This window comes from Adiantum capillus-veneris, chromosome 20 (assembly GCF_014529385.1).
Source record: "Adiantum capillus-veneris isolate H3 chromosome 20, ASM1452938v2, whole genome shotgun sequence".
Lineage (NCBI taxonomy): Eukaryota > Viridiplantae > Streptophyta > Polypodiopsida > Polypodiales > Pteridaceae > Adiantum > Adiantum capillus-veneris.
The window spans coordinates 98,621,379-98,765,557 of NC_140950.1; the positions used below are offsets into that span (position 1 = coordinate 98,621,379).

Below are 144,179 nucleotides of genomic sequence, written 5' to 3' on the forward strand. Positions count from 1 at the left end.
ATGATGTTTATGGATAGTGTCTTGAAACCATATCTGGGAAAAGTTTATCATTTTTCTTAATGACATTCTAGTGTATAGTTCCTCTAAGGAAGAGCATGTACAACATATAAAGCAGGTGTTTGAGTTGCTACGCCAAAACAAGTTATATGCCAAGGATTCCAAGTGTAATTTTCTCAAGGAGGAAATTCACTATTTGGGGCATTTTCAGTTGTCAAACTCCATATGGATCAATCCAAAGCGAATGCTATTCAAAGATGGCCTTCTCCCAAAAATCTGGAAGAACTTTAGACTTTCTTGGAATTTGCAGGTTTTTATCCACGATTCTTTGAAAACTGTGATCATATTGTTGTTCAATGACACACCAACTAAAAGCCAAGGGGAAAACCTTTTAGTGGGAAGAAGCTCAACATGAAACTTTCAACGCTCTCAAAGTCACAATAGCTACAACTCAACGATTGTGGACTTTATAAAACCGTTTGTGTTAGAAACGGATGCGAGTAATTGTGCTATTGGAGCGGTCCTTCTGTAGGAGGGAATTCCAATTGCATTTGAAAGTAAGAAACTTGATTTTGTACAATAGAATTATTTTGCTTACGAAAGATAACTCTATGCAATAGTGTTTGCTTTGAAAACGTGGTGACATTATATGTATGGGGCTCAATTTGAGATTGTGTTTGACCATGAAAGTACAAAATGGTTTATACAACAAATTGACCCGAAGGGTTGAAAGGCCAGGTTTCCTAAGACTCTTTAGGAGGATGACACAAAGCTACATTATCAAAAGGACCATACAATGTGGTAGCTGATGCTCTTAGCCGTATGCCAGAGATCACCTCTCTTCTTTTAACAGATTTTTGAAGTGAGTTTTTGGAATTTTCAAAGGGCAAATATGAGCATGATAAAACATACTCCAAAGTGTGGAGCCATGTGCAAATGTGGGATCTTCTCACTCCAATGTTGCTATGTTTCTTTTTCCTCCACACCCAGTTCTCCTCTTTAAAGGGCAAATATGAGCATGATAACATACTCCAAAGTGTGGAGCCATGTGCAAATGTGGCATCCTTTCTCACATTAATGTTGGCAGTGTGTCTTTTTTCTCCACACCCAGTTCTCCTCTTTCTAGTTATGAGCTTCAGAGACAGATTTTTTTCCATAGATGATGGGTACCTACTTCACAAGGGAAGAGTTTGTGTACCGATGGACACAAACATTTGGTGGCAAATTCTTTATGAGTGTCATAACAGTCCTAGCGTAGGGCACCTAGGCATAAATAAAACTTATATACTCGTATAATGAAAATTTTATTGGCCATGTTTATATATGTATATTTAAGACTGTCTTGCATTGCCAAAAGTGTCAAGTTAATAAAGCAGAGCGCTTGAAAGCAAGAGGTCTCTTGCATTCTTTGGAGATTCTTAATGGTAAATGGGAAATTATCTCTATGGATTTCATTGTGGGTTTACCAGCCATTGTAGGAGGTCATGACTCGATATGGGTGATAGATTGGTTGACTAACTTTTGCAAATTTATTCCAACAAAATCCAACAATTAAAACTCCAAAGTTAGCTAAGTTATTTGTTGACAATCTGTATAGGCGATGCAGGTTGCCCAAAAATATTGTGAGTGATCGTGATCCCAAGTTTAACAGTCATTTTTGGAGGGCTATGTTTAAATGATTGGATACACAACTCAACATCAATACTGTAGATCATCCAAAAATGGATGGTTAGATTGAACATGTTAATCAGGTGCTAGAGGATATGCTACGAGCATACGTAGCAAAAAGCAATCAGATTGGGAGGATTATCTTCCTATTCTTGAGTTTTCTTACAATAGTGCCAAGCATGTGATAACTGGTTTTAGTCCTTTCATGCTTATGTATGGTTTTCAATCTAAATTACCAATTACAGTGGGGTTGGCAACTGAGAAACTTCAACAAGTCAAGGGTTTTCTCCAAGATCACATGGATATGTTGAAACTGGCTCTCGTCAAAATGTCCAACAAGCACAAGATAGATACAAAAAACTATAATGATGAGAAACGTCAACAAGTAACCCCGAAATATGTATTTTTATGTGCACCAGAACATTTAGAAAGTTTGAAAAATGGGTCAACACCTAAATTATCACTGAGATATTTGGGCCTTTTAAAGCACTCAAGCAACCTGGAGATATGGTTTACAAACTCTTGTTACCTATGCACTATCATATTCATCCGATTTTTCATGTAAGTTGTTTATGTAAATGCTTGCATAGGGACGCCAATGTCATTGAACACACCATCTATGAGTCATGGCCTCATTTGGGTCTTTCTCACAACATCTTTTCTCTAAAATACCCACATTGCCTTAGTGGTTATGTCAACATCCACTCTCTAGTATAGCCAATGTTTTGACATTTGCATAGCTCAACCTAGAATGGTGGTATCACCATCTTTGACTTACTAGTATTTTACCCACCTTGATTGATTGGTACAAGATGGACTATGCTAGCTAGCCTTTGAGCTTCTTTGAGCTTAGCACTTTGTTCTATAGGAAACCCAATTGTTTCCATTTTCTAGTGTTGATGCTGGTATTTTACCCACCTTACTTGATTGGTACAAGATGGACTATGTTAGCAGTCCTTGATCTTCTTAGAGCTTAGAAATTTTTTATAAAGAAAACTCAATTGATTCCATTTTCTTCAAGCTAGTGTTGAGGCTGGCCCAAAAATATATTTTCAACTTGATCTATTCACTAAAAAATTATTGTAAGATGAGTAAGTGTAGGTAAAGTTGCATGTTAGTTCGTTGTTTCACATGTGTCCTTTTGAGGATTTATTTTGCTATGTAAGTGTAGGTAAAGTAGCATGTAAGTTCTTTGTATCACATGTGTCCTTTTGAGGATTTATCTTACTATCAACATACAAAGGTCAAATGTAGCTCCATAATTCCGAGAACACATGGTGGAGTTTTCATGGCCTCGACCTTGGAAATTTTTGCCTTTGTTGACACTATATTACCCCATAGGGTTGAGATTGTAGTTCAAGATCCATAGGTACACCATCCAAAATTAACTCCTCTATTTGAGCAAACTCAAAAATGTTATTTCCAGTTTCCCACTTCTTAACACTCCCCAAACTTGGTCAGGTCAATGTGAGACCAAAGAGTATGAGGAAGAAGCTCCAATAGATATAGGCTTGAACACCTTTTATGATCTTGGTGATATATTTGAGGAGATGCAACTCACCACAAGTGAATTTTACTCAAAGAAAGTGCACAATAAAGCCAAGTTGTTAAGGTGAGATGGGGACAAAAGATTCTCTCACTTTATGAACCCAAAACATTGATGTCAAAGGTTTTGTAGGCAAACAAGAGGGAAAATGATTATGAAACAGACTATACCAAAATCAATGGAAAAGCTTAGTTTTAAATGTTGATCAAAACTCAAGACTGTTTCAAGGAAAAACTCATGGGTTGTTCCTTTTGCTCAATATAAGAAATCAAATTTAGTAAAAAAGAAGAAGAAAAAACACAAAATGAGACTAAAATGACTAAGAGAAAAAGGAAAAATATAGAGATATCAAAAAGAGGTTAATGAACTTTGGACCATTAAATCAAACAGCAAGAGCAAAGACAACAAGGATAGGAGTGGTGTACCTTCTTACCATAGAAAGTGGACTATTTAAGACAAAAGGATAGTGATTCAACGACTTATAAGCAAAAAAGTTGAGCCTTAAAAAAAAAATGATGGAGTTGAGGATGCCAAGGAGTTTGACACAGAAAATCCACGAAGGAGCCTAAGCTTGCAACTATGTTCATTGATATCTCTGTTGAAAAAGGGGACTTTTTATTAAGGCTAGGAAAGAGTATATGGATGTATTTGCTTGGTCATATAAAGATCTAAAGGAGTTGATCCAAAAATTATTAGCACACTATTCTCATGAATTTAGACACTAAACCAAATTCTTAAAGGTCTTACACCTATGACAAGACCTTTGCAAAGAAAATTAAGGAGGAGAGAGATAAGCTCAATGAATATGGGTTTTTCTATGTTGAACATTCCAAATGGGTATCATCTAGTGTGATAGTGCAAAAGAAGAATGGTAAAATGGAAGTATGTAGCATTTTGAAAAGGTAAATGCACCTACCATTAGAGAAAACTATTTTCTCCAAATTGTTGAGCACATCTTAGGGAGAGTTGCAAATGAACTTATCTTGTAGCTTGTTTGATGGATTCTTAGGCTGTAATCAATTTAGCCATTGATCCTAAGGATCAACCCATAACAAAACTTGCTTCAAAATGGGGTATATATGCCTATTGGATTATGCCATTTGGGTTGACCAATACCTTGTACCTTTTAGCGCTAAGAGTTCATGCTTTTGGTGGGTATGTTTGCCTATAGGATAATTGCATTTGGGTTGACAAATACCTTCTACCTTTTAGTTGCCAAGAGTTCATGCTTTTGATGAGTACCTATAGATGCAGGGGTGTACACATGGACATGCACTAAAGAATTAATTCGGGACAATGCGGGCTAGCACTCTAGTTTAAATGAATATAAGTGTAGGACATTTTGGATTTAAATCTCAAATTTGTCTCAAACTCTAGGAAGAATGGACGCAGTAAAATGACTTTTTTTCATTTCCTCTCCCAAATTTCAAATATGCACACCACACAGAAATAGAGCTACTTTTATCTACACCCATAGTTGGAGCTCATGGATAGAAGGGTCATGGATGACAAATGGTATGACTTATCTGTGTGTGTAGCTGTTTAAATCTTACTTAATAAGACATAATTGAACTTTTACATTCAAAAGACAACTCGCCAAGGAACAATGCACTGATTTGTACAAAAATAACTCAGTATCAGAATTATCTAAGTACAATGATTGTAAGAAAGAGGTCCTCTTTCAGTGGGGTTGGTAGTAAAAAAACTTCCCCGTTCTTCAGTGGATATTTCATAACAGTAATGTTGCTTGCCAAAGAAAAGAAACCCTCCAAGATAAGATAGAGTCCTTACATGCATCCATCCAACCAAGACAACAATTCAGTTAGCCTTGGATGTGTTTTACAGGTATTAATGGACCATATCAGTTGTTATCCATGTCCATCTTATCGGTTTTAGTTACTTTAGACAATCCAGGTTATTTAGAACTAGTATTTTTAGCAATCTTTTCTTATTCTTTCACAAAATGAGTGTCTATAATGTACTTTCTTACATGGTGAAGTCCGTTAAGAGTCAAAAACTATTTCGAGATCCATAGCTCAGTAACCATATACTTACCTTCATAATTAAAACAAATGGTATCAAAGGTACTCCTTTAGCTAAGGAGATGTGAAATCCGACTTACTTTTTGTCTACCAATGGTACCAAATGAGGGTGATACCTACCTCACTTTTTTTATAAAAAAACCACCAATAAGATGCTAGCATAACCGGTTAGCAAGACTGCTAGGTATACTCTTTTTCGAGCTTCTGTTGAAGCCAAAAACTGCCATATACTTACCTTCACCAACAGTTTGAACAGAGAACCATTTCATAAACCATAAGCAAACCCAAAACGTTGGGTTATATCCAACTTTACTTTCAAATATAGATGATGATCCTTTCCTCAGAATGTGAGCAAGCACCGTGATAAAGAGTACTTAGTGCCTCAGTTTTGCTATAAAATCTAGGAGTCACCTCATTTTTTAAAAAAAACCAGTTGTGCCGATACTAGGGAATGTGAGAACCCACAGTAAAGCAAATTTAAACAGCGCCTTAGTTATTAGAACCCCATTTTTCTGAGAAAAAAACCCGTCATGCCGAAATTAGGTACAACATGCAGATGGTGATGCCCTGCAGTGGTTTAAAAGGAAACCCATCTACAATATCATATCGCAACTTTTTAGCCCTGCTGCACATAGTGCCTTTCCAAAAGAATAGTAGAAAAAGCCTATCTACCAATGTATGCCAAATCATTCCAGCCAATTCCTTTTTTACTGGCCTAAGAGGTGCCAACTATACATAGTATGAAGAGCCGATAGGCCCTGACAATTTACCAAATTAATCAGCATCGTTGTTTTACCAAAAAAAATACATAGTAGAGAGATGTATGTGTTGCATGCAGTCTCTTTCCAGAAAACCAATAGGCAGAAACCCCTTGACTGTAATCCAACAGTGGATATCAACTACTTTTAGCAACCAACTCCTATGCAAATATCTTGATGTAGCTGATGTTTAAGAACAGTCAATAAGCCAAACCACCCATCATGCTACCATCCACATACCCCTACATCCTGCCTCATATAAACACCTATTCATTTAAGCATAGGTGAAGTACTTCGGCTGCTTTTTATAGAGCCATTTTCAAAAAATCATGTGGCACGACCCGGCTATTATGCAGAAAAAAACAGTGCGGAAAAAACCTGTATATGGTATTCTCCTGCACATGGATTAACAAAACATCCTTTCCTATGATCATATGCAGTTAATGAGTTCGACAGTTCCTAGTTACTTTCCACACAAAGCATCAGAACAACCATCAATCACCAATATATGCCATGGTATTACCTCTATTCGTTTTCATTCCCCGGCTCAAGAGGAGCCAGTCAATCCCAATATGTATTTAGACAGTCGGTCTCTAACAGTAAATCATAGAGGAAGCAAACGAGAGTTCAGGTAGACCACAGTACCTGAGGAGTTTGAGCTGCAAGCTCCATAGCTTTAGGAAGTTCAAGTAGTAACGACACAGAGGGGGATAATCACAACCAGAAACTAAATCTCAAGCTAAGTGAGGGCTAAGAAGTGCCCTCACCTTAGTATTTATAGGTTGGTTTGCACGCCTCCTGAGCGCCTGAAGTGAAAGAGCAGAGCCGCCCCTTGCTGTGAGAGCCCCTCAGGCGTCAGAAGATATTATTGCCTGGGGAGAGAGCGCCAGTGCATGGTCCGAGGGTGGAAGGAGCCGCCTTCCCTTTGTGATGATAGCTGAGGATTTCCTCTTGCTCTTTTACAAAAGAGTCCTTATATATTTTGTCCCATATAAAAAAAGAGTCAGTGGCACAGTGAAATAATGAGGGCCCTATTTTGCCAATGGGGGGGGGGGGGGGGGGGGGGGGGGGGGAAGGGGGGTTTTTTATGGAAAAAACCCTATAGGAGGAGGACAAAATTAACTCCATAGTATTACCACAGTGTGTGTGTGTGTATGTGTGTGTGTGTGTGCGTGCACATTATGCTCACTACAAGTTCAACAGTCTAAATACCACACACCACTAGAGTGCTCATCTTTTGCTCACATCTGAACTTGCTTCCCTAACATTTTTAGCCATGACTTAGACCTACACACTTTCCTCTCCCAGCCATGGTGTGGGCCCTCATTATGACTCTCATCACAATTTTGGAGCATCGATCACTTATCAGCCCCACATATACTACATCACATGTATCTTTGGTCTCGTAGGTCATATTTGACCTCTAAGGATGATAATAAAATCTCTCTCTCTCTCTCTCTCTCTCTCTCTCTCTCTCTCTCTCACACACACACACACACACACACACACACACACACACACACACACATAGCACACATGCATACATTTTTTCATAGATAAATAATGAGATTTTAATGTGATGGAGCACACTTGTTGGGACAATACATTTGTCGATCCAAATTAATTGGAAATCAATAGGAAATCTTGAATGTCATTTGGAGGGCCTTCTAAGATTTTTAAATGTATTTTTTGGCATTCTCTCTTTAGAAAATAGGTAGGGTAAAAGAAAAGGGCTCTTGAGTATAAACATTCGACTAGAGTACTTACAAGTAGATTCTTTTCACAATACCACAACAACCATGATGATTGAAGAATGTCTCTTTTAAGTTACGTTGAATGCCCTTGTCGTCTTGGAGGGAGGTTCAAGGACTCCATAGCTTTCTTCACTTTGCAACGCCTCCACAACATTGTTCTCCTATTTTTCTTGCATTGAGAAATAAAGGCTTTCTTGTCCACACCCATAGACCTCCTCACAAAACTTCCTAACTATAATCTTTCATATGGTTCGCTCTATCCTTTGAATTCTATGATTAATGCCTCTCTTGCATTTGCAAATCCTATTTGTTTATTGACCTTTGTTAGTGTTGGAGAAATGGTTTGCTTGGATATTGCAAAGCTTTAACTAGCTAAGCTAAATTTTACAAAAAAAACCATATTGCAACACACATATGAATTATAGGTCCTTCCAAATAAGGTACGGACCTTACAAAAGAAAGATAGGAGCTTAAGTGCTGGTGTGTGAAAAAAGAAACTACAAAATCTTGAAACCTTGAAGGTTGGCTCTGGTGATCTTAAGAAAAGAATCCAAGCATTGAGGTGAGGATTCTAAAAATTCTAAACAATTGGACTAAACTAATAAGTTTCTTATGTCTGTATTGCTTCCTTTTTAGACATGCTATCTATCCAAACAAAGAAGACATTGATCGCAAAGCCAATGTAGGAAAGAAATTGAAGATCTTGATAAGTAGTTGTCTTGCAAAGGATATAATTCACAACAAAAAGGTTAAAGCTTTGTAGCAAGATGTGATAGACTGGTTTATTTAAAAGAATCCAGTGTCTACTAATGAAATACAGAGCACACTTGACTCCCTTGCCATGAGCAAGAGAGGGTATTCAACTATTCAATTGTCTATCTCCTCCATATTTGTGATTGTAGAAAAGTATAAAGTCTAAGCTACTACCAATAGTAGTAAAAGAGTGACTTTCGATCAACCATGCACAGACTGAATTCCTTGGATGTTCCTTTCATATTCAAGGTATTTACAGAGCCCAAGGAACAATTGTAACTTATGATGAGAAAAACAATATCTTCATGGACCTTGCTATGTTGCGAGCTCAAATGGTCGAGTTCTACAATGTCACCTTTGAAGAGGTTGGAAGGGTGCTACATTTTGTTTTGAAGCTAGATGAGTGTGAGATTCTTAAAGAGAAAAAGCTAGAGCAAGTCACAATTGCACTAATGAATATAGCACTTTCGAAATGTCCCACTGATGTACTTCAATAAAAAACAAACATATGGTGGGTTGGTGCTTTTGGAGCGAGTTACAATCACATTAATGAATAGAGCACTTTCAAAATGTCCCACCAATGATCCGCTTACATGATGTTGAGGAGCCTCTGTCTTTTGATGAAGCACAGAATTCAAAAAATTGGATGACGGCCATGCAATGAGAATATGATGCACTTATAGAAAATGACACGTGGACTTTATGTGATTTGCCTCCTGGCAAAAAGGCCATTGGTATGAAGTGGGTTTACAAATTGAAACACAAGCCGAATGGTGAGATCGATCGCCATAAGGCTCGACTTGTTGCAAGGGTTATACACAGCAAAAAGGCATAGATTATGAAGAGACTTTTGCTCCCACTTGTCGTATGACTACTGTGCGTTTTCTATGTGCATTGGCAACTCATTTTGGTTGGGATGTACATCAATCAGACATTGTTACTGCTTTCTTGAATGGTGACATATTTGAGGAAGTTTATGTAACGCAGCCTCACGGTTTTGTCATAAAAGGACAAGAGGACAAAGCGTGCAGATGTAAGAAGGATTTGTATGGGTTGAAGCAATCTCCTCGTACTTGGTATGAGAAAGCTGACACTCATTTGGTTAAATGAGGCTTTCGTAACAGTCCAACAGAAAGCACATTGTATGTAAAGCGTGAGGGTGATGTACTTCTCATTGTGGTTCTTTATGTTGATGATTTGCTGATCACTGAACCAAATAAGAGACATATTGCTTAATTTAAGGCTGATTTGAATGCCACTTTCAAGATGAAAGATTTGGGGCTGTTGCATCATTACTTGGGTATACAGTTAAGCAGTGTGATGGTGGTATTGCCTTGTGTTAGAAAAGTTACATAGAGACATTGTTATGTAAGTTATGGACTTGAGGATTGCAAACCTATTGCCACTCCCATGGAAACAGGTTTGAAGTTGAGTCTACATGATGCTGGCGATCCTGCTGATGTCACTCTTTACCAAACTGCTGTTGGCTGCCTCATTTATGTATGCAACACGAGGCCGGATAATCAGTTTGCAGTCTCATAGGTCAGCAGATTTATGCGTAGCCCAGGGTCTAAGCATTGGCAGGCTGTCAAGAGGATTTTCCGCTACCTTAGTTGCACTTTACATCTTGGCTTGTTTTATCCAAAGGGGGGATCATTGCGGCCAGACTTACATGATTTTTTGGACTCATATTGGGCTGGTTGTTTTGATATGCGAGTGTCCACAAGTGGTTTTTGTTTCATGCTTGACAGTTCATGTATATCATGGTTGAGCAAGAAGCAACCTACTGTGTCCACTTCGAGTTGTGAGGCTGAGTACAGGGAAGTCTTCACACCTACGATTGAGTGTGTATGGCTCAGACGCCTTATGGCTGATTTGGGTGTTGGACAGGACACTGCCAACACCATCTACACTGACAGTCAGAGCGCATTGGCAGTTGTGAGGAACCCAGTTTTTCATGCTCGCACAAAGCACATTGAGGTGCATTACCACTATGTCAGGGAGAGGCTCTAAGCAGGAGAGATCAGCTTGGCTTATGTGCCAACACAGGACAACCTTGCAGATCTTTTCACAAAGGCATTGTCTCATGAGAAGCTTGAAGCTTTCCACAAAGCTTTGGGCTTACTCCCCTTTGTGGACTGATCATGTCCTCAGCGCATGGCACTTCCCTTTACTCATGTGCAAGCTCTCGTTCACCGCATCACTCCAGGGGGGATTTGTTACCATATACATGTGGTAGGGATGTGTGTGAATACACTAGGATCACCGGGGCATTTTTTCCCTCTTTAGGAGGTTTTTTCCCCTGAGCATTAGATATACGCCCATCACTCTAGAGCTATCTATCTTTCCATTGCACACTAAGTAACACACTCTCTATTGTGTGCCTTGAGCTTCCTTCGTCTTCTCCAAGTTGTGTATGTCTCTCTGCAGCCCTAATTCCAACATCGATGGGGTCAAGGCATGTGGGTTTTATCCAAACCACTAGGCATGAAGATGTGAAGCTAACAAAGCGTGGGAGGATATATCACTTCACCTATGTTAACATAGTTGAGTATCTACAATGGAAAAAACTACATATAACAAGGAAGGACCAGGAGCCAGGTTCTTACAATGCCAAGGGTAATATGTGGCATTCCATAGATGAGCCCTTTCTGATGCGTGACAAAGATGATTGGTCACAAAACAATGTCAGCAAGTTAAGAACCTTCAACAACTAAAAAAATCATTCAAGACATCATGGACTAACAAAGATTATTGGTCAAAAAACAATCTCAACAAGTTTAAGAAGAACCTTCAGCTACTAGAAAAATCATTCAAGACATCATGGACTGACATAGATCACTCATTGCATGATATTCTTCAAGCACTCTTGTAATTAGGAAGAACTACATGAGTGTTTACTTTGCTTAACAATTTACTCAATTTGCAATACATCATTTCCAACCATTTACCATACTTTATTCAAAAGTATGAAAATCCAGGCATATGAGATACCCAAGGGTTGGAAAAGTATTATTATATTATGCGGTATTGTTGAGATTTTTTGAGTTTTCACTCAGTTCTCAAAGAAAACTCTGTCGGATTTTTCCCAAATTCTTGCCATTTTTGCACGTATTCACAGTTATACTCTCTGATGGTTTAGTGGTCGAGTTTGACTCCCACTTTGACAGTGACGAGTGTTCACTCTCACTTTGACAGGTTTTATCAGCTTGGACATTGTTTAGTGTTCTTGTACCCAACATATGCATTGTTGGCATTGTGGTCACATAGTGCACACTAGACGCTGTTGTTTCAGACATATGAAGCAGTAACGTAGATTTATGTGTGATATACATGAGGTTTTCACACATGCTAGAGCAGTGGTTTCATATGCCAGTGACGGTGATGTCACATTTGCCTTTAGCATTCCTTCTGATTACATGTCTTTGAGAGGTGACACTTCTCCGTGTTGGTTACTGGATGAGGATGCAATTTTCAACGTCACACTGCATTGTGAGTGGTTTAGCACCTTCTCTAGTGGGAGATTTGGTTGTCTACACTTGGTCGATGGTTCGACGTTTAACATTGCTAGTGCAGGAAATGTTTCCTTGTCATTGCCTAGTGGTGCATCATATACGCTACGACATGTGCGCTATGTTCCTCAGCTAAGACAAAAGCTTGATCTCAGTGAGACGGTTAACAGATTATGGATGTCACATAATGATTATAGAGTAGTCTTTCCAGATGCACTGCAGTACATTAGTGATTTCCAGAGGAGCCCACAGTGGCTTGATATATCCTATGCATGTATCTGAGGTTCGAGACGGCATAATCTTGACTTCTTGCTGACATGCTTTGAGCAAGAGATGTGGCGTGTCTCCTTCGCGAGTGAGCTCCACCATGCTCACGAGACAAATAATTTAGTTGTGCAGGACGTGCCACTAGACTCTATAAAGATAGAGGTAGAGCGCCAGTGCTCTAGTGAGACACCACACGTATTGTCGGAGTCTATGCAGGTAGAGGTAGAGCGGGTATGCTCCCTAGAGACATAGGAAGAGATGACATATATGGAGTTCTTTGATATGCCAGGATGCACAATTATGCCTATGGGTGAGAGGGGCGTAGCCATCCCAGTGTCGGCGTTGACACATCCATACGTGATGGGTAGTCGCGATGATGCAATGATTGCAGATAGCGTAGGGGAGGCGAGTACAACTAGGTTTGCACAGATCTTGTCAGCGCTCGAGTGTCTCATGTACGACCTACTAGTGTCAAGGCCTGACCTTGCAGCCACAGTGGGAGCATTTGCAATAGGGATTGTAAGTCATACGGTGACTAACACTAGCATGATGCATAGTAGAGTTTTGTAGACCATACAAAGTAGTCTGCAAGATTTACTTGCAGGATCTAGCGTGGGTACGCACGCTCGCCTACCACCAGAGCCAATACGGTTGCATATACATCGAGTGAGCGAACTAATGGACATAGGTTGAGAGAGTCTCTCACATTTTCTTGTACATACTAGTAGTTTTGTTAGTAGGACCCACTTATCAACACATTCATCTTTAAGTGGGATATTGTTAGGGTAAAGACGTCTGTGCCTTGCTCGACCGTCGAGGCGATGGGTGCCCGCCCACCACGAACACCACCTTATTCTTGTACATATACCAAGAATAAGGAGCTCCTCACTTAGAGGTTGACTCCACCCACACATGGTCTGCTCTCTCCCTCTCCCCTTCTCGCACACACACACACACTGCACCGCATCCGCATCCGCACTGCGCATGTACGCATCTGCACACACACACTCTTCACTTAGGCTTCTTTCACAAGATTACTAAATAGGAAATTGAGGTATATATGAAAGCCTAAGGACTCTTGGACTTCTTGCAGTCTCTTTCATGCATGGGCCACCAAAAGTGTCTATAGGAAAGTGGTAACTGATGTAGTTCTTGTATGACCGCCATTTACCATCAAAATCTTTTAAATAGACCACAACCATGTCATCAATGATGACCCGCCTCTTTTGAACCTCCACCTCAAACCTCTCTCTTTTTGGCTTCATGAAATCGTTATGTTGAGCTAGACGATCATTAAGACTGAAGGGCGTATTAAAGATGTACATGATACCTTTTGAAATTTATCGACAGCTCTTGACGATACATCAAATTCAAATTGTCTTTCAAAGATGATTGCATTCTCTTCTACGATACTCTCTTTTCTTCCTGCTCTTTTACCATACTTTTGGCCGTTGGATCGTTGGCAATAGTAGACGAATCCACGTCCCTCTTTTTTGAGGTCAGCAAATGGACCTTAGAGGGTACAAGGTCCTCCTCAATTGCACAAGGTTTTGAGTGTGCCTATGAAGCATCCATAGATGAGCTCTTGGCAAGGTCCTCTAGCCCCATAGTATCCATATTAACCTTAGACTCACACTCAAGGTCCTCTCCATCAAGGATATCCATAGGTTGGGTGAAATCAACATTTCTCTTTATGGAACCATATAGCAATTGAAGAGGATCCTCTTCTGCATGCTGTACCCAAACACACACTCGAGATCTATTTTTTGCCTCTTCCTTATGTTTGCTCTTAATCCTACCAACCATATGATAAACGCATATCAACAATCTTGGCTATAATAAAAAAACCATGTTTTCTTGCTAAATAAATAAAAATAGTTACCAATTTAGCTATCTATCAACACATACAACCGACAACATTTAAAAAAATTTGCACACATATACTTATATGTTTACATTTAACATATATGTAAATAAAAACAATAAATAATATACCTCTCTATAGTATATATATATGTGTGTGTGTGTGTGTGTTTCTTTCTTCCTACAGAGCGCACATAGGATTCCTTTACACATTAATTCATCCATGCATGTTGTAGGAGGAAAGTGTATTGCTACTTTCTTTCCTCCTATGATATACGTAGATGTATCCACTAAACACTGACTCATTTATGTGTACCATTGAAAAAACGCTATCTACACATTTTATAAAAGAAGAAAAAACAAAATACATTTTCTTGAGCAAAGCATGACTTTCTAACCCCTTTTCCTTGGTCTTCCTCTATGAGAGATCTGTGATAGTTGCTCTAATGAGAGAAGAGAGGGTTCTCTCCCTCTCTCTCTAGAGTGGAAACCTTGAGTTTTTTCTTCCCTAAGAGCCCTCTCCTCTCTCTCTCTCTCTCTCTCTCTCTCTCTCTCTCTCTCCCTCTCTCTCTCTCTCTCTCATATATATATATATATATATATATATATATATAGAGAGAGAGAGAGAGAGAGAGAGAGAGAGAGGGAGAGGAGAGAGGAAACCTTGAGGTTTTCCCTCCCTCTCTTTCTAAGCCCTCTCCTCTCTCTCTCTCTCTCTTTTTCTCTCTCTCTCTCTCTCTCTCTCTCTTTCTTTCACACACACACGCACACACACACACACACACATAAATATGCGCACAATCTCTCGCACTCTCTGATTGTCTCTATCTTTAGAGAATAAATTGGCCCTAGTAATTTACGCAGTTTCATTCTTCGTAATAGGGCTCACATTCATCCACATACATTTTCGCACAATTGTGCAGGTTAGCCATGCTTCAACCTGTGATCGTATCTTGTGAACACTCTTTCTCGAAACGCTCCTTACTTGCCACAAGGTTTGTTCCGTGCTCGCAAAACCCTAGAAACCATAAAGAGAATACACTTTGAAGTTAAAATCGTTTTTGGCTTAACTGGATTCATGTGATAAACCAGCTGTAGCAAAGCTTTTTCTCTTCCAAGTATGTTATCATGCCCACTATGAGAATCTCCAACAATTATCGGCAACTCTAATTGTAGCTCGAAACCCCTCTGGCATTACTGTGTTTGCCCACCTAATAGAACTTAATCTTTGGAATGGTGGACGAAGGCTTCATTAAACCCATGTGAAGGGACTTTTTTTGGATAGTTTCTTATCTGTAAATATTGATGATGGCTCGCATGGCGCAAGCATTTGGTTAATTCTTCACACCACGTGGTTTTTTAAAACATTGGTTTGCACATAAGAGCTCACGCAGGGCGTCTCTCCGCGGATCACCTGCACAGCGAGCATTCTTTGCGCTCAGTACAACTGCCCTCATGCCATGCTAAGTAAGATGACACACACACACACACACACACACACACACAAGCAATGGCGGAAATGTTGTTGTGGACATGCCGACTTTCTAGCTCTTTGGATCGATTTGATCTGGCAGATTTTCCACTTTATCAACCCTTCCAGGTAAGCATGATTTCTTTTCCAAACCCTTACACATACACACACACAACCAAGAGGAAGGTATCGGATGCTCGGCTATTGCTTAGCTTCTGTGTGTTGCATGGCCATGATGACCATCTTGTATATACATACAGTCTCCATTCGCTATTCTGGAATACAACATGAGATTGCAACCAATGGTCATGTTGCGACCGCATGTCTAGTAGGGAAATGGTTTTTGGAAATGATTGTCATTACCTGGGTTGCCTACAACCTGAGAGTCTCAATGGGATGTCATTGACGGTTTGTAAACATAATGAGCAGTTACTATAAATGAATGACTTGTATTTTGGGAAGAAGTGCCCATCTTGGTTTACTTAAGGATAATGTAACTACCATACCCAACCTTATTAGTTGGGCACTACTTTAACTAGTGTTCATGGCCACCAGGACTGTATGCATAGCAGTAACATAGTAGATAAATGCTGGAACAAAGTACCATAACTTTATATGAACTTGGTCCTAGAAACAAAGTTCTTATATTTCTATCGTTTTATATAGGAACTCAAAATTTGATGAAGGTAAGTATATAATGCATGGTGAATTCACAATTGTAAAGTGCTTATTGATGCTATAATGTACTTTGAAAATTGTCCAAAGATTGTTAAATGAGCCTTAATCCTCAAGTAGGGGTCTCGGAGGAGATGGCATTAGACTCGACTTTTGAAAATTGATCCAATTTACAAAGGAGACGCTGTCCGATTTTTTCTGGAAATAACTGATGAAAACATTATCGAAAATAAATGGCTCATTCTTTAAACTTATATTTGATCTAGGTTATGTTGTTAGTTTTTGCTGTAATTTTTGACGCCAATAACAAGGGGAGGGAGTCGTCGACACTTGTCTTCCCAAGTAATGCCAGTTCTGACGAGCTTGTCTTTCTTGGATGGTGACAGGTAAGAGATTCTTTCCTTGGGATTACAACGAAAAGTACAGCAGTAAACAGAAGATCATCCAATGTACCAGTTGGATCCTTCTCCATGTAGATGTAGTGGAAGCTCATCCCAAAGGGTGGGCACATAGAGACACAACACTAAGATATTATGTTGTAGTGATCAAAGATCAAAATTTTGATCTTTATCACTACAATAAAATGATAATTTTATTGTAGTGATCAAAGATGTAGTGGAAGCTCATCCCAAAGGGTGGGCACATAGAGATACAACACTAAGATATTACATTGTAGTGATCAAAGATCAAAATTTTGATCTAAATGACTGTACTATCCATTAGCTACAGAATGTTGTATTGGTGTATATGAAATGATAATTGAGGTTTATGACATCTTGTTTTAAAATATTATTTAATATATTATTCAATACAATTGTCTAAGTATGGTTCAATTATGAGGGGATTTTCATACTTAAACACACACACACACACACACACACCCACACATACACACACAACCACAACTACAATAAATTATTTGGCCATTTGAGTCCTATTGGCACACGGGCAACATTCCATTCATTTAAAAAGCTCTCATGCATGCCATAATACCACTCTATGTAGAGAGAGAGAGAGAGAGAGAGAGAGAGAGAGAGAGAGAGAGAGAGAGAGAGAGAGAGAGAGAGGACTTGGTTCGAAATGGTAAAGTATTTAACCCCCTTGTGTACCTCTGAACCTATACTTGCAAATACAGTTTGTTATGCTAACTCTATACATTGAAATGATTCTTTGTACCTATCCACCTCTTTTGCAGTCTTCTTACCAACTTCCACTTTAAGATCTAGCACTCTTGCTTTTCATGCAGAATGAAAAAGATTTGTTGCACGAGACCTTTCTTCTCATAATAGGCTAAACGAAACAAGTACTAGATAGCATTGCTAGAACATTTAAACCATAATAAAATGTGATCATAAACCACGTTTAGGTATAAATAATAAAACATTTTCATTGACATGACATAGTCTTGCTATGGACATAATAGGTATGCAAAATTTCAGCCTAAAAAGGCAAATCCGTTAATGTTATTTATTAGTACTTATTACAATAATAAGTCTCACTAGGTATCCGACAATTTCTGGCCACCGAAATTATTCCCAAGATGGCATGCTTGAAGTGGTCTATTAAACGGATTTGACCAACACATAGGGAGCCTATCATGACACATACCTAAGAAAAAGGCACCAATGTCAATCTTAAAGACTCATATTCTCCACATGTGGACTATGTCTTAGATAATGATGTCAGGAAATATAACATTAGCTAAGTACAAGAAGCACTTGTGTGTGGAGATAATTGAAAACACTCAACAATAGAAGTGAGATGGATCCTCATAAATCTTGCTCCACACTAGCTAAAGTGAGCTTCATGAGCTCCTAGACCTGCTTTATACCTTGTGAATGACAACACGTACCAAACTGATCCCTACTTTGGGGACCGATGACGATCTTAAGAGAGGTAACCATGAAAAGATCTAGAGTGGATCCTCAATTCCATCTCAAGAAAAGTTAACAGGGATAATGAAAATTTGTCAAAGGAGGTACTCGATACACAAACCTCTTCTTCTCCTTGTAACTGCTACCTTGTAGCATGCACTACTATGGTGCTTGCATCAAAAAAAGGTTTGCACCACCATTGCAAAACCTAAAAGGAACCTTTGGTTTAATCTTGTCTAAGAACCCTTAGTCTTAGCTTGGAAACCCAAAAACCTTGGTCAGATAAATGATATTGCTACAATTACTAGGTAGTTGGGTACCATCATAGGTTACAGGACACTACTTAATCCAGTGATCATAAGCCTTGCAATAATGGCAATGCATCTTCTTTTTGCCCTTTTCACTAGAATTTCCAAACGAAGTGTTGCCAATAGAAGCATTAGGAACATGTGATTTGCCACTCACTGAAGAACCATGAGAAGAGGCTACATTGTTGTTACCACCTTTTCTTTGAGCAACAATAAAAGCCTGTTCAACTGCATGTTGTTTAGCCCTGTTTTTTCTTGAAAGTGACTCCTGCAACAACAATGTGCATAATGCATCAAACTTGACAACCTCAGGATTTCCTTGGGTCATAAGTCTCTAAGTACTAGCAAAAGTCTGAAAGGAATCTGGCAATGCATCAAGAACAGTTTGCAAAAGGAAACCATTTGAAACGACTTCACCTTCAAAAATGAGTTGCTCATTAATATCCTCGATACCAGCAAGGAAAATATCCATGTCATCTTCCTCATGCATAATCTTCGATTCCAGCTCTTTACGCAATAATGCAATTTTAGCTTCATTGCGACGTGCATAAAGACCAGCCAGAATATCCCAAGCCTATTTTGCAGATTTAGATGAACAAATGTGAGGAGCAATAGTGAGCTTCAGAGATAACACAATCAATCCATGAGCCTGTGAATCTCTAACATCCCAACGTGCCTGCTCAGCTGTAGGCAAAACAACTATGGTAGCAGCAACCATGCCACCAAAACCTGTAACATCCTCAACATCACCTGTATCCACAGAACCATGATGTACATCAATGCCCTGCACAACATTCCAAACGCCTTTGACACAAGAACATGTTGCATCATGTAAGCCCACATTGGGTAATTGTCCCCGTCCAATTTATCCTCAGTCGCAAACATCTTGAACACATCTGTGTTGTAACAGCCAGGGCGAGTGCCTGATGCGGAATTTGACCGAAAAGAGGAGAAATGAAGCGGGACCAACACATGCTATATAGCAACAACCCTAAGAAGACTGTAAGGGATCTGTTATACTAAAAATAACAATGACAAAAATTCTGCACAAAAGGACAAAAATGCTTGTGCATTACTATATGTAGTGGAAACGGAGACCGAAATGAGCTCGACTGGAAATTCTGAGCAGACAAAGCTCTAAGAGCTTGTCCAAAGTACCTGCTGACGCTCACCAAAGCTCACCGAAATTTGAGAAAGTGAGCAGACGATGCTAGCGACTAAGCTCGAGAGGATGCAGCCTGCTCTGATACCCATTGTTGGAAATAGGGTTGCAGGGAAACGCACATATCTTAGAGAAGCTGAAGAAGCTCAAGGCACACAACAGAGAGTAGTATTACTTAGTGTGCAATAAGATAAGTTAGCCCTAGAGTGATGGGCGTATATACAATGCACGGGGGGTGAAAACCTCCTAGCGAGGGAAAAAATGCCCCAACGGTGCCAAGTGTGTTCATACACATCACTACCACATGTATATGGTAATAGTCTCCACCTACGTTGCCCCTATTCTTTCCACCTATGGTCCTCGTGCTCCTTCCACCTGCCCTTGCCCACGCCACTTCTTTCCCCACCTCGCACGACTCTAGCCTTTACTTTTCCTTCGATCTCCCTTCCCAAGAGGTGACATCTCTGGAGATACTCCCTAGTAAACATCAATTCGAGTATCATACACCCCATTCTGAGCCGAGCTTGGAATGCATACTTTAAAAGGATCTCTGGTCACTTGGCAAAGTAGAGAATAAGGTGAAAGTTCACAATGGCATTGTAAAAGAATAAAATGAAAGGAGAGCCCAATAATCTAAAGCTAAGCTTTGATACGAAAAGACTTATCAATTGACAAACTAAACAAAAGAAGATAACAACTATTTACATAAAAAGGTCGGTCCAATCAGTAACGAAAATAATAGAATCTCAATTGTTTCACCTAACTCTCTTCTCTTCTAAGGCTTCTTTATTCCAGACAGCCAAACAAGAGAAAGAAATAGGGCATTTACATGGTACACAAGATTTTACAAGGACATATAATTGAGCTTTAAACAAAATTGCAACGCTTACGGTGGCAGTACTATGGCACAACTTATAATGGCAATGGCATATAATGGTGCCACATTTAGTAGTGGTGGATCTTGACTAGACTTCAAGTTTGCACGCTAGGGTGTGGGTGGCTAGGGTGTAGGGGTAAGGGCACACAAGGGACCAGGGTCATAGTCTTGGTGGGCGGTTTAGGCTTGTGTAGACATATAGGCCACCACTATATAACAAGGCCTTGATGTGTGATCCACAAATAATGCACAAATAATGCATTGTGTATTGTGTACTCTCTATCTATAGCCCTCTATGGTAGGGTGCTCACTATGAGCTCCCTATCTCCTCGTGGTCATAATAAAGATCGTGAAGATGTAATAGTAGTATAATACTTTACATAGTTTGTAAACTCTTTTTCTTTTGAAGTGTTGACAAGTCAGCTTTTTTATTCCACCAACAACGTGCAGCCGATACTCGGGACCATCTTTTGCCTTGAGATATCGCCAAGGGTGCTTAGTGGTGATGAAAGTCCAACCCTTTTCCAACTAAGATAGCCCCCTTGGGTAATAGTTTGTGAACTCTTGTCTACCATAAACCAGATGCTTGAGCACATATTACCTAAGGATATGTTCATATGGCTAATCTTGCCTAAATATGTGTGCCTATTTCACCTCTATAGCTATTGTGCAAAATTGGTATTTATCACATGTGGGTTTGGATGACATATGTTGAGGTTTAGGTTTGCTTACGTTACTTGTGGCATATGTCGATATTTATCATCACATGTGGGTTTGGATGGCATATGTTGAGGTTTAGGTTTGCTTAGGTTACTTTCTCTAAAACGGCCTTTACCATACTTCACAAGATTTTCTCATAATAGAGACAACATGTATCAAAAAAAGATTGAGATCTCCCTCCCCCCCTCCCCTGCGCCCCCGCGCACTCTTCTCTAGTTGCCGTGAGCTTATAACCCTCCCAAGGCATTCTAGTTCCTTCCTTAAGTAGATACAACTTACAAGTGCCAGTGACATACATTTGAAGCTTGCAACGCTCATGTTATGGATGCAAGGATCAATGCTCCCATATTTCGGTTTGTAATGTAAATTTCCATGTCAAAATGAAAAAACCTGGTCGTAAGGTACCCCCCTCACCAAGGGGGGTAATCATAGCTTTTCTCAAGGAGTAGATTGTTGTGATATATGCCTTACACTCTCATTAGCTCGGGAGGGGGGTAGCCTTTTTGATTTGCAACTGCACCTCAAAGAGCTAAAGTTATTTGAGGTGAGAGGGGGTAACTCAAAAGAGTTACCACCCCATTAGTGTGAGCGCCTCCTAATTCTTTTGGACCTTGATTTTCAAGGTAAAAAAGATTGTGCATTTTAGTTGTAATTCCCAGAGAGTACCCTAGATTTTGGCATAAATGCGGATTTTCTAGCTTGTTTGTCCTCAAGAGAATGGTTTTTTTTTTTCAAGCACCGACGTGCAGATCAATGTTCGAGAAACATTTGCTTTAGCTTAAACTATAGCCGGTTCAAAATCTAGAATAGCTGGTTTGGAACTAGGGAAAATGGAAGAGAAACCGGTAAAAAATACAAGGAAATAGTTCAAAAAATTCTGCAATTTTATTAGAACTCCCATTTTAGATCCTGAGGAGGAGGAGGAAACATGACTTTCCCGAACACTGGTGTGGAGGGGCCCTAATTTATGTACAATTATGTAGTGCTTTGAAAATAGATGTATAAAACAACATGTACGCCATAACGTATGATTGAGTGATTGACTCTTCAACAAAGAAATGCATATATGATTCAATCTTGATTGGCCTTGCAATACCTATGTGTAAAGTATATACTTGTGGAAGCTACATTTCACCTCATGGGGAAATTGCGTGCCTAGATTCTAGTGAGCGTTCTCGATATTCATTGAACATTCCTTTTATGAGTGTGAATCTTTTGAATGCAACATGCACCAAAGGTCCAAAGCTTGAAAAGGTATTTGCTAGCACTACAACGAAAAGAAGCCTAGTTAAATAAGATGTTATTATTTTGCATGCTCATGGTGGATTGAAAGACAGATTCTCTTAGTATCTGCATGTTCATGGTGGATTGAAAGATAGTGTATAGAATGACATTTCGTTGATTAGAAAAGACAAGAGTTGAGCGAGAAAAAAGGTGAGATAGTGGAGTGCACACGGAAGAATCAAGGGGTTTAGAGGGCTAAACTACTACAGTGATTAGAATCCCTATGTTGACAGTTCAAGCTTGTCAAAACGATGAATCATTAACAAGAACTCATCTAGTATTTACCATTTACGCATGACTTAATTACAATTGTGGCATTCCTCATGTTGTATGTTTACGGAAGTCACCATAGCAAGCAGGCAAAACAAGTTTTAACTATACGTCACAATGGCCTACATAAGATGATTCCTAGTTAATGCCCCTCTTGTAAGAAGAAGAAAGATGGCCATCACTAAGTTTGCCAAGTGGCACCAATGAACAAGCTTTATCCAACGGTCCACAACTCTCCCAACAGTGGCTTTACCAAGGCCATTTGTAGGCCAAAAGGATGAGTTGCCACAACTTTGTTGAGGCCTATTGCCAAATAATTTGGGTGGGTGCTTGTAGACACTAGCTCCATTTTCAACAATGTGGACATTGTTTTTCACACAGAAATAGATTGTAATCAATCTAAGGTGAGCGTTGTGGCGTGTATAGACCGAGTCCTATTCAATTAGTGTCCCAAATACAGTGACAAATTATGATGGCCTCTTAAAAGTGATTGAATCTAGAAAGGTACATAACTTTTCACCGAAATGGGTTATATGAGCTCGAATTCGAATCTCATCAAAGAAAAGAGGATTGAATAGGGGCAAAAAAGCAAGGGGACTCCAAAGTGCCATTAGGTTGCAACTGTTTGTAAGAGGGGCATGCAGATGCAACTGCTCTAATTGAACGATCGATGACGCGATTTGGAACTAAGGCCCCTGTCACACAGGGGCGCCCGCCCCGTTCACTTTTGCAAGTGGCCGCCACCATTTTGTGTCACACAAAAGACTTAAACAAAAGCATGCATGTCAGATGCAGCGAACAGTGCGTAGCCAAGTGGATGCGCATCCGCAATGCGGGCTGATCGCGTGAGGTCAAATCCTATCAGGCATCTTCGCGCGCTCACTTTTGAAGCTTGGCCGCTGTTATCAAAAGTTGGTCGAACAAGCTAGCCCGCCCCTCTGACAAGCTCACGAAACCAACTTTCACTTTTCCCTCGCCAAATCCCAGCACGCCATCTCAGCATGACCGCAAATTGCCTGTCCCAGTGTGAGGGGCCCAATAGTAACTAGCTTGCTTGCCAAATGAAAATTAAATTAAGGCCAGAACTATTATTAAAGTAACACCTCTGGGAGAACAATATTAGGGCCTTAATTAGTCAAGCCTTGATAATTTGTGGACTTTCGGAGTTTCGGTCCCCTACTCTCCACGTTTTGGCCCAGTAGTGCCCGACACACACCAGTTTTCTGGTGGCTGCGAGTCTGCGACCACGGACCTCGTCTCCTCTCTTCTGAGCTCTCTCTCTCTCTCTCTCACACACACACACACACACACACACACACACACGCGAAATGTGAGCGTGTACTAGCCTACTAGGCCTACTTGTCCCGAGTCCCGGCTCCCTACTCTGTGAGTGTGCACGTATAATCGTACACTCCTACTGCGCACAACACATAACGTACGCATTTCTCCCCCCCCCCCCCCCCTTCTCCAAAGTGCGCAGAAACAACACACACACAAATTACCAAGTCCAATTGCGCTTGCAATCGAACTCTCGCTCTTCCCCTCTCTCTGCGCATTTTCTCCTTGAAGTTTGAAGTTTTTCCGCACTCTCTCTCTCTCTCACTCTCTCTCTCAGCGCATAACTCTCTTCAAAGTTTTTCGCCCACCAGTTTTCCCTCTCTCTCTCTCTCTCTCTCTCACTCATACACACACACACACACACACACACACACACATCTACTAACTAGTTTTCTCTCTTCTGCTCATTTGCGCGAATTTTTTTTGGCGGAGTTTGCGATGGTGTCTGCAACTCCCGAAGCTGTCAGGGAGCTCACTCTCTCGTTACGACAAGGTCTGTTTCTCTTCTCTCGTCCTCCATCTACGCACATACTGAACTTTAGAGCAAGGTCTTCTCTGCTCTTTCGGCCTCTCTCTGCAATCACACTTGTGCTCTCTCACTGTCTCTACCAATCCATCTATATGCATGCACATAGGTGCTCTAGCGAACGCACACGCACGCACACACTCAATGCATTGTCATTTCACTCATTGGGTTTGCCAAGTGCCGGTGTTGCAACAGGCTAAAGCGCTGTGTTGCGTATACCCATAGCCAATTACATCGAACTTACATGCAAAATAATCAAGCACATGAGTTACACATTCTTACCCATGAACGATGTTTATAGACATGTCCAATGAAAGTGGCTCATGAATGCCATAAAACACATGGCAATGCATAATCATGTCAGGGTTGTAAGTACTCCTGGTTTTGATAATGTCTCTTTGAAGACATGAGCTCCTCTGTGCTTATTAATTTGTTTAGTGTACTGTTCTTGTGAATGTTTTTTTGTAGAGTGAGAAAAGTGTTGTTTTGCTAAACCTTTCTGTTTATATGCTACACAATACAGCGACTGCAGGAGATGCACAACTTGCATTAGCTTGGAAGGTGATGTCCTTGGTGTTGTCTCTCGTATTCTTCCCTGCTATATGCAGCTGTTATGTAGGGATTGCAATAATGCCGCTTTCTCTTGTTGAACTGAAGTCCCATGTCTTTCTTTCTTGTAACAGAATCTGCATAAGGGATATCCAGAAGTTGTTGCAGAACGGTTTCTGAAAGCCCGGGAAAATAATGTCTCAAAGGCTCTCAAAATGGTATTGCAAATGCAATCCATGATTGCTTTGTTGCAAATTTTTTATTTCAATTTCAATTTTGGGGTTTTTCAAGTTAATGACATGAGCTGGGACAAGACTCAATAGAATTTGATGATTGGTCATTTTTGTCAGATTCTGGACAGCCTGCATTGGAGAATAAATAATGATGTTGACAACATTCTTTCAGTAAGTAATGACATCCATATTTGAACTACCAACGACAAGAAAGTCACAACATTTGAGAAAAAAAGACAGTTTTTTTTTGAACCATGCATGCACTGAATACATTTTCTTATTAGCGTTACCACGATTAAACCAAATTATTTTTTCTGCCAAAGCTTATAGTGCAGTTGATAGGTCTACAACTTTTAGTGGAATATGTGTGGCTTAGAAGAATTTTAAGCAAAGGGCAATGGAAGCTCAATGGAGAAATGTGCTCATGAATGTTGAGGATGCTTTTATACACTCTTCTCTAGCTAAAGAAACAAATTGTTTTAATTGTAGCAATTGTACCATCTCATTTGCAGACTCTTCTTGTATCCACTACAACTTAATGATGAGTATGCGATCCTTTATGGAGCTCATGATGGCATGGCGTTCAAGACTATTAGGTTAGCAGGTTTTGAGTACCCATAGGCCTATAGTTTGTTGGCTTTTGAGAGCTTGGGACAACCTTTCAAGTTCCGAGTGCGTAAATGAATACCACCCCTTGCTATACTCACACCTTTGCCACTTCACGTGGCAAGGGATACCGATCTTGAGTCGTGCATCAGTAATGAGTAGTGTGGGCTCTACCAAAATCATTGGGCTTGATTAGTGGAATGTGACATTACTTGGAAGTAAGCTTACACACTTCTTGAGAACAATGGCTATTGCTTTTAAAGACCAGAAACTCATCAAAGAAGACACTTGGGATTATGATGCCGGATGGAGAGGAGGCTCTAGCTTAATTTGTCTCGCATTAGTAGATGGAATTGAAGAACTTATTGTAAAAGAGTATGGAATAATTGCTGCCCTAGACACAGCAAGAGAATGTGAGTGGATAGCGTGACCTACATGTGGATAGTAAGAATCTCCATGGAGTTGTATGCATCTATATTTGGAAATTGATTATGATTTCATCTAGGTATATTTATTAGCTGTATAGCAAATATGTAGACTTCACATTGTGACGTTAATCCGAGCTACAATCAGTTGAGATGTGGTGTGTATGCCACTATCAGCTAACCTTATTTTTGTGCTAATTTTTCATACTTTTCAGTGGTAGGCTTCATCATGGCTGAGTCTGCGCTGCATCTCTAGAGTTATGATCGAAACTTGGCACGCAGTTGTGGATGGTTTGTGTACTTCTGATGTTGAATGCTTTTGATGCTTGTGGGTGCATAAACCAATGAAAACTCCTCCAATCTTGTGGGTATTGCAGATGTAGGTATTGCTCCGATGTAAACACCGAGCATACGAGTTACTAGGCAACCTTATTAGTGTCGCAGAATATCAGCCTTGATGTTGGCTTTACCTTGTGAGTAAATACTACCACCCAAATAGTCCTGTTGTGAAAACATTGCCGATGAAGATGAAAGGTAAGGGTGCTCAGAGGTATTTCCAATGGTTCCATGTCGACGGAAGTGGATGCATGCTACATGCGAATGCGAATGCAAAACAGGGTTAGGGATCTTGTCTCCAACTCCTTCGAATTCGCATGCAAGGCAAGCAGATCTTGGTACTCAAGATTTGGATCTTCGTGTATCCGATGCTGATGTCGTTCAAAGACATAGTGATGAAGATGGGAGCGTGCCTGATGCGGGATGGACTAAGGGTGGGAGTTGCTAATAAGTCGAGAGCAAGGACACACGAAAAGAAATTTGAGACATGCTAAAAGAAACCTGAGCTGGATAAATTCACATTATAGGCAACTTCAAGGCACGTTGAGAGAGAGAGAGAGAGAGAGAGAGAGAGAGAGAGAGAGAGAGAGAGAGAGAGAGAGAGAAATGAAATGTTATATTAACGTCTTCAGAAGGCCAGAATGACCTATGAGACCAGAAAGTTACAATGTGGTGGATCTGATACAAAGTCAGTAACAAAAATGACAAAATAAATGATAGAATAAAACGCTATGGAATCTGAAACAGCTAGGTGTGATCTAAGCAGATAGATGGGATAGCTAAATTACAGATCACAAAAGATCCAACTAGGTGGGATAGCTAAATCACAGATCACAAAAGATCCAGCATCGGTCGTTGGCGGATCTCATCAATCTCCGTCATGGTCAATAGCCTGACCGGGCGTCGTGCATGTTGGGCCAAAGTGATCTGAATCTTCTGATGCAACCTCCGTCGATGCTGTATAGTCCTCCGCAGTTGTGGGCGTCTGGATCTCCCTAGCTCGGTCGCTCGGTCAATCAGTGTGCCTCCGGTGTGAGGCGGCGAGCTCTCCTGTGGTAGTAGCTCCTCCGGGTGTCCAGTGTCTGCTCTAAAGAAGTTTGTGATCTGTCTCTGAGATTGGCTGGCCTCTCCTCTCATTAGGCTCTCTCTGTGTCTGTGCAGCTCGAGTAAAAACAGCCCAAGCATCTCTGATCCTCGTACCGCATGACTGTGGAGAGTGGCTGGCCTCTCCTCTCATTAGGCTCTCTCTGTGTCTGTGCAGCTCGAGCAAAAACAGCCCAAGCATCTCTGATCCTCGTACCGCATGACTGTGGAGAGTGGTCCGAAGCCCTCTCTGAACAAGTAGTGGAAGTGGCCGTGTATCTCGTAGTAGACGGGGCAGTGGCATGTGTAGTGCAACTCTGTCTCAGGCTCCAGGTCACATAGGAGGCATGTCCTGGCCTCTATCGGTACTCTGTTGTATCTCCCAGTCTCGATCCGCAACTGGTGTGAAGATGTGCGTAGCTGGCCAATAGCACACCGTATCCCATGAGACAAGTGGGTGTCCATGTATCTAGGTCTCGTGACAAAACCGTCCTCCATAAGCTGGAGAAGATGCTCTCTGTAGAAAGCCATCTTCGTGCCCAGCTCCTGTGCTGGCTGAATCCATGTCCTCCTGATGTCTAGCTGAGTCAGGTCTTAGCAGATGAGCCTGGTGATCTCGGATTGTGTGAGAGTCAGAGAGGGTGCACCCAGTGAGTACTGGAAGGGGGGCAGTGTGTCTATGCTGAACCCATGCGCCTGAAACCATGATGTCATCTCCCCATACTAGCATGCTGTATCTCCCTGCATGGCTAACTGTCGAGAGGACTCAAGTGCAAGGCGGGCATATCTGTTTCAGGGAAGTTCCCAAATGTGGTGCATGAAGGAGACAGATTTGGTGAGCGCCTCAACCACTAGCGGGGGGGCAGCTAGCTCTGCTCGTATAATGGCACGTGGTATTGAAGCCTTGGCTCTAATGAGACGTGAGATCATAGAGACTAGTGGCTTCTCCATGTCCCCCCATCCATCAATGTGACTTGTCCTCCCATGATGGTCCAATGAAGGTCCCCAAATCTCAGCTCCATAGAGCAATGCAGAAGCCACCAGGGTGTCAAAGAGCCAGAGCTTCGTCCGAGGCTCCTGAAACTGAACATGTGAACACATCCTCTCCAATCTACCCAATGCTGCGTGGACTCTGGTCAATCTAGTCTCTGCTGCTCTTCTCAATGAAAATGCTGGTCCACTAAAAACCACTCCAAGGTAGGTGTAAGCATCTGTATACTCCACTGTCTCCGGCCGTATGTGAATGCGGGCGCTGACCTCCTGATCTAGTGTGGGGTCGTATTAAATACCATGACCTTGGTTTTACCAAGGTTGACAGACAAGCCACTTTCATGGGCAAAGCTATGCAAAGCATCCAAGTGACGTTGCATCCCCTCTGGAGAGTCGGAAATCAACACAATATCATCAACATATAACAATAGTGGGATCCATGTTCCTGCCAGTTGTGCACCTCTATCACCATCTCTCTCAATGTAGTCAGAAACCTCATCCATATACATACCAAACAGAGTAGGAGAGAGCGGGCAACCCTGCTTCACCCCAATAGTGGAATGAACCACTGTAGATAGGCCCTCTGAGGTGCGTACATGCCCCACTACTGATCTGTACAGTGCCATCTCTCTTAATGTAGTCAGAAACCTCATCTACATATATACCAAATAAAGTAGGAGAGAGCGGGCAGCCCTGCTTCACCCCAATAGTGGAGTAAACCGGTGTGGATAGACCCTCTGGGGTGCGTACATGCCCCACTACTGACCTGTATAATGCCATGACCCCCCAAATGAGCTCGGTGGGTACTCCCATCTCCTGTAATCTGTGCATCAATCTAGCTCTGGGTACGGTGTCAAATGCTTTGCGGAAGTCCACAAAGCTGCAATAGATCCGTTTCCCATGTAATCTGCCCTCCTCAATGATAGCTCGGAGTGTCAAGATATGGTCAAGAGTAGAAAAACCTCTCCTGAATCTTGCCTGCCCGGCTGGGCGTATCCCTTCCTTCTCTGCCCATCTACTCAGCTGCTGCTCAAGAATGGATGCATACAACCGTGCCAATGTGTGTCCGATCATGATAGTGCGATAATTCCCAGGCTCCATAGGGTCTCCTGACTTGAAGATAGGTACAATAGTAGATAGGCTCCACGTATCAGGCAAGCCCTCACACATGGCACGGTTAAACATAACTGCTAGGAGCTCTGCTAGTAGATCTCTGGCATGCATGAAGTGCTTAGCCACTAAGCCATCATGATCATATGCTCTCCCAATCCTCATCCTGTCAATGGCCTTCCTCATCATCTCAGCGGCGATGAAAAAAGCACATGTATGGGGGCATGGATCGGGGGGGTCGGGAAGGGGCGGCTGTCCAGGAATTGTGTACAGAGATGACGCGTATTGGCCCCAAGCCTCTGTGGAGGTAATGGCAGGGGGAGGGGAGTGTTCATGAAAGAGCCGCCATGCCTCACGTGAGTCTTGACTCAAGAATAGCTGGTATAGATCCTGCTCTAGGCGAGCCAAAAATTATGCCCTCTTCTTCCGCCGCACTAGGCGTCGGAAGTCAATCTGTGACTGTCTGTGAGTGATGTCCCCCAAAAGCACCTCTCTCTGAAGTCTAGCTCTGGTCTCTCAGCATTCCTTGTCATACCAGCTGTTCTGGGGCATACTCCCAGAACGACGTCTCTGCTCAGGCTGTGTGTATGGGTATGCCTCTGCTGCTGCATCATGTAACGTCTGTGTCAGTATAGTTGTAAGCTCCTCCATAGGTCGCCCTGGCTCTTCTGTACACAAACGTCTATAGATCCCATCTATGTATACAGAGTCCGCCTCCCGCGTGAAGGTGTAGCGAGTAGGAGCTGCTGCTTGTGGCCTGTGTGCTACACTAAACTTGAAAGAGATGGTCAACGACACAAAAGCATGGTCCACTGCCACACCAATAGGTCTGGGTCCAACTGTGAGGTCCCGGATACTCGAGATGAGACTCGGCTGTGCCATGACATAATCCATTGTGCTAGCTCCATGTCTGTGTGGAAAGCATGTAAAACCTCCCGCAGCGGGAAATCTGTGTAGGCCATTCAAGATGACCAATCAATGTGCAGTCCCCATGTCTATCAAGTGTCGTCCATACTCAGTATGCTCCCCATCTTGTGCTAGTTTGGATAGGCATGTCTCTGGAACATCCAGCTCTCTCAGCATCTCTTCTGAAGTATCATAAAAAATTGTCTGATAATGAGCAGTCCTAGCATTGAAATCCCCTAGAATGAGGATGTCACCATCTCTAGAGAACTCCGAGATGTCATCATCCGAAATAGAAAAGGGGGACTGTCCTCTGGGTGGTGCATACACTGACGTACTCGGGGGAAAGTAGCAAATAGCAATGTAAAAATATCTGCCTGTTTCTACTCTTAATCTCACCCACATGTACCTAGCTTGCTCATCTCTGCGAGTTATGTGTATCAATGGTTGCAACTCCTCCTTGAATAACATTGCCACTCCACCTGAGCCCCGCCCTCTATGCTCTGATCGTGTCTCCTGTCTACATGCAGTCTCCCATCTGTATCCACTAATGTGAGGCATAGACTGCCCAGGGGCTTGATGTGTCTCAGAGTAGAGGATGATATCTCTCCTACTAAAACTTTCTTCAAAAGCACCCACATCTAGACGCATAGAGAGAGAGAGAAGCGAGGGAGAGAGGTGGACGACATGGACCGTGGTGCTTGCACGGAGACGACCCTGGCAAGGTTGTTGCCATTGTGCGGAAGGATTTAAGGATTTTAACTCGGATCTAGTACTTTGGACAAACATAAGGTTACTTTATTTCACTTGAGAGAGAAACTAAACTAAACACAATGAGAGAGAGGACATCGCATGTAGGTCCCAACTACCCCCAAGGCCCCCCTTGCTTTGTTGCCAGAGCAAGTACTTGCTTTATATAACTTGCACAAATGATGATACAATGACTAAACGTTGAATACCGAAATACTTTGTGCTGATGTTGATCTGACGCAAAATGCTAAGGCTAATTTGGTTCAAAAACGTTGGGCTGATCTGGTGCAAAATCGTTGGGCTGATGCAAAAACGCTAGGCTGAATTGATGCAAAAACGTTGATGATGCTGGTGATGGAAACGCTAGGTGTTGAGGTGTTGTGGGCGTTGGATGCCCATGTGATTAGTATGTTTTGATGTCCTAAAAATTGAAGGCCAAGTGCTCTTTTATAGGTTTTTTTTGCCATTTTCCCTGCCTACTTTTTATAAATGTCATATCAAAGTCACTTATTAATAAATCACTTAAGTGATTGTATTGTGCAAGTGAGGGTATGCAACTATGACTTGCCTGATCAACGTTCTTCTAGAGGCTCACAAAGTGCTTGGCTAGATCCTAAGCTAATTAAGATTAACTCTGATTAAGACTGCCGTTGACTTGTAGCAGTAGCTTGTCCACATGGCTGAAGTGCAACGCGCACGTGACCATAGCAGTTAAAAAAAACGTGTTTTTAAAATAGAGTACAGAATGGGACGTTTTAAAACGTTCAGTACGTTGCTTTGTTAAAAAACTTGGGCATTTATGTACACTTAAAGAATGGAAATGATCATTGACTGAGCAATGAGCTTAGGGTCTACAGATGTCAACTTTCCATTTAATTATGTGCAACATTTGACTTCAATAAATTATATACCTTTGTGTGGACCCATATAATATAATACTTGTAAAAAAAAAAAATTTGAAATCGATGTATTTTATTTTGATCCTCAAAAAATATGTCTAGTATGCGTATTAAACGCCCTGTATAAAACGTCCCGTCCCGTACCTTAGCTGCTATGCACATGACATAGACTCACCTCCTAGCCATAGAGCCATTGGGGGCTCACCCTCTAGCTTGGGAGCTTGCAGCTAACGCACTATTCTCTACCGCAAGGGTTGGTGTCCCACACAACAAGCCCACACTAAGCAATGTGTGGGTAGAGTTGCCAAGGGCCTGGAGTACAAGTGTGGCGATCTCAGTCCTATTTATAAGACTTATTAATCGTCCTTCTTAACCTTCCTTCAATTAAGGGCGCGTTCATACATAGGGTCAGTTCACACTGGTTGTACATAGCTCAGATGCCCATCCCGATGTCTGGGACATAACACTTAGTATGTACATCTATGTATTGATGTATGCTCGTGTGTGTGTGTGTGTGTGTGTGGTGTGGGTGTGGGAACATATATTGAAACCTACTTCTATGCCCACTATTGGGCAGATGTTAGTAGGGAGTCATAGTTCTTAGTCAATACTATGCATGATAGAGCTGATGGTTATATTCTCTTGTGGATGCCTATCATGAGTCTATACCTTGCACTTTCTTTTAAGAGTGAATCCAAGCTTACTTGATTCATTTGGTTATATATTCGTTGTAATTTTCTATACGGCCACTATACTCATCTTTAGCAACATCATCCTTAGGTAATAGCATTATGCTCATATTTGTGCAGTTTTTTCTTGTCCAATACTATGCATGCATGTCTATTTAGTTGGTTTTATTCTTCAACTCCAGTGGGCTTATCAAGTGCTAGCATCTCCATAGTTCATAGTCAATAGGGATTGGTGTAAGCTTTGAAAACAGATAGCATTCAATTGTTTAGGCTGATGTGTTTCCCTCCACTTGACCTTAATCGAGATATTGTTTGCAAATTGTCTCCAAGAACACTGTTCGATGAAGAAAATTGCAAAGTTTAAGTTCAGTAGAAGTCAATGGCTAGTAGTGACACTCTTAAGTGGTTGGGAGGTGGTAATGGTTCCACATGGAAGCTTCTACCCAATCCTAAGCTTCCTAACATTCAAGATGCCATCTTAGAAGAGGAGTTGCATAAAGTTGGATCTTTTTTCTTTTGGTTTGTTTTTTGAGAGGTTACAGAGGTCAACCAAGAGGAAACTGGGAGAGTTTCATGTTCTGTTTAGTGGTGGCTCCAGCATCTCCCATGAGCAAATCAGGGAGGGAGGGAGGGCTGTTATGTGGTTATGCCCGCCGTATTTGAGGTAGATGTACCTTTTCCAACGGTACAACCCGGTAGGTTGGCATGAGGCGGGAGTCGGGACCCTTATTCCTAGGTTTTCCCGTGGTCAAAGTCTTTGTTTTTTGCATCTTCCCCCTAGCTCATCTGGAGGTGGTCTAATTGTGCCAACTAGCATAGGTATGCCAGTTAGTCCTTTTTGGATGGTGTGGCATTTGATTAGGGTGCTCCCATAATTATGGATCGTCGGGCATGTGGGAGTGAGTTGGGCAAGTGGAGGGTGTCCCTATGTAGGGACCCATCGCCCGCCCCCCCCCCCCCCTTTTCATTTTATCAGTTGTAGGGTTTGTAGAGTGTCAGCATTTTGGGTGCACACTCTCTCCTCTAATGTTTTATCTCACCCCTCTCTAGTGTTTCCAAAAATGCACCCTTTCTCGCTAGCGTTTTCATTTTCAGCTCCCTCTCTCTCTCTCTCTCTCTCTCTCTCTCTCTCTCTCTCTCTGTGTGTCTAGCATATCCTTTGTATTGTTTCTTGTAGGTTTAGCGGACCTCTGGCTGTCCTAGGTCAATGCGGTGGGCTGCCCTTGATCGGAGGCTGATTCAGTGGCGTTTCATCGCGATAAATCGGAATTCCAGTGGCTGCCCATGTTTGAGGAAGTTTGCTTGTAGTTGCAGATTTGATCATCATCCGAATCACCTTTTTCGTTGCACCTTTGATATGGTATTAGAGCATTGTCGACGGCTTGGAGATAAGATCCAGATGGTCCAACAACAATAGGTGGATTCGACTTCAAAATGACAAGTTTCTTCAATCATGCGTTGATTGGAATGAGAGTAATGCGGAGGCCATGTCTACCTTTGTTTTGGCACCCATTAAGAAAACCTTTCTTGAGGTATAGGCTTTGAAAATTGCTAGTGAGATGTGGTCAAAGCTCGGAGATACGTTTGATCGAGACTCTACAATGCGAGCGCTCATGCTTCTAGGATAGCTATTTTCCATCAAGTTCAAAGCTTAGGCTTTCATACAATCATTTTTTATGATCATCCATGATCAACTCTCGGCTATGGAAAGTTCATTGATTAGTACTCAATTAGCTGCCTTGTACTTACGAAGGCAAAGGCATTACGCTTGCAAATCACGAAGGAAAAGATGGATTTTGATGATCTCAATTCTCGTCTCGTGGAGGAGGAAGCCGGCTTACTCTCCCAAGGCAAGTTTTGAGGTTCGAAAAATTACAAATCAGCACATGTTACATCATAAACTATTAAGAAGTCATAGATCCGTTGTTACCATTGTGGAAAGCATGGTCATTTGTCTCAGGATTGTAAACCTAAAGGCAAAGACAAGCTTGATGAGGAGAGTAGTGACAATGATTCAAAAATTACAAATCAACACACGTTACATCATAAACTATTAAGAAGTCTTGGATCCATTGTTACCATTGTGGAAAGTATGGTCATTTGTCTCAGGATTGTAAACCTAAAGGCAAAGACAAGCTTGATGAGGAGAGTAGTGACAATGATTCAACCCAAGATTCATTCCAGCTTGCTTGTGTAGCGCAGACCACACTAGCAAAAATTCCAACCTTCTAGTTCAGTGGCGGGTGTCGCAACATGCTTAAACCATAGAGATGCATGTGACTAGTAGAGAGAGGCAAGTGGTGCTCCTATGACTTGATTTGGACTCGTGTGTCGGAGTTCAAAGTATATTCATCTAACGAGGAACCAACATGACATATACAAAACTCTATGGATGTGCTGCAGACAATTCATTGTTGTAGGTGGGATAATGGAAAGGGTGTGCTCCAAAGTTCCTTGTCTTGAAGAACCTTAGATGTGATGTGCTCACAATTCTCGAATGGGGATTCTTGGATGTTGTGTGGTCTACAATTCAAATTTCTATGAGGTCACTGGTGCTTAAGATTGCACTTCATTATGGTGACACGTTGACGGTTGCAAATTCGAGGTATATCTGGTAGTAGATGTACTACTAGTGTGTCCATGGTAGCTTCTTATTCGATTTGTTCTTCCTACATATATCCACTATGAGCTGCATACTGGGTGTTAAAATTATGCATCTCAAGTGGATGCCTAGTGTGACCCTATTTATTTATTTCGTCTTTTTAGGTTTTTCTAATCGACATGAGAATTGGGTCGGGCAATTCAATTGAGGGTATATAAGGATCCACATCCCCCATTGTCACAATCATTTAATTCATTGCTTAGTGTGCTGGTTCAGTTAGTCTCTCTCGCTTTCTCATGCATTCTCTCTATATCTCTAGCTTTTGCATTGTCTACTTTGATAGGAGCTTGATCAGGAGAGTGAATATGGGCAAGAGGATTTGTTCGGAGGACATGATCATTCAACTTTTGGCCTAGTTGCCTCCTTGTTACACCATTTTCTATTGTTCTCTTATTACGAGTGGTCGATTGAATACTATCACTTGGGAGTAGGTAGTCCCAATGGTATTGGACCAACAGGAGCAATCCAATGTGAGGAAGAAGCTAGGCTCCAAAGCCTTTCTTTCCAACAATTACAAGAAGCAGAAGGGTAAGAAGAAAAGCAGCAGCAGCACAAGAAGAAGACAATTATTGAGAAGGAAGCTTTGACAGTTGAGCGGCATCACAACAATTGTGGAGTGTGTCCCTTGATTTTGTATTTTTGTGAGTGTTTTGTCCTCTCTTATAATTCGTACTTTCAGACTATTCTGACCTTATGAAGGTATATATATGAAGGGAAACTCTTCTTTTGGTGATCTTCTCAATGAGGAGATAGTTGATTAGAGTTCAAGAGCAACTTCCCAGCATTGCCAAAGCAGCATGAAAACATAATTGGCCTGATCTAATGGAACTTCAATGTACTGACAACTAGTATGGCCTGCAGACCTTACAATCAAAGTACTTATTGGAGTGACAGCATCCCAGATTCCCAAGTTATCTCATAAATTGGATTCATCATGATGCATCATCAAGGAGGGCTCATTGGCACAGTCTGAAAGAGATGTAGTTGGGTAGCAAATTACATTATTTAAAGCTCATATGTCTAGTTGCAGTTCCAGAGTTTAATTGAAAATTATAAAATAACAGGTGATTTGTTTGTTTGATGCCAAACTGCTGTCATATCATGACATCTCGCACACACATTTATTGTGAATGTTCTTATTTCATGATGCAGAAGCCTACAGGACCAAGAGAAACATATGACGCAATACGAGAATCACAACCCATAGGAATGACTGGATTCTGCAAGAAGGTTGATTCAATTTCAATCTGGTTTTGAATGCATGACATTCCAATAAAGTTTGGGGAAAGTTTGCATGTATTATGTTTGTTGGATCTTGCATGAAGATACACGAGGTATTTGTCATTCTTTAAGATTTCTATTAGCTTACTATTGGAGGAAAGCTATTCCTTTCTTCTGGTTTTGTTACCAAACTGTTCATAATTAATGCTTGTCATTCTTCTGCATTAGCTTTACTTATATTTACACGTCGGTTGTGTGTTGTTGCTGATGTCTACCAAAACAAAATTTTGTGAGAGGAAAACATCGTGCTCTGTCACAAATGTATTGACATGCCATAGCATACGATCAACGAGGAATGTTAACTGGGAGCCACCATGCATGTGGTTATACTAGTCTGCTTTGGCAAACAAGTTAGGCCCATTGTACAACGCAGGTAGACGAACACCTCTCTTAATCTAGTCCCTGGCCTTGAAAGAGGTGGCCTTGGTAATAGGAGGAGAGAGAATGTCAGATCGGGTTTGGAGCTGCAACTCCCACAACACGAAGAAAATTTATGTGGGGAGCTCCCAGTCTATGACGGCCAACTTTGCAGCAACATGAAACCACTGCAAAGGAGGTCGCCTAGGGACTACGGGAGGAGGAGTGGAACCATGGGAGGTGGGTTGTTGTACCAAAAATCAGGAAAGAGAGATTCAATGATGGCCTGCAAAAACACAAGACAACAATAAAGAAAGAAAGCCCTCTGAGAGATTGATAGTGTGGAGTCAAAACTCTCGCAAAAGTGATATGCCCAAATGATTCAACAATGTTCAAATGGATGCTTTTGCAAACTAGAACAAAGTTGGTCCCTGATCGAAGACAAATTGGGAAAGAACGCACTTTGCCATCAATACAAGCTGGACTACATGACACACATGACCCAGTGCGAGAGAAACTAGCTCTATTCATAGTGGTAATAAACTCTAAGGTCCCCTCTCAACTCTTCGATGGAATCCTCAATTGTGTACCTGTTAGGTTACGGCTGAAGAAGAAGCTCGTCTATCTTGAGTCTCAAAAGACAACAAGGTATATTCGGTCTCAAAATGCTCTTCATCAGGTGTAATAGTCTAGAAGTGGCGTTTGCGATTATTGACCAAATTCTCATTTATAAAAAATCAATCCCAAAAATGGCTATAGATTGGAGAATACTTGATGATCACTTGGGTATCTTCACCTTCTGTGCCAAAGCAACCTAAGTTGTCTAGTTCTCTTTGCGAATGGAATCACCATCATGGGTCTTTGCATAATAATAGCATTTGTTGGTAGTGAGTCATATTTTGAAGAAAGAGATAAAAGTCGATATGTGTCCCTTTTGACTTTCTTCTCAAGACATCGTCTCGAAGCGATGTTAGGTGCAATGGTGACAAGATCTAGACTTTACACTTCCACATATCTTTACTTCTTTCCTTGCTTGAAGGTGTGTTACTTAGCTCGAATAATGGCTCCTTTATTTTCCTTGGAGAGAGAGAGAGAGAGAGAGAGAGAGAGAGAGAGAGAGAGAGAGAGAGAGAGAGAGAGGAAGAAGAAGAGAGTTTTAACGTCGTAGGAAACTATCCCAAGAGACCTTAAAGATCTAGCCGACGAGGAGGGTTGAACTCAAGACCTGTTATGAGAGAGAGAGAGAGAGAGAGAGAGAGAGAGAGAGAGAGAGAGAGAGAGAGAGAGAGAGAGAGAGAGAGAGAGAGAGAGAGAGAGAGAGAGAGAAAGAAAGAAAGAAAGAAAGAAAGAAAGATTTTTAACGTCTATGTCAGGCCGAAATCGGCCTATGAGACAAATCAAATGTACATGGCGTGTATGTCATCCGTCTATCGGAAAGACAAATGAAACAAAACTGATACAAAACTGAACTGAATGTAGGTAATGGAGTATCTGAGGAGGGATGGGGCTCTATCTCTAGGGGTATATGCATGTCTATATGCTCAAGGTAGTACAATCATGAGAATGCATCAAGCTCTCTAGCTCCATCCTGTACAAATGGGGGGATGTAAGATGTGGTACATGGGCGGGGCTGGTGCCAAGGCTACCCGGATGAAAGCTGTCGGGTCGGCCCTCATCTGAGCTACTCGCTCCTCAGTGGCACGGCGCTCCCGGGCTCGGATCTCCTCGATCTGTCGGTGGTGGGAGCTCATGCCCCTGTAGCCTGGGACTCGTGGTCGTCGTCTAGCTCGGTTCACCTCCGCCTGTGGGAGTGTCACTCCTCTCTGAGTATCTGATGAGGTAGGGGTGGCAATCTTCTGAAAGAAGTCTGTGAGCTGCGACTGTCTCCCCTCTGTCTGTGTAGCTGTGCGTGGCTGTAGTAGTGTGTCCCGATGGCTTTGTATCTCTAGTAAGAAACGTCCGAGCTGTCTCTGATCTCGAGAGTCCATGATCTCTCGGAGAGTGGGCTGTCCTCTGAATAAGGCCTCATACCTGCCTCTGATCTCAGTGTATGCTCTGCATCTACATACAAAGTGCTCCTCACTCTCCACCTCCTCTGTGCAGGCTCTGCAGACTCGCTCCTCCCTGGGAACACCAGTGTGTCTCCCGATCTCAATCTCTAACCTGTGTGAAGCCACTCTCAGCTGACCAATCGCCACCCGTGAGCTATGTGGCATATATGTGTCCATATAGCGTGGTCTCTGTATGAACCCCCCAGACAATATGGTGAGAAACTGGTCTCTGTAATCTGACATCCTCGTCCCCAAGCCAGGTGACTCCCAGACTCTCCTAGTGTATAGCTGCCACAGATCCTGTCTCAATACCAAGTTTCTCTCACTGCGAGAGAGGTGAACAGATGGTGAGTGGGGGTCGTACTGGAATGGTGGTAGGCTCTCCATGTCAAGACCGTGTCCCTCAAACCATGCTCTGACCTGTGAGTACCAAGCTCTCGCATGCCCACTCTCTGATAGCTGTATAGCTGCCTCGAATGCTCTACGAGTAAGTCTGTCAGGAGGTAGCTCTCTCATCCTCTGGATGAAGCAGACTGTCTGGAATAATGCCTCTACAACCATAGGTGGTGTGGCGAGCTCGGCTCTAATAATGTCATGTGGCACTGTCTTCTTGCTGCGGAGCAAGCGTGAGATCATACATACCTGTGGCCTCTCAAGCTGTGTCCACTGGTCATCTGTCAATCCTGGTGCCCATACTGCCGCCGAGTACATCAGGGCCGGGGTGACTAAGGTGTCAAAAAGCCAGCCCTTCGTGCGGGGCTCCTGAAAGTGTGCCTGGTGGCATCTCCGCTCTAGCATGGTCAGAGCTGCATATCCTCGGGAGAGAGAGAGAGAGAGAGAGAGAGAGAGATGAAATGAAATGAAATGTTTTATTAAACGTCTTCAATAGGCCAAAATGACATGAGACCAAACTGATACAATCCTTGTGGATCTAATCCAATGTCTGGGTACAAAAATAAAATAAAGTGAAGTGAAAGACTAAAAGATTAAAATCGTCAGACTGAAAATCATCATCATCATCATCCATGCCCAAGGACATTCGGCATTGGGCATTGTCGAAGAAAGTATTGCATCAATCGTTGAAGAGCGTCGTCAATGTCCGCCTGTGTAAATAGTCGTATTGAGCGTCTCCCATGTTGTGCTAGAATAGTCCCGATTTTTTGGTGGAGCCTCCGTCGATTTCGTGGTCGCCCCCGTAGACATGGACGTCTAGCTCTCCTGAGCTCAGTGGCTCTATCCACTAAAATACTTCTGGTAGAAGTGGGCTCTGAAGTCTGCTGAGAGACCGAGAGAGAGAAGAAGAAGAGAGTTTTAACGCCGTAGGAAACTATCCCAAGAGACCTTAAAGATCTAGCCGACGAGGAGAGTTGAACTCAAGACCTGTTATTCAAAGGGAAATGGCATAACCAATCTACCACACTTGTATGATAAAAAGGTTATACCATTTTCCTCTTTTTATTAGAGAGAGAGAGAGAGAGAGAGAGAGAGAGAGAGAGAGAGAGAGAGAGAGAGAGAGAGAGAGAGAGAGAGAGAGAGAGAGTCCCAACCAACACTCTCAAGGCCGGCCACACCGTTGCCGATGTGGTATTTGCTTTTGATTGTGTCAATGGAATGTGCACACATGCAATACCTCAATGCAGACTTTACTGACTCGATGGGAGATGTCGCGCGGTAACTTTGCAAGATGAAGCACCTCTGGAGCTGATTTGATGCACCTTTGGATCTGTCTCGATGAGGGATTGTTGATGGCCACGAAGAGGTAGATTTGAGGCTGGTTTGCGCTCCCGATGTGAGAGGAATGAAGGGCTGAAAGCTGGTTGCAAAACCGCAGCCGATCCTTCGCGCAAAGCAGAGCTGAAAACGTAGGTGATGATGGGAGCACCCGATGCGGCGAGGGAATGGCCGAGAAGAGGCTCAATGATGGGAGCACCCGATGCGGCGAGGGAATGACCGAGAAGAGGCTCAATGGGTTGCTGGCTGCAATGAAGAGGCTAGCATTAGCAGATCCACCGGGCCATATCCGGCGATCTGAAGGGCTGAAAACTGAAAATGCTGGGTGGATCTGCATGGTTGGATGCAAAAACGCGAGTGTTTGCTGTTGCAAAACGTTGGGCTGAATTCTGGCGCTCCCAAATCTTATGAGAAAACGCTAGGTGTACTGCTCCTTTTATAGGACCTTTTGAGGTACCAGGTCAGGAAATTTGTGCAAGTTGGGAAAATGTGCAAATGTGTGCGCATGTGAGTTTCTAAAGATAACTCACTACTCTGTGACCCATTTGACGAATAGACTGGCCCGACACGTTCCTCCGACCTAGATCTACATGCTCATCATGTCAGATGCCCACCGAAGTGTAATAACATCTGTCAAAACGCTTGTACAATCCATTTATGCAAGAGGATTCCTAAACTGGAAAACCTAAGCAAAGGGACTCGTCTGGACATGCAGGTCTTGTGAGCAGGCTCACAAAATTGCCAATACTAATCCTCCTAGGATTTTAGACACTCTCATCTAGAAATAGGTGCAAAATTGGCTCTAAAAATCGATGAAGCATGTCCACGTGGCACATAGAGCCATGTGCATGTGACATCCCCTCCAGCTTAAGGTGACGTACTGTTACTGAACTCCATGCATGCCATAAGATGATCTCGAATGAATGGCCTTCTAGATGGTGTCCTCCACGGCTACTTTTGAGAGAGGCTCCCTCGGTGATGTGGAAATGCCCTAAAGATAGGGATGGTGATGATACATCTCCTCGTAACCAATGGACTGCCTCCTAGATCAACTATTCTCTTGTTAGTTACTGGCTAGCCTTTGCTACCCCAACTCAGATGGTGTGAACCAAGCTGCAAACTGGATGGATGCGTGTAGAGCGAATGGCTGGATATGCAAACGCTAATGCATATGAAGGTTACTGGCCAGCCTATGCTGCACCTACGCGGGAAGATTGGCGAGAGGAACGCAGAGTGGGAGATGAAGATGGATATGTCGTTTGAAATGCCCACAAAACATGGCAAGCCCTCTGTATGATGTCTCATGAAACCGCCCAATAACTCCTCAAAGATAGAGGCTCTTCTTGGGGCTTCGAACAGATTGCCATGTGATGGAAGCTCTAGATGAATCCTCTTCTCTGCAATGGATGTGGCTGCGTATGTAGGCTCATGATGCCTGTGAACTCCCACTGTGGCTGCCTCAAATTGGAACCCTTTGGCTTCGGATTGATAGCCATTGATTGCTAAGAAGATGTAGATGATGTGGACCCGATGTGCTACTAGAGATGTGTACCGATCAATGATGTTGCAATGCCTCCTATGGAATGGAATTCTCCAAGCAGATGGAAGAGATGGTTGTGCAAACAATGCCAAGACTCCAAAGCTATTAGGCTGACTGGATGTGTAATGTGCAGCGAAAGTGAATGATGGTGTAAGCTCAAGATGGGTGATCAGTGAGTGCTCAACGTTCCTTTTACTTAGCGGAAGGGAGAGCCTTCCTTCCTTAGAATGTGCAATGACCAAAACAAAGAGAGTGGAAAAGTGAGTGCAAAGTGCATGAGAGAGAGAGAGAGAGAGAGAGAGAGAGAGAGAGAGAAGAGACGACACCAGATGGAGTCCCAAACCCCCCTCCAAGGGCCCCCCTCTTATTGCTAGAGAGGTATTTGCTTTAGATTGCACAAGGTTTGGTACAATGCTTCTAGATGCTGTGGTACTTGAGGACGACAACGACGATGTCGACAACGAAGGCTGAGGGCTGAGAATGAAAAACGCTAGGGCTGAAGCTTGGCTGAAAACTGATCGCTGGTCTAGGGCTGAATCTGCAACTGTGCAGGCGACGACGACGACGACGGTGACGACGGCGACAACAACGAGGTTATGCAAAAACGCTGGTGGCTGAAATCTGAAAATGCTGGTTGAATCTGAAAACGTTGGCTGAATCTGATGGGGATGGCTGATTTTCGGCGAGGATCTGATGCGGGAAGGGCACTGTGCCGCGAGGCTAAGGGCTGATTTGCTGATGCAAAAACGCCAAGGAGCTGATGCTGAAAACGCTGACTCTCTGCTAGCAAAACACTAGATCTGTTGAGAAAACGCCAAGGGTGTTGTGTCCTGCGGTGCACTGTTTGTCTGTGCTCCTTTGGTCCTCTTACCCTGGGTCTTCTGCTTTTTCATGGTGCCCAATGGGTCACAGATAGAGCAGCATCAGTCTGGGTCGAGCAACATCAGTCTAGATCCACGATTTATTAAAGCCAAAAGTCGCTAATTTTTATAAGGGCAAGAGATGGTTCATATGCACTTTGTTCATGCGGTGGAAATTGATCATGGGTTGTGCAATCGGAGGGTATGCAGCTACTCCAAGTGCCTAGACGTGCAGGGCAGGCGTACAGGCTCACAAGGATGCGAGAACACTTTCTAGGCTACCTAAACCCTAGAAGTAGGTATAGCTTGTCCACATGCACATAGGGTTAGATGTGCACGTGACATCCCCCCTTTTCAAGGTGAGGTACTGGTATCGAGCTACATGGCTTCTTTGTAGTCTGCCAACAACTCAGTGTAATCTGTAAAAAGTGCTTCGTCAAATCACACTGCCTCGCGGTTTTCTCGATCTTTGAACTTCAAAAGGTATTGTTGTGCTTGTTTCTTTGAACCATGGCGAAACCGATAAAAAAAATTTACTCCGATTCTATGACCTCTGCTTCATCAATGTTCTAGGGTTCTTCTTCTTTAGAAATGTCCTTGGGTGGATCTCCCTGAAACAACTTCAATCAAGAAACATGGAAGACGTTGTGCATTGACCATGAGTTAGGCAACTGCAATTTCATAGAAACCTCATTTACCTTTTTAATGACTGGAAATGAATCATACATGCGAAAAGACAACTTTGGACACTTCTTTCCTACTTGCTTAAGATGTTGCTTCATGATCCTAAGATAGACTTAATCCCCTTCCTTGATAGTAACATCTGATGATGCTTATTAGCCTGACGAGAATAGGACTCCCGAGCCTTGCTTAGCCGAAGCTTCACACTTTTAGTAATTTTAGGCAACTGACTGACCGATCGAGTCAACAAAGACTGAAACGGACGGCCAAATGCTCCCTCATACCGAGTTCTACCGATGACAGTTGAATATGAGTCATTCAAAATTGCTTGAACTAACGGGAGATATTGCTCCCAATGAGATTGTTGATCATGCATATAAGACTTCAAAACATCAAAAGCGAACTGAATGTAGATCTCAGTTTGATCATCGGACTGTGAGGGAAATATAGATGAGAAATTCAACTTGGTGCCAAAATTCTCAAAAGTGCTTTCCAAAAATGTGACTTGAATTTGACATCCCTATCTGACACAATCAACTTTGGCAAACCACAAAGGGGATACCAATGCTTAATGAACAGACGTGCTACATCTTGTGCTATTACTGTGGCCTTACGAGGAATCAACATGCAAAACTCGCTGAAATGATCAACATGGTTAGACATTGAGTATTCCTTGAATGCAAACTAGGTGGAAGATTAGTCACAAAATCCATGGAAATGTCATGAAATGGGCCTTTGAGAATAGGCAATGGTAGCAAGAGGCCTTGTTGCTTACTCCTAGGGGCTTTTACTTTTTGACAAATGGAAACACTGTGTGACATAGTTAAACTTATCTTTTCACATTTTAGGCCAAAAAAAGAATCTTTCTACCTTTCTAAAGTGGTATTCGTGCAATATGGATTGCCTAAGAGGAGGCAACACACAAAGACGGTGACAAAAATACAAAAGACCCTCTCGAATGAGATAGTTGCTAGGTCCTTGGGAAGCAAGAGCCTGCAACCATTGCTTACCAACTCAAAATCTGCATACTTGTTTTCATGCTGTCAAAAGAGACTCCTTGAATGGAGATTGTTGAACTTGTCTCTAGAGCCAAAATCTGTCCTTTGCGACTAAAGGCATCTGCAACAAGGTTAGCTTTACCTGGAACGAACATAATCAAACCTCCAAATTGTTCAAAAAACTGAGACCACTGTGCTTGGCGGTCACTCCAATGTGCACTAGGCATAGACTTGAGCCATTTGAGGACTTGATGGTCAGTACAAACAGTCAACTCTCTACCATACAAAAAATGCTTCTAATGCTTGAGAGAATGAATGACAGAGAGAAGTTTCTTATCATACACAGAATTATTCTTTTCAGCACTGTTTAACTTTCTATTGAGAAATTCAATTGGACGGCCATTGTGTCGAAGGCTTTGCGGAAATCCACAAAGTAGCAATGTATATGTCTCTTCCGCACCTTTGCCTGATCAATGAGACAACACAGAGTGAGAATATGGTCTATGGTAGAGAAGGCCCATTTGAAGCTTGCCTGTTTTGGTGCTCGTATGTCCGGTGCAGTGGAATTGAAATGGTGAAGATCTAGGTTTGACAATTCCACAAATCTTTACTTCTTTCCTTGCGTTAATGGCTGCAACTTAGCACGAGTGATGGTTCCTTTTCCATGATTGTGGTGGGCACTGGCTAATTGGAGTGGTAGTGGATAATGCTATCGTGCATCTCCGCTTAGTTTCTCTTACAGTATAGCTGCACCGTCGTAGGCACCCGGGCCAATTGCTATACATTTACGAGGGAGACAGAGTCTGTCTATATCAATGAGATATACATGCACCTCTACGTGTAGGATCCAAGGCGCCCTCTTCGTGAGCTCACGCAAGTTCTGACAGACGCACTACATGATGCAGCAACACAGGTCTTCCCACATAGCCACCCTCAAAGAGGGAAGATGTCCCATAACAGTTGGTATGATGAAGTGTAGAGAGATGAGAGTTAGTTACACTACAGAGGGAGGTGCTCATGGCCATCATCACTCACAGACATTCACAGGTTACCTTCCGGTGCCTTGTGTGACGAAAGAAGAGAGCTTATCTAACTGAACTAGAGAGGGATTTATATCAACTATTCTTGAACCAGGACTCGAGTGAGTCTTGGAAATTGTTTTGTGAGCATTCCCTAGCACCAGCTATTACATCTATAGACATATGGGGTGAATATGCTACTTCTCTCTACATGGCTTCTGACCAGCAATTATTGCCACATCCACCAGAAGCATGCCCACTCACCAGCGCTTTCTTTACTGCAAAGATGGTAAAGAAGGCTATTGATAGGATGAAGATTGGGAGATCATATGACCATGATGGCTCTTACGAGATCAATGGCATTCATACAAAGCTTATGGGAGCTCCCACGAGATCGTTATGCTCGGTTGGCCTTGGAGTCTTCCCGACACTTGACAACACAAGGAGATACATCATGTTGGTATGCACAGATGGCAGCATGGTTTGAGCTAGACGGTTTCTCCATGGACGGGCTCCCCCCCTTTCAGCATTCTCTAGATACACCCCCTCTCTCTCTCTCTCTCTCTCTCTCTCTCTCTCACACACACACACACACACACACACACACACACACACACGGAGAGAGGTCACTAGACTTACATGACAGGATCTGTTTCAGTTGGATACGTAGAGGAAATGGACACAACCTATATTGGAGCTGGGCACAAAGATGGCTACATATAGAGATCATTTTCTCTAGCTCACAGAGGGTGGGTTCTTATCTAGGCCTGCCTACATGGTGTCATGGACACTCGTTCCACAGATTATGATGTGCTCTTGGAGAGATTTGGACATCATCACATCACATCACATCAGTTGGAGATTGAGATTGGCCAATATTGAGGCATTTCAGCTGAGGCCAGGTTGTGCCAGGTGTGTTCGAGAGAGCCAGAGACAGAGCTTCACTATAAAAGTGACAATGTGAAGTGTCCTTTCCCATGTTGCACCGCGCCCGATTGGACTTTAAAGTGCATTCTAAGAATTGAGAGGCACAAGTTTCAGGTGCTGTACCAAGTCTTGGAGGGCAAGGCACCTAATGGTCATAGGCAGTGGGACAAATAGTTGTGACCAGCTGTCAACACCTTAATGGAGATCGTTTGGCCGTCCTCCAGCTAGCTCATTTCGTCAGTGGGTGTTGGCTCTGAAGCCCACACTTGGAGAGACGAATGGCTCCCATGACTTGCCGATTGTAGTGCACAGCTACAAAATCATTCAAAAATTTCTCTATTCTAGGTAGGAATTTGGTTAGAAGTATGCTCTATTTTAATTCTTTTTTGGTGACACTTTATGATGAGAGATATCATTATCAGTAGTACCTTATTCTGGTCTATGTGCCATTTTGGCCTTTAATATGCAAATTCAATTATTTGTTTCATTCATTCGTTCTTTCTGGTGACAACATGAATGGAATATGCAGGGACGACCTGTGTTTTCTGTAGGAGTAGGACTCAGTGGCTTTGACAAAGCTCCTGTAAGTCATTCAGAGCTTTCTTTTTCACTTCTTGGCCCCTCTTTAATCTTGCAAGGAGCTCATCTCAAAAATATCTTTGGTACCTATTTGAATTCCAGGTAGATAAATATATCCAGTCACACATCCAACTTAATGAGTACCGGGACCAAGTGCTGCTTGTAAGTGACTCCTTATTTCTTTAATCAAGACTAGAGAAACCTTCATGGAGGGTTGAAATATCAAAACATCTCAAGTTTAGGCTTAATTGAGTGTTTTACCACAGTCAACTTGAACAGATCCATTATGCATCTGCCATATTAAGCTACTACCTCTAATTTCATCAGTTTAACCCTCACAGCTTATTAGGATGTAACACTTTATACGTAGGTATAAATATTATTGCACCTCAGTTTCTCTCAACAAGAAGCAAAACGAATGTGCATAATTATGAATCTAGATGTACAATTAGGCAGTTTTCTTGACTAAATGTCTTCAACTAAATCTAAAACCATTTTGTTTCAAGTATGAGAGAATGCATGTGCAAGTGCTGTATAACTATATACACATATTTGGTTTATAGATATGCTGTATTACTATATACACACAGTTGGATTTGGTGTATAGATATGCCATAGGTAATTTCGCATGGATTACTAGCATTTATACAGCAGATTTGAGAGCACATTTTAGTGTACCTATACTGTAATAATGGCTGACATTGACAAAACTCTCTTGGTTTTGTTTGTCAGCCAAACTCAAGCAAGCGGATGGGCCACTTTGTTGGAACTTGCCTAAAGATACTCGATATGACTAACTTGAAGCTTTCTACTCTCAGTAGGATAAAGGTATTGTTGTTGTATCCTAACTCATGTGCATGTTTGTATGCTGTAGTACTCTACCACCTGTTTATATGCTCTGTTAAACTGCCCCCTCCCTCCCTAATCCCCCCTGCCTCACAGAGAATGCTCTTGAATTTTTGTCCTTTTTATAAACAGGATAATACCTAGAGAAAAGTATGGTAGACTTTTGTGCATGCAGGTACTGTCTCAGCTGGAGGGGCCCTCCAACCTTTAGAGGCATGTTGCATCGAGCCCTGAAATGAAGTAGGCAGAAAGCTGCTGATGGGCTCCCAACAAGTGCAGCTCTTGCCCATCAAGCGATGGGTTTGTGACTCCCCAGCTTTGGTAATCTTCCTATAATGTCTGTAGCATTCTTGATGTCCTGCTTGTCGGATGAGGTGCACCATGACAGTCCACACGTTAAAGTCCTCAGTGGACATCATTGAACAAGCACGTAGAGGCAAATCTCCTGTGCCGCAAACTATTCTAGATTTAGCGCGGAGTGTGTATGTCCCCCATAGTAACTCCCCAGTGTGCAAGCAGCCAAAGGAGTGTAGTCACAACCTGGTCCAATTATTCTGGGCGGAACTCATGTGAGAGGCCCAGAAGATGCAGGTTCTCTGCTTGCTCATGTGAGAGTGACCGTACTCTGTCCATGCTGAATCCTCTCACTCACCTGCATTTTGTACACAGAAGATTTTGATGATGGCTTCTGTAAGTTTACTCTCCTTCATGGTGTTGTCTTAAGCCAAATTGCATGGCATTTACAAGAGCAGAACCCAGCATGACGTTGATTTTTGAAGCTTACAATAACTCTGTTAGCTTCTGGTCATTCTCTCCCAGTTTTTCTTTTCTACTCAGTGTGGCACACACCTGGTATTAAACATTGGTCGCTCAACATCTTCGGAGCCATGACACAAACTGAGTATACAAACTTAATGTATGCTCATGTGTGTGGGGGGGAACTTAAATCAATATCTGGGTTATACACCCACTATTGGCCACTGAAGATGTTCATGGGGATGTCATATGATCTAGTCAATGATATTGTCTTGTAAATGACAACCTTGAGCCTCCTTTTGCAATCTGCTGTTTACTTCCTTCACTAGACAATAAGTGAGTGCGCCAGATTGTGGTGCCAATTTGTGCAATCAGGAAAAAATTGTATACTTCCTGCATGTTTCGTAAAATCATTTGTGGGTATTAACTCTTTTGCTTTCACCTTTGTTTCCAAAAGAGAGAGACCTCATGTTCGGAAAATTGTATCACTCGAGAGACATCGATGCAAGAAAGTAAGGGTGCTTATGTAAGGTGTGAGCTTTGTACTAGAGTACTAGAGTATGAGTCAAGGAGGGAAAAGGTGGATTTATCCCACATGCAGTGGGTGCAAGGCTGTAGAGCTACTTAAAGCTCATTTCAGGAATGAATAAACACAAGTCTATTTTGCATTACATCTCCCTTGCTTATGGTGAGCTTGTGATGGCTTAGCAAATACTCAAGATCGTGTTTATGAGTCCAATTTAACTAATCTTGGAACCTAATTCGCTTGAGTGATAACCTAGCCAACACACACTCACTTGTGTGCACGATGTTTCTCTTTCATCCACCCTAGCTAGCACGATTTCGTTCCTTTCAAGTGGTATCAGAGCTACATGGTTTGCTAGCTAGGATTGCTATTATGCATTTGCATTCAATAGTTGCTCCTCATTTTAGCAAAATTGGCATTTGGATTTAGTGTGTGCGCCTAGCCCGTCTCAAGAGCTTTCAATCAAGCCCATCCACACCAGTTTTGAGCTAGACTTCGTCAATTAACGCTTTGAAGAAACTCAAAACTTGCAAAACTCCAGTCTCTGGTTTTTCCTGCAGATCCACGGCTCAAAAGTGTGTGTATGTGTGCCTAAAGGAGCATTCGATGCTCACCATCCCCCTGTGGAAAAGAAGTCTTCAAAAGGTTCAATTAACCCCAAAGATGGCCCTATCCGTGGTGTGAACACCCTGTTCTTAGGGTCTTTGACCACTCAAAGGCAGCCAAAAAGGGGTGCTCACACAAAGCCTGCGTGCTGCCTGGAAAGCTGCCCGTTCTGACCCGGCCCTCCCACAAACACACACACACACGCTGACTGTTGGCGTGACCGACCCCCGAAAAATGCGCTGACAGACTGACGTGGCACTATACGGATGGTCGTTGTAAGGTGCAGCGGAATGAATGTCGAACTTTGCTCAAGATGGGTGCTCCGAACTGTGCTCAAGGTTCCTTTTACTTACGGAAGTGAGAGCCTTCCGTTCCCTTAGTGAGATAGTGCAATGGACACTGTGCGTGAAGATGCATGAGACTAAGAGATAGAGAAGAGAATACGACACCAGAGACGTAAAACCCTCCTCCAAGGGCCCCACTCTTGATGGCGAAAGTGGTCTACTATTGATTGCACAAATCTCTACAATGCTTGGACTTGCCGACGATGTTGACGACGATGAGAACGACGACGAGGACGAGCTGAAATCTGAAAATGCTAAGGGCTGAAATCTGCAAATCCTTATCTGCTGGATTCTGACTCTATGTCGGTGACGATGTCGCCGACGACGCGCTGAAAACGCAGATGCTGAAATCTGCGTTTTCTGGGCTGAATCTGCAAACTTCGCAGGACCTGACCGTGCGGCGAGGATCTGCTACGGGAAGGTGAGATCTGCGAGGTTCGGGGGTTCTATTGCGGGTAGTGACTGCTGAAAACTGAAAACGCTGATGCTTAATGAGGTTCCGTCGCGAAGATCTGCAAAAATGCCGAGTTGTCTTGCAGATGCAAAAACACTAGGGCTGAAAATTGTCCTATTGCTGCCGGTTGTCTTGCAAATGCAAAACGCTAGGCTTCTTGATTTGACTTGCTGGTGTTGGGGCTGATCTGCTGTGCACAAAATGCCAGGCTGCCTGTGGATGGAAACGCTAGGTCCTTGCAGATGCAAAATGCTAGCTGCTGATGTGGGGGGTCTTGCGGAGAAGTTGCTTGTGGAGCAAGGTGCTCCTGTTGCCTCTTCTGCCAGAAAGTGCTAGCGCTAGGTTTGCTTATATACAAACTTAGCAAAATTGCCCTACCTACTTTCCAACAAAAGTCACTTAAAAATAATAAGTGAAAAATGTCAAAAATAGGGAAAATAGGTCTATGCACTGTAAAAAAGCTATTGATAGGTTTTGATTGGAATCTGATGGTCATGCTGTGTGCAATCGGAGGATATGCATCTACTCTAAGTGTCTGGACATGCACGGTCTGCGAACAGACTTACAAAGGTACCAGATCACTTCCTATTCTAGACTGACTTGATTGAACTGAACCCTGGTCATGTTGTAGCTTGTCCATGGACACATAGGGTTGGATGTGTCATGTGACAGTCGTAGAACGCGTTGCCATGCTGATGTGGCTCGTATGGAATTCTGTGATTTTTGCTGACAATACGGATTTTCGCCAATCGCGCTACTAGCTTTTGGAGATTAATGCTTTTGAGTTTGAGAAGCTTTTGGAGATCAATTGCTTTTGATTTTGAGTTAAAAACTTTTGGGGGCTCTGCTTTTGGGCATCCCTTATAAGAATAAATAAGCCTTAGGGGCTCACTTCTCTGGGCATTTGGACGCAGAGACTGAGAGTGAGCACCCATGGGCTCTTGTACTTTGCACACAGATTAATATAAATTGAAATACCGAAAGGGGCGCCAGTACGGAACTACACCGGGCCGTGTCATCTTTTGTGAACTGTCTTAAAGTGAATCTCTGTTGAGTCGCGGTAGAATCTTGACTTGGGGTGTCCAAGTTTGTTATAGTGGTATCAGAGCACGGCCAATTTCTCTTCTACTGGGAAATCCGATCCTTTATTTCGCGACAGTTATGGATTTCAAAAAGAATCAGTCAACTTCTTCTGCATTTGCTGATGCGGGAGGAGATCACGAAGAAGATTCAACCGAATTAACAGAGGAAGAGTGCGGGCCATCTTGGCCTACTCAATACGAACTTCAAGAGATGGAACGTTGACAAGTGGACGAGTGCACAAAGCAAATGATTAAATTTGCCAAAGATCCTCAATTTGCAAAATTTTTGTCTCAGTTATCTATCGTTGAAGTGCACACTCAGTGGCAGAAAGCCACCGAACCACCCATCAAACCGGCAATCAAGAAACCTCCTTCTCCGAGGATGTTTACAGAACAAGAACTTCAAGAGGTGGTTCAGACTCAGATCGGTCCACTTTTGGACACGGAACAATCAATCCCAAAAGCAAGTGAAAAAGCGCAAGAAGGGGACTGACTATCCTGGATATTTGGGCCGTCAATCTTCTTTTGCATCTGCAAGAAAGCAGAAGAAGCATGTACGCTTTGAAGGACTACCCAGTTCTTCTTCTTCCTCTTCTTGTGATAGTTCTTCTAGCTCTTCTGATTCGAGCGAGGAGGACAGAGAAGGCAAAAAGCGAAGCAAAAAGCAAAGCTTTGGAAAGGGCAATAAAAAGACAAAGAACCCCAAATTCCGCCCAATTCTTGACAGCTCTACAAAGGAGTCATCCTTTGACAGTTCGGACTTAGATGACCATATCTTTTATGCAAAGAAGAAGCACTTCTACAGAGCCAACCAATATGACTTCCTCGAAGATAAAAGCAAAAAAGCAAAAGAATTTTAAGGTGGACAATCGATAAAATTTGAATTCTTTTTAGGATTCCGAGATGCTCCGAGGGCTTTGGCCTTCATCCAGCAGTTTGACATAGCCTTCTCTAGGGGGCATTACTCAAAGCACTCCAAGATTAGGAGGGCTGCATCTTTTCTAAAAGGCAATGCTTGAACATGGTGGTCCATGTAGCAGGCTACAGTGTCACTTTCACAGGACACACAGTTAGTACAGTTCGTCTGGTCTGGTCTGGTTTGGTCTAGTTCACGTTGGACGAACTCTCTGGGCTGGGCAGCGACACGTGGCAGGGATACGACGGTGGTTCTAGTGGACATCGTGGCCAGGTCACCACCACCATTCAGTCTGGAGATAGACTTAGATGGTTGACATTTATGAGCCGTTGGTGGTTCTTTATTGTGGGATATGAGTAGTAGTTGTTGGGTCATAGAGAGGATCTTCTAGATATAGGGTCCAGCGTCGTTGTTTAGAGGAGCGAGTCTATACACACAGCATGTCTTCACCATCCCTGCACATCTGAGCCTCGACACCCCCATTGTACCTGTGAGTCCTGGGCTAGAGCTGAGTGTGCTACCACGCCAGAGTCTGTATCGGTTCTTTGAGATAGTCGAGTCATATGTTTTGGTCTGCTGCTATTGTGTCTCCGTGAGCTCAGTCGTTATCTATTGTTCCTTCGTTTTCAATCTGTTTTGAGTGAGATTGTCACGCACATTGCACTGAGGAGCACCCACTGTAGAGAGCACGACACACTATCTGCGCTACAGTCCACTCTTCTTCTGAGGAAAGAAGCTCCAATCAAGTGGTTGAAATTCAAAAGGCTCTTTATTTCTTCTTGGCTAACTCGGGAGTACGAACAGGATATACGAACCGCTTGGAACCATCTTCGGTTGACCAAGGGAGATTCTTTGGATGCTTATTGCAAGAGGTTTTGGGACTCTTTTCTACCAACCTCTTCATTTAAGGTGGTCTTTTTTAAGGAACAGATTGAGCAGTTTTGCTGCGGACTCCCGATAGAGATCCGAGACTACTTGTCACGTGCATATCTAACCCTAAGTGTACGTGAACAAGTTACTTCATGGGAAGGGTTCAGTTCAGTTAGCATAGCTTAGAAAGTGTACTGGCACTTTTGTGAGTCTGTTCGCAGACCGTGCATGCCCAGACACTTAGATTAGATGCATATCCTCTGGTTGCACACAGCATGATCCTCAGATTTTAGTCAGGACCCATCAGGAGCATTTTTACAGTGCATAGACCTATTTTCCCTATTTTTGACATTTTTCACTTATTATTTTTAAGTGACTTTTGTTGGAAACTGGGTAGGGCAAATTGACTAAGCATGTATATAAGAAAACCTAGCGCTAGCACTTTTGGGCGGAAGAGGCAACAGAAACCAAGGGTTTAGCAGGCACCTTCTCAGCAAGACTCCCCACCTTCAGGATCAATGTTTTTCAGCCATCAACAAGATCAGATAGCGTTTTTGCACTTGTAGATTCCTAGCGATAGTAGAACAAAACATCAGCCTAGCATTTTGCTTTTGCAGGACAAACGACGACAGCAAGACAGTAGACCCACTAGCATTTTTGCAATAGACCCCAAATCAGCCCTAGCGTTTTTGCATCAGCATAACACCTCAGCGTTTTTGCAGATTTCAGCCATTAGCGTTTTCAGATTTCAGCCCGTCTCGTCGTCATCTTCATCGTCATTGACATCGTCGCCAAGTCCAAGCATTGTAGAGATTTGTGCAATCAATAGTAGACCGCTCTCGCCATAGAGAGTGGGGCCTTCGGAGGAGGGTTTGACAACATTTTGGTGTCGTATTCTTCTCTCCCTATCTCTCAGTCTTAGCACCTTCATTGACAGTGTTATCCACTTTGTTTGTGATCACTTGCACTATCTCATTAAAGAACGGAAGGCTCTCCCTTCCCTAAGTAAAAGGAACCTTGAGCACAGTAGCAAAGTTCAACATTCACTTCTGTTGCACCTTACACTACTGCCTGGAACAAAAGTCAAATTCTATCCAAGAATTAATGGGTCATGCAAAACGGGATTTCTCAACACATTCGGGAAATTTGACTTATCCCACTGATGAGATCTTGACTCAGAGAACCAAACAAACCTCTAACAATGAAAGTAGAAAGAGAAAGAGTTTCCAAGAAAAGAAGGATAAGGATGCACGAGCTCGACTGACTCTTCGAGAAAGATCTAACTATATCAAAGAGGGAAAGTGTTTTGGTTGCGGGGAATATGGCCACATCTTCTCAAAGTGCCCAAAAAAGGCACAAGCAAGAACAAACTGAAGACAGGCCAAAGAGTTCGAGAGCAGCAGAGGAACGTGGTAGAAAAGGCAAGATGAAAGCAAGATTGGTACCAGATTGCATGGGTACTGACCCAAGCGTGATTGAGCTTGGGGCAAAGTGAAAGATCAAGAAGCCCTGACTTTCTTCGATGGAGGAGCCAAGGCCAACTTCATTTCACCTGAATTGGCGACGCGGCTCGAGATTACACCCGACAAGATGGGACCACCAATAGAGGAAGTTCTAGCGGCACCTGGACGGGACATAGCCATTACACCAATCATTGGCAAACTTCGGTTGCATTGCCAGGGGTATTTAGGGCATGAGGACTTCTATATCATGCCTTTGGAAGATTGGGACGTTCTCCTAGGAGTCCCTTGGTACCATAAGAACAATGCCGTGGTCGATTATTGGGCAAAGAAAGCAACCTTGAAGAATGAAAAGGGCCGAAAAATTGTACTTGATGTAAAACTGAAGGGCAAGTCCGTCCCTATTGTATCGGCTTTGGCCATTTCCAAATTAATGAAATCCAGTCTCTTTGTTTACTCGATATACTTGAAAGAGTTAAATGATGAACACAAAACGAACATGTTTGAACTTGATAAAGAACGCCAAGATTTTCTTCACACATGTTGATTGTTTCTTTGAGGGCGTGCCAGGCGAGTTGCCCCCATGTCGTCTCGAGGATTATATCATTGATCTGATTCCTTGAAGCACACCACCGACCGGCCACCTTACTGTGTTAGCCGATCCCAGAATGCAGAGATCATGAACCAAGTGAAAGACCTTCTGTAAAAGGGTCTTATCTAGTTGAGTACTTCACCTCTGATGTTGTTGGTATTAAAGAAAGACGGATCTTGGAGAATGTGCATTGATTACAGAGCTCTCAATAAAATTATTATCTAAAACGGATTTCCAATTCCAAGGATCGACGATATTTTTGACGGACTTCAGGGATCCTCTTGTTTCACCGGAATTGATTTGAAAAGCGGAATCATCAGATCCGAATCGCTCCGAGAGATGTCTACAAGACACCCTTTTGGACAAGCTTCGGTTTATATGAATTTTTGGTGATGCCTTTTGGCCTTAACCAATGCTTCAGTGACTTTCAACCGAATGATGGATAGGATTTTCCAAGGGTATATTTTTTTGATGACATTATAGTCTTCTCCAAGGATGAAGTAGAACATCGTAACCATCTGCTACAGGTCTTTCAAGCATTGTGTGATCACAAGTTAGTTATCAATGCCAAAAAGAGTGAATTTTTCTTGCTGGAGATACCATTCATGATTGGCCAGATTTGAATAATGTTCATGAAGTTAGAAGCTTCTTGGGCTTGTGTTCTTACTATCGGCGGTACATTCAAAAGTTTGCAGAGGTAGCTTTCCCTTTGCACATTCTGACACAGAAAGGAGTCCCTTTCTCGTGGGGACCGACAAAGGTGACTGTCTTTCAGACATTGAAAGAGAAATTGATTACTAGATCAGTGTTGACTTTGCCGAACTTGCAAAAGTCATTTGAAGTATATTGTGATGCTTGTGGTCGTAGTTTGGGAGCGGTCTTAATGCAAGAAGGCCATGTCATTGCCTATGAAAGCCGATTGTTTTCAATACCAGAATTGATAGCACAGATTTATGAGAAAGAGCTTTTGGCAGTGGCCCATGCTCTTACCCAGTGGCGACATTATCTACTTGGAGCCGACTTCACGGTCTTCACTGATCATCAGAGTTTACGCTACTACTTGTCATAGAAGCAGCTTTCGAAAATGCAGATGCGGTGGGCTAACATCTTGTCACAGTTTCATATTCAGATTGTCGATGTTCAGGGACAAAAAAACTTGGTGGCAGATGCTTTGTCTTCGAAGCCGTTAGTCTTGGCTATTTCTGCGATTCATCATAGAAGCTTCGAGAACATGGTTGATCAGTACGCCACAGATCCGGATTTTTTCTATGTATTCACTCGAATACAGAATGGGGAGGTAGTAGCGGGATATTCCCTTGGGGATGGCTACTTGATGAAGAAAACGATGTGCGTCACACAGCCCGTTGAGAGAAACGGTTTTGACTAAGTGCCATTGTCCACCTTTTACGGGTCATTGCGGCATCAACACCCCCTTGAAAGGTGTGGAGCGTTACTTCTTTTGGCCGAGACTCAAGAAAGATGTGGACGACTTTGTACGTAGTTGTTTAGTATGCTAGAAAGTCAAGTTTGACATGCATAAGGGACATGGATTGTTACAGACTTTACCCATTCCCACCCGTCCCTGGGAAAGTATTGCAATGGATTTCATTTTTTATCTCCCGAAGACACATAGTGGGCATGATGGCATTTGGATTGTCATCGACAAATTTAGCAAGCAAGCTCACTTCATTCCAGTGAAGAAAACAATCAAACCGGATCATTTAGTGAGTTTGTTCGTTGCACAGATTTTCAGACTACATGGCATGCCTGATAAGTCTTCGACTGAGATCCCCGATTCATGAGTTTGTTTTGGAGGGCTATTTGGGAGAACATTGGCACACGGTTGCACTTCTCATCATTCCACCTGCAGACAGATGGGCAATCTAAGATTGCAGATTCAGTCGTTCTGGATTTATTGAAGTCTTATATTTCTGATCAGAAGACTCAATGGGAATTTTTTTGCCCTCGATGGAATTTGCCTACAATAGCACGATCCATTCTTCAATGGGGAAGGCGCCATTTGAGATCATTGAAGGTGCTCCGAAAGTTCCACCCTTCCTTAGCACTAAAGATAAGATTTTTGAAGCCGACCAGTACACGAGGGACTTGGACACTGCTTTTGCCAAGGTCCGGGAGGCTTTACAGAAATCTCAAGAACGACGTAAAGAGGAAGCAGATCGACATCGACGAGATTTGAAATTAAAGGAAGACGATTGGGTGCTCTTACGTTTTGAGAAGGCACGCCTAAGAACGAAAAAGGGAAAGGAGCGGCTTTTTCCAAAGCTTAGCATGAGGTATTATGGCCCTTTCCACATAAAAGAAAAGATAAATGATGTCTCCTTTAGACTCAAGCTGCCCGATACTTGGAAGATTCACAATGCATTTCATGTGAGTCTATTGAAGCCTTTAAAAGGCGATGTGCCGATGATGGGGAGCCATATGAGCAACCCAAAGTGGAGGAAAGCGAGAGATACTCGTTCTAGAACAGATTTTGGCACACGAGGACAGAAAGATAAGAGGTAAAGTGATTAGGCGGTTCTTGGTTAAATTCAAGAACTATCCTGCATTGGATGCGAAGTGTATGGAGGAGGAGGACCTAGCAGATACTCCTTAGATTTTGGAACTTTACCTTGAAGCATTCGGTTTAGCATAGTCTACTCCGATAGAAACCCAAATTCAGCAAGGGTGAATCTAGTGCTGTGGGTTTGCACAAGAGGGGAGTCACTCCGCTCCTTTATCAACACATTACCTCGATTTTGAATAGAGTCATTGATGTCCCCTTTGGTTTTCAGGGATACTAGTCGGCTAAGTAGTATTCTGTTGTATGACTTTATAACAAGAATTCCCAAAAATGAAAATGATTGATTTGTACTTGACTTATTTGAATGTAGGAATTAAAAGACGAAATGACTGCAGCATTTCGGTCTCATTTATCTCTATAGACATGATTGCAATAAGGATTAGTTAATCGGGCATCCGTGAGGTTCGGAATGGATCTAGATTCTAGATGCGTTTACTAAATACGTTGCCAATGGTCATGGTTTGAGATTTGTCTGTGATTTGTCATGTGATGTCCGGTGATGTCCGATGATGTGACTGTCGTTTTGTACAAGTGCTAGATGTGTCGTAACTAGTGCATCGGTACTGACAGTCAATGTCTACTAAGACAGTTTATGGCCTCTGTCTGTTTTGCATGCGTAATCGAGGGCTATTACAATTCTTTTAAGAGGGGAGTATGTCACAAACTGGTGACGTGGCAGCCTGGCAAGCCCTCGGACAAGCGCACACACACATACACACGCTGATTGTTGACATGGCATCCCTCGGAAAATGTGCCGACATGCTGATGTGGCGTTGTACGGACAGCGGTAGAACGTGTTGACATGTTGACGTGTCAGCGTATAGAATTCCGTGATTTTCGCTGACAGTACGGATTTCCGCAAATCGTGCTGCCAGCTTTTGGAGATTAATGCTTTTGAGTTTGAGAAGCTTTTGGAGATCAGTTGCTTTTGATTTTAAGTTAAAAACTTTGGGGCTCTGCAAGAATAAATAAGCCTTGGGGGCTCACTTCTCTGGGCATCTGGACGCAGAGACAGAGAGTGAGCACCCGCGGGCTCTTGTACTTTGCACACAGATTAATATAAAAGAAATACGGAAAGGGGCTCCAGTCTTTGGGGCCAATACCTTTTGGCACGGAACTACGCCGGGCCGTGTTATCTTTTGTGAACTGTTTTAAAGTGAATCTCTGTTATGTCGCGGTAGAATCTTGACTTGGGGTGTCCAAGTTTGTTACACTTGGCTCCCCGTTGGATGGGGTCCCAGAAGTTGGTAAAAACTTCTTTTGTTGCGTCTAATTCTTCTGTTGCTTCTTCTTAGGGTTTAGGCCCCTCGACTAGGTTGGCTCCGTTCTTCAGTGGCTTGATATGTCAGCAGTTTGTGACATGAGCTGAGAGCTTTTGGCCTAAGTTGATCATTTCTCATCTTACCATGACAAATGAATGATATGTACACCTTCTATCTAGGCAATCGAGCTCTTTGATAAAGAAGTGGCCAGTTAGTTCCATTCTCCCCTCGTCGTATTAATGATGGTCCAGTAGGTACACAAATCTCCTTCCAGATACATCTTGTAGTACCGTATTTGCGTCTTATAGTTTGTGTGCGCTTGGCACACCCAGTTCGTTACCTTATGGATGTTGTACATGTACCAAAGGTTACCAAAAAGAGTAATTTTTGTCGATCACATGATTAAGCATCGTTAAAAGGTTTGCATCCTCAGAACTTCAATAACTAGTGCAGGCTGGTTGCAAGAAGCAATGATAGGCAGGATGTTTGTTTCCAAGGAAAAGCCACGGAGCACTTTCATGTGTAGGTTGCCCCCATGTTTCTTGTTATGGGAAGGAGGAAGTGGGCGAGCCCCTCGTTTTGCTAAATGTTTCTGCCAGGTTATTCTATGATTTATGAAGCCTTGGATGTATTCAAAACGAGTCTTGCTGAAGAGCTGAGAATACCAGCTGCAGAACGCAAAGACTAGAGAAGGAAAGTTGCATAGGTGTACACCTGCTAATAATCCCATGCAAATATTTATGGTTGGCATCATTATACAATATATGGTGAAGTTTGTTCAGAATGTTGAGCCCACTGGCTTTTATGAGGCCATTGAAACTGTGTATCAGAAGGAAGCCATGGACTCTGCACTCTACAGCAATAAAAATTGGGGTTTTGTGCCTTTGACAGATGGCAAGAAGACTAATGGACATACGTCGGTATATATGGTGAAGTATGAGAGTGATGAAAGTGTTCCATGTGTTGCCTGCATCAGCCACAAGAGCTGCTATCTGAGGCTGAATGCTGGTGAGAAGCTGGCCCCAAAAACGCAAAGGGTGGGGGAGGAGATAGTACTTGCCCTTCTACTTCTACTTTACTTTAGTTATTAAGTGACTTTCGGGTCTCTTACAGAGTAAGTAACCCCAATGTCTAATAGTGTCCATCATTAGGTCCCACAACAATTGCATTCTGTTACCATTGGATGTTTGTGTGTGTTAAGTTTTTGTGGCCAACAGTGATGGAATCCCTGGCCTTGTTGCGGTTGCCTGTGCTGAGTTGTGGAGCAGAAATGCCACTGTTTGCAAATTTCATGAGGTTTTCAGTTGTTTTGAGTTAAACAAGGCATAACAATTCCTTATATGGGCATGTGCATTGCTGTCAAAGCCACAACAGGAGCGCTATTGACTTTTAACTTGCATCAACAGCTTTCATTCCACTCTTGCTCAGTTATGATTGTATGAAATTACTACAACTAGGTCAGGAAAGGAAATACATTTGTTAAAGGCTGAACTTTTAGAGAACCTTTTCGCCAATATATGGATTTTGTGGCCGAGGCTGCTCTGTGGAGGCTACTATTTCATTATTCCAACCTTGCTGCTGGAACATCCTTTTGAAAAGTCTCTACATCTGCTAGATTCCGATGATGCTAGTGGGCATGCTGGAGTATTTAGTCACCGCTATGCATGAAGGGGCTGATGGCTATATTGTTGGGTGGATGACTAGATTAGGACTATCAATGAAGCATTAGCAGGAAAACAATGGATGTAAATGAGCTAGGTTTAAAACATAGTTGCTCTGGTTAAAGCTCTTAACTCACTTCCAATACGTGTAGTTTCCAGTAATAGAGTAAAACTCTTAGTAATGCTTTTTCTGGTCTGGTCTTTGCTGTTGCAGGTTTTGACACTAATATCAACAATAGATGATTTAAACTATCCAGAAAAGACTGATACATACTACATTGTGAACACACCGTACATTTTTCAAGCCTGCTGGAAGGTAAGCTCTATGGGTATGAATACTACTCAGCATTCCATTTTGTTAAATAAGTGCATGTAAACCTTTGTTTGGGGGAGGGCTGGTCAAGCAGGGTAGAAAGAGTAAGTCATTTGTATGGGCTATCTCTTCCAAAAGTTCAGAATTATGGTAGTGGGACATCTCTTGGTTGTGAGCTGACCATGCTACCACCCCAACCTGTCCTGTGCCTTTCTTTTTAGGTGCAGGAAACAGTGCTGGCTTCTTATAGAGGAAAACCCCTCAAGATGCTCGTAACAAGACTGTCCTTAGGGCAATACAACGCTCTTATACAACTGGGCTTGTAGGCCACTAGCATTTTGGACGACTATAAATTGAAAAACTTTCATTCAAAAACTGAGCTACAGGCTATAAAATGAAAAAAAGGCCATGGAAAAAACCTCCTTAAAAGAAAGTAAATGGTGCCCTGGGCACCCACATAAGGAAAGAGAAGGCAATTTCAGCAGTCTCTGAAAGATCCGCACCTCCGAACCATTGGACAAGTATCGCGTTGGTGATAGCAATGGACCAGATAGGCCCACTAGCAATGCAGAAGGGCAACCATGTAGAAATACAACATAGAATTGCAGATGAGGATGAGTGTGAAGCCACAAGGAGGATTCCAAGACAGAAGAAAGACTCTGAACAGGCTAGTCCACTTGTCCAAGGTGGCTGTTGAAGAACTGAACAGTCTGCTGCAGAGCACTCAGGAGTTACCCCCTTCCCCAGGAAGAAATAAAAGAACGGGAAGAAGAAAGAAAACAAATGGGTGCTCTAGAGAGGCAGGTAGCAGCTTCGCTAGGGGGGACAGGCTAGCAGACATCGTGAGAATGAGGCATTAGCCTGACCAGAAGAGGTAGCTGGGGTGAAGGTTGAGCAATGAGCAGCTACAAGGCCAGGAGGGTGGGCACCAAGGCCATGGCCATACTGCCAGTACTGAGTACTGGTCTTATGAGTCTCAAGCTCTGAGGGTGAGATCAGGAGAATTATATGGGCAGTGAAGTAATTTTAGAGCTAATGAATTTGATATCCGCGTTTGCCAATGCCTAAGGCATAGTCATCATACGGTCGTTTGGTGAAGTATGGTACAGTTTTGTACTGGAGTAGTGTATTTGGATTTGTACGGTGTGGTTTTTTGCAAAACTATCAAAAACAATAAAAAACATTTGCAAATTACCTCCTGACTTAAGAGTCAGGACTATACCTAGAGGCTAGGGAAAGGGCCTACACACTCATGAAAGATAGCCTGGTTAAGGCTTAGCTTGCAATTTTTCTTTACAAAATACCAGACCGTATTTGCATTTGTATGGCCGCACGACTGTACACTGAACAACCATACCGTACCGTCATGACTCAAGTCTGTTTATTTAGTATTTGCTCGGCTTCAAGCTTTCCATGTTCACCCGCCTTTGATGCGAAGCTCAATTTAATTATATCTTTCTTTGTGGTGGTTTTCCCAGGTTGTAAAACCCCTGTTGCATGAGAGAACGAAACGCAAAGTACGTGTTCTGCCAGGGTGTGGTAGGGAGGAACTCTTGAAGGTATGCAAGTGGAAGATATGTCGCATTGAATTTCAATGCTAATTGAATTAGTGTGTTGATCAAAAGGGTTTTGTATGATTGAACAAAAATACAGGTGATGGACGCGGACGTCCTGCCTCATTTTTGTAGACTTGATAGCAATCAAAATCACATGCAAGATACAACACAAGTGGACTGTTTTTCCCCTTCTCATTCATTCCATGTGGAAGTGTGGAACTACATAAAACAGCAGTCCTACATGTCAAAATGTGTTGGCCCTTCTCCACAGAAGTCATTCCATGTAGAATTGCCTCAGCCAAAGGAAGAGATACACACTATAGAAGAAGAGCTTGAATCAGCTGTTGTACATTTTGGTGATGAAGGATGTAGTGAGAGGAATTCTTTGAGATTTTCATATTTGAATGTGGATGATGATTGAAATTTATTGTTCAATGTGTGATTGTTGGTAATTGAAGCTGAAACTATATTCGATGTATTGTGCAACATGCTTTTTCTTTGGTGCAGTCAACTCTTCTGTATCTTTTAGAAGAGCATTGACAACTCAATCATGGTGCATTAGGCAAACAGAGGTATTGTAAGCTCCTCCTCTGCCCTAAAATAGTAGTCATGTGGCTCTTTTCGTTTGATGAGAATTTTCTGTGATAAGGTGTCGGTGTGACACTAAACATCTGGTGAATCACCAGAGCCTTTGTGTTCATGGATGATTTGAGTAATGTTTACATGCGGGGATGTCTTCCTACTTCTTAGCTTGCATCTATCAGGTTAATGTGTGATTACCCAAAGTGCACTCCAAATTCAATCCATATGAAGCAATCAATGACTACACACAACACATTCTTTGACACATTTTTATGGCAGCACTTGGTCAATTTGTGAAGCCTACACTCGGTGGCTATACAGATGTGGCTCTTTTCGTTTGCTAGCAAATGGTTGTCTTGATAGTTCTATTTAATTTTGCTTAATATTGTACTCATCAATTCAATTGCACGAGTCTCTTTGAATTTCTTAAGTAGGTCATGGGATGTGGGCATAACTGTTTGTTTACATTGTTAAAGAGAGTTTTCCCATAGCACGGCCAGATCAGTGTTTATTTTGCCCTTCTGAATTTTCTAATTATTATTTGTGCTATGACAAGAGTTGTTGATAGTACATTGTTAAAGAGAGTTTTCCCATAGCACGGCCAGATCAGTGTTTATTTTGCCCTTTCTGAATTTTCTAATTATTATTTGTGCTATGACAAGAGTTGTTGATACTGCAAGAAAGTTATGGTGTTTCTATTCCTTGCAATTCTATATCGTCACTTTTATCTCACAATGAATGTTACATTGTAACTATTCACTTAAGTATGCCTCATAAAAGCCAAGGAAATACCAGTATATTAATAATCAATTCTTGAAGGGGGAAATAGTTACCTGTGTGTTTTGTGCAAAAAATAAATAAATTTGTTTGATTACTTTTTTCATGTTTGGGTGATAGAATCATTTACGAGTTTATTTGATCACGCCTCATCAGATTCATGTTGTGTTGAAAATGCTTGAAAAAAAAAAAATCTGAGACCATCCAAATAACCATTTTACATAAGCATATAATGGAATGCTTTTAAAAACTTCCTCCCGAGATAAATCAATTTCTCAACTTGTATTTTTGTTTGAGGACATGCACTCGCTCACGTATACCACTCAAATTGGGCTATGAATCAATGATAAGTAGCCAAGCTTACAGAAATTTATTGGGGATGCAAATGTGCAAAGGTTGAAATGGTGCAAAAGTAACACCTTGCTATAGATTTGATAAATTTACCATTGCAAATATGTGCACAAATTTGTGATGCCTTGGAAAGAAAGGTCTTGTTCCAAAATAATAAGAATGTAGAAGTTTTGCACTACCCTCTTCAAAATCTAGCAAAGACCCTCTATAAGAGAATGCAAGCTTGTGTAATGCTCAACACGGATTAAAGACCAAGGCCATGTTTCATGAGTAGAATGTGGTCATACTTGGAAACCAAACTTGAAGACCAAGGAAAAGGTTTAGAAACCAAAGATTACAAATATATAGGTGGTCAAGAAAATCATAATTCTCACTGAAACAAGTTTGCTTTTTTACTACGATGCCCAATACAACCACAACATAACATAAACACTAAACCCTTACCAAGTGCAAACATATAAGGCTCCATGTTCGCTACAAGTAGCATTGCTTTACAAGACACCAATACTTCTTGATGAACTTACAACCATGCCTATGTAGAGGGATTAAGTGTATGATATGCACAAAAACAAACATTTCTAAGTGAATCTTGCAATAAGCATCACAAGGACTACACAAATAGTATGTGTACTTGACTTGCGTCCCTTGATATGTTTGCACTTGCAAAGTTCAATGGTTCGAGTGAAAATGAGTATCAAATTGCACAAATATCCTGTAGGTTTAGGATAATATCAAGGAATAGCATCCTCTTTTCACTGATCTAAGAGGTTGCATATTGATTTACTTTCTCAATACATTGCAATCATACATCAAGTGGTGATGAAACACCAATGTGAGCTAATTCCTTATGCACAACCCATTACATTGAGATCTAAGTTTTCCAGGCCACATAAGAGGTTTGTGCCAAGCCTAGATGGTTTTACTAAATGCCTCACAAAATAGTGTTCTTCCCCACCACTAACAAATTCAAATTACATCATTCTTCAATACTAAGAACTACCGTCCAAGCCACCTAGCCACTTTGATAAGGTATTGGAATAGAAACCAATATTCAAAACTATCAACTAGATTACTTTTTGGGTTTCAAGCATGGCTATGTTTCAAAGCTTTTTTTAATTTTAATAAGCCACTTGAACGTGTTGGCAACACCTTTGATCACACTGGTCTAAGTGTGCTTGAGACTCGGACTATTATAAGGTGGACATTACTAATGCTTGAAAGTTGAGAAACAAGAGGAAATATTATACCAAGCATAGCTCAGACCTTTGTGATGTAACCCCAAGGTTGAGGGTTTGAGGGTCATGAGTCCTGTTCTCTTTGAGTGCATCTTCCTTCCCCATTGGGGAAGTTATTCCCCACGGTTGGCCTGAAGGGTGTAATGTACAACGATATGCAGTTGTAGATACATGATATGTATAAAGTTTCTCCCTAGTACCTTCGCAACATCAAATGGCTTCAAAAATTTTGAAAAAGGAAAGTAAATATTTGAAGTTCAAGGATTTTGCGAATGACAAAAACTTGACTCAAATGAGGTGGGTGCCTACCAACAAGATACATTCATTTTTATGTCCTGGATTGCAAAGCCCAACTAAGTTAAAAAGTAATTGCTCTTCAGTTGCTCTTTTCTGATTTTTTATCAGGGAAGGGAGCACTTAAAATGACCAAGTAATTATACACACCCTACTTGGTGCACACCACCAAAGAACACCAATCTTGACTACCTTATAAGTTCCTTGTCTCAAGCCCTTGCAGAAAGGCAATTAACACTCACAATATCCTCCAGTCATATGTTCCTGTGAGTATGATAAATGAGACACTTCTTGTATTACAGCAGAAAATTATTTTGTGAGGCCCAAAAATAGGGCGACATGGTTACCTATCGGGGCTTCTGTATATACAAGGAAATTTGATCATGTTATGCATTGGTCAATTATTACAGCATCAGTGCCTTCCTTAGAATGGTGCCAACAATTTGGAGTGTTCAGTAGGCAGAGCAACCCATCATGTCGAGGGTAACATATATTATATATGGCGTATGTGAAATCAAAAGGACGGACCGTATAAACCCCTTGCTCCTTGTTTTCGCCATGGCTAACTGATAAAACCTTTTACATATATAACACTTCCATAACCTGACTCTGTAACCGACATGGCACTAATGTTGCCATGTAAAAATAATGCCGAATGCATCTCATTGTGAATCCTACAGCTTTGGGACTGTTACATTTAGAATTTTTACGTCTTGATGAGGCTTATCATTCTTATCAGTCTTTACCTTCTCTATACCCTGTCAAATCACACTTCTTCAAATTATGAGGAGGCCGCAACACGTATGAGGTAGTAGAATATGTCAAAAAGAAATACCTGCACAACATCCATGCCTTTGATTACACGCCCAAAAACTGTGTGCTTGTTATCCAGCCAAGGGGTAGCAACAGTTGTTATAAAAAACTGAGAGCCATTGGTATTCGGGCCAGCATTTGCCATTGATACAGTGAAAGGCCGATCATGTCTCAAGCTGTGCACATCAAGACATCAACCACTTGTTATGCCACAATTAACACATCAAAACAACATCAAGCTTAACAAGCATCAAAACAACTTCAAGCTGCCCTGATACTAGGTGCATCGACATTTATTGGATGAGGCTTTGGATGTTTGGAGACCAGTCGCTGTGAAAGTGTGCAGCAGAAGGAGAGAGGAAAGAGACAATGGCGCGAGAGAGAGGAGAGACGAATGGACTAAAGGCTGGCAAAGCACAATAACTCCAAACGGGAAACTCTGTAAATGATACAAGACAAAGGACAAAGAGCCCCTAAGAGGCCCCCTAGACTGAGCTAGGGCGAGGTCGAGCAAATATCTCTGTCAAATACCACGATCAAAAATAAAACCCTCATCCTAAAAGTAATGAAATGGTCAAAACAGGCCTGAAACGGTGTTAGTGCTGGTGCAGACCCTAAATTGCCTGAGATCCCTGTCCATCAGGTCTACGGGCGGGGAACCCACAACCAAGGGCCAGAGCACATCCGATGAGAAGCCTGTAAGCAGTAGGAAAACCATCTGGAAGGTGAACATAACTCGAGCAGTCGCACATAGAAACTTAATGGACATCAGTCATAGCAAGCAGCAATGGCTACGTTACTTTGAGTTTCGCACTACATGTAGACTACCAATACCTTTTGTGAAACTCATCCTCAAATTCTCCTCCCCAGATACATTGACCACCCGTTCCATCTCCTAAAGGATCACCAGTTTGCACCATGAAACCCTTTATGACACGATGGAAAATAAGATTATCATAGTAGCCATTTCTGCAATGGGTTGTAAAGTTCTCCACTGTCTTGGGACACTCCTCAGGGTACAATTTTATATGCATATCTCCAAGGCTTGTATGAAGGACCTGAGAGCAACAGCTGAAATTAGCATCTTGCAGTTGATTACTAGACTTCTCATATGAACCTCGTGCAAGATAGGCAAACACGCACCACATTATCTGGTAAAGATGTGGTGATGGCCTTGCCCACATCTGAGACAGCTAACAACTCTTCTGGAGGTGGTTTCTCATTGAAGACATCACGACCCTTGGTGGCGTCTTCTCCCTCCTCGGGCTCTCTTCGACTAGAAATAACAAAAAGCAATCAACTCAAGTAATTAGGTCTCTACAATCTTGGAACAACAAAAATTCTTACAAACAAGTAAAGATTTTGAAGAGGATACATTGTACTCAACAAAGGTAGGTTGAAAAGCAATAAGCAACCAACCAATAATAATGAGAAAAAAAACAAAAAGCATGTATACCAAGTTCTTAGCAAAGCCAGATAAACTTTACCTGAAAAGGTAAAATCGATGTTTTTTGAAAGCACAGCAGAGTAAAGTTGGATCTGTTAAAGGCTCCCGCTCATCCATTGCATTTGAGGCACCACTTGGTAGCTTTTTGACTCTCTTACCACCACCTCCACCCTGGTAAAGAGCCACTCTCAAGAATCGTTCCGTATTTTCAACTTTACCAAGAATCCTTGCTACCTTGTTGGTATGAAGATTTACAATCTACACAACAGAATAGGAGCACAATCATCCTCAGACCTTAAACAAAGCATCAGATAGAAGTGATTCACCACATTTCAACCTTGATCCCTAAAAGGGAGGTGTAGAGCAAGAAGTTGCTGCTCTCATCAAACACTGCATTTGGCAAGGGAACATTCTCCGTCTTCTCAATTTCCCTTTCTACCGCCATCCTTCGACCAAAATCTATTGCATCAAGCCTGTACAAACGAGAATCACTCCTTTGCAAATCCTGGGCAACCTGAAACAAACCCAAATAGAAAAGTGAGAGAAGAGGCCTACTTGAGCAGCATAAAGTCCATAGCACAAATTCAGAACTCAAACAAAAGAAAACCCCTACCCTGATTGTACAAAATTCCAGTCTATCTCTCTGTGCTCTTTGTGGTGCCATGCCTCAGGCCTTAGATAAAGAGTCAAACTTTACTTTAAAATGAATTACTCATTGCCATGGATCCACTAAATACTTTTTTAAATACAAAATACTTTTAACAAAGCAGTAGTGAAATAGATGACTAAGCCCAGAGCCAGTGTCATTTGAAGCCAAAAAGCACTTGGTAGTACAAAGAAGCATGTTGACACTCAGCATGGCTCTCTTCTATTGCAATCGATTGATAAAAACGAGTCCTTTTCCTTTTACAAGTTCTAACCCCTCAAGCATGCATATTTAAGGGTAAAAAGTTGGAAGAGGAGCTCACTTACCTCCAGAGACTCATCATAAGTGCGGCGCAGTTTTCCAGTCTTAAACCAAAATACACGCAATCGCCGATCAGGAGAAGTTGTCACAAACTGGTTACCATCAGGACTGACCTGAGGATAAAAAAACCTTTCACTCAGAACTCAGCAGTAGTAAAAATATTTGAGAGGCCATGGAGACAAAAGAATCACTTAGGAATCAGCTTGTCGTAGAGGGAAACCAATCTCTTGAGCAGATACATACTGAGTGAGCAGTGACGAGGTGGCACAATTAACAGCATCTTTAAAAATAGATGCCTTTTCAGTAAGTAACATAAAGAGCAAGTGAGACATGATTTATGGTGACATTCGGGCCAAGGTGACGAGAGACAAGTAGCCAATTCAGCTGAAAGATAGGAAAAGAAGCAAGGCCTTCAATCACTGCTAGTTCTTGGGCACAAAAGGGGCTAAGACAGCTGGAAAAAAAAAAACTATTGACATGCAATGATACTATCCGATCATTATTTATACCTCGAGGGCCCAAACGGTTGTTTTTGCTTTTGCCACAGCATATAAATCAGTGTCAGTTTTGTATTTGAAGGGTAAACTGAAAAAAGCAATGCCACAGTTCAAAAGGTCAGCAAATCTGTTTCTAGTAGATTTTAAAGATCCAGATAGCAATTTCACAAAAAGTCTTACCCTCTTGAAGGGAAATCCATATTAGTTGGTGACCAATATTCCAAAACACCTTGCGAGTCCGCTGAGATCACTATGTCATATACAGGATTGTATTTGATAGCCTTAACAGGACCCGTATGTATCTGTGCACATAACAAAGCTTCACCAAGTCAGGAAATTGAGCTGAGCACTGCGAATATGGGAACAAAACAGCTTAACATGGTGACCTGCTTGCTAAGGTAATGGTCGTTACTGCCTGATCTTACATCGTACAAGTACACTGTTGGTGAGTTTTGATCACTAACAACTAAAGTAGCTTTTGCATCACCCTTCTTGAACGCCCACTCCACAGCACCAGGTGTATAATGCAAGCGAACCATCATCATCATATCATAATTCACAACGTCAAAAACCTTTGCTGCTTTATCGGATGAAATTGTGCAACACATTAAACCATCTGCACTAACCTGTACACAATTCACAAGGTAAAAATGTGCAAATGATTATCTAAAATATACGAGTCTTGGTCCAGCAAGCAAAACACGCACAGCCAAGCCTTCGATTGCATTCAGATGTGCTCGAAAATGCTTCACAAACTCTATGCCAACTGCCTTCTTTTTCCAAAACTTTAAATGACCTGCATTTCAAAGACTCTCTCTCTCTCTCTCTCTCTCTCTCTCTCTCTCTCTCTCTCTCTCTCTCTCTCTCTCTCTCTAGCGCTGCCGTCTACTGTGTGTGAGAGAGAAAGAGAGTGAGCGTGAGCTTTATCCTCTAGCTACGCCCGGCTCGCTCAACACATTGGAGATCCGACTGCACCATTGTTGTAGGCTCGAGGAGAGCTACGCAACAACGCCAAGCATTCCACAAGCGCACACGCCGACGCATCTACGAGCTATTTGTGGCCGTAAGTGTATCAAACGATGTCTGTTTTCTGCGTGCTAGTAGTCTATAGAATCGTGGCGACATAAGCTACGCATTGGTACTCATAAATTTCAGTTTCGGGCACTTTCAAAATTCTGCTCTGTCATCCTACGTGTTTTCCGCAGACGGGTTTAGAGTGAGGGTTTTGAGTGTAGAAGCGTAGGGACAGGTGTATCCTAGTGAGGGGATGGTGTTCCTTAAGTTTCGTAAGAATCTGGCATGATTAGGTGAGTTACCTTCCGTATGTAAACTCTCTCTCTCTCTCTCTCTCTCTGTGTGTGTGTGTGTGTGTGTGTGTGTGTGTGTGTGTGTGTGTGTGCGCTGCCCCTCGCGCTCCCCTCCCCTGCCCTGCTGCCCCTCGCGCTCCCCGCACCTCCCGCTCGCCTCCCCTCCCTGCTGCCCCTCTGCCGCATCCTGCCGTCTGCACGCTGCCGCGCTGGTCCGTTTTCCTCTGCTGCGCCCTGCTCCCCCTCTCCTCTGCCGCACCTCCCCTCGCACTGCACTTGCAACCCCGCCCCCCTCCCCCTCGCTCCGCCTACACAGCCCCACCATGAGCTGCTCCCCTGCTCCCCGCGTAAGGTACCCCCCTCTCTCTATACCCTCTACGCGTAGGATGTCCCCCCGTTCCTTTACGCGTAGGATGCCCTCCCCCCCCCCCTTCTTTTTTTAAGCGTAGCATGTCAGCCCCCTTCTCCTACGCGTAGGAAGTCCGTTTTTTTTTTTTTTTTTGGTGAATACGATATCAAATTCCCATTGTTGTTTATGCTTGCTCTAATAGGTCAATTTGGGCTTTTGAAGGCGTTAATATATCATTTCATTCCATTTTATTTTTGTTCTAATTATTTTTTCTTTTTTTCTTCTTGATACCCCCCTCCCTCTCTCTATCTCTCGTCTGCACTCTAATTTATCATTTCACTTTATTTTATCTTATTTCTTTTTGATACCCCCCTCCCCCCTCTCTCTATCTCCCGTCGGCACTCTCGCGCAGCTCCGCACCACCCCTCACCCAGCTACCGCGCCCGCTGCTAGTGTGGGTGCACACGTACGCTTAGGGACCCCTTGGCGGACGGCGATCAAGCATGAGGAAGACGAACGATAAAGCCGACCCCCTAGAGAATGCCATTCAAAAATGCAAAGAGGAAATGACGGAGACCATGACCAAGATGAACCGCAATCTTTGGGGCACAATAAACATGCTCGAAGGACGTGTGCTGATCCAAGAGAGCAAGATAAGCACGCTTGAAGACCGAGTGACAACCCAAGAGGAAGAGATCGCGTCACTCAAGAAAGAACTTGCCGAAGCCCGATCAAGAAACACACTGGAAGAGGGTGAACTGCAACCCTCAATAATCGAAGAAATCAACACGATCAAGGAACAAGTACGGGCCATCAAAGAGGGAGAAGAACAGCACAAAGAAATGACGACTTCTTGGGTGGATGTTCTTACCAAAACCCAACAGAAGGCGGACGAAGCCGAGAAATGGATCAAGGTGGCCAAGAAAGGAAAAGACAAGGAGATAACGCCCACGTCCACACCCAACAACATCATTAACCAAACACTAGAGGAGGAGCAAAGGAGAAGGGTGCGCGCTTTACATGTAAGAATTTGCGGTCTTAAAGACAAAGGCAATGTGGACGAAGAAGTAAAAGAACTCACAGCCTTGATGGGGATTCATGAGCCGACACACACAAGGGCATGGAGAGTGGGCAACATAAAGAAAAATGGAGGCAGTGGAGAAACCTCAAAAGAAAGAGCACTCATCCTCCGTTTTCCCTCCATGGAAGCAAATAAGTCATTCTTGAAGAAAAGACCAACTCTTAATGAGACTGGCATCTTTCTCGGGGATGATCTCACCCTCTCGCAGATCGCTCATATGCAGGAAGTAATGCCGGAGATTAGAGCGGCAAGGGAAAAAGGCAAGATCGCTTTTTACCGAGACGGAAAAGTGGTAATACTAGAGCGACGCTCCACATGACGGTGCGAGACCTATGGGACCACACTCAAAGTAGCTGCCTGGAACTGCAATGGATCTATGCGTCTTGATGTAGGTGCCTTTGAGGATAGCTTTACTGGAAGAGACATCATCTTTTACTCTGAGACACCAGGCCCCTGGGCAATCCATGCCTCACATCAGTGGATACAGGTGGGAGACAGCCTACAGACAAGAGACACGCTCAGAGCACAGAGGGCGGGGCTCGGGGGGAGTGGCAGTGTTATTTAGAGAGGATCTGCAGCCACTAATACATATAGTCTGCACGGACGAGCAGGCTAGGTACATGTGGGTGAGACTGAAAGCAGAGACAGGCAGATACCTCTATCTAGCTATTTGCTACTTTCCCCCGAGTACATCAGTTTATGCATCACCCAGAGGACAGTCCCCTTTCTCTATTTTGGATGATGACATATGGGAGTTCTCTAGGGACGGTGACATTATCATCCTAGGGGACTTCAATGCTAGGACTGCCTATCACCAGGCAGTGTTTTATGATACTTCAGAGGAGATGCTAAGAGAGCTAGATGTTGTAGAGACGGGCCTTTCAAGTTTCCAGACTATCACACGATGTGGAATATACTGAGTATGGGCGACACCTGATAGACATGGGCACTGCACATGGATTGGCCATCTTGAACGGCCTACAGAGATTTCCTGCTGCGGGAGGTTTTACATGCTTCCCACACAGACATGGAGCCAGCACAGTGGACTATGTCATGGCACAGCCGAATCTCATCTCTAGTATCCAGGACCTCACAGTAGAGCCCAGACCGGTCGGGGTGGCAGTGGATCATGCTCTGGTGTGGATGACCATCTCCTTCCAATTCAGTGTAGCACACAGGCCACGAGTAGCAGCCCCTACTCGCTACACATTCACACGGAAGACGGATTCTGTATACATGGATGAAATCTATAGACGCCTATGTATTGAGGACCCGGGGCGACCTCTGGAGGAGCTAACTACTATACTGACACAGACATTACATGAGGCAGCAACAGAAGCATACCCACACACCCACCCTGAGCAGAGCCGCCGATCAGGGAGCATGCCTCAGAACAGCTGGTACGATGAGGAGTGCCGCCAGACTAGAGCCAAACTTCAGAGAGAGGTGTTGTTGGGGGACGTCACTCACAGACGGTCACAGATTGACTTCCGACGCCTGGTGCGGCGGAAGCAGAGGGCTTTTTTGGCTCGACTCGAGCAGGATCTATACCAACTATTCTTGAGTCAGGACTCGCGTGAGGCGTGGCGGCTCTTTCATGAGCAGTCCCCTCCCCCTGCTATTTCCTCCACAGAGACCTGGGGGCAGTACGCATCATCTTTGTACACAGTACCTGGACAGCCGCCCCTCCCCAACCCCCCCGATCCATGCCCACACGCATGTGTCTTTTTCACCGCTGAGATGGTGAAGAAAGCTATCGACAAGATGAAGACTGGGAGAGCATATGATCATGATGGCCTAGTCGCTGAGCATTTCATGCATGCCAAAGACCTACTAGCAGAGCTTCTAGCAATTATGTTTAACCGGGCCATGTGTGAGGGCCTACCAGACACTTGGAGCCTATCCACGATCGTACCTATCTTCAAATCAGGAGACCCCATGGAGCCTGGGAATTATCGCACTATTATGATTGGGCACACACTGGCACGGTTGTATGCATCCATTATGGAGCAACAGCTGAGTAGATGGGCAGAGAGGAAAGGAATACGTGCAACTGGGCAGGCAGGATTCAGGAGAGGCTTCTCTACTCTTGACCATATCTTAACACTCAAGGCCATCATCGAAGAAGGCAGATCTCATGGGAGACGGATCTATTGTAGCTTTGTGGACTTCCGCAAAGCTTTCGACACGGTACCCAGAGCTAGACTGATGCGCAGACTACAGGAAATGGGAGTACCCAAAGAACTCATTTGGGGAATCATGGCATTGTACAGATCAGTAGTAGGGCATGTACGCACCCCGGAGGGACTTTCTACACCAGTTCACTCCACTATTGGGGTGAAGCAAGGCTGCCCGCTCTCTCCTACTCTTTTCGGTATGTATGTGGATGAGGTTTCTGACTACATTGACAGCGATGGGGATAAAGGTGCTCAGTTGGAAGGGACATGGATTCCACTTCTGTTATATGCTGATGACATAGTGTTGATCTCCGAATCCCCAGAGGGAATGCAACGTCAATTGGATGCTTTGCATACGTTTGCCCACGAAAGTGGTTTGTCTGTCAACCTGGGTAAAACCAAGGTTATGGTGTTTAATACCACCCCACAGTGGATCAGGAGGTCAGCACCTACATTCACATACGGCCAGGAAACTGTGGAGTACACAGGCGCTTACACTTACCTTGGAGTGGTTTTTAGCGGACCTGCATTCTCACTCAGAAGAGCAGCAGAGACCAGACTTATTAGAGCCCACGCAGCTTTGGGGAGACTGGAGAGGATGTGTTCACAGGTTCAGTTTCAGGAGCCCCGGACGAAGCTCTGGCTCTTTGACACCTTGGTGGTTTCAGCATTGCTCTATGGAACCGAGATATGGGGACCTTCACTGGATCACCACGGGAGGCCAGGTCGCTCAGACGGATGGGGGAACATGGAGAAACCTCTCGTCTCTATGATCTCGAGGCTCATTAGAGCCAAGGCATCAGTACCACGGGCCATTATCCGAGCAGAGCTAGCGGCCCCCCCACTTGTGGTGGAGGCGCTCACCAGATCAGTCTCCTTCATAAACCGCACATGGGCACTTCCTAGAGACAGATATGCTCGCATAGCACTTGAATCCTCTCGACAGTTAGCCATACAAGGAGATACAACATGCTGGTATGGGGAGATGACATCATGGTTTCAGGCACATGGGTTCAGCATAGACAGGTTACCACCATTCCATTACTCATTGGATGCACCATCTCTCGCTCTTACACAGTCAGAGATCACCAAGCTCATCCGCCAAGACCTGACCCAGCTAGACACCAGGAGGACATGAATACAACCAGCACAGGAATTGGGCACGAAGATGGCTTTCTACAGAGACCACCTCCTCCAGCTTACGGAAGATGGTTTTGTAGCGAGACCCAGATACATGGATACCCACTTGTCTCATGGGATACGATGTGCTATTGGCCAATTACGCACATCTTCTCACCAGTTGCGGATTGAGACTGGGAGATACAGCGGAGTACCAGCAGAGGACAGGACATGCCCCTTGTGTAACATGGAACCTGAGACAGAGCTACACTATACATGCCGCTGCCCCGTCTACTACGAGATACAAGGCCGCTTCCATTGCTTGTTCAGAGAGGGTTTTGGACCACTCTCAAGTGTCATGGGATACGAAGATCAGAGATGTCTGGGTTTGTTCTTGCTCGAGCTGCGCAGACACAGATAGCTTGATGAATGGCGAGGCTAGCCAGTCTCAAAGACGGATCACAGACTTCTTCAGAGCAGACACGGGACAGCCGCAAGAGCCAACCCCACAACAGAGCTCCCCCTCGTCTCACACCAGAGGCACACTGATTGACCGAGCGATTGAACTAGGGAAATCCAGGCGCCCACGATTGCGAAGAACTACATAGCATCGACGGAGGCTACGACAGAAAATTCGGAGCACGCTGGCCAGGCATGCACGACGCCCGGTCAGACTACTAACCATGGAGGAAATTGATGAGATTCGCCAACGACCGATGCTAGATCTCTTGTGATTCAGCTATCCCAACAAGCCGCCCATTTTTTTGCTTAGTTTTTGCTTGACTCACATCAACCAACTTAGGACCCCATAGTATATATCTTTATTTTGTACTGTTGTTAGGTTATTTTGTTACTCTGACTTTGTATCAGATCCACCACTTTGTAACTTTCGGGTCTCATAGGTCATTATGGCCTTTTGAAGACGTTAATATAACATTTCATTTCATTCCATTTCTCTCTCTCTCTCTCTCTCTCTCTCTCTCTCTCTCTCTCTCTCTCTCTCTCTCTCTCTCTCTCTCTCTCTCTCACATAATAGGTCAGATCCGCACATCCTCGCACCATTTGGAGATTGAGACGGGCAGATTCAGAGGGATACCACCGGAGAGCAGGATATGTAAATTATGCGGTACAGAACCAGAGACAGAGTTACAATACATATGCCACTGCACTGTGTATTATGAGATACGAGGGCGCTTCCATTGCTTATTCAAGGAGGGCTTTGGACCCCTAGATAGAGTCATGAAGTATGAGGATCAGAGATGCCTTGGCTTATATCTACTTGAGCTACAGCGGCATAGGGATAGTCTCTTGAGGAAACATGGGACACGACAGTCACAGAGACCGATCACAGATTTCTTTGGATCGGGAAAGCCAGGAGAGCAGCCACCAGCGCAGAGTTGTGCCCGCGTGCATACCAGAGGCACCCTCATTGACAGGGCGATCGAGCTTGGGAGATCGAGGCGACCACGACCGAGACAAAGGAGCACACTCCATCGACGGAGACTTCAGCAGAGGATCAGGGACATCCTAGCACGACATCCGGAGTGTCATTGAGAACTTACTCTACACTTCATTTTCACTGTCACTACTCACTTCTCATTTTTATTTTTTGCATTCAGTACCTTTGTACTTTTGTATTTAGACATTGTACTAGTTTCACCACTTGTATCAGCTGGTCTCATAGGTCATTTTGGCCTTTTAAAGACGTTAATATATCATATCATCTCTCTCTCTCTCTCTCTCTCTCTCTCTCTCTCTCTCTCTCTCTCTCTCTCTCTCTCTCTCTCTCTCTCTCTCTCTCTCTCTCTCTCTCATAATAGGTCTTTAAGTTCAACTCCTAGATATAAAGCCGGACATAGTGCTCGGGGCTGATGTACTTTACAACGCATCAGATTTTGATGATCTCTTTGCGACGGTAGCATCTCTACTTCAGAAGAAGCCAGAGGCTGTTTTCATCACTGCGTATGAGCCTCGGAGCTTAATCGCAGCTCCAGGGCTGCAGAAACACAGAGGGAGCAGAAGCTGGCGGTCAGATACGAAGGCGAAAACAATGCAGACAGAGAAATCATACGTGTAGACGGCGGCAAGAGCGCACGGGTGGCATCATCACACGCGTAGGCGGCAACATCATTCACTCAGGATTCAACGAAAATTTTGCGTGCGAAAAGGTAAGTGAGCTCGAGACATCTCTTGAACGACAAAACATGGAAGCAATCTCCCCTGCACAAGACCTTGCACAGGACACGGAAGCCATCAATGTCTCACCTGTTTGCAAGTCGCGAGCAAAGGCAACCTTCATGCTCACGAACAAGCGGAAAGCGCGGATGGAGAGGGAAATGAAGGAGTGGAAAACAGAGATGGAAGGATGGTGGAAGGAAAAGGCCAACCTCCTTCAGACGGTCTTCAATGAAGGCGCACAGTGGAAGAAGGAGAAAGAGAGCCTTAACGCAGAAATACAGACACTCAAAGAAGAAGTCTTAGCCCTCAAACAGGATAACCGAAACGCCGAGATACGGACACTCAAAAATGAAGTCTCAACCCTTAAACAGGAGCTTGCTGATAGAGTAAGCAGTGGGCTGGAGGAAGGCGAATTTCAACCCTCGATAATAGATGAAATCAAGGAACAGGTAAGGATGATCACAAAGGAAGAGAAACTGAGTGTGGCAAAGACATCTTCATGGGCGGAGATGATAACAAGGACACAGAAAAAGGCGGACAAGGCCGAAAAATGGATTGAGGTCGCCAAGAAAGGGAAAGGTCAAGAAACTCCTTGTACACCGACGCTTATCAACATGACCCTCGAAGAGGAACAAAGAAGGCGGATGCGAGCACTGCATGTGAGAGTGACCGGGCTCAAGGACATAAATAATGTGGAGAAAGAGGTCACAAGCCTTACATCCATGATGGGGAGGAGAAACCTTTGCACACAAAGGCATGGAGGGTAGGTAAGAAAAGTGATGGCGCGGGAGAATCTTCAAAGGGGAGAGCTCTCATACTACGCTTCCACTCGTTGGAAGAGAAGAAGGAATTCTTGAGGAAGAGGCCTACTCTCAAAAAGACAGGTATTTTCCTCAAGGATGACCTGACTCTCTCACAGCTCGCACACATGAGAGAGGTAATGCCAGAGATTGCAGTGGCAAGGGAGAAGGGAAAGATAGCCTTTTACAGAGATGGACGGGTGGTGATTTTAGAGCGACGCACTGCATGACGGTACGAGACCTATGGGACCACACTGAAGATGGCTACCTGGAATTGTAATGGGTCTATGAGGCTGGACATGGGTGCATTTGAGGACAGTTTCAAAGACAAGGATATTGTATTCTTCTCAGAGACTCATCAAGCCCCTGGACTGGTAATGCCACATGTGATGGGGTACAGATGGGAGACAGCTCACAGGACAAATGCGAGATCTCAGCATGGGAGCAGAGGTTCAGGAGGAGTAGCAGTGCTATTTAGAGAGGAACTACAACCATTACTACATATTGTACGAAGAGATGATCATGCTAGATATATGTGGGTGAGACTGAGAGCTGACACAGGTCGATTCCTATATATTGCCATATGTTACTTTCCTCCCAGTACATCTATGTACGCTGCATCCAAAGGACAGTCACCTTTCTCTATTCTAGATGATGACATATGGGAGTTTTCTAGGGATGGTGATATCATTCTCCTAGGGGACTTTAATGCTCGAACGGGCAACTCGCAGACAGTCTCTTCTACGACACTTCAGACGAGATGCTCAGAGAGATGGATGTGGGTGAGCTGGGACTGGACAGATGCTCAAATGATAGAGAGCAGACGGAGTATGGAAGATTCGTCATGGAAATGACGACTACACATGGATTAGCCATACTTAATGGCTTACAGCGATTTCCCGAAGCAGCCGGTTTCACATGCTTTCCACACAGACATGGGGCTAGTACAGTGGATTATGTTATGACACAACCAAGCTTTGTCCCCTGCATTCAGGATTTCACAGTGGGAGCCAAGCCAGTGGGCATAGCAGTAGATCATGCTCTATTGACGCTGTCCGTTAAATTTCAGTTTAGTACAACCCAGACACCAGGAGGCACGCCACACACCCGCTATACATTTACACCAGAGACTGATTTCGTTTATACAGAGGAGATATGGGACCGTCTATTGGAAGGCACAACTGGCACAAATGGTATAGGCCTCTCAGTGGAGGAGTGCACCAATATACTGACTGAGACACTGCATGGGGCTGCATCAGTGGCATACCCACACACTCAGCCGGGTAAGAGACGACAATCTGGAAGCATGCCCCTGAATAGTTGGTATGATGAGGAATGCAGAGAGATGAGAGCCCAGTTTCAGAGGGATCTTCTGTTAGGAGCCATCACTTACAGACAGTCTCGGATTGCTTTCCGACGCCTTGTGCGACGGAAGAAGCAAGCTTACCTAGCTCAGATGGAGCGAGAATTATATCAGATGTTCTTGAGTAGGGACTCAAGAGAGGCATGGCGACTCTTTCATGAGCACTCTCCTCCCCCAGTGATTACTTCACCTGATGTGTGGGGCCAATATGCGACATCATTATATACGGTTCCGGGACAGGAACCCCTTCCAAACCCTACCAAGCCTTGCCCAGCTACGAGCACTTTCTTTACACCTGAGATGGTACGAAGGGCCATCGACAGGATGAGGACCGGGAAGGCATATGATCCATAGTTACCCGGAACGCGGAACGGGAACGGCGACGGGATCCCCGCGGAACGGAGGAACGGCTAGGGGTTCGGAACGGGAACGGCGCGGAACGGGAGGTATAAAAAACACCCAAATAGTGCATTTTTTAGCTTCTTGTGTTTAAATACAAGGAGTATTAGAGTGCTTTGACAAAAAACTCGTTTTGAAGACCATTCAATCTTGCTATGACTAGATGATGTGGGAGAGAGAGAGAGAGAGAGAGAGAGAGAGAGAGGGAGAGATTTGAGAGAGTGGGAGGGAGAGGAAGAGAGCTTGAAGGCTTAAAGCCTTGAGCCTTGAGAGAGTGAGTCTTGAGAGGGAGAGATCTTGAGAGTGTGAGAGGGAGAGAGCTTGAGCCTTGAGGATTAGCTTGTGGAGAGAAAGGGGGAGGGGGGTGCATTTTATGAGTCCTTGAGGCCTTGCACACTTCAAAAAGAAGCCCAAACATTTACTTCAATTTTTTCAATTTTTGCCAAATTTGTTTGTAGCCGTTGGCCGTTCCAAGGGCATTCCGGAACGTTTTGGGGGCATTCGGAACGTTCCGGAACGGCCGTTCCGGTTTGCACTAGCCACCTGGAACGTCAAACGTTTCGGGACATTTCGGAACGTTCGAGAAGGAACTGCCCCCTCGGAACGCCGAAACGGGGGCTAGGGGGCGTTCCCCGGTAACTATGATATGATCATGACGGTCTAGTAGCGGAGCACTTTATACATGCCAAGGATATGCTGATGGAGGTTCTCGCAGTGTTGTTCAATCGTGCCATGTGTGAGGGATTACCTGAGACCTGGAGGTTGTCTAATATTGTGCCCATCTTCAAGGCTGGTGACCCCACAGAGCCTGGGAATTACCGCACTATTATGGTTGGACACACATTGGCACGATTGTATGCATCTATTCTGTGAGCAACACTTGAGTAGCTGGGCAAAGGGCAAGGGTGTACGAGCAAAGGGTCAGACCGGCTTCAGGAGGGGTTTCTCCACTCTTGATCATATTCTGACACTCAGGGCCATCATTGAGGAGGGCAAAGCACATGGGAGACGGATCTATTGTAGCTTTGTGGATTTTCGCAAAGCATTTGACATGGTACCCAGGGCTCAATTGATGCGCAGACTGCAAGAGATGGGGGTGCCCATAGAGGTAATTTGGGGGATAATGGCTTTGTATAGATCAGTGGTGGGACATGTACACACTCCAGAAGGGGTATCTGATTTAGTTCACTCTACTATTGGAGTGAAACAGGGTTGCCCATTGTCTCCTACTCTATTTGGTATGTATGTTGATGAGGTGTCTGATTACATTGACAGAAAGAGTGACAGGGGTGCCCAGCTGGCAGGGACGTGGATCCCATTGTTGCTTTATGCTGATGATATTGTATTGATATCTGACTCACCAGAAGGTATGCAACGACATTTGGATGCACTACGCAGTTTTGCAGAGGATAGTGGACTGGGTGTAAACCTAGGTAAAACAAAGGTTATGGTGTTTAACACCACACCGCAATGGGTCAGGAGATCAATACCTACTTTCAAATATGGTCAGGAGATTGTGGAGTATACAGATGCATACACTTACCTGCGGGTAGTCTTCACTGGGCCGAGATTTTCTTTGAGAAGAGCAGCAGAGACTAGACTAACTCTGGGAGGAATGGAGAGGATGTGTTCACAGGTGCAATTCCAGGAACCTAGGACAAAGTTATGGCTCTTTGATACTTTGGTTGCCTCTACTATGTTATATGGGGTGCAGGTTTGGGGACCTTCTATAGGCCAGGATGGGTGGAGGCGTATGGAGAAGCCCCTGGTATCTATGATCTCTCGGCTGATTAGAGCCAAGGTTTCTGTACTGCGTGATATCATTCAAGCGGAATTAGCTGCCACCCCTATGGAGATTGAGGCGCTCACCAGATCAGTCTCCTTTGTACACAGTCTATGGGATACTACCAGAGACAGATATGCCAAGGTAGCTCTAGAGTCCTCCAGACAATTACCTCTTAACGAGGATACATCATGCTTGTATGCTCAGATGACATCATGGTTTCAGACACATGGTTTCACCATGGACAGGTTGCCTCCTTTTCAATACTCTCTTCAAGCACCCTTGAGGTCTCTGACACGGGTAGAGATTAATAGACTCATCCGTCAAGATTTGATCCAGTTGGACACGAGGAGGACATGGATAGAGCCGTTACAAGAGTTGGGCACAAAGATGGCTTTCTATAGAGAGCATCTTCTCCACCTCACGGGGGATGGGTTTGTGATTCGACCTAGCTATATGGACACGCATCTTTTGCATGGTTTGCATTGTGCCATTGGCCAGATACGCACGTCCTCACATCAGCTCGAGATTGAGACTGGCAGATTCAGAGGGACACCAGCAGATAGCAGAATATGCCGCTTATGCCATCTAGAGCCAGAGACAGAAGTACATTACATATGTCATTGCACAGTGTACTATGAGATACGAGGTCGTTTTCATTGTCTATTCAGAGAAGGTTTTGGGCCTCTATCTAGGGTCATGAGTTATGAGGATCAAAGATATCTTGGGCTTTATCTACTTGAGTTACACAAGCATAGAGAAACCTTACTAAGGAGAGTTGAAGAGAGACATCCCCAGAGACAGATCACAAACTTCTTTACACTAAATACTGAACACCCAGAAGAACAGACAGAGGAGCAACCAGCGACGGTGGAGAGGTCTACCCGCACTACTGGCATTCTCATTGACCGAGCATTGGAGCTAGGGAGATCTAGACGACCCCGAGGGAGGAGAGGAGCTACACAATTTCGAAGGAGGCTATGGCAAAGGATTCAAGCCATACTCTTTCGTCGTCCAGAGTGCAGATGAAGATGGATCTCTACTCCCCTCCCATATTGTCTTCACATTGTACTGCTTAGTTTAGGATCCCGCAGTATTTATATTTTGTTATCCTAGTTTAATTTATTTTGTTAATCTGACTTTGTATCAGATACACCGCATTGTAACTTTCTGGTCTCATAGGTCACTTTGGCCTTTTGAAGACGTTAATATAACATTTCATTTCATTTCTCCGACATTGTTCATTCCACCATTGGAGTAAAGCAGGGATGCCCATTGTCCCCTACTTTATTTGGTATGTATATAGATGAGGTATCAGATTACATTGATAGAGAAAGGAACAGAGGTGCTCAGCTTGCAGGGTCATGGATCCCTTTGTTGTTGTATGCAGATGATATTGTATTGATAGCAGAATCACCAGATGGAATGCAGAGGCAATTAGATGCATTACATAAATTCGCGGAGGACAGCGGACTGTCGATGAATTTGGGTAAAACCAAAGTTATGGTGTTTAACACCACACCGCAATGGGTTAGGAGGTCGGCACCTACATTTGCATATGGCCAGGATACAATAGAGTACACAGATGCATACACATACCTTGGTGTAGTATTTGCAGGACCGAAGTTTACTCTTAAGAAAGCAGCAGAGGCTAGATTGTCCAGAGCCTCTACGGCCTTGGGAGGGTTGGAGAGGATGTGTTCACAAGTGCAATTTCAGGAACCACGAACAAAACTTTGGCTCTTTGATACTGTGGTGGCTTTGGCTATGCTTTATGGGGTCCAGATTTGGGGACCATCTGTGGATCAGGATAATTGGAAGCCAATGGAGAGACCTTTGGTATCTATGATTTCCCGAATGATTAGAGCCAAGGCCTCCGTACCACACGCGATTATCCAAGCGGAACTAGCTACCCCTCCGATAGAAATTGAAGCTCTTACCAGATCAGTGTCCTTTATACATGGTATCCATGTAGCTCGGGCGAGTCACAAATCCATCTTCAGATAGCTGTAGGAAGTTTTCTTTGTAGTCGGCCATCTTCGTGCCCAATTCTTGTGTAGGGTCTACCCATGTCCTCTTAGTATCCAACTGTATAAGATCCTGACGGATGATTTTATTAATCTCCGTTCGTGTAATTGCCAGTGATGGAGCCTCAAGAGAGTATTGGTAGGGGGGTAATCTTTCCATACTGAACCCGTGTCTCTGAAACCATGAAGACAGTTGCGCATACCAGCATGATGTATCCCCTTTCATTGCTAACTGTCGAGAGGATTCGAGGGCCAATCTAGTATAGCGGCAATTATTTGTATCCCACAAACCCACCCGTCTCATGGTTTGAGATGTGCTATTGGTCAGATTCGTACATCCTCACACCAGCTGGAAATTGAATTTGGCAGATTTAGGGGAATCCCACTGAGAGCAGAATTTGCAAGTTATGCGGAATGGAGCCGGAGACAGAATTACACTACATATGTCATTGCACCGTATACTATGAGATACGTGGGCGTTTCCATTGCCTATTTAAAGAAGGCTTTGGACCTCTATAGAGTCGTGCAATACCAAGATCAAAGATGCTTAGGCTTGTACCTACTGGAAATACATCGGCACAGGGATAATCTAATGAGAAGACAAAGAGCACTACAGCCTCAGAGGCAAATCACAGATTTCTTCGGATCGAGAGAAGCAGGAGGGGAAGGAGAAGCAAGAGACCAGCAGCCAGCACAAAGGAGTACCCACATCCATACCAAAGGCACCCTCATTGACAGGGCGATTGAGCTTAGGAAATCGAGACAACCACGACCGAGATGCAAAAGCACACTTCACCAGAGGAGACTACAACAAAGGATTAGAAGCATTCTAGCCAGACACCCAGAATGCTCCTAAGAAGTTTATTTAATACTTTGTATTTAGTTCACATTTATTTTCACACTTTCACACTTTTCACACTTAGTACTTTAGTACTAAGGTACCCAGACTTTGTAACAGATTCACCACTTTTGTATCAGTTTGGTCTCACAGGTCATTCTGGCCTTTTTGAAGACGTTAATATAACATTTCATTTCATTTCATTCCGGAGATACCATCCCACACAGCTCCACAGCACACACTCCACACACCACCATCCATTTCACACATGAGCTAGCCTCTCTTTACTCGGCCGAGGTCGAGCATGGCCTATGCCTCCTCCACCCATCCACACCACTCTCAGTTCTCACATCACATATCTCTTCCGTTCTCCACACTTCAGCTATTAGCTCTTTTCCACACACCACTCACACAGGACACACTCCCCCCCCCCCGGGACTATGCCTCAGAACCGCTGGTATGATGAAGAGTGCAGAGAGCTATACCGACGCCTCCGTGCACGGCGAGCCTTAGGAGAGATCACAGAGAGAGAGGCCAGACGGCATATGAAGACGCTTACACGCCAAAAGCGGCGAGCATTCGAAGAGGCACAGGAGCTTGAGCTATACCGCCTATTCATGAGCATGGATAGCGCGACGGCATGGCGCACCCTGCGCGAGCCACGTCCGACTACAGCTATTGAGGATCCACAGATATGGCATGATTATGCAGAGCGACTTTACGAGGTGCCAGGGCAGCCTCCTATCCCACAGCCACACGAGCCACGCCCCACGTGCTCCTTCTTTACAGCAGAGATGGTAGAGAGGGCCATACGCCGCATGCAGCACAGACGATCAGCTGACCATACTGGATTACAGAGTGAGCACATCATTTATGCGGCCTCCACTATAGCCCCGTTGATTGCACATGTCTTCAACCGGGCTATAGGGGAGGGCTTCCCAGAGGAGTGGACACAGCACACCATAGTGCCTATCCACAAATCTGGTGACACCCTGGACCCAGGGAACTACAGGACTATCATGATTGGCCACACGATGGCCAAGCTATATGGAGCAGTACTTGAGGCACAGCTCAGCTGCTACGCAGAGATTGAGGGTTTACGAGCTCCAGACCAGGCAGGTTTCAGACGAGCTTTCTCCACCACTGATCACATCTTCGTTCTGCGCTGCCTCATTGATGGGGCAAAGGCGCGGAAGAAGAGGCTTTACTGCTGCTTTGTGGATTTCCGCAAGGCCTTTGACACAGTCCCACGCGAGAGACTCTTCCAGCGCCTTCACAGCATTGGGGTACCAACAGAGATGATTTGGGCCATATATGCTCTCTACGAGAAGGTGACGGGTCGAGTTCGTTGCCCAGGCGGTTTTTCAGAGACCATTGCTAGCACCATTGGTGTTAAGCAAGGATGCCCACTCTCCCCGACACTCTTTGGGCTCTACATCGACGAGATCTCCGACTACATATTGCGAGCAGGAGGAGAGGGGAGCGACTTGGCAGGTACTCCGGTCCACATCATGTTATATGCTGATGATATTGTGTTGATTTCAGAGTCACCCGAGGGCTTGCAACGCCATCTTGAGGCCTTGGACGAATTCAGCACACACAGGGGGTTGACTATGAACCTTGGCACAACCAAGGTTATGATCTTTCACACATCCAGTGCAGTGAGGAGCGCTGCCACCTTCACAGCAGCAGGAGGACAGGTTGATGTAGTCACCTCCTATGTCTACCTTGGCATCACATTCACCAGCCTACCAGGACCCTTCACTATGAGGCAGGCTGCTGCTGACAGGCTCACCCGAGGATATGCAGCTCTGGCCATGCTAGAGCGGAGATGCCACCAGGCACACTTTCAGGAACCCCGCACGAAAGGATGGCTTTTCGACACCTTAGTCACCCCAGCCTTGATGTACTCGGCGGCAGTATGGGCACCAAGATTGACAGCTGACCAATGGACACAGCTTGAGAGGCCACAGGTATGTATGATCTCACGCTTGCTCCGCAGCAAGAAGACAGTGCCACATGACATTATTAGAGCCGAGCTCGCCACACCACCTATGGTGGTAGAGGCACTATTCCAGACAGTCTGCTTCATCCAGAGGATGAGAGAGCTACCTCCTGACAGACTTACTCGTAGAGCATTTGAGGCAGCTATACAGCTATCAGAGAGTGGGCATGAGAGAGCATGGTACTCACAGGTCAGAGCATGGTTTGAGGGACACGGTCTTGACATGGAGAGCCTACCACCATTCCAGTACGACCCCCACTCACCATATGTTCACCTCTCTCGCAGTGAGAGGAACTTGGTATTGAGACAGGATCTGTGGCAGCTATACACTAGGAGAGTCTGGGAGTCACCTGGCTTGGGGACGAGGATGTCAGATTACAGAGACCAGTTTCTCACCATATTGTCTGGGGGGTTCATACAGAGACCACGCTACATGGACACATATATGCCACATAGCTCACGGGTGGCGATTGGTCAGCTGAGAGTGGCTTCACACAGGTTAGAGATTGAGATCGGGAGACATACTGGTGTTCCCAGGGAGGAGCGAGTCTGCAGAGCCTACACAGAGGAGGTGGAGAGTGAGGAGCACTTTGTATGTAGATGCAGAGCATACACTGAGATCAGAGGCAGGTATGAGGCCTTATTCAGAGGACAGCCCACTCTCCGAGAGATCATGGACTCTCGAGATCAGAGACAGCTCGGACGGTTCTTACTAGAGATACAGAGCCATCGGGACACACTACTACAGCCACACGCAGCTACACAGACAGAGGGGAGACAGTCGCAGCTCACAGACTTCTTTCAGAGGATTGCCGCCCCTCCCTCACCAGACACTCAGAGGGGAGTGACACTCTCACAGGCGGAGATGAGCCGAGCTAGACGACGACCACGAGTCACAAGCTACAAGGGCGCGAGCTCCCACCACCGACAGATCGAGGAGATCCGAGCCCGGGAGCGCCGTGCCATTGAGGAGCGAGTGGCCCAGATGAGGGCCGACCCGACAGCTTTCATCCGGGTAGCCTTGGCACCAGACCCGCCCATGTACCACATCTTACATCCCCCCATTAGTACAGGATGGAGCTAGATAGCTTGATGCATTCTCATGATTGTACTACCTTGAGCATATAGACATGCATATACCCCTAGAGATAGAGCTCCATCCCTCCTCCGATACCCCACTACCTACATTCAGTTCAGTTTTGTATCAGTTTTGTTTCATTTGTCTTTCCGATAGACGGATGACATACACACCATGTACATTTGATTTGTCTCATAGGCCGATTTCGGCCTGACATAGACGTTAAAAATCTTTCTTTCTTTCTTTCTCTCTCTCTCTCTCTCTCTCTCTCTCTCTCTCTCTCTCTCTCTCTCTCTCTCTCTCTCTCTCTCTCTCTCTCTCTCTCTCTCTCTCTCTCTCTCTCTCTCTCTCTCTCTCTCTCTCTCTCTCTCTAATCCCACAGCAGGAGTTGCGGGCAGCAGGTTATTGCTGCTCAACAGTGTATTACACGGCACGAGCTTCTCCCATAGAGGGGGTCGCGTGTAGATTGAACCAGAGCCCGTGCCGGCAGGGGCCTGTCTGAGTCGTGAGCTGACCCTGTTGGGGGCTGTGTACGCTCACTTGCCATTACCAACAGATTGGAGGGGCAGCTGGGGGCCTGTCCTTTTTTTTTTCATTAGCGCCTGTATCAGGCTGCTGCGCAGGGGCTTTTCGTGAACACAGTAAGGCACAGCAGGTTCGGTACTTGGAAGTTTTCTCGCAGTGGGCTGACCCAACAAGGGGGCCTCGTGCTGTCTTGGTTGTGCAAGCGTGAGGCTATAATCAGTGGGAGCTGCATGCTCTTGTTTCTATTAGCAGGTGCAGGTACCGTGAGCAATCCAAAAGGAGGATATTCGGCAGAGCAGATTGAGCGCCCGCAAAGGGCTGTGGTAGTGCAGATACCCGCATTCGGGTTGTGGTTTATTTCTCCGCCTGGACTCAGCCGAGCCAGAGCGTCGAGCTATACCCGCAACGGGTTGTGTTATTTTACTTCTCCGCCTGGACTCAGCTGAGCCAGAGTGTCGAGCTGTTTCGGGGTTGTTGATCCCTCGAGTGGGTGTATGTGTGATGTGGACATAGTGGGTTGCCCTTGCAGAAGTGCAGATTGTGTTTTTGATGGAGGTCATGAACGCTTCGCCAATGTGTAAGCCCCATCCGAAGGCAACCTTTGTGCTTACAAACAAGCGGATAACACAAATGGAAAGGGGGATGAAAGACTAGAAAGCAGATACGGAGGGATGGTGGAAAGAGAAGGCCAACCTTCTTCAAATGTTTCTCAACGAAGGCGCGCAGTGGAAGAAAGAGAAAGAGGACTTGCACGCAGAGCTACAAGCACTTAAGGCGGACTCCAAAGCACTAAAAGAAGAGGTCTCAGCCCTCAAGCGAGAGCTTGCTGATAGAGCAAGCAGTGGACTAGAGGAAGGGGAATTCCAGTCTTCGGTGATAGAGGAAATCAAGGTCATCAAGGAGCAGGTACGGATGATCAAAGAGGAGGAGAAAAAGAAGGTAGTAAAGACGTCTTCGTGGATGGATGTGATCACGAAGACGCAAAAGAAGGTGGATGAGGCCGAGAAATAGATAGAAGTCGCTAAGAAAGGGAAAGGGAAAGAAACCACATCTGTTCCCTCTCCTATAATCATCAACATGACTCTAGAAGAAGAGCAGCGAAGGAAAACTAGAGCTTTGCATATAAGAGTAAATGTGGAAGGGGAAGTTGAAGAACTTCTCCGCATGATGGGTAGTAAGGCTACTCATACCAACGGCATGGAGGGTGGGGCAGAAGAAACAAGGCAATGGGGAGACTTCAAAAGGGAGAGCTTTAATCATCCGTTTCCCATCCATGGAGGCAAAGAAGGACTTCATGAAGAAGCGTCCTACACTAAAGAAAACGGACATATTCCTTGGAGATGACCTCACTCTCACACAGCTTGCGCATATGAGAGAGGTAATGCTAAAGATTCAAGCGGCAAGGGAGAAGGGAAAGACGGCCTTCTACAGAGATGGCCGAAACCATATAACTTCGGGCAAAAAAAATTTCTTGAAAGCTTGCCAAGTCCTTGGAAGTGTGCGGCTTGGTAGCTATAGACATCTGCATGGTACTGTTTGAGAAAAACAGCAGCTCGAAACAAATCTTGTATCCTTCTCTTGCAAGTGATCTTAATGGCTTATGCCCAGTAAGACATGAGCGGTGAAGACGGGAGCACACCCGATGCGAGATGAAGTAAGGGTGGGAGTGGCTAATAAGTCCGGGTTGGAGGGCGAAGATACCTCAAATAAATTCCAGAAGTCTCTCGTTTGCTTTGTTTGCTCTTTGGTGGGACCGGTATGCTTTCAGAAAAGCAAACGCCTGATGCTCTGATACCACTATCACAAGACGGGCACCACATGCCAATAGAAAAGAACAGACTGAACAGACTTTTAGCACTTCAATAAAAACAGAACTGAGAGAGAGAGAGAGAGAGTCGACACGCGACACGGAGTGGCAGAATTCCACCCCAGAGAGTATTGGCCCCAAACCTTGGCACCCCTTTCGGTATTTCTTTATATTGCATCAACACAATACAAGCTGGTACTCCAGACTCCACTCTTCGCCAAGAGGCATGCCAGAGAATGAGCCCTAACCTCATATTTAAAGGCCCTTGGCCTAAAAAGCAATTACAGTGAAAAGCCTTCAAAACTCAAAAGCTTCTGGTCCCAAAAGCAATGCCAAAAGCTGCCAGCGCAATTTATGGAAATCTGTAGAGCCTGCCACGTCACCAGCAAGCACAAAACGCGAAAATCCATACAGCCTACCACGTCATCATGCCAACGCAATTTTCGAAAATCTGTCGTACAGCTGCTTCTTATGTAGCTTGTTCTTCTTAGGGTTTAGGCCCCTCGGCCGACATCTGCAAGTTGACTTCCTTCTTTAGGGCTTTTGACACATCAGCAGTTCGTGACACTACAGGCCGGTGTGAATGACACTACAGGCTGGCTGCTCTTGGTTTGGGCTGAAATCACTGGCAAGGCTGGGGTCTCCAGAAACACTAGGATGCCAATGCTTGAGAACGCTAGCAGGTCTTCACAATCCTCTTGTGATCTGCCTATTTGTTGATCGCTGGGCTTTTCCTAAGTACTCCCAATAGGTGGGTCGAGCAGCCTTCCACGTCTGTTGGTGCTCAGCAGACCAACAAAGGGGATAAACACTGTGAAAGAAGATAGAGAGAGAAGAATACGACACCAGAATGTTGTCAAACCCTCCTCCGAAGGCCCCACTCTCTATGGCGAGAGCAATCTATTGTTATTGATTGCACAAATCTGATACAAGGTGCTGATGTTGTGAGTCCTAGATGATGCTATGTCGATGTCAACGATGACGATGCTAAGGCTGAAAACTGAATGCTGCGAATCGGTAACTGTTGCACCAAGTCGGGGGTTGATCTACTAACTTGATGGCTGAGAAAAACCTTGCTTCCTATGGCTGAAAAACGCTGTTTCTTATGGCTGAAAAAACGTTGGTACAACAAGGGAAAAACGTTGGTTTCACCTTGCTGAAAAACGTTGGTTTTGACTGCTGAAAAAACACTGATTCATCTGCTACAAAAACGCTGGTGTGACGTTGTGAAGGGCTGCTGAAAACGTTGGGTTCTTCTGCTGAAAAACGCTAGACCCAAGGTCTAGTTGCTGAAAATCGCTGGGTTGTGGAGGTTCTTGCTTGAGAAGGGAGGTTGGAGAGCCTGCTGCAAGTGTTTGCTTGTGCTTCCCTTTCTTCTTCTACTTCCACTAAGTGACTCCTAGTTTCCTTATATATTAACTTAGCAACTTTACCCTACCCAGTTTCCCAACAAAGTCACTTATTAATAATAAGTGAAAATTTGCTAAAATAGGGAAAATAGGTTCTGTGCACTGTAAATTGCTCCTGATGGATTCCAATGGTAATGTTGATGATCATGCTTTGTGCAACCAGAGGATATGCATCTGCTCTAGGTGTCTGGACATGCACGGTCTGCAAACAGACTCACAAAAGTGCCAGAACACTTCCTAAGCTAGGGTGACTGAACCCTTGTCATGAAGCAGCTTGTCCACATGCACATAGGGTTAGATGTGGAAGTGACATTTTCAGTTACTGCTTTTGGGGCTCTGCTTTTGGTCATCCCTTGTATCAATAAATAAGTGGGCTAGGACTCACTTCTCAGAGGATCTGGACGCAGAGTCTGAGAGTGAGCACCTACCCACTCTCTTGTACTTTGAACACAGATTAATACAAAAAGAAATACCCAAAGGGGCGCCAATCTTTGAGGCCAATATCTCTAAGCACGGAACTACGCCGGGCCGTGTCAACTCAATTGTGAAATTGTGAGTGTTTTGAAGTGAATCTCTACTGTGTCGCGGTTGAATCTTGACTTGGGGTGTCCAAGTTTGTTACAGTGCGATCTAAACACCTACCATACGAGTTACCAGGTAGCCTTACTATTGTCCCAGAATACGAGCCTTCGTTGACTTTGCCTTGCGGGCAAGTACGACCACTCGAATAGTCTTGTCGTGAAAACATTGCGGGTGACGCTGAAAGGTAAGGGTGCTCGGAGGTAAATCCCAAGGGTTTCTTGTCGACGAAAGTGGATGCATGCTACATGCGAATGTGAATGCAGAAGAGGTTAGGAATCTTGTTTCCAACTTTTTCCATATCCGCATAAGAAGCAAGTAGATCCTGGTACTAAAGATCTAGGTTCTCGTGTATCCGATGTCAATCTTCCTTCTGAGACATAGCAAATTGGCAATGAAGATGGGATCTGGTAAGTCCCTGGTCATGACTCAAAGATTCTTTCAAGAAAAAAAACTAGGAGAGGTTCCTTGGGTTGTTGGTATTGCTTGGGTTTTTGGTGGTTCTTTGGTTCTTGGGTTATTGAGTTCTTGAGGTTCTTGATTATTGATGGTTCTTGAGGTTCTTGATACTTCAATTTGAGTTCGTAAAGTCGAAACACGCACAGAGCTCTGATACCAATGTCAGGTGCAGCGGAAGTGTTTGAGGATTTAGCTCGGATCTAGTACTCCGCACAAACACAAGGGACACTTTACGTCACTTGAAGGAACTAAACTGAAAGAGAGAGAGAGAGAGAGAGAGAGAGAGAAGAAGAGACGATTACTCACTTTTTTCTTGCACAAATGCTCATACAATGACTCGACGTTGAGATGATGATGCTAATGGGTGCTGATGCTACTAATGCTGGGGTACTGTGTCGACGACAGTGACGACGTTGATGTCAACGACAACGGTCTACGGCTGAATACCTTCCTTGGGCTGAAAACGCTGGCTTCCTTGTGCAGAAAACGTTGGTCATGGGAGGCTGAAAACACTGAGGAAATGTAACAAACTTGGACACCCCAAGTCAAGATGCTATCGCGACACAGCAAAGATTCACTTCAAATTAGTTCACAATTCACACTTGAGTCGACACGGCCCGGCGTAGTTCCGTGCCTAGAGGTATTGGCCCCAAAGACTGGCGCCCCTTTCGGTATTTCTTTTTGTATTATTCTGTGTTCAAAGTACAAGAGAGTGAGTAGATGCTCACTCTCAGACTCTACGTCCAGATACTCTAAGAAGTGAGGCCTAGCCCACTTATTTATTGGTACAAGGGATGCCCAAAAGCAGAGCCCCAAAAGCATTAAGCTTAAAAGCTTATATCCTCAAAAGCAATTATCCAAAAGCTGCTATTAAAACAGCCAGTGTAATTTCAGGGAATTCGTACACTGCCACATCATCAGCAGTCAGCGCAAAAAGCGAATTTCCGTACAATTTGCCACATCAGCCTGCCAGTGTATTCTGCACCGCATTTTCCGGGTTACCACGTGTCTGCTGTAAGCGCATTTTCCAGGTTGATTTTATGTCAGCAGGGTATGTGTGTATCCCGGGGTTAGCCACGTCACTAGTTTGTGAAAACCTGAAGGTACGCTGGACTTGCTCCTCCTCCTGCTTCCTGCCTACAAGCGCTGCCCCCTGTTGCCTATATATCCTCCAAAGGCTGGGTCGAGCAACCTTTATTCAGCCTTCTACGATTCTGATAATTAAAAGTCACTTAATGATAAAAGGTGCCATAAGAGGTGGTTCACATGCGGTAAATTACCTACATGCTGGAATAATTGTTCTGTGCAAGAGAGGGTATGCACGTGTGACCGGCTTGGACATGCACGTCCTGCTAGAGGCTCGCAAAGGTGCCAAGCTCAGTCCTAAGCTACTGGATCATGCTAGACTATGGCCAAACATGTCCACATAGTGGAAGTGAAGTGCGCACGTGACACCTTTTGCACCACTATATCTCGTTCCAAGATGAAGTGTGGAAACAAGTCAATAGTATGGCCATGGGTTCTATCTTTGCAGTGGTATATGCTTGCATGTTGCCTTTTATCATCACATGTATCCACAGGAAAAGTCATGAAACATAGATACAAATAACTTCTTGTACGGTGATCCCATCATCACTTCCCCGAAGCTCCGGGAGTTATTAGGGATCAATTAGGATCCAAACCCTAAACCTACAAAAATACACGACAGGCTGCAATTCACCGTTTCGGGCTTTGTTTCGCGTGGTCACATCTGTAGCAGGCCCTCGAGCTCCCGCACCTGTAGGGCTACTTGCCCTCTGAATCAGACGAGATTTCTCACATAAAATCTCTCCGAATTCAATTATACCTGCGAGGGATTAGCAACTAACTAATCCAGTACCTGTGCAAGAGGCTCTTGCCTCGGCAATCGCACATGAACCCACATAACTATACATATAGATGAAAATCCCTTGAGCGGGACATCACGTTTCTGTATTCAAAGGGGGAGAGAGATGCACGAGAGTGGAATCATTGTGCTACATAGAGCAAGGGAGAAGGCAAGCTTTCCATTAAAGCTATGATCACCTGCACCCACTACTCACACACACAATAGCACTTGAATGATCAAAATCAGCCTTCTCTCACAAATTTGGGCAACCCCTCTTCATGCAAGCTGGCAGATTGCTTTGGAGCCACCGAGTGTCCAGTTTGCCTCTTTTGAGTTAATTTCCTAGTACCCGCCAACTTGTAAGTGTAGCGGGTGGCCTAAATGACTTTGAATTGCGCCTAGACACCCTTTTACTGCTCGAATTCCAGTGCCGACTCGCCCGACCATCTCCTGGCGACCTACCCTTCCCGATTGCGGGTGAAACTCTAGGTTGTCAGCCGTTTCACACTCGCCACACAATGTCTAGCCATTTGTGACTTCAAAAAGAGGGTCCCAAAAATTAAATAAAAATCAAGGGAAAGAAACCAACAACTAAGGTTAGTGGTTGCCACAGCCTCGTGACAAGAGGTGCTACTGTTGGCACGATTCATGCAATGCGAGTATGTCACATTTGAGACGACACAGTATCCGTGAGTACGCAACCATATGGAGAGATGAGGCGTGTCTCCTTTACGAATAGACTGCATGATGCTCTAGTTGGTGAGCATGTTGAGCCTTTTGTGCAGCACAGCTTGTTATTTGTGGATGCGATGACGAATATAGATGGCTTGAGCATTGAGGATTTAGTCATTCATGAATATGCTTAGGCCAAAGGCTGATGCGTGTGAGAGCTTGACATTGCTCTTGACACACGGGATTCTGGACAGCAAGATGCTTTTGCTACGTATGTGATATGCGATGGACACAAAGGATGGATTCCAAGGATTGGAGTCAGGGTGTCAGGATGGTTGCCATGAGTGGATTTTTGAGCCAGATTTGACTAAGATGGTCACGTTGGCAGAGATTGCCACGATTGCATCAACATTCGAGAATCTCATGTATGAGATATTGATCTCAAGACCCGAGATTGCATTTGCGGTAGGTACATTTGCAGTGAGAGCAGTCGGCCACGAGTGACCGATACCGGCTTTGAGCATAGGGACACTTTGCAGCGTATTGTGAGAAACCTATGGGGTGTATGCAGCTTTGGTGAGGAGTATGTGGTCAATTGCACTATACTTCCTTTACACTTCGAGCTAGTTGCACACAAATTCACTGAGCTAGTGGACGTTGGTTGAGGTCATACTTGACGATGGCCTTGTAAAAGTCTTGTACAATTTTCTTTTCTCCCTCACGACCACATTGGCCTTTACGTGGGAGGTTGTTGGGGTAAAGCTCCATATGGCCGGTCAGGCAAGCACCCACCCAATAAACTTATTCTTTTATGTACATAATAGAATAAGGGGCTCACATGTACAAGGTGAGTTGTTGCCCCTGCAAACACAAGAGTCCTCTTCTTCTCTCTTCTCCATTGCTACACACACGCGCGCTCTCGCTCGCGCACTTCAACTAGGCAGAAAATTGAGGCTAAGTGTTAGTCCCTTGCCAGATCCATCCTTCACACATGACATGACACAAGCCAAATTCACACCTAGACACATGTGATGAGCGGACATCATGCTCACCTCCCAGCCATAGAGCCAATATGGGCTCACCCCCGAGCCTGGAAGCCTACAACCAAGCAAGCAAGCCTCTACCACAAGGGCCGGCATCCCATACCACCAAGCCCACACCAATACGGGTGTGCGGGCAAAACTGCCAAGGGCCTAGAGTCCAAGTGTGGTGCACACAAGATGTCTCACAAATGAGACTCAAATCCTATTTATAGGACTTCATAACCTATAAGCCAAGTTCACAATGGCCGGACATACTGCAGGCGCCCATCCTGATGTCTGGGAACGTAACACTAAGGCAGTGAGTCGCCACGGTTGTACAGAGGAACTAGTTCACACTAGACTCAAAATGCAAGATTCACACATGCGACATGTACAAGCATCAAAAATTTAGGTTTAAGGGTTCTATGGTGTAAGCATAATGTTTTCATTGCATATGAATTGAAAGATCTCCCCATTAGTGTGTAAGAAGTAAAATTGGGATGAGACAAAGAACCATCCTCGCTCCCTGTGATGAAAAAATCAGCACTGGAGACGGCAACATGGGTAACCACATCTCGATGCATGTAGCTCTTCTCGTACCTGCAAGAAATTAACAAATTTTAGCTGTCAAGAGGTTTCAGATTTTTGTCACTCACAAAATGCTAGTTTCTAAGCTGCCTCTTCAACCTTTCAGGATGAGGGGAGGTGAATACAAGAACACCCCCACGCGTTGTGAACTTATTTCAAAGGCAACATCTCAGAGGGAAATTAAAGACAAAACCCTACCTCTTTAGTGTAGGAGTCTACAAGTGTGTATTCAAACATGTGAGGGCATTTTCTGAATGGGGCCGTTTCATAAACACATGTCTCCATGAATGTAGCTGAGAAGCAAAACAAAGGGCACAGAGGAACTCACATGGCGGCACTTGGGAGTGCGTCCAGGAAAGCTTTCTCAAACTCCAGCGGACGCTTAGTGCGGGGCGGGGGAGCAGGCCCCGGCCCCACCAAAGGGCCCAACTCTTGCTGCTCCTCTTCCTCCGCTGTCGCGTCCCCCATGGTTACACTCTTATCACAGTATTTTCGAATCTCTCTCTCTCCCTCGCTCCCTTTTCAAATCAGTGGCCTTGCGTACATACAAAGCCAGTTTTTTAAATAGAAAAATGTAGTGTATGTATTTTAGATGCCCAAGGTATATATGTGTGCAAGTAAAGTTTTGCACGGGCAAGGTATTAGTTTGTTTTGTTTTCCGAGTGGGGGCAAGGTATTAGTATGTCTGAGTCAAGGCGTAGCTACTAGCTAGAGCAGCTAAGTCTGAGGATTGCAACCAGCTTTAGCTACCATTGACCATATATTCACTTAAAGTGGTGTGATTGATCAAGTGTCAAGTCATCTTCATCAATGTCCTTTAGATCAACATATTGATCAAAGGCTTATATGTGGGCATCTCGATCGTGTCTTTAGCTGTCTTTGAAAGTGGGAAACATAATTTTTAAATCACGGGATCGTTCACTATGGTTGGATCTATGATGATTTGATTCCTTTTCTTAGTGTCTCGATTTATCATTGTGATCCAATTTTCTCTCTCGATGTTTGTGCTTGTCATAATGGTTTGTGTCTGCTTTTTGTCTCTGATTGTTGTCGTCATCAATCTGTGTAACTATGTCAAAATCCTTTCCTTAAACATATTTTTTGTGTGATCCTGCTCGTTTATAGAGTAGAGAGAGAGAGAGAGAGAGAGAGAGAGAGAGCACACGATATGCGTGGTTCACCTAATGTGAGCTACGTCCACGGGAAAGCAGTCACTCGATGGCTTTAGTGCTTCAAACTAGAAGTAGGTTACAAAGTGATTATACCTTTAATGGAACTCCCGCCTTGGTTCACTCTCGCCACCTCACACACACCTTGTTTCATCAACTTCATAATGCATTTTGTGTGTAGAAGAAGCCTCCTTTTATAGGCCAAAATGGTTGCCCTCTCTCAAGAGAGACAGCCGTATGTAGTCACCCTTGTGTAAATAAATCCGAGTTGAATTCTCCCATGCGCCCATGTGTGGCCGCCCTTGAGAAGACAAGTCCGCCTAGAAATCGACCACTGTGAATTTTTTGTTTTTCAACGAGTAGTTTTTCTTATGTACGATGACTTCTCCTGATAATGGGGGCCTTACAAATGTGCGTTTTTTAGACTAATGGTTACATTAGATAAATCAGACTCCATACTTAACAATCTTCCACTTGGAGACTGATCTCCACACCAAACCTCTGACTACTTTCCATCCCGGCTTCTTATCCTTGAATGCCGATTAAAGATAAGCAAAAGCTCAACTCCTCCTTGTTGACCACCTTTGTAAACATGTATGTAGGATTCTCACTTGTGTGCACCTTTCTTAGCTTTAGTTGTCCCTCTTCCAAAAGAGTATGTATGAAGTGATATTTCACCTCGATGTGCTTTTTCCTTGAGTGAAAAGCTAAGTTCTTTGCAAGATGAATGACGCTTTGACTGTCATTGTACAAGACACAATTGTCTTGCTTGTATCCAAGCTCCTCCAAGACTATGAAGCCACATAATTTCTTTGCTTGCCTCCGTCATTGCTACATATTATGCTTCCGTGGTAGAAAGTGAGACCACTTTCTGTAGCTTTGAAGCCCAACTTACTATTGTGTCTCCAACTATGAAGACATAGCCAGTAGTGCTCTTTCGAGTATCTTTGTCACCTGCCATATCTGCATCAGCATACCCTTGCAAGAAAATATCAGTGCCTCCAAAATACAAAGCATTTGTTGTTGTTCCCTTTAGATACCTAAGTATCCACTTCACAGCTTGCCAATGCTCTTTACCTAGATTGTCCATGAATCTACTCACAACTCCCACTGCATGTGCAATGTCTGGCCTTGTCCAGGCCATAGCATACATTAGAGAATCTACTACAACAGCATATGGAACTTTAGACATATAGGCTATCTCTTCTTGTGTCTTTGGACACATTTCCTTGGTTAGTTTAAAGTGACTAGCCAAAGGTGTAGAAATCAACTTTGCATCTTGCATTGCAAACCTTTCTAGTACCTTCTTGATGTGATCCTCTTGAGATAGTTTTACTGTCTTCTTTGTCTCGTCCCTTGATATCTTCATACCAAGTATCCGCTACGAGATAAGTGACAAACATGGGGGCATCATCATTAAGCACCTTCATGTGCAAAATCAAAGCTATCAATGTTCATTTTACTCTCTTGATTATTGTCAGCCATGTTAACAAAATGTATGTATGTACTTAGTGTATGCTTTGGCAATTCAAAACCTTACTTGCCACTCCTCTTAGCCTTTGAAAATTGGCTCTTAAGTATCTACACCCACGACTTAAAGCAGTTAATTATAGAGAGTAGTGGAGTAGGTCTAACATAGAAAAGTTGCCAATATCCTGCATGTTAGCACTTGCAATCAGCATGTCATCAACATACAACATTAGGATGATGAACTTCCCATCTCCCAAATTCTTTGTGTAGATGTAGTGATTTGAGTTGCATCTCCTAAATCTGTGATCCATCATCCATCGATCAAACTTCAAGTACCATTATCTTTATGCTTGCTTTAAGCCATACAAGTTCTTCTTTAATCTGCAAACCATTTTCTCCTTACCCTTTACTTGTGAGAGTGCTCGTGTGTGGAAGCATGAGAGAGAGAGAGAGAGGAGACCACAAAACGCCGGCGTAGGGAAGAGGGGGCAATCAGCCCCCCTGACTACCAGAGCATAAGACAAATAAGACCACTAGAATGCTAGATGATGTCTAAAATAGGTACCCCCTGGCCCCATATATAGGAGTGCGCAAGGTGGGGACCCAACTCAAGTTGGAGTCCGGCCCCAAACTTGGGCGGTTGGACAAGGTACAACCTAAACTATGGGTGGCAAGCCCAGAGACATACTAGTCATACAAGTATGTCGTAGACCTGTGTAAAGCGACATAGTGGTGTAAATCTAACACCCCCTCTCAGCACCTGATCCTGAACAAACTGCATGAAGCTAAAGATGTGAGACAAATGATGAAGATGTCTGTTGCAATGTCTACAGTAGTCCAGGGTGTCCCAACCTCCGAGAGATCTCCATGGTAAAGTGTCGTCACGAGCAGTGTAGCAAACTGATGTACTCCGTTGATACAGGGTGAAGATACTGCGTGAAGGTCCTGAACTGAGTGTGAAAACAACTCCTTATTGTGAAAGAAGCGCTAATAGACCTGCAAGTGCCCTGCCCAATATGACTTGTGGTGTCTGTAGTTAAACCATCTAAAGAAAACGGGAAAGTTTTTCATGAGCATGATCGAAAGCATGTCAATGCATGGACCTATAACCCAGTGTGGCCAGGTGGCTAAAGTTGTGAAAAACTCCAGGAAGGCCAGATGTAGCAATTTGCATCGTAAACGTCCTCCGAAACAAGGAAAGCTAGACTAAATAGTCTGCACGGTAGAAGCTATCTCGTAAGATACAGTACGTAACAATCTCCCACTTGGATAGTGATCTCCATACCAAACATATTACTGCTTTCCATCCCGGCTTCTTATCCTTGAATACCAATTGAAGATGATCAAAAGCTCAACTTCTCCTTGTTGACCACCTTTTGTAAGCATGTGTGCTCCTTTCCTAGCTTTAGTTGTCCCTCTTCCAAAAGAGTACGTATGAAGTGATATCTCACCTCGATGTGCTTTGTCCTTGAGTGAAAGGCTATATTCTTTGCAAGATGAATAGCGCTTTGACTATCACTGTACAAGACACAATTGTCTTGATTGTATCCAAGCTCCTCCATACTTAACACAAGTTTATCTACCAACTCGGCTCAATCAAAGATTGTGATACCTTGAGCAATAAAGAACTCTCTCTCTCTCTCATCATTAAAAACAAGAGAAAATTAAGGGTTTTCAAACCAAAATAATTTTTGATAAATCAATGGATGAAAACATTGAAAGATTCGAGAAACATTCCCATGTACTGATATTGAAAGGCCTGAAAGTAAACATCTTAATTGGAACAACAACTGCAAAAAGATAAATATGGAGTGAAAAACAATAATACAATATTTTCAAATGGCTCTACAGGGCTTATGGGCTTATTGTTCTAGCACTAGCTTATAATGGAAAAATCTAGTTGTTGTCATCATTTTGATAGTGTCATTGTCACCATCCTCATTGTTTCAATTGTTAGCTCTATTGGCCTGTCCACGTGAATAAATATATGTCATCCACACTTCTACCCAAGCCTCCACACTCTCAAAGATTTCACACTCATGTGGGGTGCAATATCCAAGATCCTTCTAGTGCATTACTGCATTATGAGCAATAATAACATTTTGCTCGACAACCTCTTTGGTTTGTTGTGCATTACCATCAAGCTCATACATGGCATTGAATAGGGGATTTTGTAGCTCCATTGGTTGCACAAAAAGCTTGTATGTTGTTGTGTGCACTTTGTGTTTCACATAAATTACCCATTGCATACACAGTGTTCAGAATGTAATTAGCATGCACATTGTTGATGGGGTCGACATGGGGAACTCTCGTGGACCACTCTGAGATCCATGCTTGCATTGAGCGGCTTGCCCACGCTCATCGCATTGTCCATGTGCACGGTTATCCCTTGGCATGGTGAATGTGTGAACGCAAGGAGACTAAAAGAGAAGCTCATGAAAAAGAGCATAGAAAAAATTGTGAATGAATGATACGTGTTAATATTTGGCCTTTTATAGAAAATCCAAAGTGACTTCATTTTTAAGGCCATTCGCACCATGTCCCATGATTGCTTTTTGAATAAAATAAGACACTAAATAAGATCGCACTTTAAGATTAAGTATCTTTGGTTAAATTACATATAAACTAAAGATTATTTAACATCACAATTGCATCAATCTCACTTATCAAAAAATGCTTTGCAAAATTTAAATATGATGAGAATAACAAATACAAAGTATGAAGGTGACCTTACATTAAAAAAATGAGTTTATATGAATTGAACAATACAAATTGGGTTTTGCACTCCTGATGGCGGCAATCTAGGGACGGTTGTGCTGGTGGCGATCGTATTGGTGGAGGCCCCATGGGTAGCAAGGGAAAGAGTAGCTTGTGGAGCGGTTGGTCGTGGTATGGACAACCATGTACTATAGATGGATGTCTACTTGGGGGTGGAATAGACAGAACCATGGACTCTTGGGATGTGATGGGTGTTATTTTGGGTGGCTATGTATGTGTTGAATGTGAAACATCACCAAAATGAACAGTTGACCCTGGTCCACTCGGAAGCCGCTCTGTTGTGATACCATGTGTGCCATAAACACATTATAATATCGCTTGATGTTGATGCAATGTCATTGTAGATGCTCACACTCCATCGCCAAGACACCGCATCCAACAAGACAGTCAAGACTCCAAAATTGTGTCGCGAACCTTCTTGAATGTACCAACAGCCACTTGTAGAATATCACGTATATGATTAAACACTACAATGACAACTATAGCTTGTAACTTCAACCATTCCTCAACTTATTGAGCATAGAGCTCGCTCTTCTCCACACCGGGCCAAAAGAATGCTCCAATATGGTCTAGAGTCCATGGCGCCTCTTGAAATGGTTCCGAAATCATATCACTTTTGACATCAAAACCATCATTGTCGGCTGCCACATCTCCAGTCTAGTGATCGTACAATGGAACAACTCGAAGAGCATGGGAGCCCATCAAATCTCAATCTTGAACATGGTTTATGATTAAAATGAAAACAAAACCATATTTATTAGGAAACTCATACAGGAATGATTTAGGACTAATTGAATATGTGAAACCGTTGATAAAAGTATATGTCCGCGAGAACATCCTAGTATGGAGGTGGAAAAAATTGCACAAGCAAGCCTCCTCGATGACGAGTGCCAGGTGGTCTGCTCGACATGCTACCACAACTGCAACATCCAATAATAAGAACTTTGTAGCTAATGTGAACACACTGGCAGCAACCTCGCAAGAGAACACATTTCAATGAGGGACACCACCAATGCCAACGCTAAGTTTGCAGTGTGTCAGTAGGTCTTCCAACACAATTCACACTCCTCCTAGACACTAATCAAGATCTATTTAGACAGTGTGACTGAGGGACCCCACCAAACGATGGATCACTCAAACGGTCTTGTGATGGGTGTATGCATGATCATGTGCACCCACTTCTCACAGTCCCCTCCCTAGCGTGACATGCGCTAGACGGCTAACTCGTCATGATAGCCTCACTCCCGAAGCACCAAGAGGTGACGTGTGGCAAGGCCACGTAACTCGCTGAGTTACCAAAAGGACTCACCATGTAACTCATCGAGATACGCTCAATCCCGAAGAACTGATGCATGGCAAGACCACGTAACTTGTCGAGTTACCAAAAGGACTAGCCACGTAACTCAACGAGTTATGTGGCCACTCCACGTTCATCTATGCCACTATGGACAAGCCACGTAACTCGTCGAATTACGTGCCAAGCCAACGCATCATGGCCACGTAACTTGTTGAGTTACGCTCGTGGCAAGTCAATGATGACCACCATGGCGATACAGTCAGCAAGCCCATGTAACTTGATGAGTTACGTGGCGGAACATGCTTGCCATGTCACTCGTCAAGTTACGTGGCCAAGGATGCTTGTTTGCCATGTAACTCAGTGAGTCATGTGGCTTAGTTTGTCATGTAACTTGGCAAGTTACGTGGTGAGCAACCACGTAGAATTAAGTGATCATATGCCCAAGCCTGGAAAATTAATTTTATTTTTTTAAGTCCTAAATTTTTGACCATTTTCGATGGTTGTTAGCTCCCAATGGACTCCAAATTTGTCCAAGCTCGTCTCACATATAATTGTTCACCTGGTCGCTTTCTTCAGTAGTCGTCTGACGCAGAAAAGGCACATCTTGCTTGGATTCTCCAAAAATCAACTTGCAAGTTGGAAATTTCTACAAAAACAATGTAAAACAACATTTTCTAACTTTTTCCTTAATCTATGGGCTGAAATGAGCATCAAAACGATGGAATCTGAAAATACTCAAAGAGCCCATATTTTCCTTGTGTTTAGGATTACATTCCTACATACAAAACTTTTCCAAAATTCAACCTTAATACCCTCAAAAAGGGCCCCCAAAATGTTCCTCGAGTCAAAATTTGAAACTAAACGAAAACAATCAGAATGAAACCCTAGATTGCGGACAAACTTTAAAACAACTAAACTTTATTGCTAAAACTTTGAAAAATAAGTCCTACTACACATGAACTCGAACTCAAGTCATCGAGTTCGAGGGTCGGATTCAAAGAGAGAAAGAGAAAGCTGCAAAGACGGCGTGATGCAGACGACCAGGGACCATAGCAAAGTGATGCTTTGTAGGGATAGGGAGTAGGTTGGATTACCCACCCTTGCAAAGTTTCATGGCCATCGGTTACCAGCTTGCCGATCAAAGGCTGTGCAAAATCCAATTTTCACAAACGCCAAATTTTTGCCATAGGGCACTCAATGAGCCCTATGGCAAAAAAATGGATTTGCACAGCCCTAGACCGGTGAGGCAGTAAGCGATGGCCATGAAACTTTGTAGTTATGCAAAGTTTCATGGCCATAGGTTATCGTCTCATCGATCTGGGACTACACAAACACCAATTTCTGACAACAAGGTTCATTGAGGACCCTATGGAAAAAAAATGGTGTTTGTGCAATCCCAGACCTGCGAGACGGTAAGCGACGGCCATGCAAGGACACGTGATAGGGTGCATTACTCATCCCTGCAAAGTTTCATAACCATATGTTACCATCTCGTTGGTATGGGGCTACACAATCACCAATTTCTTGCCACAAGGCTCACTGAGAACCCTATGGCAAAACATTAGCATTTGCACAGTCCGAGACCAATGAGACGATAAGTGATGGCCATGAAACTTTGCAATGACAAAAGAGTGTATTACCCACTCCTACAAAGTTTCATGGCCATTGGTTACCATCTCGTCGGTATGGGGCTTCACAATCGCCATTGTATATACATAAAATTTAAAAGAATGTCTTTTGTATCTCTGCCCTTGTGAGGCTTGGTCTTGTTGTAAAATTTATGGTTAATAGCTATATATCTCATGCCTTTAGTTCACATGATAGAATTGTGGCATTTCTCTTTATTCAATGGGTTTTTTGACTCAATCCATATGAAATACGTGTCAAAGTGGTTTTTTATTCAAAGTTCTTGGTGTGCTAAATTGTATTGCTTCATTGATCCCTCTTGTAGTAAAAGATTGACGTGAATGTGAAAGCTATATCTTGGGCAAAATGTATTATTTTAAGTTGAAAATGTTAAATCTTATACAACTCAAGTGAATGCCCAATGTGATTCTAGTTATTAATTTGTCTTTTCTGTACGATTCTAGGTACAATTTCTATTGGTAGTATATAAGCACACTCAATCACCCATTGTAATATAAGTAACTCATTGTCATGGTTGTTTGGTTCAACAACTCTCTTGTTGGTATAAGCATTTAGCTTACACTAATAGTGAGAAAAATTTCTTAAGCCAAGCATGCTCCATTATATGCATATTCACATGAAGCCCTATAGTCTCACACATGCTACACATTATAGCCAAGTGGAGCCCTATAATCACACACATGCTACACATTATAGCCACATGCTATTTGTTATCTCCCATAAGCTATTTTCTCTTTTCCATATGGAACCCTATAGTCTCACACATGCTGGACATATTGGGGTGATAAAGCCCAATGTGCCGCGCCTAAGTGTTGGGCGGTTGGAGACTAACCGGGAACTAACACTCACCATTCATTCTACATGAAGCAATAAGGACTCATAACCCTAACACTATTGTGTTTGGGGTCCACCCAAACCAGTGTCTCCTCTCTTCTTCTCTCTTCTTCTCTCTTCTCCATTGCTGCACACACACACACACACGCACACACACGCTCTCGTATGCGCACTTCAAATGGTATAGAGCTCAGGGATTGGGAGCATCATTGGAGCTCAGCGGAGAAGCAGCAAAAACTACAACATGTTTTTGCAGATCTGTTTTGGCCTATCAAAACGTCTTCATTCAAGCCGATTTTTGCAATTATTGACCGGTTTTTTGTCCTCTTCAACTTTGCCAAAGAAAGTTTTCTCAAAATCTTCACACAAATTTTGAGATACATCACTCAAACTGCCTATAGGTCGTGAAGTACAAGCTGTAGATTTTTACATATCTGTTTTGACCTATAAAAATAGCTCATTTCATGTCCATTCCCTCTATTCCCAACCGTTTTTGCGTGGTCTACAACTTTGCACAAGGAAGTTTCTATAAATTTTGCACGGTCTACCTTCGTCTGTTCTTCTACGTACAAGTTTTCATTGGAGACTCTTTCTGCAATCTCTATCACATGCATGTTTGATGCAAGATCTTGACGGTCTGTTAAATTAAAAAAACTGATGTAGCGGTTACAAAAAAGGGTTTATGTGGTTGATGTAAGATCTTAGGGTAAACAGGCCAATAAAAAGCCACTCCCTGAAAGGGGGACATGGTCGCATCAATGAATAAGACCAAACAAAACCAGTTTTAGCCACTCCCTGAAAGGGGGACACGGCTGCGCCAATGAATAAGACCAAACAAAACCAGTTTTGAGACATCAAACATCCGATTCTTTAGTGGTTTTGTGGAGGGCATGCACAATGGAGATAGGTACCATTGCAAAGTTGGAGCATCAGAGGTATTGGGATGTGCTATTTAAAATCATGCACGTCATTTCTTCAAGCTCACAAGGTGAGGATGTTTTCACCAAAGAATTTTGATGCTATAGAGTCTTACACTCAATGGCTCACTTTATATTTAATGCTTGCAGATTGGAAAGAGAATGAAAGACAAAATGAAGGTCCAAGAGGATTGGGGTGTGGATGGAACTGTGCTATCACTATTGTAGCATCCTTATTGTTATGTTTTTAAGAAAATCCCCCCTTGTAATTGACATGCCAAATTTGATACATTTTGGATTTATAATACAATTTTTCTATTAGATGCAGTTGTCACGTGTACAATTTGTTTTCCAGTTTAGTATAATTTATAAAAATCTTGGAATCATTATGAATCTCTGCCTCATGCACATGAAATTCCATTGCAATTGTGTGATCTAGTTGCTCACTTAAAAATGAAATTCGTTTGAGTTATTTTTAGAAAATTGGCTCTTTAAAAAAAAACCCCAACTATAAAAGGGGGGTCTCAATAACTCATTTACAATTTTGACTTTTACAACTCTTGAGATTTTTTGTTGTCTTCTTGCTCTCAAAACCGAGTAGGGAAGCATCCATTGCCTTTGCGAGTGCCTCTCTACCCACACCCACCCCTCTATCATGCTTTAGGCTCTTCCTTGAAGATACCAAATATAAGGGAAAGCTAGAGCTGCACACTCTTCTCACTTTTCTCCTTGACCTCATTGCCATGATTGAGCTCCACAGTGACACATTTGTAGAGAATGCAGTATTCATGGAAGAGGACATTGTTAAATATGTTGTGGCTATTCCACCACATGCAAGGATCTAGATGCCTTGCACGACCTCTTATGCTACATCCACAAAGGAAAGTATTTGTTTGCCAAGTGACTTAACCAGTTTCAGGAAATGCCTCCATATGCATGGCATTTCCTCGATGAATAGGCTATAGGGGTGTTGGAATTAAAGAAGCATAAATTGGGGGTGGATCCCCTCTAGAGGATGTGCCTTTGTTGGACAAGGCCATCTCCGATGTAGAGATCAACTGCTTGTCAATAGTGGTGGTGAATGGGGAGGAGCTTATTTTTTGGCATGCCTTAGAAATTCCCTTTGTCTTGTGCATGGATGAGTGCTTAAGTGTGTTGTACACCAACACCATGTTCCCCCTTGATTTGACTCCAAATGCCCTCAAGACCAAGCTCTTACCCCTCGGCAACTCCATCACTGATACTATCGTACTTTTTTGTTAGGAGATTTTGGCACCAAAGCAATTGGATGTGGTAGAGGAGGATTTTCAAGCCAACATTGTGGCTTATAGTAGGCCTATGCTAGTGCAGTCCTTGCCTTCTGATGAGCCCAAGATTGTGGATGCAGCCAAGTCATGCATTGACTTGGATACCAAGGAGAATAGGAAAAAGGAGGACAAGGGGTAGGAGGTAAAACATTGAGCTACATTCGGTTGAGCTACATTCGACTGATGTTTTTAGGCTAATTTTTCTTTTCTAACCCATACTTGGTTTGTGCTAGGATGTATTGGAGTTGATGAGTTTGTAGCATGGAACGACAGACAACATTTGGACCACAATCCTCCCTTTCATACTACAGTGGGGACAATTACCTTCTAGCTATGTCACCATTTTGCATAGCAATTTCACTCCCCAAGGTCACTTTAGGATGTGGTCATTGAAGGCCTTGAGTAAGGTCTTGTGCCTTAGCACCATTGTTCGAATCGCCAATGTAGTGTTCCTCGTGTATGTAGATCCCTAACATATATTGCATTTGGAACTAGCTTTCATGGCAAGGTTCTAGTCCAAATAGGGATACATGCCTCTATTGGACTACACATCCTGAGGCAATATCACATTATGTCCTGCTCAAGAGAGATGCCAACACATGCTGAAGATAATTGTGGACACACTCCATAAATGATGTAATTTTCCTACTTTGAAGTATTAATGGGATCCGTTGAATTACCTTTCTATTTTGTGTTCTCTTGTATTTATGTTTCATAATATTTGTAGTGTGCAAAAATATGAATTTTCCTTTGAAAAATTATTGAAATTTTGCTTCTCAAAGTCAATGATATTGAATTGGTGTCGCATCGGTGGGTGGGTGGGTGTGAAAACACATAAATTTCATTGAATTTCATGTTTCCTTGGCCTGATTTTGGTGCCAAAAACTAGCGGCCACAAGGGTGCATAGATCAGCCAAATAGGAGTCTTACCATGTGGCGAGCGAGAACTGTCAAGCGAAGGAAAATCCGAGCAAATGAATAAAGAAACCAAATGGGCTTTGTTAAGAAAGATGGATGAAGATCCTACTTAAAGCCCTAAGTGATAGCAATAATACTGTTCAAAATGAGAATCTTTTCTAGAATCCCTAAGTAATCGTAGCAATAGCATTGTTCAAAATTAGACTTTATATTCTTTTGTGCAGTTGAGGCTTGATGTCGAGCAATGAGAAACCCAAGCAGGTAGCAAAGCTATTACAAACCATGCAATGATCCACAACTACATTCAACACCATAATTTTAATTTTAACTTTAAATTTAGTCAACAATGCTCATACATCTACAAATTTTCTAAACTATATTAAGAGATAATTGTCATATCTTATAACCAAAAAAGAGAGATTTCTTTAGGATTGTAAGATAACAAGTGGAATATAGAGAGCAACATGTCATGCCTCTACACTTTAACAACAACAAGAAATGCTACGGTTCTATCTCATGACTATGAAGAGTCACACTCGTCATCAATAAAGACATTGCGCCTCTGACACTTCTTGTGGATGTCAAAATCGTATCGTATATCGGTAGCCATGGTTTTTGCAATCCCCTCAACATAAACTGGCAACACACTTCCATACAAAAAGAAAAAGGTAAGTCTCACAATCCACATGTAAGCAATACATAACCTTCATCATTGAAACACAAGAAATCTCAAACTGTTGTTTGAATCATTATCCATAATTTTCAAATACTGAACAATCAATGATACCAAAAAGTGACAAAGTAGCATGATGGAAACATAAAATAGTGGGGGAAAATGAAGTGTAAGGTGAACTCTCACTAGTCATCAAAGGGGTTGACACGCGAAGGCATGTCACCCACATCATCAACATGAAGAGAGGTGGAGGCCCCCTCTCTGCTTCGCTTTTTAGGGCGAAGTAATGGTTGCACATAATCTGAAATCAAAGTGTCGTCACTGTCGACTGCTGCACACACCCGCCCTGTGCTTAAGCATGCTGCCAATACGAGCGATGTACCACATCCCAACTCCAAACAAAGACCTCCAGGCCTACAAAGAAGCTCCACAAAACATGCAATAAAAGAATGACTTCGTTGCAAGCCACCACGCCATGGCTCCCCGGATGATGATCTCGCTAGAGAAGACTCTGGAAGATGGTGCATAATGTAAGAATCCAAAGGTTGCATGCCAAGTCGATTGAATAGCGGAGTGCTCTCAACCACAAAGCAAGGTGGTTGCATGCCAACCCTATGCACCATAAGTAAGAGAGAAAAATGACACTACACCACCACATAGACAATTAGAACAATAAAAATAACAATAACACACCAAAATGAGAAACAAACAAGTTAATTATGTAGAAGATCATTACCTCAATCCGACCACCAAAGCTATTACCATAACCATAAGCTCCATGATGAAGGACTACAATGCGACGATGAATAGTCATCTCTGATGCACGACAAAATCTCTCAACCCAACCAATGGTATCTCCTGCAAGAGGTTTCTAAAGTCATAATAGAAAACATACAACAAAAATATAGACAAGTATTGTATAAAATTAAGATTGAAGCACAAACCTGTCATAGAGACCATGATCAACAACCACCCAGAGTCTGACAAAGTCGAATATGCAAGTTGCATGCCTGCACGAACATGATCCTCACTACAAATATCCCAAAGGGGCACAACAGGGGAGGCTAAGTGGGAACCACCAAAGGGAAGATCCAAAAAAATAAAATCAGCAACCCATGCGACTGTTCTCCCACCACGAACGCACAAGGTCCCATCAAAGCGTGCAGATCCCATGTGCTCATGAACACGAATCCATGCCGGATGTCGAACACCGGCCCTAAAATCAGCAGCAATGGCTGTGTAGTCCCCAGAAATGGCCATGCATCGTGAGTCAGACAATGAGGACAGAGAAGACAAGGGAATATCAACGATGTAGACAAAAGAAATGGTTTTCTTTGCAACAATCTCCCCATGAGCTACTGCGATACAAGAGGCTAAACAATGTGAATTAACTCCAATAAATGAACATACAAACGTCTGCATCGTAATTGATAGCTCACCATGCTCTCGCTCCATGTTTTCATCCACCCTAGTCTCAACAATCACCTCCTTTCCCTTGTGAGAAGTATTTGTAGCTTAGAAAAAGCAATAAAACACAATATCACCAGTATGTAAAACAAATAAGTTAAGAAAGAAGAGAGTTTAAAGCTCTTCAACAAATCATGGTTGAGTCTGTTTTGAGTAACCATTTACCTGATATTACCTCATTCACTCTAGGAGGTAGAGGCACATCGACGGATGCGCCACCAACTCTCATAGTATCGTGAAGCTCTCTCTCTCTCTCTCTCTGTGTCTCTCTCTCTCTCTCTCTCGCGCCAATACATGCCCAGAAGCCATGTCTATCCACCATGGGCATGTCTCCATCTCCCAAGTAGTGAGCTTATGTATGGAAGGGGAGTACATGCATTCTTCCCCAATAGATAGTTGTGCCCACTGCTTAGCTAAGAATGGAATCCCTGGAAGAAAGCCTTTTCCAACCAAGGATAATAGAAATCTAAAACAATCAAACAAAATAACATCACTACAAACTTTGTAATTATAAAAAGCTTGAAATAAAAGTATGATGAGCTTGACCAATAGGCTAGCCGTTGAGATGCCATGCGTACTGTGTCCACTTTCTTCATAGCTTGCTTGTCAACATCTTTTGTCTTAGCTTCAAGAGAGGTTTCCAAAGGAAAAAGATAGGGTCGTGTTCAAACTTGAGCTCCTCAAAGTAAGAGGCAAGAGAGCAATCATGAGGCAACAAAATACCACCAACAATGTTGGTTAAGTCCTCCACAAACTTTGTGGCCCTCTCAAAAATCCTTTGTAGAAGGCCTTCTCTATGAATCCAACTACATAACAATGAAGATGAGAAAAAACTAAAACAATCACAAAAAACTAGCAATCGTACATCAAAGATTCTTGAATGTCAAAAGAAATTTCACTTACATGCGATACACATGATCTCCTTTCTTTAAACCATAAGATGCTCTAGTAATCTTGTCTGCCTCAAGCAAGGAAACCCATAACAGTTTGCTCAAGACAGGAGCATCATGCATAGCAATCAAGTTCAGTTTCTCAAGCATAGCCCAACTATCAGGACCCCACTTGAGTGCAAGAACTCGAACCATCCAATCCGATCCAAGATTCGGATCAACAATATTTAGTAACTGCAGATTTGAGCAACGAGTAAAAAACCAAGTTTGAACAGCTATTACACTATGTGCAAAATACCTAAACAAAAATATTTCAACCACCTTTCCAACACGCTCTCCATATTTGAGTGCTAAATCATTCAATATCTTCTCCTCCTCTTTTATAAGTTCTTCATTTGTCATTGTCTGCCTAGATTGCTCTATTCTTTGGCTCAATTCCTTGGACATTTGAACCTTCAACACATACTTAAAAAATAAATAATTTGCAAAAAAACAAGCACATACTCTTTGGCTCAATTACTTGGATATTTTATCCTTCAATACACAATTGAAAACACATATTTTCAAAAAAACCAAACACGAGATCTTTCTTAAAAAGTAGGCCAAAGACACTTACATCGTATAAGAGCTTTCCCAAGTATCGACGAGTAAGTGTATACCAAGGCTCCACACCCTTCGAGTATTCCTTACGGACTGTAGCAATCAACTTTTGATCTTTTTCTGGAAGCCCTGTTACATAAGCTTCATGATCTGCTGCACAAATGTGGGAGCAGTTGACAAGCTCATCCCTAAGATGGGTGACCACAAGAGCATGTGTGTTCATGCTATTCCAAGTTCATATACAATACATACATAGTCAGAAACATAACATAGACATTTTTTGCTAGAATATATGGAAAGTCATAAAACTTACAAATTCATTCTTTGCAAGCTACTAAGAAGAGCTATCTCTGGCACTCGCATAGGGTCAATAAACTGTACAAAGCACACTACAATGTTTCTCTCGATCAGTGGAGAATCTCTCTTTAATAGCAGCCATCCAAGCGACCGTTCTATGATTACCCTCCCAAACGTAGAACATTTTATTAGAAAGGGCTTGAATATTTGGTCTTTTAGAAAGCTCAATTTCAAACTCTTTATGTATATCATCCCATATTGGGTCCCATGAAGTAAGAAGGTCCTCTGCAAAATAGATAAGCATAGACAGAAAAGCATACTCAACTACTATTTATGAGAACAACAAAAAACACAATAGAAACAGAAAGTAGAAAAGATCAAAGTAGAGAAATGAAATACCTATAACATAAGCTTCCTCCTTCTTGCAATTCCAAATTGAAACAATAAAAGCTCCTTTTTCTTGCATATAGCCCTCCTTTGCAAAAGCAGATTTCAATCCACTAACATCATCTCTTAAGCCTCTCACCCTTGCATAGGGGATCAATCGACATAAAGGAATTGGTGGACAATCAAAACAACTAAACATGCGAGTACATTGAAGAATATCTTGTCCTCTATGCATGTATAGCTTGTGCTCATCCCCTGTCTCAGTATCTACTGCTACTTCATCTCGTACGACATAAGGCACTATTTGTAAACATGCCTCTTGTGGAGCAAGAGATTCATCAACTTCATTTATGGAGCCAAGCCCCAAGTCTTGACTTTGCATCTCCTCTTCTTGTGTCTCCAAACCTTCTGTCATATCAGTGACAGATACTGCACTTATTTGATCACTGCTCTCTAATATACTTGAAGCTTGAGTTGAAGAGATTCGTCTCGCTTTGCGACCTCATCCACGAATTGAAGGACTTGCAAAACACAACCAAAACCAATTTATTTACTTCACTGAAATTGCCTCTAGGACTCCATGCCGACGCAAATGCCTAGAGGCAATTAAAAAAATCAAAAACTTTATTTATTGATCATCCACCAAAACATCCAAGTCGGCGTGGATAACAAGAGGCAGCTAACATATTTAAAAAAAAGCATGCCCAATTATAAAATTTTATCTTGAGAAATTCCTTCTAGCCATCCATGTCGGCGTGGATATCTTGAGGGAGCTTACTGAGAATGAATCACTGCAAAAAAAATTTGTCCCAAGAAACTCGTTCTAGCCATCCACGCCGACGTGGATGGCTACAGACAGTTCTTAGAGAAGCTATGCAACTCTGTAAATCTCAAGAGAGAGCGTATCTATAGCTAAATTCACACATTCAAAAATTCCTTGTTAACCCTCACGGCTCACGGACACCCTATCACCTACGAGACGGACGTTGTAACCTACGGTGGACATTGTATTATTTATTTGGTAGAGTCAGGTACCGGGCTTGTCGGTCCAATAGGAAAAGGGTAAGAGTGATCGCCGATGAGAGGCGCACTCTAACTGGGACATTCAAGGGATTAGTTGGCTAAGCATGGGCGCCCAAGTGTGAATGGGGTGAGCTCATATAAAAGCCAACTAAACCTAAAATTCACTCATTCTCTCATTTGTGCAATGCAAGAAAGGTGCTCTTGCTCCATCTCCTTCTCCATCTCCTTGTGTACCAGTGTGTGTGTGTGTACTTGAGAGAGAGAGTGTGTGTGTGTGTGTGATCGAGCATTGCGGCGGCACGATGGCGGTGAAGCGGTCGAGCGCGACGTAGCGCGTCTCCTTCTTCTTCGCGGCGAGGAATCCTCCACGGCAGGAGCATAGAGCGGTGAGTGACACACCATTGCCCTCTTTTGAGCTTACTAGTTAAACTAGTTGTGTGCTTGGAGCCGTCTGTGGCTCGCACACAGTGTTAGGCAAGTCCCTTGCTTCGACAGTGCGGCAAGGAGCGCACATTACTTCTAGCCATCCACGCCGGCGTGGATGGCTACAACCAGTTCTAACAAAAGCTATATAACTCAGAAAAAATTTGTCCCAAGAAACTCTTTCTGGCCATCCACGTTGGCGTGGATGGCTATAGACAGTTCTTAGAGAAGCTATGCAACTCTGCAAATATCAAGAGAGAGCGTATCTATAGCTAGATTCACACATTCAAAAATTCATTCTAGCCACCAACGCCGGCGTGGATGGCTACAGGCAGTTCTAACAGAATTTATGAGACACCATCAATCACAAAAGCAATAGAGGGTATGCAGTAGTTTTGTTTATCCAAAAGAGTAGGCTAAGAATGCATCTCTCCTGTACTTTAGTTTAGCCTCCTGTAATGTGTAGAAAGCTTTACGACAGGTTTCTGTATTCTTTAAAATTGTCAATAATTTAAATTAAAACTAGTAGCCTTACAAAACCTTACAAACTTCATCTTAAACATTGGAAAAAAAAACTAGTTGTAGCCATCCACGCCGGCGTGGATGGCTACAGGTAGTTTACAAAGGTACCTGGCAGGAGGCTTTCGTGCCGAGGAAGACTCCCTTCTCCCCATGACGATTTCTATGCGACCTCCGAGCTTGACGATTTGTAGTGCTTAAGGCGGCGCATATGCTGTAGAGATTGAAGGTTGAAGACTCTTATGGATTGCAAGATTGCTTGCTATAGAGAAGATTGCTTGAAGGTTGAAGATTGAAGGTTGCTGTAGAGATTGAAGGTTGAAGACTCGTATGGATTGCAAGATTGCTTGCTACAGAGAAGATTGCTTGAAGGTTGAAGATTGCTTGCTACAGAGAAGGATTGCATGGAGTATATGGCCTCAAAGGGCGTATGAGTAAGTAACTTGAGAGCAAGAGATAAGCGCATGAGATAGTTGAGGTTAGCGCAAGAGATGAGCCTGAGGTTAGCGCATGAGACCATGGGCAAGAGGTTAGCGGCAGGAGGTTTGAAGGCAAGATGAATTTGCAGGTGTGCACAACAGAGAAAGGCTACTTTAAGATAAAATAATAATAAAATACGAGCCAACGCATCTTGTACCCGTTTTTGGAAAAGACTTCAGTATCGAAAAATGGGTTGTGCCCGCTTTTTGGATTCGAACTAGATACCGGAAGGAGGTTAGGTGACCGGCATACAAGGAGAGTGCGAGCAGGTGTGTTTTTCTTCCAAAGAGGTGGCTTCAAGAGGTGTGGACGGCTGTTGGCCTTACACAAGACGCTAACGCAGGGCCTGGATAACATTTTTTAATGCAAGAAAGAAATTGAAAAATCGCATTATATATAAAAAATCAAATCTTTCTGAAACAATTTCAATGCATTGTTCGGGGAAGTGTCCGCTTAAAATAACTATTGTAAAATTCAAACAAATGCAACAAATAGACATAGCCTTGGTTTTACCTTGTTAATCCTCTAAGGCAATGTACTTTGTCCCATATATTATCTCAAATGAGTCTTGGTTTATCTCAAATGAGTCTTGCTTTGTAGTATGCATGATCCAAGAGTGGGGGAGACCCTCAACTAGAGCTTTCCTTCGATTACACATACAGCTAATCTGGCCTTGTTTCATGGAACTTTGGAATCTATCTCAAAATAACCTGTGTTTTCGAAGGCACATGTACAACTATTTGCATCCCTCACCATATTACCTGTTTGGGGCATAGTCCCAATGCTGGTAGATTAGCTTAGTGCTCACATACCCCGATTTGTAGTTTAAATTGGGCTTGCAAATTAAATATTCCCAATCATAATACCATGGGACCTTGATTTTCAAGCTTAAAAATCTCAGGCTTAGTTTTCAGTTATTTTTGCCGACCATATCTGACGCTTGCCAGCTTTTCATCTGTGCATCGATCTTCATCTCTCTACCTGCTATCGAAGGTGGAAGTTATGATCTCTTGTCGGAGACTGCCGGGGCTTGGTTCTAACTAAGCCTCGCGTGACCATGCCCGTAGCTCAGCAATGTGCAAACACTCTAAAATTTGATTGGAGAGGGTATTTGGGATTTGTGCATGGGATATTGAAGAGGGTAGGTGAAATTCGCTTGTCATTACTATGCACGATTCACTGAAAATCTTAAAACTCAAAGTGAATTATTTTTATTATAATATATTTTATAAAGCTATGATTGTTGTTCTTGGGAACACGAACATGCAATCCTCTTGGCGGCTTGCGGTTATGAATATGATTTTAAGCATATCAGTCTATTATATTTACACCCATTGTATCATTCAAAACCATGCCAATGCTTTCTAATATTTCTTACCTTCTGCTCTGCACACTATTAACCCATGGGGAGATGTATTATAGTTTTTGGTCCAGGGCATGGACAGAAGCTAGTGCTTATGTTTGATACCAGAATTTATTCGTTGACAGTTGCTTCTTTGCAAGAACATTATGAGCTTTGTGATGCTAATTTCTATCTTCGTCCATTAACATTATCTGGACCGCAAGTCAAGGTAGAAGCTACTATATCATCAGATGGTGAACAAAATTTTATGCTTGATCATGAGCATCACCAATTCTACAAGGTGGATATGAGAAGTGAGGATCAGATTGATGCTGGCATCGACAGAGTTTCTCAAGACAAGAAAGACAAGAAAGTACCTCTCTCAGAGATCAATGCAAGTGTGATTGACATTATTAAGTGCATGCCATTGCAAAGCAATTTGTATATTGCACTCCATCAAGCCAAGAAAGTGGTCTCTATTGATGAGCTCCCAGCTCATTATGATGTGTATATTGCTTTTGAATTACCACCAACTGGTCATTGTTCAGGTATGAGTGGTATGGAGCAAAGACATGATAGTCACATGTGGACAGAGTATGTTACTTGTAGTAATGATAGTTTTGATGGTGTTGTCAGATTTAGTAGATGCTCTGGGCATTTGCGTTGCATCAACATTGATTGTCCATTTTATTTGTGTTCAAATATGTCCAATGAGTCTCAATGGCGAGGTCGGCTTGTTAAATCTAGTCCTAAAGGATTGATCTCTTCTCAATATGGCACACTGGTATGCACTCATTGTGGACAAATTCCCGAATGTGTTTCTACATGTCCTACAGTTATTTACTATTGTTTGCCTAGAGATAAGCATAATTGTACTAGGTGTGCTTTGCATCTTGGAGAACATAATCATCCATGTTCAGAAGGGAGGAGTTGGATGGTTGAAAGTCACATTGATGAAATGTTGCTTGATCGTGCGAGTCGAGATCCTTTGGTGATTGCAAAACAATTGGAACGGGCCACCACCCATGATCTTATCATGGAAAATCTTATTGAAGCAGGTTCAACAGCAACTGCTATGATTGAAGATTTGGAATTTGCTGAATTCCTTGACAGTGTGACTCCCCTTTCAAATAAAAGGAGAGTGGAACGAAGCTTGGATTCTGCAAAAAGATCAAAGAATATCACTTCAAAGGGTCTTGAGGCAGTGCTTGATTTGAAAAGCAAGTGCAGATATCCTTTCATCCGTAGTATCCTTTTCCCAGGTCAATTGGGTGAAAAGGTACAACCTCATGTATTTAAAATGTCAATTAAGGGACCATGCAGTGGAGTTGATTTGGTGAATCGGATGCGCCCTGGAGGTAATTTAGAGCAAATGTGGGTGCACTTTGATCATGTTCACCGTGTACAAGGATGGCCGACTATGTCAGCGCATGTCTATGACCCTTACATGCGAGAGATGCTCACCATTGCAACTGCTGAGTTTAGCGTGGAAAATAAATATGCTCATATTGAATTTTGGAAGATGCTAAACAATGTGGTTAAGGAACAGGGTTTTGATAAGCCAGAGTTCAGGGGATTTATGGCAGATGAAGCCAGTGCCAATTGGATTGCTGTGCGTACTGTTTATTTTGGAGGAGCAAAGAGGTCTATTCCAAACAAAGAGAGATCATGTTTGTTTCATTGGGAGCAAAGTATGGTTCAACATACTGGCAAGTGCATCCGTCCTGCATTTCAAGAGGAGCACAAGATTTTGTGCCGCAAGTGGAGAACTGCACCTATAGAGAATGCGGCTGAGCATTGTAAGGGAGAGCTTAGAAGATTTTGGAAAACAGGAATGGCCACTGAAGGGGAGATTGATTCGTTGGAGACATGGCTAGCTTGGTGGGATGTACGAGTGCCTCATTGGGGGGAAATATTTGTATCGCAAGATGCTGCAGGAATATTTGTCCCTAACACAAACTTGTCTGAGTCAAAACATGCTAGTATGCGTGCCTCTGTTGGTTATAAGGATCACATAAGTTTGTATGAGGCAACATGTGCAGATATGGCTTTGGCTGTGCTTCAAAGTGTGAAATATAATGCCTATTTGAAAGGTGTTGGGAGCTCCACTGGTCCCGGCATTAAAGATTTGGCAGATCGCTTCATGAACCAACCTTCATCTGCTTCAGTGGCAGTAGGAAAGAAACTAGTTGACCTCACACATTCTTCAATGCATGAAATGGGTGTCAATAGTCCTGAAATGAATAGAAATATACTCAAAGAAAAGAGTATTAGAAAAAAGAGGCCACTTTTTGCTGATGCAAATATTGTCTTGGAGGAGGATAGCCACAGGCCAGAGTATGTTACAATGACAACTTCAATTGGTGGGCTTCAACCCAAAAAAAAAACTCCAAGGGATGTCCCATATCCCGAAGTAAATATAGCAAAGTCAGTTTGGGCAATAAGGAGAACAGAACTTGGGCGAAAGATGACTTGTTTTGGTGTGGTGTCAAAAGATGGAGATCGATGTGGGCGGTTCATTAATGACTGTTCAATGGATGCCAAAATAGGGGTGCCAGCTCCTTGTTTTTGGGGTCGCAGAAAATATCCTCCATCTGGTTCACAACAGGGAGGCCTTGTGGAAGGGTACATTTGGTTTTGTAACTCCAATAACATGCACACGTGGAAGGTTCATAGCATAGTTGAAGCGCCACCAGGTCCAGCTTCCGTTGTTTGGGTGGTTGCAGAGGGCACAAATTTGCAACCTCAAGAGGTAACTCAATTGCAAGCCAATGGTTTTGTTTTGCAAGCAGGAGTGACATCATCAACAAGAATGCATGAATCAGTTACATTGAACCAAAGAGTTGCTAGCAACGTCCGTCCCAAATTTAGAGATGGAAAGATTGTGAAATGGAGATCACGATTAACAAAGGAGTTTCATGGCAAGATTGAAGTGGGTAGAACCATGGCATCAGAGTTGGTGCGAGAGGTCATTGTGGTTTGCAATGAAATACATGTTTTCTATGTTAAGATTGTGGGGTCAAGTGCAAAGGGAGTGACATACTCTGTGATAATGTCAGATTTTCCTAGATGTACTTGCGAGGATTTTCAAAACCGAGAAAGCAAGCGCCTTGTGTATATGCCATGTAAGCACATTTACTTCATATTTCTGCAAGTACTTGGCCTTGACCCTCATGCTCATGAGTTCATGCATCAGGCTGCTCTAACGAAATTGGAGTTAGTCCAAGCACTTGGAGGTTCACGGGTGCTGATGTAGCCTTAAAGGATTGTGGACCTTGCAATGGTTTTGAGAAGTAGTTTTTTGGGTGATATGTGCTTATCGGTATTAACTTTTGCCTCAAATATTCTCGTGCGGCAGTATTTTAGTTGTTGCACTCTCCATTTTGATTTGTAGATGCGATACACCTTTTTGCTTAATTTCAATGTTGATGGAAGGTTTTGGCATGTGTTAGCGATAGAACAATTTAAAAATTATTTTTATATGTAAAGAAACTATGTAGGGAGTGTCTCTAACCAATAAAAGTCCAAGATATATACAACTAATATATTGCACAAGGATATAAAAAAACATTGTAAGTTTTGCAAAGTTTATGGTTTGCTCAATTTTGTGTCAAAAAAATTATAAGTTTTGCTCGGTTTCCCCCTTGCTCGATTATATGTGCTCGGATTTTGGGATTCCCCCCAAATAGGGACCCCAGTTTGACTGATCTGTGCAACCTTGTGGCCGCTGGTTTTTGACCCCAAAATCACCTCCTCTACACTTTGAGGAGGCCAAGGTAGCACAAAAATCAACCAAATTTATGTGTTTGGACACCCACCCACCAATCATGAGACCAACAACTGAAACTTGTGCAACAAGACACAAAAAAGACAAGATTGAAGCTTAAACTTGAATGAATTTGCACATTGAAAAGAGAAAAATTTGATTCTATATTGCATTAATGATTTGGATCACATTGAAAAGAGAAAAATTTGATTCTATATTGCTTTCATGAAACACATCATCAAAGCAGGAGCCATGGTCAATTTGAAAAATATATTCCATTTTAGGTTTGATAAAGCTGGTAACCAATTTTGAAGCATGTAACTTCGGCTCTTTTGTGTCGATAAAATCGCCAAATTTGGTGAATTCTTGTTGTATTTGAACTGCAAATGCTAGTGTGGGTGCAAGAATTAGCACGATAGGACCATCTCCAAGAGCAAGAAGAAGTTGAGCATTGACATGAATGATTGCAGGTAGTAGGTAAGCCAACATTTTTTCCAGAGCCAAATTTTGCAAGCTGAATAAGGTCCTCCAACCTTGATCTTGAATAGGTGTGAGCTTTGTGAAACCAACCTCCAAGAACTCTTGAAGGATGTAGTCTAAGAAGGACGTCAAGAAAAATTAATATGAGCAGTACGTGCTTGACCTTGGTCTCAAGGGCCTCTTTAGGATCGCCGACATATATCCCGCATCAAGTTTTCCAACAAGGACATTTGCATAACAACCACTGTCATCCAAAGGAACCTTGCTTACAATGAGATGTCCAATATCTTCCAAAAGGTGATAAATAACGGTGAATATTAGAATTTGTGCACATCAAACAATAACCACCATAGAAGCAAGCACTGCAAGCCTCTGTCAGGTCCATGTCTGATAGAGACATCCCGTCAACAACTTAAAACCTATGGAATCATCAATAATTCAAGATTTTGGCTTACCGCCCAAACAGTTCCCTGCACATCCACCTTTATAATAAGGACGAGCTCTGTAAAGTTGGGCTCTACCTACCTAACACAGGCAACAATGTTTCAAAATGCCATAGCTGACATCTCCCACGAGCTTGGAGCTCTGATACCAATTGTTAGGCTTGAAAGCTATGGGGGATGATAGCGAGTAGGATCCATGGCAAGGTGATGACGTGCAGAGGAAGAAAAAAAAGAATGAGAGAAGAGAAGAGAGAGATAGCAGATGGTTGACAAGAAATAACACATGCCTTTTTCTATTGATATGTTAAGGATTTACATATATAGCTTTTTAGGCTAACATTAGCCATGAAAAATGCATGCAATTTGGAAATTTAACTGCATGCTATATAAGCTTGAAAACCCAACAACATGTAACCTTGCAACGGTGTTGAGGTTTGGGGGGGGGGGGGGGGGGGGGAGGACTTGTACATTTCATGGTGGGTGGCACCTAGATTTCTTGAAAAACTTTGATTTGTAGTGGTTTACATGCTTCACCACCTCTAGCAGCTTTTCTCCTTGTCCTTGTCATCCCTTGTCTCTCCTTGCTGGTCTTGCTATGTGGGGAGAGCTCCCATCCCATGGGGCAATGTATTCCCCGCCACTAGAACTCGATGTGTGTGTGGTATTTGAGCACATTGCCATGGTGGCTCCACCTCTAACTCACTGTCTATATGCATGACTCATGCTCTCAACCTTCCTGTTTGTGCTTGATGGTATGGTGTCTCCTCTCTGTCAGTCTCAGATGATGATCTCTCTACATCATCTCTCTAACACTGGGCATGGACCATCTTTCTTCTCCTAGGCTGCTACTCCTGGTCCTCCTCATGTGCATGTGATGATCCCTCTTCTCGACTACCTTTCCTAGAACCAAAGGAGTGCCTTGAATGCCCAAATGTTTGCGGGAGTTTATGTGTGTCTTCCACCCACATCAGCTTCTTTCAACCTTAGAGAGTATTCATGTTGGTGGGTAGACGCTCTTTGGCAGCTTGTTTGTGCATGCCATGGGGTGTGGCACGAGATTGCCTGTGAGAATGAAAGAATAACAAGTGAAAAGTAAGTCGACCTTATATTTATAAGGGCCTAATTTTAAAAGGGTCTTTTCACACTCCAAGTTTTTTTAAAAGCATATAACTTTTAAATGGGTGCTTCCCATGACCAAACTTTAATCAAAGTAATTGAAAATCTCAAGCAATCATATTTGTGCATAAAAAATGCTCCATGTGCAACCAAGATATGATGTTCACTCAAGCGAAGGATGAAAATTTTGAAATGAAAAAACCCTCTTTGAATAGTTTCACTGTGTGATGTAGCTTACCATGTAATGTGTGATGTTGTTCTCACCACAAGCAAGAGTGAAGACTTTGTTCAACAAATGATTGGTGTTGCTCCTCTATTGTGCTAGTAAAACCCATCAGCTTAATTATTTTGTCAAAAGTTGACCAACCTTGCTCGGACTTATTTGCAAGCTCATCATTTGATTCATTGCTAGTTGTGGCTTTGCATAATTCCTCCAAGAGCTCCCAAAGGTTAGCTACATTGTGGTTGAGGTAGTTTTGAGTGTCACCTTGGTAGGATTTCTTGGATTAGCTTTGTTAAAGAAGTGTCTTATTTTTGTCACTCATTGACACTTGTTGGGCAATCTCATGGGCCTCCCTTATCTTCTTTGCAGTAATAATTGACACATTTCCACCATGATAGCCAATTGAGTTGAGAAGTTCCTCCCCCTTGATGATCACATCCAAGGACTTTTGCAAAGGATTTATTATGAAAGCATAGTCAATGTGGAGCTTCAATAGCCTATAAAAAATGTTCATGAAGATGTGTAATGTACAAAAATGCACATTAGATAGAGAAAATGGAAAGATGGTATTCTAGCTCGTCCTTTAGTGCACGATCTGACACGTTGAGCATGGGGCATCTCAAAATAGATGCCTCCCATTCCCTCCCTTTATCTTCAATGAAAAAACCATGAGTAGCTTCGTCTCCATGTTAGGGTTCAAGCTAACAAGCCGAACACCCATCTCATTGAACTTATGAACCTTATCTATTCTTTGGTTATATAGAACAATAAGGAATAGCGTTTATCCTCACGTAGAACTCCACCAAGAGTGTGTGCACTCATCTCATCCCTCACATGCACTCACACACCACACGCACCGCACGTGCATTGTAAGTGGTATCAGAGTGCCATGTTCTCCTCCTCACTTCTTTTGTGTGTGTGTGTGTGTGTGTGTGTGTGTGTGTGTGTGTGTGTGTAATGTCTATTGCCCACAGAGGAGCAATAAGCATTACGGGAATGAATACCCCCACATTGCCTTACATTATATGAACATCAAAACACATGAAGGAAAAATAGAAGACAAGTCACAGAAACAGAACACCGTCTTCTTCATTGATATGCAACCGAACACAGATTACAAGAGGGAAATATATTGATGACATGAAAAATAGAGATATCCCCAAAGGCTGGTATGCCCCCCCATATACAACCGCTACTCCAGTACAGATCAGGAACGGTGCAAAACCCCATCCTCTCCCATGATATCCCATGAAGAACTGTCCCAAAGCTACATGATTCCTAGTCCGAAATGTCCAGACATCCACTAGACCGTAGGACCGCAATGTGCGGCTTATGCCGTAACACCTGGCACGCACGGTGGATTGTGCGAACCCACATCTCTACCCCCTCAGTGTTGAAGGTTTTGATTGCTGTTCCTCTGCCAGTTTTGGTGAGGAGGAGACATCAATGTAGCCAAATCCCTGAAAATCTTGGCGATGAGCCCGATACACCTCTGCCAACAGCTGTGGATCTATCTCAGGTTGCTCCGGCCAAGGATCCCTTGGAATGAATTGCGTTGGCAAGGAAATAGAATGAGGTGCCTGTGGCAAAGGAGCAAGAGGTGTATGAAGAGGATAATGCCGAGACAAGTATCTGTTTAGTGTAGGCCAAAAAGGTGGGCATGGTGGAAGACTGAGTGAAAACGAACGAGCCAATGTCTCCACCCAAAAACAGACTCGGCATCGCTCGTTACGAAGGTGATGAATCACTTGCCACAAATGAGAGACATGAGCATGGGCCTCAGCACATTCTTTTGTAGCTTTCGCCCAATCAACAAATATCAAAACCTTCTTGGACAATATTCTTACCTCTGTCATTATTCGGTGGCTCAGGCTGCCTCACCACAACCTGTTGAGTTGGTTGCTACGTTATCACCTCGGCAGACAGCCTTGATCTCCAACTCTGCATTTGAGTTTCCAAAAAACTGTGCAGGTCCTGCTGCATCTCCACTGCTAAGGCATCAAGATCATTCATGTTAATCATCACATCACCAGGATGAGATGCTAAGTAAGTGGCCAAGCTATTCTGCGTTCACAATTGACGAAATTCCTCTTGAATAGAAGCGATAAACGCAGAGTTAGTCCCTCTCAGTGCCTGGATTTCTTCAGTTTGCTACCGAGCTGTAGTATTCAATGCTGCATTTTGACTTGTTAAGTCGGTGATGCTCGCCAGCAAAGCCGTTACCTTCGTTTCAAGCTCGGTGATGCGTGCCTCAATCGTTGGAGCTAGCCAAGCCGAACGCAATGACTCCGCAATGCGCTGTAAAAATGTCACGCACGCTTGGAGCTAATCAAAGGGGTTTGTGGCAATCGTCTCCCAGGGCAAAACTGCTGGAAGAGTCCCCTCCGTTTGAGCAACTGTGATAGTAACACCGGAATTTTTTGGTTGCAAGGAAGTATCCGCACCCGCAGAGCCAGTCCCAACTGGAGTGAAGGGTGCTTCCCACTCCTGCATTCAGTGTTGTTACCATATACATGTGGTAGTGATGTGTGTGAACACACTAGGACCGCCGGGGCATTTTTTCCCTCTTTAGGAGGTTTTTTCCCCCGTGCATTGTATATACGCCCATCATTCTAGGGCTATCTATCTTTTCATTGCACACTAAGTAACACACTCTCTATTGTGTGCCTTGAGCTTCCTTCGTCTTCTCCAAGCTGTGTGTGTTTCTCTGCAACCCTAATTCCAACAATTGGTATCAGAGCAGGTCACGTCCTCCCTGGCTTAATCGCCAGCTGCTCCAGCATACGCCTGCTCACTTTCTTCGATTTCAGTGAGCTTTGGCAAGCGTTCGCAGGTCGACAAATATTTTGGGAAACTTGTAGATCTTGGTCTGCTCAGAATTTTGATTTGGGCTCATTTCGGCCTCCATTTCCACTACAGGCAATACTGCACATGCTATTTCGTCATTTTGTGTAGAATTTTTGTCAGTGCCGATTTCTGCATAACAGGTGCCTTATAATCTTCTACAGTTTGTGCTATATAGCACAGGTTGTTCCTGCTCTGTTTCTCCTATTTTCGGGCAGTTTTCACATCAGGTGCAACATTTACCATGGTTGACAACAACAACACAAATGTGTTCAAGATGTTTGCTGCTGAGGACAGGTTGGATGGGGACAACTACCCTATGTGGGCTTATATGATGCAACATGTTCTTGTGTCAAAGGGTGTCTGGAACATTGTGCAGGGCATTGATGTACGTCCTGGTTCTGAGGATGTAGGCGATGTTGAGGATGTTGCAGGTCTTGCTGCAAGGATTGCAGCTGTTAGAGTTGTTTTGCCTACGACAGAACAAGCTCGTTGGGATGTTAAAGATGCGTAGGCTCATGCATTGATTGTGTTGTTTGTGAAGCGCACCAATGTTCCTCACATCCGTTCAGCAAAATCTGCAAAATAGGCTTGGGATATTCTAGCAGGTCTTTATGCAAGCCGCAATGAGGCTAAAATTGCTTTGCTGCGTAAAGAGCTGGAGTCGAAGATTATGCATGAGGAAGATGATATGGACACTTTCCTTGCTAGTGTCAAGGATATCAATGAGCAACTTATTTCTGCAGGTGAAGTTATTTCAGACAGTTCCCTTGTGCAGACTGTTCTTGATGCCTTACCAGACTTTTGCTAGTACTTGGAGACTTATGACCCAAGGAAATCCAGAAGTTGTCAAGTTCGATGCATTATGCACATTGTTGTTGCAAGAGTCACTTTCCAGAAAAAACAGGACTAGACAGCGTGCAGTTGAACAGGCTTTTATTGCTTCTCAAAGAAAGGGTGGTAACAGCAACGCACCCACTTCTTATGGTTCTGCTGCGAGTGGCAAAAATTTTGTTCCTAATGCTTTTGCTGGTAGCAATTCGTCTGGAAATTCTGGTGATAAGGGCAAAAAGAAGATGCGTTGCCATTATTGTAAAGCCAGTTTGCTGCGTTTGTAGAAATCTGATATGGTTGCTTCTTTGCCGCCTCTTGAAGCACCTGTCAAACATGTTTGCCAGGGCAAAAAGAAGATGCGTTGCCATTATTGTAAAGCCAGTTTGCTGCGTTTGTAGAAATCTGATATGGTTGCTTCTTTGCCGCCTCTTGAAGCACCTGTCAAACATGTTTGTGAAGGCTGTATTTTGGGTAAGATGCAACGTTCTAAATTTCCAAAGGATGGTTCAGTTCGGGCCACATGCAAGTTGCAGCTTGTGCATAGTGATGTTTGTGGGTCCATGCAAACTCCGTCCTTGGGCAATTACCTATACTTCGCGACTTTCATTGATGATTACTCCAGGCATGCATGGGTATTTCTGCTTAAAGCAAAGTCCAAAGCAAAGTCCAAAGTTTTTATGTGCTTCAAACAATTTCTGGCTATGGCTGAAAATGTCTCGAAATGTACTATGGGCACCCTCCGTTCCGATCGAGGGGGGGAGTATATGTCTCATGAATTTAATGCATTTCTAGCTAGTCGTGGGATAAAACACCAATGTACAATGCCTTATACACCTCAACAAAATGGTGTTGCTGAGAGGAAAAACAGGTCACTGATGGAAATGGCACGGTGTCTGGTCAAAAGTCAAGCTTTTCCGCATTCTTTTTGGCTTGAGGCCATCATGTGTGCCACTTATGTACTTAACAGGTGTCCTACGAAAGCTTTGCAGTCTATTACTCCATATGAAGCATGGCATGATAGAAAGCCTTCTATTGAGCACATGCGTGTTTTTGGCTATTTGGCATATGCTTTGGTGCCACAAGTGTAGCGCAGAAAATTGGATGATAAGGCTGTCAAATGTATTTTTGTTGGTTATAGTGTTGAAAGCAAAGGTTACAGGTTGTATCATCCGCAAACAAAACGTATTCTGGTTTCTCGGGATGTAGTGTTTCTGGAAGATTCTGTTCAGCCCTTGCTGTCATGTACTAGAGACAGTAATGTAAGCTCACAGGACATTTATTACACTTTGTTGCCTCCTTTCAGTGGTGGAAATACGAATGTAAGTTCCAATGAGGCAAATGTACAACCTATGGGGGTTTCTGAAAATGTTTTAGATCAGCCTATTACTGATGAAGATGTACATGATGTACTTGATGAGGAAAGGGCTGAAAATGAGTAGGCTAGAGGTATGCCAAAATGGCTGGTGCACACTTTGCGTGACAGTAAATTGGATGCACCTTTGTCTAGTCGTACTCGTTCAGGCTGTAGCCATGCATCTTATGCATCAGATTGTTATGCTTTGGCTGTGTCTAGCTTACATGATGTTGAGGAGCCTCTGTCTTTTGATGAAGCATAGAATTCAAAAAATTGGATGGCTGCCATGCAATCAGAATATGATGCACTTATAGAAAATGACACATGGACTTTATGTGATTTGCCTCATGGCAAAAAGGCCATTGGTACGAAGTGGGTTTACAAGTTGAAACGCAAGCCAGATGGTGAGATCGATCGCCATAAGGCTCGACTTGTTGCAAAAGGTTATGCACAGCAAAAAGGCATAGATTATGAAGAGACTTTTGCTCCCACTTGTCGTATGACTACTGTACATTTTCTATGTGCATTGGCAGCTCATTTTGGTTGGGATGTACATCAATCATACATTGTTACTGCTTTCTTGAATGGTGACATATTTGAGGAAGTTTATGTAACGCAGCCTCACGGTTTTGTCATAAAAGGACAAGAGGACAAAGTGTGCAGATGTAAGAAGGCTTTGTATGGGTTGAAGCAATCTCCTTGTGCTTGGTATGAGAAAGCTGACACTCATTTGGTTAAACGAGGTTTTCGTAATAGTCCAACAAAAAGCACATTGTATGTAAAGCGTGAGGGTGATGTACTTCTCATTGTGGTTCTTTATGTTGATGATTTGCTGATCACTGGACCAAATGAGAGACATATTGCTGAATTTAAGGCTGATTTGAATGCTACTTTCAAGATGAAATATTTGGGGCTGTTGCATTATTACTTGGGTATACAGTTTAAGCAGTGTGATGGTGGTATTGTCTTGTGTCAGAAACGTTACATAGAGACATTGCTATGTAAGTTTGGACTTGAGGATTGCAAACCTATTGCCACTCCCATGGAAACAGGTTTGAAGTTGAGTCTACATGATGCTGGCGATCCTGCTGATGTCACTCTTTACCAAACTGTTGTTGGCTGCCTCATTTATGTATGCAACACGAGGCTGGATATTCAGTTTGCAGTCTCACAGGTCATCAGATTTATGCATATCCCAGGGTCTAAGCATTGGCAGGTTGTCAAGAGGATTTTTCGCTACCTTAGTGGCACTTTACATCTTGGCTTGTTTTATCCCAAGGGGGGATCATTGCCACCAGACTTACATGCTTTTTCGGACTTAGATTGGGCTGGTTGTTTTGACACGCGAGTGTCCACAAGTGGTTTTTGTTTCATGCTTGGTAGTTCATGTATGTCATGGTTGAGCAAGAAGCAACCTACTGTGTCCACTTCGAGTTGTGAGGCTGAGTACAGGGAAGTCTTCACACCTACGATTGAGTGTGTATGGCTCAGACGCCTTATGGCTGATTTGGGTGTTGGACAGGACACTGCCAACACCATCTACACTGACAGTCAGAGCGCATTGGCAGTTGTGAGGAACCCAGTTTTTCATGCTCGCACAAAGCACATTGAGGTGCATTACCACTATGTCAGGGAGAGGCTCTAAGCAGGAGAGATCAGCTTGGCTTATGTGCCAACACAGGACAACCTTGCAGATCTTTTCACAAAGGCATTGTCTCGTGAGAATCTTGAAGCTTTCCGAAAAGCTTTGGGCTTACTCCCCTTTGTGGACTGATCCTGTCCTCAGGGCATGGCACTTCCCTTTACTCATGTGCCAGCTCTCGTTCACCGCATCACTCCAGGGGGGGATTTGTTACCATATACATGTGGTAGTGATGTGTGTGAACACACTAGGACCGCCGGGGCATTTTTTCCCTCTTTAGGAGATTTTTCCCCCCATGCATTGTATATACGCCCATCATTATAGGGCTATCTATCTTTTCATTGCACACTAAGTAACACACTCTCTATTGTGTGCCTTGAGCTTCCTTGGTCTTCTCCAAGTTGTGTGTGTTTCTCTGCAACCCTAATTCCAACATGTGTCTCCAACGCGCAACGACGGAATCCTCCGGCAAAGTTGATGTCATAGCAGGAGGTGGTGTGGAAAACAAGCTTTCCTCCAGACCTCGCTTTCGGCTTGATGTTCCTCCAGTGGCCATCTCTTGTGCACTAGAGGCTACCACTGCAGTCGATGTACCCGGCATATCCACTATGCGAGCAGGTATTTGAGACACCCTCACAACAGGCACTTCCTGACTCCGAGTTTGTGCCAACTGCGTAGTACCACGTACTACAAATTGATCATCTTCAAAGTGGTACAAAGGGCGAAGGGTGAGAGGAAAAACTTCCTTCAAGGGAAACACTAAAGTAAGCAGTTGCCCGACCTTGGTATTTGTTGGGGTGCTACGCCCCATCTGTCCCACCACTGTTTGGCATTCTGCTAGCAATCTTCCCTGACGATCGTCGCTGCCCAAGCCACCAGTCCAAAGTTGGCCGAATGCAATACATTGTGCGCTTTGGCCGAAATTGTATAAGTTTTGGCTTGCAGCCAAATTGCCTCCAGGAACCAGCAATATGCATCCCGTATCGCTGTATAGTGAGAGCTGACAATTTATATTCACCCTTCACTTTCAAGCCAAACTCTACCTCTGCCTTTGCAACAGGAATAATATGTGATGCTCGCACAACACCGTCACTTGGCAAGCAGCAGCATCTTGAAATCCTTTTAGTTGTCAATCAAATCTGCTGGTTGTTGATCTGCACATCACCAATAGCTAACTGCTCAATCAAGGTTGTGGCATGCGGGTGAACAGGGATACCTTGCCAATCCAGGTTGGCAAAGACACGCAGGTGCAAATCCTGCAACCAAGCGTCCACCCTACGAAGAGCTAGCTGCTGCACTGGAGTAAACGGAATGCATTGCAACAAGGAGGTTGTCATGGTGGCGAAGATACACAGAAGCACAGAAGAATGATGTAGTGCAGCCTTGCGAACGCGATGCAAAAAACGGGAGGAGAGTAAAAGATATCCACTACATGCACTAAACCACTCACAAAGAGTTCTCAAAATAGGGCATGCCACGGTGTCACAATCATCATTGTCCTTTTCCCGCTTTTCAAGATTGCATGCAAAAGAATTCCCAATCATGATTAGGGCGACTTTCGGCTCTTGCACCACAGGAAAGGGGCACTGAATCGAGGTGGGTGAAAAATAATGGCGTAGTGAATCCATTCACCGGCACAGAAATCACCTCCCCCCGCAAGTCAACCAAATACAAAGAAGTGGGCCCGCATGCTTTAAAAATCCAGAATGGCCCAGACCACCGTAATTTTAGCTTCTTGGACATCTTCCCAAGGCGAGAATTAAATACAAGGACCAACTACCCCCGTACAAATTGCCGTGCTTTAGGGTGATCCAGCCATTTCTTCCGCCTGGACTGCAGATCTTGCAACACCGCAAAACTGCGCAACCGCTCTTCATCTAATTCCTGCAAAACATCCAAACGATAAACAATGGAATCTTTCGGAAGAAGCTTATCCGCAATAAGCATCCGTAAACTCGGAACCACATGCTCCAGTGGGGTAATTGCCTCCATACCAATTGTCAACTTGAAAGGAGTCAATCCTGTTGCCACTTTATATGTTGTCCGATAAGCCCATAATGCGAAAGGAAGTTTCACATCCCAATCCGTTCTATGCATATTTACTAACTTTGTCAGAACAAGAACCAATTGCTTATTAGTTGATTCCACCTACCCATTTGCCTGAGGGTAATAAGGAGAAGATTTCCTATGCAATACAAAGTAAAATTGTAGCATTCTCTCCATCACCTTATTCAAGAAATGACTACCCCGATCACTAACCAGCTCAATAGGACAGCCATATCTGAAAAAAACATCCTTATATAAGCACCCATCAACAGAAACCGTTGTATTATCTTTCAAAGGCCATGCTTCCACCCATTTAGTCACATAATCAGTGGCCGTCAAAATATACTTATTACCAGTGTGAGCTGCTATTGGTTTAAAAGGTCCAATAAAATTTAATCCCCATTTTTAAAAAGGCTCCAAAGGTAATACTGGCTGAAAAGGCATTCTGGACATTTTAGTAGGTTGTCCCAACCACTGACACACATCACATTGTTGTACAAAGCTTCTCGCATCTTGAAACAATGTAGGCCACCATAATCCTAATTGTAGAACTTTCTTGGCCGTGATCAATGCTGTAAAGTGGCCCCCTGCAATGCCGGTATGGACTTCTTTCAGAACAGATCCTTGTTCTTGTGGTAGAACACATTCAAGCAAGACCTCCACAACCGTACGATAATACAGCTTCCCCATGACAATCTCAAAATTCTTGCTTCTAATAGCCATCCATTTCCTTTGATGACTGGACAAGAATGAAGGCATTTCTCCACTGTCTAGAAAATGAAACGTCTCCTTATACCAAGTCCATGGAATGCTGGGGATCATCCTAGGTTGTTGTGTAACTGTAAGATCATTCGCAATAGCTCCTGTTAAAAAAAGAGACGCATTTGGAAATTCATCAGCCACCCCCATCGACGGCTCACCAGAATCTAGCCTGGAAAGGTAGTCAGCCACCGGATGCTGGGCTCCTGGACGATGTATCACCTCAAAATCAAATTCTTGCAACAAGAGCACCTATCTAGCCAACCTTCCTGTCAAATTCTGTTGGCACACCAGGTATAAAAGAGCCGAATGATCCACATGAAAGAAAAACCGCCGGCCCAACAGATAATGATGGAACTTTTTCAATGAATAAATCATCCCTAAACATTCTCTTTCTGTCACTGAATAATTCTTTTCTGTGGATGATAATCTTCTGCTGGCGTAATAGACAGGTCAAAACCACCCTTGAATTTGTTCCTGCATCAGCACACTGCCAATGGCCTCGTTAGAAGCATCCACAAATACATGAAAATCCTGATCCCAATTCGGAGGGATCATAATCGGAGCTTTGGACAATTGAATTTTTAATCTCCAGAAAGCCAGATCACATTCCTGTGTCCATTCAAAAACTTTGGCATGCGATGCTTGATTAATAGGGATTTCCAAATGCGCGACAAACCTCAAATGCCTCCCATGCCAACGAGCTTGGCCTAAAAATACTTGACACTGTTTCGAATTCACCGGAGGAGGCGCTTCCATAATTGCGGCTATTTTATCCGGACCCACATAAATGCCATCCTCAGAGATTATATGACACAAATAACCTCCCTCTTTGAACTACGAATGCACATTTTAGAGGATTTAAATTGAATTTCACCTCTCGACATTTCATAAAACATAACCGCAATTGCTTCAAATGCTCTAATTGCGCTCCAAAAACACTGAGATCATCCAGAAAAACTCGCATAAAATCCGTCAAATAGGGACCAAAAATTGAAACATATTCCTTTGAAAAGTTGAGGGCGCATTCCTTAATCCGAACCACATTACTCTGCATACAAAAACGGCCCATGCTGTAATAAAAGCTGTTTTAGGCTGATAATGCAACACCATTCGAATTTGGTTATATCCACCAAACCCATCCAGAAAAGTATACATCTCGTGTCCTGCCACATCATCCAAAATAGAATCCAAAAATGGAAGAGGAAAAGCGTCCGGAACAATAGCTGCATTCAGCTTCCGATAATCCACACAAATGCGAATTTGCTTGTTTTTCTTTTGTACCACCACAATGGGAGAAATCCATTCGGGATTATCAATAGGGGTAATAAAACCCACCTGCTGCAAGAGATGATCAATTTCCACCTTAACTTGCTTTGCTACATTCGGATTCATCCTGTATAAATGCTGCTTCACTAGCACCGCATCTAGTTTTAAATTAATCGTATGCTGATAAAACTTTGGATCCAATCCTTTCATATCTGCATACTCCCATGCAAAAATATCCTTAAATTCTGTCAACAAATTAATCAAGTCTCCTCGGAAACTTGCCTCAAGCTGTTTATTAATATAAATGGGCTGAGACTCCGCTTGCTCCCCTAGAAAGACCTTCTCCAATTCATCTTTCTTGACCCTCGTAACTTTTCCCATCTGTGCTTCAAATGTACGCTCTTGCTTAATAATTTCCTCCAATGATTCGGGACTAGGCAAAACTTTTTGTTGCTCCCCTGTCTTTGGTGAAATTCCTGAAATCCATAAAGATTTCCCCTCCAAAATCATAGAAATGTCTGCAAGATATAAAGAAACTAAATCCGGATTAGCCTTCAGGAATTGCTCCTCTTCATCCTCTTCTAATCCTTCCACCATATTTACTGTGTCTGCTATCACAGGCCATGCTGCCTGAACTGGTTGCCTGCATATTCCCAACATCACCCGAACTTTCCTGCGACCCATTTTAACTGTAAGCATATTTGCCTTCCAATTACCCTGGCTTGACGTAACCATGCATGGTCTCCCCAAAATAATATGATAATCCTGACTGTGATCCTCAATATTCAAGACCACTAAGAAAACAGCAAAAGACAAGCCAGCTACATCCAGGACAATGCCTCGGAGTAATCCTAATGGCTGTACTCTTCTCTGATCTTCCATGCGAACTACAAATGGTGCAGGTTCCCAATCACTGAGTCCAAAACTCTCACAAGCCGCTTGAGTAATAATATTCACTCTCGCACCTCCATCTAACAGTACTTTGTTGATGTATGTGCCATGATATCTGACTGAAAGCTCCGGGATGCGAGTATTTGTGATCCTATTTGCCGGCAACGGGACTGACTCGTCCCCCTCACCCTCAACTACCGCAATGTCAACTTCCATCTTAGTCATTGCTTTGGACCTCTGACTTAGCAAATCATTATAAATTTCGGAACCAATTTCAGTAATGAACCCAAAGGTACTTGTAATGGCGAATTGAGAACCTCTTTCCAAACTGAATCCCAATTATCCACTTCCATAGTATCAACCTTGTTTTTGACTTTCCCCTCTTTTGTTTCTAGATAGAGGTCGATGGTCGTGATGATTGCAATGGTGGTACTGACTGTGGCATCCACGTCACAGTCTTTTTTTGTACATCTTCTTGAGTCGCCTAATCCGGAAGCTTAACATCGGCTGTTGGAACCACATTTTTTTTCCAGAACGCGTAATTAGTGAAACCATCAGGTCTGATTCCTCCAACCCTTCAATCTGAACCATAGCCACACTTGGCTGTTTTCTAGCAGCATATTTCTGTTTCTTCCGATCATATTCCATAGCCTCTGAACACTTGGACTGCCAGTGCCCATCTCCCAAACAGAAAAGGCAAGTTTTGGGTCGAATAGGATCTCGGCCACCTCTTCCGCGATCGCGACCCCCTCCTTGACCCCGTCCACCTGCTTGTCCTTGAAAGGGTGCCTTTGATGCATGAGCGTGAACCATCGCCACCGGGGCTCTTGTCCCTGCCCTGACTGTGGTGGGTGCCATGTAGAAGAATCCCTACTCCTACGACCCCGACCATTGAAATAACATTCCACTGTATTATGAGTGTTGGCCATGCAAATCGCACACCATTTCTGATTCATTGCACACTCTTGAGTGGCATGTCCCAGATTTCGGCACTGAGTACACCATAGTTGCTTCAGACTTTTAGCCACCGCAGAAGATTCAGACGATCCGGATGGAACACCTTTCCCTTGACGCTGGGATTTTCTCCGAGGTGCCTCCTCCGATTCTTTCCCCGAATCGCTGCTGCCTGAGTCTGAGGAATCTGAGTCTGTAGTCTCCGACTCCGAACTATCACTGCCACTTCCCTGAGACTTATGATGAGATTTCTTTCGATCTTTTTTCTTTGACTTCTTTGGGGATTCCGTATCCTTTAAAGCTTCTCCTACTACAACAGCCCTTGCAATTACATTATCTAGTGGAGTGGTTACCTTATCCACTGTTGCCATAGCAGTTTTGAGATCCTTATTGAGTCCTTGCAGAAAATAATCATTCAACACCTCGGCTGCTAGCCATTGTGCCTGAGGTACCCGCTGCAAAAGCATCCGGAATTTTGCAGCATAATCCTCCACTGGCAATGACTTTTGACGTAGCATCCGAAGCTTTTCCAAATGTTGAGGGACCGTCTTTTCCGTTCTGAACCGTCGCAAGAACACTCTGGACCCTTTGACATACGTCTGAAAGTGATCGTCGGGGTATTCTGACAGCCATTTGGCATCTTTCCCTGAAAGTGTAGATTCAAACACTGATTGTTGATGAAGAGGAACCACCACTCCAGGATGATTCAATCCATACACTTTATTAAATTGTTGCAAATGTGCATCAGGGTCTTCCTTTGAAAGACCTCGAAAACGGCTATACTTAATCTCACCACCCGCCACTGGCTGTGTCATCGTCCCAGCCCAACTGTACTACCTCCTGGAAAAAGCCGTCAAACACTAGGAGGTGGGGACAATGGCGGTGAAACCGCAAGATTGCTTACCGAAGACGGTGGTGGAGCAACATGAGTGGGTGAGGGTGAATGCACGGCAGGAGGACATGACTGACTACGTGGAGTACACCGCACACGCCGAATACGTCTACCACGCACCGGATTTGGTGATGGAGACACATGTTCCTCAGCCTGCGGTGTAGAAAAAACGAATTCATCCGAACCGCCTCTCCTCCGTCGTCTCCCCACAATTGGAACCACTGGGTCAGGAGGACCCTGCGACCTAGTGCGCATGCATGTTCACAGCAGGTCGCCCATCGCTCATCGTGGTTGCCAGATGTAATGTCTATTGCCCGCAGAGGAGCAATAAGCATTGCGGGAATGAATACCCTCACACTGCCTTACATCATATGAACATCAAAACACATGAAGGTAGAATAGAAGAAAAGTCATAGAAGTAGAACACCGTCTTCTTCATTGATATGCAACCGAACACAGATTACAAGAGGAAAATATATTGATGACATGAAAAATAGAGATATCCCCAAAGATTGGTATGCCCCCCATATACAACCGCTACTCCAGTGCAGATCGGGACGGTGCAAAACCCCGTCCTGTCCCATGATATCCCATGAAGAACTGTCCCAAAGCCGCATGACTCGTAGTCCTCAATGTCCAGACATCCGCAAGACCGTAGGACCGCAATGTGCGGCTTATGCCGTAGCAGTGTGTGTGTAACTCTCTTAGCTTAAGCTATGGTTGGGGATTATGGTTGCTCTGTGTGCAAAACAAAGCTTAACTGTGCAAAGGTTTGCAGATTTTGTGGACAAACAATAGCTGAGAGTCTTAGCTTTGAGGAAAAGCAGGTAGCACTAATGGATTTAAGTAGCACCGGTAAATTTTTTGAGAGTCTGAGCCTTGACAAAAATCTTGACTTCACTCCGAGACCTTTGACACATAGTTTTTTGACATCATAGATACTTGACATTTAAGATCACCAATCACTGGAATTTACAACATTAACCACTAGAACACACAGAGAGAGAGAGAGAGAGAGAGAGAGAGAGAGAGAGAGAGAGAGAGAGAGAGAGAGAGAGAGAGAGAGAGAGAGAGAGAGAGAGAGAGAGAGAGAGAGAGAGAGCACCTTCTTTCTCGATGTTTATCATTGGCGAGGCATTATGCTGATGAAAACTGGCATCAACAACCAGTGGTTTTTCTTGACATCGGCATAATGGCATCGACATTAGTGGCACCAATTTAAAGCACCATCTTGACATTGACATCGACATCAACACATTGTTTTTCCAAGGCATCATCAGCGAGAGTAGTCTTGACAGTTACTGCTCGGCTTCTTAGTGCTTCTTTTTGCACAAACTTTTATGTGTGCCTAATGTGGTTTAGTTTGTGATGATTAGCCATTGATGGCTCACAGGTTACCAATTTTATCAATTTACTGGATTCACAGGTCTACATGGCTAAAAGTTTACACGTTTTCTTGGCAAGCATTCCTACTATAGATTTTCCATTCTTATATGTGATAGGTGTCATGGATTACTACATGCATGGAATTTGTGGTTTGATTTTCCTAGCCTAGTTGGCTAAAGTTGACAGGCTTTTGTTAATGACAAATTCCAATTTCAGTGGAAGATTTGTGATAGGTGATTACCTCTATTTGGGAGTTATGCGTATGGAAATGCATGACTAGCACCTTATGTGTGCTTGTGCTTCACTGAGAGCAATTTCTTACTCCTCACTAGGAGCTCACTTGAGCCCAGATTTTGCTTGCATCTCAGTGGCACCTGTTTGGGAGCATGTCTTGCAGTCTTGTAGTGATAGTTTTATGATTTTTGGATGTCTGATGTGTTGCAAATATTGCCATTGTACCTCGTTGTGCAACCAATTTTGGCTTCTTTTGGCAGTCTTGATCATTTTTGGAATACGATCCAAAAGAGCCCTTTTTGAGAATGTGGCTAATCGTATCTGCATAGCCTTTTGTGAGGGTTGTTGTGTGAGGTTTTTGAAGTCAAGCACGGGGGCTAGGTTACCCAATGTGAAGTGGATTGGGTTGCTAGAGATCCCCATTTGTGGCCTTGCCATAGGACATGTATAGACAGACGGGTATAGGTGCTTTGAGGCCAAGTTGGTAGTCTTTTGTGACTGTTTATTTGAGCAGTATATGCTAGTTAATGCCATATCAAAACTCTATTTACAATCTATGCCTTGATTTGCTAAGTTTTACTCAATATTTTTGATCTCTGTATAGAGGAGACTTTGCTAGATTTTTCCCCGAGTCCTCTAGTTTGGTTATATCACTCTTTTGCATTGACATTGCAATGATTTTGTTGAGTTTCTAGTTGATCTTTTTTCGTAAGTTCTTAGCATTGCATTACTCTCGTACAGTTAGATCTTGTCAATATGGCTGGATCTTTTGAGAAAGAGGCAATAGTTAGGTAGTGAGGACATCTACACATGTATCTCGTGTCCTTGAGCAATTTCAACCAAGATTAGAGTATTTTTTGATTACTAGATGTGCTTGGACTAGTAGCCACAGAGGACATGGAATTGGTCCAGATGGATGTGAAAACAAAGGGTGGTTTTGAAATAAAACCTGAGAAATCTACGAGGACAAAACCGGTTGTGTAGATTGCCTAGCAGATATAGCTCAGCATAGGGCTTTCTTCGCTGATGCTGTATACATTGGCAAAAATAGTTGTTATTTACGGCTGTCTAATGGAATTCTACTAACTTATGACTCCTCAAAACACTAGATGACATGGTTGGATGCATGTGGTTACCGGCTCTTAGCAGGACTCTTATAGAATTACCTGTTTCCTATTTTTGAGTATTAAACTCTTGGTTTTTTACAATTTTCTAGTTATTCTTGACATAGACAATATGTCTCTCTTTTTGCTTCCTACTAGACATGCATGGGTTTACACTAAACTACTTAGCTACAATAAGTCTCGACCTAATGCTAACTTCACCTGATATAAGGCACCGAAACCATTTATGTTGTTGATGTGGGGCTACTTGTGGTTTGTATTTATAACCAGTGGATGGCATGGCTGGATGGGTTTGGCTACCGCCTCTTAGCAAGACTCTTATAGATTCACCTATTTCCTATTTCCAAGAATAAAACTCCTGGTTGTTACATTTTTTTGGTTATTCTCGACATAGACAATATGTCGGGAACATAGACATGATCTATTGTTTTTTGTAGGTATACTTTATCCCCTGGTTTCTTTTGCTATAAGGGGTAGGATGGAATAACTTGGTAGGACAAGACTAAGCGTATATTTTTATTTGATTTTTTTCTTATAAACTAGTTTGGTGATTCCTTACTGTCTTGGCATGTTACTAGAGTGTTTTGATTACTTCATATAGCGTCTGAGTAGTGAGACTCTTTGGTTCCTTGAAAGGTTGATGGAATCTGGTCATTTATTGGCTGGTGTTGCTCACAATTATGGAAGAAACTGTCCATATTCCATTACATAATCATCATCCAATAGCTAATTATGCAGCCATTCATCACTCTTAATCAATGATTAATACATGATTAGAAGAGATTTCTATCTCTAGGCAGCATAGTAATTAATTGTTAGCCGGTAATGATGTAGATTTGATGAAATTCTTTCTTTTACCACTCAATGTTGTCGTAACTAAGTTAGATTCAATTTTCTCACACATTAGGATGTGATTAAGGCAAAATTAATCCATCATTAAGCCACTAAGAAGAGAATTTTCTCTCACCTATGCATGCGGTAATTCTGCATCTTTCTAATTGCATTAGGAAAGTGATTGAGCGTGCTTAATTCATCTCTCTTGTAATTTAATTAGTAAAATTCTGAAATTCTTAATCATCTAAGCCAAGTGATTAACGTTAGAGCCGGTTCCCATAGGACAAGTAAAGTATTATCCATAAAATTACTATGTCTCGAAGGAAAAATCTAACCCTCTCGTATAAGGGGGGATTGTTCAATGATTTTAATTTATCAATTGGATTGTTATGATGCTCTCAAACCTTAGCTCTTTTATTCAAGTTTATCATTTAAGGTAGTGAGTATAAAATGGCCCCGGTTAAGAGAACTCGCTTCGGTGGTGCCCACGACCGCGAGGCGGAAACGAGCAATGTGAATGGAAAAGGAAAAGCTCCCATGAACGAACAAGCACCGGCCATCTCACGGGCCATTGACGAAGAAATGGAAGAGGTAGGTCACAATTTTATTCAAGTTGTTTAATTTAACATTGCACACGTTTAGCTAGGAAAGAACATACCCCCAAACATGTTGGAGAAATCCGACGGAAACCTCGGCATTTGAATTCATTTGTATATTAAAGTCTAAAGTAGGAAAGAAATGATTGACAGATATACTGTTTGCAATAGGAAAGAATGTCTGCTAGGGAAAATTTAGCTCGGCATGTTCATTCTATTTCCAATGTTGAATTAGTCCAAACCCCCTCCTGATCATAGGGGGCAGAGTTCCTGGTTAAGGGCTCTTGAATCCACGACTGCTGGTTAAGCGGTGGATACCCACGTCTTGCTTTCTATGCGGTGGGAACCCACGTCTTGCTTTCTATGCGGTGGGAATGTCCATGTCGTGCTTTCTATGTGGTGGACATACCTAGTTGTATAGGCAGCTAGGCGACAATGGGAGGAGTAAACTCTCGCTGGAGGGGGGATGTTGTACCTCCAGAACATTGGAATTTTAATGAATAAGTTTGAGTAGAATTTATACTAGAGTACTGTCTTGGTGCCGCTTTGCAATACTGATTGAAGGGCTGTCTTAACGAACATTGTGATTTGGAATCTAATCAAGGATAGTTTATGTTTAACAATCATTGTGGTAGTAATTATGACACACAAGGAAGTGTGAGTGTGGGGGTGGAAAGTGGGGGACTTGGCTCAGGTTGCCAATGCCTATGAGAAGGGTGGTCCCGATTGGTCGGGAACTCTCTATCCCCATAGTGTTTAAATCGACTAGTAATACTCATTGCCCCTAGAGCGGCGAAGTCTCAAGTGTACATGCCTCTGAAACATGGGGAAAAAGGCACTCAGGATTTCTCCCCTCTTGGAAGGTGGGTCTTAGGATCGCTAGATCTCATTGCTAGTAGGTTCGAACTCGACTCACTTTGTGATGAGAGATCGTTCGCTAGCTGAAACCTGAACCACTTTGTTTGCTTCCGCTATAGATCTAGTGGCCACCAGGTTCACCATCAGATCCGTCGGTTGATACGGTGGGGTGGGGACCTCACATAGAATATGTGGCTTCTTTTGCGACTAATAACATGGCGTGGTCGAGGAAGAGAACCTATCTTAGTAGAACCTATAAGAATAAGGAGATAAACTATAAAGATCCTTAACATAAATTTCATCTAATGACAATCATCGACAATTTGTAGGCTGTTGAAGGTTTAATTGGCTACCAAAGTCTCTTAAAGTTTCTCTTTCAATGATAAATTTTACTTGCAAAAAAAGTTGTACCTTTGTGACATGGATAACAACTAGGATGCTCGTGCATCACTTGCATACAGAGCCAATGCTAATAGAATGTTATGTTGTTTCTATGGGTGCAGGTGAGGGCTACTCTCTTTGGTTCAACTTTTTGGTTGCTTTGCTGTTTGGAAGATTGGCTTCTGGTTCAAAATTTTTGAAGGAATTTCTACCTTTTGGGATGGTGACTTGTACCAACCTGATGGTATTCATTTGTGCAAAATCATGCTATCTATAGTTGTTTTGTATAATAAACCTTGTATTTATTTGGGTACCTTGGTCTTTGAACATGTATATGTTCGTCTGTGGGTAATATAGGAAATAACTAAAACACACACACACACACACACACACACACACACACACACACACACACACAAATGTTTGTATAGGATAAGTTTTAGGCTTATCTTATTATAAAGCCAAGTCATGGGCTTGCTTAGCTCACATCTAGTGCAACTTGTAATTACATCGAGTTTTTGGCCCGCCCTAGACCTTTTTCATGGCCACATGTGTATGGGTCCTTTTTGGGTGTACATTATTTTGACCTCACTTAATGGTTATTAACTTTTGACTCTTAGTAGAAGTAGAGTATGGTTGTCAAAACTGAGAGTTTTACTTGCTTGAATAAT

At 43.3% G+C, this 144,179-nt stretch overlaps 5 protein-coding genes across 9 annotated transcripts; 2 read left to right on the plus strand and 3 right to left on the minus strand.

Moving 5' to 3' along the window:
* The first annotated feature begins 24,007 nt into the window (after positions 1–24,007).
* Positions 24,008–64,493, plus strand: LOC147432971 (phosphatidylinositol/phosphatidylcholine transfer protein SFH1-like). The gene is made up of 11 exons (XM_086492714.1): positions 24,008–24,632; positions 25,189–25,226; positions 25,349–25,432; positions 25,565–25,618; positions 37,053–37,130; positions 47,875–47,928; positions 48,027–48,086; positions 48,657–48,752; positions 62,095–62,196; positions 63,672–63,752; positions 63,847–64,493. Exons 1-11 carry the CDS (start codon positions 24,578–24,580, stop codon positions 64,168–64,170), a joined length of 1,026 nt encoding a protein of 341 aa, XP_086348840.1. The 5' UTR covers positions 24,008–24,577; the 3' UTR covers positions 64,171–64,493.
* Positions 30,350–30,940, minus strand: LOC147432972 (uncharacterized). The gene has a single exon (XM_086491684.1). It carries the CDS (start codon positions 30,889–30,891, stop codon positions 30,514–30,516), a length of 378 nt encoding a protein of 125 aa, XP_086347810.1. The 5' UTR covers positions 30,892–30,940; the 3' UTR covers positions 30,350–30,513.
* Positions 64,494–67,048: 2,555 nt separating the features above from the next.
* CYP71 (cyclophilin71) lies at positions 67,049–98,683 on the minus strand. The gene is made up of 13 exons (XM_086492715.1): positions 98,473–98,683; positions 98,071–98,156; positions 71,420–71,508; positions 71,099–71,338; positions 70,893–71,014; positions 70,725–70,800; positions 70,221–70,328; positions 69,586–69,762; positions 69,289–69,506; positions 68,945–69,077; positions 68,636–68,859; positions 67,824–67,977; positions 67,049–67,746 (listed from the first exon to the last, which is right to left on the minus strand). Exons 1-13 carry the CDS (start codon positions 98,610–98,612, stop codon positions 67,663–67,665), a joined length of 1,851 nt encoding a protein of 616 aa, XP_086348841.1. The 5' UTR covers positions 98,613–98,683; the 3' UTR covers positions 67,049–67,662.
* On the plus strand, positions 79,968–80,578 carry LOC147432974 (uncharacterized). The gene has a single exon (XM_086492717.1). It carries the CDS (start codon positions 79,984–79,986, stop codon positions 80,575–80,577), a length of 594 nt encoding a protein of 197 aa, XP_086348843.1. The 5' UTR covers positions 79,968–79,983; the 3' UTR covers position 80,578.
* A 7,498-nt stretch (positions 98,684–106,181) lies between the features above and the next one.
* Positions 106,182–115,496, minus strand: LOC147432975 (uncharacterized). Of its 5 annotated transcripts, XR_015185590.1 has the most exons (8): positions 114,808–115,496; positions 114,425–114,693; positions 114,128–114,335; positions 113,833–113,964; positions 113,525–113,745; positions 113,168–113,427; positions 112,787–113,087; positions 112,594–112,668 (listed from the first exon to the last, which is right to left on the minus strand). XR_015185590.1 is itself a non-coding variant. In XM_086492720.1 (7 exons), the coding sequence occupies exons 1-7, from the start codon at positions 112,947–112,949 to the stop codon at positions 106,182–106,184; spliced, it is 1,041 nt and encodes a 346-aa protein (XP_086348846.1). In that variant the 5' UTR covers positions 112,950–113,201. The 5 variants fall into 5 exon arrangements, 3 of the variants coding, with proteins under 3 accessions (XP_086348846.1, XP_086348845.1, XP_086348844.1); XM_086492720.1 differs by lacking the exons at positions 113,525–113,745; positions 113,833–113,964; positions 114,128–114,335; positions 114,425–114,693; positions 114,808–115,496 and adding exons at positions 106,182–106,318; positions 106,399–106,504; positions 111,775–111,798; positions 111,891–112,012; positions 112,099–112,512 and having other exon boundaries at positions 112,787–113,201; XR_015185589.1 differs by having other exon boundaries at positions 112,787–113,427.
* Positions 115,497–144,179: the final 28,683 nt, after the last annotated feature.

What these genes read in the sequence shown, in the direction of transcription:
- LOC147432971 (XM_086492714.1), top strand. Translation starts at nt 24,578, where the DNA reads ATGGTGTCTGCAACTCCCGAAGCTGTCAGGGAGCTCACTCTCTCGTTA. An exon ending in ATGTTGACAACATTCTTTCA is followed by an intron (nt 25,619 to 37,052) that starts GTAAGTAATGAC and finishes TTCATGATGCAG; the next exon opens with AAGCCTACAGGACCAAGAGA. An exon ending in TGACTGGATTCTGCAAGAAG is followed by an intron (nt 37,131 to 47,874) that starts GTTGATTCAATT and finishes TGGAATATGCAG; the next exon opens with GGACGACCTGTGTTTTCTGT.
- LOC147432972 (XM_086491684.1), bottom strand. Translation starts at nt 30,891, where the DNA reads ATGGATTATGTCATGGCACAGCCGAGTCTCATCTCGAGTATCCGGGAC.
- LOC147432974 (XM_086492717.1), top strand. Translation starts at nt 79,984, where the DNA reads ATGGCTACCTGGAATTGTAATGGGTCTATGAGGCTGGACATGGGTGCA.
- CYP71 (XM_086492715.1), bottom strand. Translation starts at nt 98,612, where the DNA reads ATGGGGGACGCGACAGCGGAGGAAGAGGAGCAGCAAGAGTTGGGCCCT. An exon ending in ATGGATTTCCCTTCAAGAGG is followed by an intron (nt 70,801 to 70,892) that starts GTAAGACTTTTT and finishes TGCTTTTTTCAG; the next exon opens with TTTACCCTTCAAATACAAAA. An exon ending in GAGGATGAGTTTCACAAAAG is followed by an intron (nt 67,978 to 68,635) that starts GTATTGGTAGTC and finishes TGATGTGCACAG; the next exon opens with CTTGAGACATGATCGGCCTT.
- LOC147432975 (XM_086492718.1), bottom strand. Translation starts at nt 112,949, where the DNA reads ATGCCCATGGTGGATAGACATGGCTTCTGGGCATGTATTGGCGCGAGA. An exon ending in AGTGAATGAGGTAATATCAG is followed by an intron (nt 112,669 to 112,786) that starts GTAAATGGTTAC and finishes GCTTTTTCTAAG; the next exon opens with CTACAAATACTTCTCACAAG. An exon ending in GATCATGGTCTCTATGACAG is followed by an intron (nt 112,013 to 112,098) that starts GTTTGTGCTTCA and finishes AACCTCTTGCAG; the next exon opens with GAGATACCATTGGTTGGGTT.